Source organism: Camelus bactrianus, chromosome 20, assembly GCF_048773025.1.
Source record: "Camelus bactrianus isolate YW-2024 breed Bactrian camel chromosome 20, ASM4877302v1, whole genome shotgun sequence".
NCBI lineage: Eukaryota > Metazoa > Chordata > Mammalia > Artiodactyla > Camelidae > Camelus > Camelus bactrianus.
The window spans coordinates 6,698,789-6,842,967 of record NC_133558.1 but is presented as its reverse complement, the minus strand read 5'-3'; the positions used below and the strand labels follow the sequence as shown (position 1 = coordinate 6,842,967).

Sequence of the window (144,179 nt, the reverse complement as noted above, 5' to 3'; positions counted from 1 at the left end):
GCTCAGAGGCCTAGGTTTTACTAGGTACCTTGTGTGACTGTCTTCCACACTGCAGCACATGGCCCTCAAAAGCAGGGATTAAGCTTTATTAACTTTTGGACACTCGTATCTCCACTACAGCAGCTGAACATTAGAGTTCGCTAAGCATATGTCATTGAGTAATACAAGGGTTATCCATCCTGAGACGACCCTGGTTTGTACCACACTTTAGACGGTATTTGTAATGGGAATTTAATAATCTATATTGAAGAATCTTTGTTCCTTCTTCAAATACGAGGGCCTTCTACATGCCAGGCACTAGTCTCTAGGATCCAGGAATAGAGCAGTGAACAAGCCAAAGAAGGTCCCTGCCTGCACTAAGCTTACACTCTAACTGGGGGAAACAAACATGTAAAATACAGTCAGCCCTCTGTATCCATGGGTTCATATCCATGGGTTCCACCTCCACAGATTCAACTCACTGCGGGCAAGATTGACAAGCATAGACTGAAGGTGAGGAGATGGAAAAGGTATTCCATGCAAATGGAAATGAATGGATATATAAATGGAGGTATATACACACAATGGAATATTACTTTTATACTTATAAGAGAATGAAAGCTTGCCATCTGCAACAACTTGGATGGATCTGAGGGTAAAATGCTAAATGCAATTAAGTCAGACAGAGAAAGAAAAATGCTGTATGATTTCACTTGCATGTGGAATCTAAAAAACAAAACAAACATAACTAAACAGAAACAGAGTCAGAGATACAGAGAACAAACAGGTGGTTGCCATGGGGAGGGGGTGGAGGGAGGAAAGAAATAGGTGAGGGAGATTAAGAGGTACAAATACTTCCAGTTGCGAAATGAGTGAGTCACAGGTATGAAATTTAGTGTGAGGAATAAAGTCAATAATTATGTACTATCTTTGTAGGGTGACCGATGTAACTATCAGTCACCGATGTGACTTATCGTGGTGATCTTTTTGAAATGTATAGAAATATCAAATCACTATATCCTGTAATAGGAACGAACGGTGTTGCAGATCAATTATAGTTCAAAAATAAACTCATAGAAAAGGAGATCAGATTTTTGGTTATGGGGTGAGGTAGGGGGGTTGGATGAAGGTGGTCAAAAAGCACAACCTTTCAGTTGTAAGAAAGTAGAGATATGACATATAACATGATAAATACAATTAACACTACTGTATCTTATACATGAAAGACGTTAAGAGAGTAAATCCTGAGAGTTCTCATCACAAGAAAAAATGTTTTTTCTATTTCTTTAATTTTGTCTATATGAGATCATGGATGTTCACTAAATTTACTATGATAATCATTTCATGACATATGTTAAGTGTGTATGCTATACACCTTAAATTTATTTATACAGTGCTGTATGTCAATTACATCTCGATTAAACTGAAAGAAAAAAAGTGAGACAAAACTGAAGAGACTTCTAGATGGAGTTGACACTTAAAAGAGGCAAAGGAAAGGGCAAAACCAAGGATGACACCCACATCCTTGCCTGCTGATAACAGCTGAGGTGGGAGGGAGAGACAGGTGGTAGAAATCAAGAGTTCTGTATTAAAGGTGTTTAGTTTGAGATGGTTATTAGATCTCCAAGTAGGGATACGGAGAAAAAAATGTCTGATGCATGAGCTGGGGTCAGGAGAGGCGTGAGATCTGGAGATTTCAATTTTAGTCAATAGTTATTATTTAAATCTTTAGGACTGGATAAGATACCATAGGGAAAGCACAGAAGCAAGGGGAAAATAGAAATATATATTTATATTATAACATAATTTATTATAGAAATATAATAGAAAGCAGCATGCACCTCAAGAAGTACTTGTCTGTAAAACGTTTATTTCCAAGATGACTGGTAACAGGTAGAGAGACATGCATATATAAACTGACTGATATATGTAATTTATACTTATGAACCTACTGTGAATAACGTAAAATTTATTTCCTAGCATAGCTTGTGATTTAAAAAAAGTTAAATTCTAGGAGAAGAGAAACCGGGAAAAGGTAATTAGCCACTACAGTAGGAAGAAACACCATGAAAGTCTAGTGCACAAAAACTAAGAGAAATGCTTCATGGACGGAATGCTCACCTGTACAGAATGAGCATGAGGGTAAGTATGATTAGAACTCATAAGTGACCATGGACTTGGGAATAGAGGCCATTTGTTACTGACCTTCACAAGGGCAGCTTCAGTGAATAGTGGGAAATATTTTAGAATGAATGAAAGATGAGAAAGTACAATCAATACAGACAAGAGAAGGAAGACCTCCTTAGGAAACTGAAATTTGAAAATAGGAACTCATTATGTGAACAAGCTGGTCAGTTCTAAAAATAAACTAGGCTATGAGTTTCTTGGGCAGACCCGTGTCTTAGATTTCTAACCCCCAACGTGACTGTATCTGGAGACAAGGCCGATAAAGCGTTATTTAAGGTTAAATAAATTCTTAAGGGTGAGGCTCTAATCCAACATGACTGGTGTCCTAATATATAAGATTAGGTCACAGACACACTCACAGATGAAAAACCACGTGAAGACGGTCATCTACAAGCCAAGGAGAGAGGTTTTAGAAGAAATCAGCCTTGCTGGCACCACGTTCTCGAACTTCTAACCTCCAGACTGCAAGAAAATTAATTTCTGTTGTTTAATGTCTGTGGTATATTGTTACGGCAGATCAAGCAAACTAATACAATGTCCTGGTTTCTCCCTCAAATCTGATGGGAGCCTTCTTCCCCCAAGCCCTGGGCCCCTCCTAGTCAAAGATGAAGCTACCCCATCATTAGCTCGACAAAAAAGTGCTTGGATCACTTCTCAGAGCTATTAGTCTTGACCCTTCCAATCAAAATAAGGCGTTATTTTACTTATCACACCTCTCCTCTCATTTCATAATGTTTTCTGAAACCTAAGGCAGGATACTTTTAGAAAAGTGAGTAACATTTAAGTCAAATAGCGTCTGAGCTGAGAGAGCAAGTCTAATATATGCAGCAATTAGGCATTCTGATGCCCCAAAGGCAAGTTTGGCAGTGTTGTATGGTTGACAAGCCACAGACCCATCTCAGGTGGGCTGCATCTTCAAATTAGAAACGAAAGCATATGTTTGCCTCCTTCCTCACATCCAAATAAACACAAAGATCTGGTTTTCCTTACTTCAAGAATCTTAAACATCTACAATTAGCCCCAAATCCTGACAACACAAGCAGGAAACTGAGAAAGGCTTTCCAATCGTTTTATCATCAGAAAAGAAAGGCTGTAAGTTAGAAGCTTTAACTCTAGTGCGTTAGTAAAAGCAAGAAAATTTAAAATATACATACACATATATAAACACTACATGCGTATGTATATATATATATGCATATGCACAAATATCTTCTCCAAACATGGCTGATACTGAGCATTTAGTACATTAATCATGAGTAAGTCCTATATCATTTTGAATTCTGGCCAATTATTGCATCAACCTGAAACTATACTTCAATATTGTTAATTGTTAAAAAAAATAAACTGAACCATCTGGTTCTAAATACTTCTTAAATTTTCACAATTGCTCAGCCACTTTGCTGAGAGACCTGTGGTTATCCGTTACTGTGTATTAAAAAAAAATCAAGAAGATCTACAATTGCGCTAATACCTTAAGAAAGTAGTCCTCTCATTCCAAGAAGGAAAAAGAAAAAAATTCAGCAAACTAGCACCATTATTACAGAACTAAGAGTTAGGTTACCTGACCCTGGAAGTTTAATATAGCCGGTGTTTTTTAAGTTCTGCCTCGTCTCAACATTTCTGTTTCATACTGAGTTTAAGCCCGAACTCGAAATAAACAAGCAATTTCACATGTGCTTCAAACCCAGCTCTGTCCCTGTCCCTGATTAAATGAAGGTAATGAAACCTCTCATTATCCTCCGGGTCAGAACGTGTGAAAAGGAAAAAGGAGAAACCAATCATTTCACCTTCGAATACAGGCCAAGGTTAAAATCTGGGCAGACTGTGGTAAGAACGGCAATCAAGACGCTGCCGGGTGAAGCAAGATCTGGTCTAACCTCGAGTCAAGATGCCCAGCCCTGGATCCCGTTCTAGCCTCTCCAGGATGCCGGCGGGCCTGCCGCGGGTCAGGGGCACACTTCCTGAGTTCATTCCCAGAAGAAAGCGGACAACAAGTGATTTTAAAACGCTTGCCCACCCAAGCCCTTTTCTTCCCCCTTGTTCAACACACAAAACCAGCAAGACGGCCAGACGAGTGGAGCCGAAGCGCGTACCGCGCGGTGTAACCGCCCCGCGGCGATGCCCCACTCACCGCACACCATCAGCAGCAGCACGATCAGCAGCGTGGCCACGAACACCAGCAGGGTCAGCCCGACGTTGTGCCACATCTTGGGTGGCGGAGGGCGGCCGGCTCCGGGCGGCGGGGCAATGGGGCGGTGGGCACGTCCGGGGCTTCAGCGGCCGGCGCCGGGCGCGGCGGGGCGCCGGGGCGGCATGGGCGGTGGGCGCCCCCCGGCAGCGCCCCCAGGAGGCGGGGCGGGGCGGGACGGCGCGCGGGCGGGCACCGCGGCCGCCGGCCGACCCACCGTCCTTCTCGGTCTGGCCCACGGAGCGCGGGCGGGAGGCGGAACGCGGGGCGCTCCTACCCCCTCATCGTTCCGGGGAACCGGGGACGCGGCGCCCGGAGACCTCGGCGGCGGCCGGATATGCTTCCATGGCGGACGCCGCCCGCCTGTGGATGGCAGAGAGGGCGAACACTGGAACGCGCGGCGGCCACACGGCCCTCGCCGTCGCCCGCCCGAGGGTCCCTCGGTCTCCACGGACCGCAGATAACGTCTCCCGGCGGCAGCCGCGGCGCTTCTCCGCCCCAGACCCCCTCCCCCTGCGGCAGCTCATCAGCTAACGCTCCCACAGCTCGCTGCCTCCGGCGCGCGGGAGCGGCTGGGAGTTGAAGTGCGGAGCCGGTGGAGCCCTGAGGAGGCCGCCCCAAAAGGACTACAACTCCCAGAATGCACCGCCGACTCAGCTGCTTTGCTTCTCCCTCCCACTCACCACTCTGCCTTTGGTTTTCTCAAGCCACAACCTCCGTCTACCAACTAGGGGTTTGTGTTCTCGGAACCCGTGCTCTTGGCTGCCCCTCCTGCGCTGTGCCAAAGCGCCAGAGTGAGTTCAACCATTACTCCACGCACAAAGTCGTTTTGTTTAAAGCCATGACTGGCGAAGCACAAAGAGGGAAGAAAGGGGAGGCAGCTGCCTGAATTACTGGTTACATGTGAACCTAGCCTCTTTGCTGGGGGCGAAGGTTGGATACTTGGGACTTTTGAGGAAATACCAACGTCCCTGCCAAAGAGAGGAGCCAGAGGCATGGAAACTCCCTTTTTTCCCCGTGACAGATGTTCTTCTATGTTTTCATAGATAATGTATTTCTGAAATGAACCGCGAGGGACTTAAGGACATCTGCTTTGCCCTTAATTTGCCTGAGTCGTAAATTCAATCCAGCTGCTTCCCTGAGACCAAGTGACATGACCCACAGCTGAAGACTTGGCCACAATGGCTTGAACAAACCCCTGTGACACAAGACGCTTTAATTATCTCAAGTACTCTGAAGTTAAGACTCTTCAATTCAGATTACATTCATTCGTTAAAGAAGCCCAGAAGAAAAGAGGGTAACTGTGTAGCCGACTTTTAGAAGGAATCAGGTATAATCCTCATGTTTTCCTGTCGCTCTTCTAATTTCTTTCTCCTGCCATCTTGGAAGCAGATAAGGTAGAGGATCTTGAAGAAATGTTTCTTGACATAACAGAAGTCTTTTTGTTGTTGTTGTTGTTGTTCTAAACCATTTTGTGATCTAAGCCTGTCCACAGCACTTGCCCTTGAACAGGTTTCAGTAATAATAATCTTAAGAGAACAAAAGACTCTTGTCAAGCAGGAGAAATAACAATAGCAAAGATAATAAATCAGTGGTAAACTCCCAATTCTGTTTAGCCTGAAGCACTTTCTTGAGCTGTTTTGCAAAATTTAAACCCCTTTTGGGGGCTCAACCACCAGATCAACCGAAAGGAGGATAATGGTGACCTTTTCTGACCCTCTTGATGTCACTCAACTAACGCTTGGACTCTGCTGACCACCTAAGCCCCTTCATGAATATGCATGTACCCTTAGCTTAAAACTTCCCCAGTTTTGCTGTTTATGGAGACACTGCTTTGGGAAAGGTCCCCAGTGTTCTACTTACTTGCTGTAAGTAATAAATCCTTCCTTCTCCCTATCTTTGGCTTGGTTGTTAATTTTGGCTCGACTCCCACCAAGAAGCAAACCCAGTTTTTGCTAACACTCTGTCTCCAAAAGTAAGCAAACCAAATCTGAGCAACAATCCCTTGATGAAATAAATAGATCCTGGTCATACCCAGCTGCTCCATTCTGTGAGCTGTATTCCCTAAGCAGGAGTATTATGAACAAATACTGTATATCAAAATACATTAAGGGATAATGACTTTGCAGAAGATTTAATACAGGGTTCCTATGAAAAGAGTGACTCTAGTGCAATTACATTTACCGAAAAATCCACTGATAATTTTTTTCATAGATGGTTCAATTCTATTGCATAAATAAAACACATTTTATTAAAATCCAGCTGAACAGTTGAATACAGTACTGGAAGAATTCATTTTAAAGCTTTGTATCTTCTCTTTCGTTCACATATATTGAATACCTGATAGATGCCAGGCACTGTCCTAAGTGCTGGGGACACAGCAGTGAATAAGCCAAAGACGTTTATGCTCAACACATTTATGTCATAGTTGGAAGATACAGGCAGTAAGCGTAAATAGGGAAATCTCACAAACTGCCAATTCCTAGAATGAGAACAAGCAGGACAATGTGGTAAAGATAGAGGTGTTACTTTAGATTGAGGGGATCAGGAAAAATCTACCGGAAGAAGTGACATTTAGCCGGAGACCTGAATAATGACAAAAAGGATCCAACCATGGAAGGACCTAGAGGAAGAGTGTACCAGGTAATGGGAGCAGCTAATATGGAAACTGTTACCTGAAAAATGAGTTCACTTCTTGGTGGGTGTCAAAATTCACAACCAAGCCAAAGAGTAGGAGAAGGAAGGATTTATTACTTGCAGCAAGTAAGGCGCACACTGGAGATTTTCCCCGAAGCAGCATCTCCCCAACAGCAAAATTGAGGAAGTTTTAAGCTAAGGGTACATGCATATTCATGAAGGGGCTTGGGCTTGGGAGGTCATTAGAGTCCAAGCTCTAGTTTATTGAAGTCGGGAGGGTTGGAAAAGGTTAACATCGTTGCTCCCTTAGGTTCAGGTTGATCTGCTTACAAAGCCACAGGAAGCAAACAAACTTAGCCACTCCTTTAAGCCTTGGTAGTGTTTCTCAACCCTAGATGAACATTTTGAATCTCCTAGTATAAGCAGATAAGATTTGGAGTCCCCAGAGAAAAAAACTAGGCACGGCTTTCTAGACAGAAGAGAATGCATTTTTGGCGTAAGCCATTCTGTGATCTAAGCCTGGCTACAATTCTTGCCTTTTAACAAGTCTCAGTAATTAATGATCTTAAGGGAACAAAAGAATGCAGAAACAAAAGACTGCGATCAGGCAGGAGAAGTAACAATAGCAAAGATAATATATCAGTTGTCAAGACTCCCAGTTCTGTTTCAATGGTAAAAATTAGTCTGAAGCTTCAACCACCAGATCAACTGGAACCTAAAGGATGATGATACTGACCTTTTCTGACGCTCCTGACAGCAGTCAGCTAAAGCTTGGACTCTGTTGACCGCCCACGCCCAAGCCCCTTCATGAATATGCATGTACCCTTAGCTTAAAACTTCCCCAGTTTTGCTGTTCATGGAGACACTGCGTTGGGAAAGATCCCCAGTGTTCTCCTTACTTGCTACAAGTAACAGATCTTCTCCTGCTCTTTGGCTTAGTTGTGCTTTTGGCTCGACACCCAACAACAGTGAACCCAGTTTTCAGGTAACACTAGGGAGATTTAAAAATTACAAATGGCCAGACCAAATGAATCAGAATCTCTAGAGGTCAGTCCCAAGTACAGTAGTTTTTGAAAGCTGCCGGGTGATTCTAATGTGCACCCATGTTAAGCACTGCTCTAAAGCAATGTTTCTCAAAGAATGATCTCCGGGCCAGCAAAATCCGCATCACCTGGAAACTTGTTAGAAATGCAAGTTCTCCGGGCCTGGGGTGGGGAGGAGGGTATGGCTCAAGTAGTAGAGCACATGTTTAGTATGCCAAGGTCCTGGGTTCAATTGCTAGTACCTCCTCTAAAAAATAAATTAAACCTAGTTACCTTCTCCCCACCAAAAACAAACAGAAAAAAGCAAATAAAATGCTGGCTTTAAAAAAAAAAAAAAAAAGAGAAAGAAAAGAGATGCAAGTTCTCAGGCTGTAACCCAGAACTATTGAATCCAAAACTCTGGGTAATCCAAGTAAAAGGTGGTGTCTTAGGGTAGTAATCTATGGAGCCAATGAGAAGTGGAGAGATTTGGGATATGTTTTGGAAGGAAAATCATCAGGGTTAGCTAATGGGTTAGATGTGGGAACTGAGGAAAAGAAATTAAAAAATGACTCCCAGGTTTGTCACCTGAGCTTCTAGGTGAATGGCAGTGCCATTTCCTGAAATGGGAAGACTGTGCAACCACCTCCCCAGAGTCCTTTACGAACTCCAGTCTTTACAAAGCATCCTTAAATATCCAGGATGCAGTGACTGGGACAAAGTCACACAGCCAGGAACCAAGTCTCCTGACTCAAAAGTCCAGGATCTTTTCCACTAAGCCATGCTGCAGTATGTCTTGTCATTTGCTATATTAGCATAGATCACTGTCCAGGGATAAAATTTGTAAGGGTTTTCAAGAATCAGGTCTTGAGTTTACCTCTGAGCCACAGTTATTCCTGGAGTCCTTCTACTGACTGCGCTCCTCCGTGTACAGAATGCTCTGTTGTCTCCCTTCTGACTACCTCAATCCTACCTATCCTGCAATGTCTGTTCAATTTCCTCCTTCATAAGACCTCCCTGCTTCCTGATCGCTTGCCTGACTGCTCTAAGTCCGTGGTTCTCAGCCACACCTGCATACCAAAATTACCCAGGAAGCTCCAAAAATCAGATTCCTGGGTTTCATGCCTGGTGTGTGGAGGGCAGGGAGGGCATTAGAGAGGGTGTGTAATTATTTAATGTTCTCCAGGTTTTGATGAACAATCAGACTCGAGAATCACCAGTGTAAACTACATTTAGCAAATAATTAGGCACCTACTTTATGATATTTCTTGGATTGTTTTACATTACTTCTTAGTAGTTCATATTCATAAATACATATATACATCTATGTATGTATGTGTGTGTGTGTGTGTGTATCCCCAAATCTGATTCTTAAAAGGGAACACTGAGCCCTCTCATGCTTTGTCCTCCTAAAAGAAAGGAAGCTCAGTTGGTAATAATATGTCTGGTTTCTCCACGCCCTTTTATTCCCTCTGTCCCTTGTCAGGGGAGGAGTGACTTATCTAACTGATGCATTAAGGAAAAAATAAACTGGGTTTGCTGAGCTCAGCTCCTCCCACATTCCTCTTGGGTGTGAGCCGCCTTATGCCTCATCTGTGAAGGCCTTCAGCATAGAGGGCACCCAGGTTCAGCACTGTTTCAACTTAGGGTTTAATTAACAGGCCTGACTGGCTCTCACATTATTATATGTTCTCTGACCCAGTTTTTTTGGTTTTTTTGGGGTTTTTTTTTAGGTATAGTTGATTTACAATGTTGTATTAGTTTCTGGTATACAGCATAGTGATTCAGTTATATATATATATGTATTCTTTTTCATTATAGGTTATTTATAAAATATTGAATATAGTTCCCTGTGCTATACAGTAGGACCTTGTTTTTCATCTATTTTGTATATAGTAGCTGACCTAGTCTTTATTACTAATAAAAGTGATATTTTGCCCTCCATGTGTCTTACTCCTTTTTGAAATTTCTCACTTAGGCATCATTATTCAGTGTCCCCCCACTCAGGATTCCCACACTGCTTTTAAGATAATTAAGGGAAAGAGCCAAGAATTCAGCATTTATGTGTCGCCACTTAGTAGGTGCTTGTCAGATACTGACTGATGCAAATGTTTGATCACTAAAGCGGGCAATGGGCCTGAATTTTAGCCATTTGATCTCTAAATGTTGTGAGGAGAATTATGCTAACTGTGGGATGGATACCAGATAACTAAGACAGGATTCGTGCTCTCAAGGAAAACCCAGTCCTACGGCAAGCAGTTGTCAAATACCCACTTTGTGTCAGGCACTGTGCTTGCCAGTAGCAAAAGAAAAATAAATAAAATATGCTATCTTACGTAAAAGAACCCAAACTGCCTCCGCGTTCTCTAATGTCTGTGCTTCATGGAACCAAGTTAGTGAGTCGTGACAAGTATCTGAAGGAATGGAATGGAATAGAATAAAATGTGCACTACAAGTAGCCAGAGCAAGCACTGTTCATCAGACTTGTTTCAGAATCTATGTCTATGGGTGTGTATATGTCGGGGGGCTCTGATGTCCATGTGTGAATTGAGTTGCAATGCAAAATATATTCTCACTGTGAGTCAGAGCTTTTAAACCCTTGAAGATCTTTAGTTTAGCAGGGGGGAGCCAGACACATATAAGTGACTATATAAATGTGATTGTACACGTATAACAGGAATTTTATGGATAAGATTGAGGCTTAGGGAATCTAAAAATTGGTAGCAGTTAATAGAGCTGACATTCGAACCCAGGGCAAGCTGACTTCAAAGAAAGTCTTATTTCCTTTGTACCACAGGACTGAGGGTGACACTGGGAAAGTTCTTGGAAGAAGGGGAAGATTCAGGGAAAAGGCTTAAGCAGAGTGCTGAAGTCACAAAAATGCATCTTGTGTGTGTACGTGGCGAGAGAGTAAGGGTCCTTAAGAGTCCATGAAAAAGACACAATTCCTTTCAGTTCTAATGAATTTAGAGTAAAGGTACAATATGGTGGTTGAGAACTCCTGTTCTTTGGTTAGGCTCTGGGTATGAATTCTGACTTGGCTGAATTCCTTCATCTCTCTAAGAGTTTAAGCCACTGTTACATTTGTAAAATAGGCATAATAATAGTACCTTTCTCATAGAATTGTTTTGAGAATTTTTTGAATGTATTTTTATTCAACAATAAAGACGGGGGAAATGTTTGAAAATTGTAATTCATTCATTCATCCAACAAGCATTAAATGCCTACTCTTGCTTAGCTACTGTGTAACATAGCTGAAGTGTGAGGTCAAGGCAGGAATATAGTAGGAGATGAGGCCAGGGAAAATTTGGGACTACAGTTTGAAGCACCAAGAGTTCATATGAAATATTTAGTTTTATTTTGTTTCGTATTGTTTTCGTAAATAGGATTATACTGAGCCTATTTTTCTGTCACTTGATATTTTTTCTCTTAATATGTCTTAGAAAGGGAGTGAGGGTACAGCTCAGTGGTAGAGCACATACTTAGCATGCACAAGGTCCTGGGTTCAATCCCCAGTACCACCATTAAAAAAAAAATTGTATATATGTCTTGGAGATACTTCCATACCCATATCTAGAAGACTGTCTCGTTTTTTAAATTTCTGTATCATTTATAGAGCTGGGCTGTAATTTATTTAGCCATTTTCTTATTGTTGAATATTTAGGTTGGGATGTTGTGAGAATTTAATCAGATGCTGTAAAGATCTTGCTTGTCATCGTAAGCCGCCCTTAGGAGGTCTTCAATAAACGTTAGTTAATAACCTTAATAATCTAAAATGTTCTAATGGAGAGTGGAAGGAACTGATAGCAGGATTGGTTTCATTCAATTCATTTTTACTTAATTTGGGAAGCAGCCTCTCAGGGTTTGATCAGAGAAGCAGAACCACCATGCGCCATGTAGTATAAGTAAAATATGAGAATTAAAGGCAACTGTGTGAGTGGTGGGGCCGCCCATGCAGGCAGTTGCCTCGTGTCTACTGCTGAGCCCACAGTTGCTACAGTGGGCATTGGGAAGGAAAGTTGGATGTGGATATGGGTGAGAGCAAACTAGGACCAACGAAGGCAACCCTTACCCAGAGAGACTAACTGGAACCCACGTTTGCCTGTCCACCTCTCCAGCCTCGATGCTGTATTTGACGCGTAGGAGAAGCTGGCTCCCTTCACAGTGGAGCTGCATGCGCTCTCGGTCCAAGAGTGGGAGCGATTAGAGGAGAAGGTCGGGTGTACTCATTTCCCAGGGATGCCCTGACCAAGTACCACAACCTGGGCGGCTCAAAACAACAGAAATGTGTTTGCTCACAGTTTAGGAGGCTACAAACCTGAACTCAAGGTGCTGGCAGGGCCCACTCCCTCTGAAGGCTGTAGGGCAGAATCCTCCCTGACTCCCAGGTGGCTGGCTATCCTTGGCCTTTCCCGGCTTGCAGCTGCATCACTCCAATCTCTGCCTCTGTTTTCCCATGGCCTCCCTCCGTTTGGTGTCTGTATCTCTGTGTCTTCACATGGCCTCTTATAAGGACCCCAGTCACTGGATTCAGGGCCCACCCTGACATAGTAGGTCTTCATCTTAATGCAACTAATTACACTTGCATAGACCCTATTTCCCAATAAGGTTACATTCTGAGATTCTAGGTGGATGTGAATGTGGGGAGAGGGGACAGGACAGCACCATTCAGCCCCCTACATGGAGGAACTGTGGTCCAGGGCTTCCCATGACAATGGGTGGGGTGCTGGCAGATCAGAGGCAGTGTGCCTGGCCCCTTCCACTAGTCATGAAAGCATTTTATTTATTTACTTATTTTGTGGGGGGAGGATAATTAGGTTTATTTATTTATTTATTATTTTTAGTGGAGGTACTGGAGATTGACCCCAGGACATCGTGCATGCTAAGTGCACACTCTGTCACTGAGATACACCCTCCTCCCAGAGCCATGAAAACATTATTTTTTAATTGGCAGCTGCTTCATTTCTGCCTTCCAGATAGCATCCAAAATGTCTCTCTTGGCCAGCACTGATCCAGAACCATTCAGAAAAGGAAATTCTGGGAAATTCCAGTCTAGCTAAGTTGACATAGTACAGAGCTACCACAAGTGTGTCATTGAGGGTTTGGGAGGAGGGATTTTTTGGTTTTGTTTTGTTTGTTTTTGTTTTCGAGCAGAGAAGTGGCTTGATGGAAGTATTGTTTAAAAATATTGACCTGGCAGCAGAGAGAAGGTGAAATTGAGGAGGAAGAAAGATTGGAGATGTTAAAAGATCATTGGTATGGTCTAGGATAGTGGTCTCTAAACTGTCTTTGTGCTTTTGGTGATGATAGACTAGATAAACAGAGCCAACCTTCTGGCTGAATAACACTTATAACTCTGAAATTAAAAAAAAAAATCTAAGTGTCACAAAACTAAGAAGATAATGAGGACTAATTGCTCCAAGAGAAGGGAGAGGACAGAATGGAAATCCAGAAACACCAGCTGGGTATTTGGGCTCTTTTAGCAGAGGGTTTGGGGAGGTCCTGACGGAGGGTTCTGGGCGGTGCCTTCCAAGCTCCTGGGGACTCCGGGCTCAGGGCACTGAGGACTACCGGCCACATTGGGCTGGGACATCAAAAGTTTGCACCCCAGAAGTAAGGAGAACCAAAAATAACCCTGCAGGCTGGGTCAGCTTTGCCGGATCTAGCTGACCCAGAAAAGCTCAAATCCTGAAATTGGATTAAGGGAATCCTGGATTACCATAGCCGCAAGGCCTGGCAGAAACGAATTAAGAAGCTCAACATCCAAGGCCACCAATTATTTCTACAAACAGCTTTTCAAATACAATTTCCAGCACATACTCCTTTAAAAAAAATTGCTTGCCATTCTTTGTTTTTTAAAAAAAATATTGAGTGCACATCTTTAATACATGTTTGTTAGCTTCCAAAGATGAGAAAGAGACAAAATTAAACATTTGAGTTTTTTAAGTTTTATTTTTAATGGTAGGAAAAAGTTTTCACAACACTGTTTGGTGTTTTAGGGCTGCCGTTAATGAAATACCACAAACTGAGTAGCTTAAAACAACCGAGATGTATTGTCCCACAGTTCTGGAGGGTAGGAGTGCATAATCAGGTGTTGGCAGGGCCATGGCCGCTCTGAAGACTCGAGGGGAGGACCCTTTCTTGCCTCTCCCAGCTTTTGTTTATGTGGCCGCATAAATCCTTTCTCAGCCTTCTCTTCTCATAAGGACACCAGTCATTAATTTAACTAGTTATATCTGCAATGATCCTATTTCCAAATAAAATCATGTTGAGGCACTGGACGTGAGGATTTCACCTTATCTCTTTGTGGAACACAAGTCAACCCGTAGTAACCAACAAATTAGTCTTCATTACTTTTAAGAAAATCTTTTGAAAATGATTAACGCTTTGAGATTCAGCAGCTCCACCACCTAAGTTGGGTTTATCTCAATAATTAATTTCAACCTTTGTTATAATTGTAAAAGATGTCTGAAAAAGATTCAGAGATCCCAATGAAAGGAGAGCATCTCTGACTGACTTTCTGGATTGGGATACACACGTTTTCAGCCCCATCTGCTTCCTACACAAAGATTGGCACTGACATTCATCGGGTAAATCACTATCTTTTCTATGTTATTCTCGAACACTAATTGGAAGATACTGCATTTTTGTTATTTGTATGAATAGGTTAAAAATCCATGAGAATGCTTTGTGTGGGACATTTTAAAGTGAAATCATTCTGGTTCCAAGATTGTGTGCAGACAGGAGACATCGTTGTGTAGTTTTGGACAATTAAGTCATACAGACATGTTCTCAAAATACTCTCTTCACTACATTTTGTCCAACTTAGTGTATAAGCTTGGACCCTAATGGCTTCTTTGTCTTCGTTGTTCTTGTGAAGACTCCCACGTACATGTAAAAATTACTAAATAAGATTTACATGCTTTTCTCCTGTTCATATGCCTCCTGTCCAGTTAGTTCTTAGGCCCAGCCTAAGAGAGTAGAGGGGAAATGTTGCTTCACTTGCAGGCGTCAAGGTGGCCTCAAGGAGGCTGCGGGGGTGCAGATGTGGGCTGGTGAGGTTGCAGGCAAGGGCACTGGGGGAGCAGAGGGGTAGAAAGGACAGGCTGGGTTCAAGGGACACCACTAAGAAGGGCAAGCTTTGTGACTAACAGGAGTGAGAAGCCAGGGAAAGGAAAAGAGTTCAAATGTTCCTTTTCGACCTTATTTGGGAAAATAACTTTATTCCAAGTATGCTGTTTCCTATTCTCATCCTGACCTCGTGGAAATCCACATGATTTAAGTCTTAAAAGTGGTTTAGTTAAGTTATAGTTAGACACTGAACACACACCAGTTCCCCAATGGCAACTTAAACCACTAATTATAGCAATAGATTTTTATCTACACAGACAGGAACAGCTTGTCAGGAGCGAGAAGGCACATATGGCTGATACTCGTTTCCTTTCTTGGTCTAATCGTTCCCATGACAGAATATTCGGTTTTAGACCATAAGTATAAAAGTTTATGTTGAAGCTGTTCAGGTTAATTTGTTAGTTTTTTTTAAAGTTAAACAATTTAGAACTGCAAAAGATGGCTATGCTATTATTTTCACAGTTTAATAGGTTGAACATTTATACTGGATGTTGTCTTAGTTCACCGAGGCTGCTATAACAAAAATACTGAGTGGCTTAAACAATAAACCTTAATTTCCCACCCTTCTGGAGGCTGGAAAGTCCACAATCAAAGCGCCAACAGATTCAGTGTCCGGTGAAGAAACTCCTCCTGGTTCATCTTCTTGCTTTGTCCTCGTGTAGCAGAAAAAGAAGGAGAGCTCTCTGGGGTCCCCTTTACAGAGGCACTAATCCCACTGTGATGGGGGCTCTACCTTCATGATCTAATTACTTTCCAAAGGCCCATCTCCTACTACTGTCACATTGTGAGTTAGGATTTCAACATATGAAACACAATCCTTTAGTCCGTAACAAATACCATATTTCTTTCCTTTAGCAGCTCAACCTACCTTTATTCTAAAGTACCATAACCACTTCTGCCCACCAAAAAAATTGGGCAACGACAAAGAAAGTGGAAAGTGGGCTCTAAGAGAAAAGGAACCCTAAATCATGTCATGTTTTCCTTGGTGATACACAGAATGGAATCTGAATCTTTCAATTTGAAGAATAAAGCCCTGATTCTTAACATTTCCAGAGAAATGTGTTATTTCACTGGATCATTATTTTCTGGAACAAAATTTAAATGTCTGTTAGAATCTTTTTTCCCTGGTGTACTCCATAGGGAACAAAGGACGTTAATTAGCTGAATAACTACGTTATTGCAGGTCTATTTGAATCAGGACTGGGAAAAACTGCATTTGGGGATTACTAAAAACACCTTCATTGGACTTAATATTGTAGCTCAAGCTACTACTTTAAAGCCATTCTTTTAAAAAAAGACGTATCAATACAGCACTTTTCTACATTATCATGAAAATGTAAAGTGAGGCTTAAATCTTACCTTGTCACTTAACTGAAGTCTGGCTAAGCGGCACTAACGGCACTCCTGTTGCTCCTGTCTACTCTGTTAACTCATTTAATCTTCACCTCAGTTCTATTGCGTAGGAGCTATTCTTTTTCCCATTGTATAGTTGGGAAAGCTGAGGCACAGGAGACTAAGGCACACAGATCGTAACAGGAGAACCAGGATGCAGATCCAGATAGTCAGCCGCGAGACCACACTCTTAACCACCATGCTCATTCTGCCTGCTTAAGTGAGAGTTAAGTGGTGATAGGAGGAATAATACTTCCACTTGCCTCCATAAAATTCCAAGAATCAGACATGTAGTAATGTCGTAGACTGGGGAAGAAATAGAGTAACTGGGCCCTATACTGTAAATTGCTCCAAAAGACACAGCAGTTCTTTCCTGACATCCTACTGTGAATGCCACCTTCCAGTATTCCATCTCATGCAATAAGAAAGACAAATGCATGCTTCAGAAGCCTAAATGCAATACAAAGCTTATCACATTTTGTTGATGAACAGTAATGAAAAATAAGACAGAAAGAAAGCTGAAAGGGTCCTGGAGTTCAGATTTTTCAAGCGTTGGGTCACCATGCTTGCATGAATTGTGAAAACTATTTGTTCAGAGGATTGCAATAGAATAGGAAATATCAGAGTACATTTTATAAAGATGTTGTCTTATTTATGAAAATTTCATTTATGTAGAAGACCACACTTAAAATATATTTCTTACTGTGGGTTGCAAACAAAAAACTTTAATATCTACAGATCTAGTTTAAATCCCCTTCCTGTGAGACCAGGACCAAGAGTCCCAAACAGGATCATCCCAGAGAGGACCGCACCAAGACACACTGTAATTTAAAAGGCAAAAGGCAAATATTACAAATTTCTGATTTTCACTAAGTATATTTTTACACTGTGAATGTGTGAATTATACACACATTAATGACTGCATGTACATCTGCATTATTTTTTCTTGTGGGATCTGCAGGAGGCAAATCCCCCTGGTGGCTGGATCATTTGTCAGAGGGCATTCGTTTAGAGGAGAAGCTTCTTTCAGTACAGAGTATAAATAATACATTCTCCAGGGCCTATATTTGAAAAGCACAAGTCAAAAACATCACATTGGCAGGAGTAGCCTATGTTTATCAGAGGTGCATGCAATGTCTCCAGCAGGGGGTGCTAAAATATAAATTTGGCACAGTGAAGCTTAGAAAATTTAGTTGAATAATAGATTTGCCTATTCAATCTTGATTGTCAGTTTCTTATAGTTTATATATATACAAAGAGCCAGTCTTGTAGAATATGGACATAAGCAGGCTTAAGAACCAAAGTTTTTACAATGTGAAATTTTTAATATTAAATGCAAGGGTAATTTCCTCCATGTTGCCTTGTCAGTGTAAAACTTTTAACGTTCTTGAAAATAAAAAACTTTCTGTAGAGTGATATATGTACATATATATGTATGTATATACTCACATAGAAATATAATTGTTATATATTATGTAAGTTAGAAAATGAGCCTTTTTAGAAAGTGTGGCAAAATTATCAATAGTCCCTTAAATTTGTAGAGGGTCATCTTATTACATTCATCAAGCCAGAACTTTTTCTGAACTTATCTAAGAGGTTATCTGGAAGCCATTCGTTTAATCTCCAGACGCTTTCAAGAAACCCTGTGCACCAGTCAAGCAAGGCCAGGTGATGCTGTGGTAACAATCTCAGTTTCAGTAACTAAAACAGCAAAGGTTTCTTTCTAGCTCGTGCTTCATGTCCACCACACAGCTATCTGGGGGCTTCGCCTGTTATAGTCACTTTTAGGGGAGTCAGGTTGACGGAGTAGCCACCACGGCAGAGGAAATGATAGCGGGGCAGTCGTGCCCTGGCTCTCAGTGCTGGTCTGGAGGTGGCATCTATTACCTCCACCAGCATTTTCTTAACGAAAGCAAATCATATGGCCACACCTAAACTGTGGTGTTCTGGAAATACAATGCCACTGCCCATCTGGGTGGAAAACCAGAAATATTTACTTGATGGATAGCCCTAGCAACTACCACATGCCACAAATGTAAAAATAATAAAAATTATTGGAAATAAAATAACGCTGATTTTTGAAGTGACCACTGTATCTTCCAAGGAAGAGCGTCTAGGCTATACTATTAACTCACCTTTCTTCCTTAGTTGTAAGGACTGCTAGCGTGGATAATTTAAATTTTTTGTTTCTAGCTTTTAAATTCATTGTCCCATATGATTTGGAGGGAAGGATTTCACAGTAGATTTACCTCCCTACTTAGGTTTGTTTTTGAGTTATGTTAAAACATATTTGTTTTTTCTGAGAACACAGTAACTACTGTGTACATGAGGACATGCGATGGGGAACAACCAGGCTTGGGGCACAGGGTCAGGCAGCCAGAGACTAACCTAGTGCTGCTGATGGGTGACAAAAGAAAAGTGGAAAACTTGGTGCCCAGCATCCCCGTTTTGCTTAATCTCATAAAGCCAGAGAAACAGATTTCTCTGATAAAGATGTACGAATGAAGTAGTCCTTCTAAGTACTGGAAAGAAGAACTTCCTTTCTGAATTACTGTAACAGACCAAAAAGGAATCTCAGGAATTACTGCATAGGGTCTGACAGCCCCTGCAGTGGTAGCTGTCACAGCTCACCAAGAACAATCCAGGATTGTAATCAGGTTGTGATTGGAGAAGCACAGAACCAGTTATCTCGGGAACCCAGGCTCTCCTGCCAAGGTGGAGCTGGCAGGTTGCCTGACCTCAGCAAAGCCCTAGGATGCTTTAGGTCAGAAGCAGGCTGATGAGTTGAATGGCAGCAGGGGGTCACTGGGACCTCAGCCACTAGTAATCCAAAGATAGGGGCTTTTTTTTTTTTAATTGAAGTATGGTTGATTTACAATGTTGAGTTAGTTTCTGGTGGACAGCATGGTGATTCAGTTATACACACATATTTATTCTTTTCCATTATAGGTGATTGCAAAATACTGAATATAGTTAAGGGACCAGCAAAAGGGATCACTGGCAGTTAGTATGGAATATGATATGAGACAGAAAGTTGGATCCCAAAAGGGTTAAACTGAAGGTAAGATGTAAAAGACATTTTTTTAAATTGATGTGTAGTTGATAACAATAGTATGTAAGTTACAGGTGTACAATTTAGTGATTCACAATTTTTAAAGGTTACACTCCATTGACAGTTATTATAAAACATTGGCCATATTCCCCATGTTGTACAATACATCCTTATAGCGTATTTTATATATAATAGTTTGTACCTCTTACTTCTTGACCCCTATATTGCCCTTCCTTGCTTCCCTCTCCCCACTGGTAACCACTAGTTTGTCCTCTGTTTGTGTAAGTCTGCAGCTTTTTTGTTATATTCTCTAGTTTGTTGTATTTTTTAGATTCCACGTATAAGTAACACATGCAGTATTTGTTTTTCTCTGTCTGGCTTATTTCACCTAGCATAATGTCTGTAAGTCCCTCCATTTTGCTGCAAATAGCAGAATCTCATTCTATTTATGGCTGAGTAGTACTCCATTGTGTATATATGTATATACACACCACATCTTCTTTATCCATTCACCTGTTGATGGACACTTAGGTCACTTCCATATCTTGGCAATTATAAATAATGCTGCTATCAATATCGGGATGCATGTGTCTTTTCGAATTAGTGGTTTTGGTATTCAGATATATACCCAGGAGTGGAATCGCTGGGTCATATGGTAGTTCTAATTTTAGTTTTTTGAGGAACCGCCATACTGTTTTCCACAGTGGCTGCACCAATTTACATTCCTATCAACAGTGTACGAGAGTTCCCTTTTTTTCCATATCCTCACCAACATTTGTTATTTGTGTTCTTTTGATGATAGCCATTCTCATAGGTGTGAGATGATGTCTCATTTTGGTTTTCATTTGCATTTCCCTGATGACTAGCAATGTTGAGCATCTTTTCATGTGCCTGTTGGCCATCTGCATTTCCTCTTTGGAAAAATGTCTGTGGAGTTCTTCTGCCCATTTTTCAATTGGGTTGTTTGTTTTTTGAATGTTGAGTTGTAGGAGCTGTTTATATATGTTGGGTATTAACCCCTTATTGGTCATATCATTTTCAAATATTATCTCCTTTTCAGTAGGCTGTCTTTTTGTTTTGTTGATGGTTCCCTTTGCTGTGCAAAAGCTTTTAAGTTTAATTATGTCCCATTTGTTTATTTTTGTTTTTATTTCCTTTGCTTTAGGGAGCAGATCTAAAAAAATACTGCTGCAATTTATGCCAAAGAGTGTTCTGCCTATGTTTTCCTCCAGGAATTTTATGTTTTCTAGTCTTACATTTACATCTTTAATCCATTGTGAGTTTATTTTTGTACATGATGTTAGAGAACATTCTAATTCATTTTTTCACATGCAGCTGTCCAGTTTTCCCAGTAGCACTTGCTGAAGACACTGTCTTTTCTTCATTGTATATTCTTGCCTCATTTGAAAAGACATTTGTTTTTAATTGCTCTAAGGTAATTGATTATCTAAAGCAAAAATACTAGCAATGAATTGTAGAATTATAGTATATAGAAAAGAAAAATGTGTGCCAACAACAATGCGAAAGATAGAAGCAGGGAAATGGAAATATACTGTCATAACATTCTTGTACTATATGAGAGGCAGTATATTATTTGAAGGTACATTGTGATTCAAGATTAGGGCAGCCTGCAGTAAGTCAGACAGAGAAAGACAAGTACTATATGATATCACTCATATGTGGAATCTAAAAAAGAATGCACATGAATCTATATTATATCAAAATAAAAACAGATTCACAGACATAGAAGACAAATTTATAGTTACCAAAGAGGAGAGGGAGGGAGGGGCAAATTAGGAGTATGGGATTAACAGATACAAACTACTATACATAAAACAGATAAGTAACAAGGATTTACTATATAGCTCAGGGAATGATATTCAATATCTTGTAATAACCTAAATGAAATATGATTTTTAAAACATAACTAAATATCACTATGCTGTATACCTAAAACTAATACAATATTATAAGTCAACTATATTTCAATTAAAAAAAAAGATTAGGGCTACCTAAGTATATAGAAGACCAAACTTGACCTAGCTGACTTTGGGTGAAGCCAGCATACTACCCAACAATGACAGAATGCACATTCTCTTTAATTACACATGGGACATTTACTAAGATAGGCCATAATCTGGGCTAAATGAACCAATTCCTATTCTGAAATGCTTCCACAAATTTAAAAGAATTGAAACCATACAAAGTATGCTTTTTTTAACTTTAACAGAATTAAACTGTAAATCCATAACAAAGAGATATCTGGAAAACCCCCAAACCTTTGGAAATAAAAAAAATTACTAAATAACATATGGGTAAGAAAGGAAATCATAGAAAGTAGAAAATATTTTGAATTGAATAAAAGTGAAATCACAACATATCAAATTATGTGGGATGTAGTTAAGCAATGCTTAGACAAAAATTATAGTACTATATGCTTACATCAGAGAAGAAGAAAATCTTAAATCAATCATCTAAGTTTCTACCTTAAAAAATTCGAACAAGAAAAGTAAACTAACCCAAAACAAGAGAAGGGAAATAACAAAGGAAGAGCAGAAATCAATGAAACTGAAAACATAAAAACAATAGTGAAAACAATGAAACCAAAAGCTGATTCTTTGAAAAGGTCAGTAAAATTGATACGCCACTAGCCAGACTGACCATGGATATGAGAGAGGACTCAAATTACCAATATTAGGAATGAAAGAGGAAATATCACTACAGATCCCACAGACATTTAAAGGACAATAAGGAAATATGATGTGCAACATTATGCCACAGATTTGACAATAAAAATGGACAAATTCTTTGAAAGACACAAATTACCAAAGCTCATTCCAGATGAAATGTATAACTTGAATGATCTTATGTCCATTAAAGAAATTGAATTCAAATTTTATTTTTTTTTGAGAAAGAAAGCTTCTGACTCAGAAGAGTTCAATGGTACGTCCTGCAAAGCATTTTAAAGAAGAAATAGTATCAGTCTGACACAAACTTCTACAGAAAATGGAAGAGGAGGGAAGACTTCCCAACTCAGTTTTTGAGACCAGCTTTATCCTGATACCAAAACCAGGCAAAGGTATCATAAGAAAACAGAATAATAACTCTCAAGAACAGAGAAGCAAAAAAAGTCTCAGCAAAATGTCAGCAAATGGAACCCAGCAATAATGTAAGCATGAGAGTACACGTCATGACCAAGTGAGTTTTATTCAGGAAATGAAGCGTTAATTCAACATTCAACATAAGTCAACGAAATTTACCACATCAACAGACTAAAGGGAAAAAAAAAGGTTATCTCAATAAACATGGCAAAAGCATTTTTGCCAAATTCAACATTTGTTTATTTTTTTGAAAAATCTCAGCAAACTAGGAAAAGAGGGAATTTACTCAGCCTGATAAAGGACACCACCAAAAACCCTGCAACAATCATCATACTTAATAGTGAAAGACTGAAAGCTAGACCCCTAATCTCAGGAACAAGGAACAGATGTCTGGTCTCATACTCCCATTCAACATCATATTGGAGGTCCTGGTCAATATGATGAATCAAGAAAAGGAAGGAAAAGGCATACTGATGGGAAAGGAAGAAATACAACCGCCCCTATTCACAGATGACATGATAATGTATGTAGAGAATCTCAAAGAGTCTACAAAAAAGCTTCTACAATGAATGAATAAGTTTGGCAAGGTCACAAGATACAATGTCAATGTACAAAAAATCAATGATAATTCTACATACTAGCAACGAACAATCATAAGTTGAAATTTTTTTTAAAAAATTTTAATAAAAATGTAAAAACCATTTACAAGAGCACCAAACCCCATTAAATACTTAGGTATAAATCTAATGAAATATATGCCTAAAACTACACAACAGTGATGAAAAGAAGTCAAGGAAGTTCTAAATGCATGGTAAGAAATACTAGTTCATGGATTGGAAAACTCAATATCATTAAGATGTCATTTGTCCCCAGATTAATCTGTAGATTCAACACAATCCCAACCAAACTTTCTGCAAGAATTTTTGTGGAATGTTGACAAGCTGATTCTAAAATTTATTATTTTTATTGAGTTATAGTCAGTTTACAATGTTGTGTTAATTTCTGGTGTACAGCACAGTTTTTCAGTCATAATGAATATACATATATTCATTTTCATATTCTTTTTCACCGTGAGCTACTACAAGATCTTGGATATAGTTCCCTGTGCTATACAGTATAATCTTGGGTATCTATTCTATGTCTACCTGTCAGTATCTACAAATCTTGAACTCCCAGTCTGTCCTTTCCCACCCACCTGCCCCCTGGCAACCACAAGTTTGTATTCTATGACTGTGAGTCTGTTTCTGTCTTATATTTAGGTTCATTTGTCTTCCTTTTTTTTTTTTTTTTTAGATTCCACATATGAGTGATATCATATGGTATTTTTCTTCCTCTTTCTGGCTTATTTCACTTAGTGATTCTAAAATTTATATGGGAAAGCAAAGGAGCTGGAAAAGTCAAAACAATTTCGAAAAGGAGAGTGGAAATCTTTCCAAAACTTGATTTCAAGACTTACTCTAAAGAAACAGTAATAAAGACAGTGTGGTATTGGTGAAAAGATAGACACATAGATCAATGGAACAGAACAGAAAGTCCAGAAATTGAGCCGCACTTACATGGTCAGTTGATTTTGACAAAGGTGCAAAGGCAATTCAAAAGAAAAAAGATAGTCTTTTCAACAAATGGTGCAAGAACAATTGGACACCCACGTGCAGAAAAAAATTGTTTTCTGACTTATCTCTCATACCAAATACAAAAACTAACTGAAAACGAATCAATAGACCTAAATGCAAAACATAACACTACACCATTTCTACAAGAAAATGTAGGGGGAAATCTTTGTAACTTTAGAAAGGCAATGTTTCTTATATACAACAACAAAAGCACAATTCATAAAAAGAGAAAAACTTGGATTTCATCAAAATTAAGACCTCTTTGAAAGGCATGGTTAAGAAAAAAACAAGCCATAGGCTAGAAGAAAAATATTTGCACCATGCCTATCTGATAAAGGAGTTACATCCAGAATACACAAAGAACTCCCAAAACTTGATAATAAGAAAACAAACAACCCAATAAAAAATGGGGAAAAGATTTAAAGAGACTCTTTACCGAAGAAGGCATACTGGTGACAAGTGCACACATGAAAAGTGCTCAGAAAAACTTGCTGAATGGATGAATAAATGAAGGAATGAATGAAGTTTGGCCTTCCCAAAGGTATTTGCTACTTGATTAACTCTTTAGAATTCATTTTGATGATTATTCTAGTAAGTAGAACCTGTGAAAATTTTTCTAGTACAAACATACATCCTAAAGCCAGATAAAAATAAGTTGTAAGTATTTCTATCCCAGGTCCCTTCTAGTAGGGTGAATGATTTTTTTTTTAAGTTAGCTACATTGACATAAACACAATAAAATATTTCATAGGGCTGCTTCTTACAATATTTCTTAATAAAATCATGGCATCGTGCAAAGTTCATTTGAGTCAAACGATTTAGTGGGGGCCAATTGGATTTGGTCCATGTCCTCAGCTTTCTAAAGACTTGGCTTAATGAGGGGTGAGTCAGACTATTCAGGTAAGACCGCAAACATGACAAATTCCCATAAAAAACTCCTCTGTCAGTTAGGCTTTGGATAGATACTCAGTATCAGTGAGTTCCGGATAAAACCATTAGACAAAAAGAGTGCAGACGGACATCCATCAGTGATGCTAACTAACATGGCCACATGTCTAAGAAGGACCTCTCAAACCACTGTGGCGATAGTTTCTGCTTTGTTCCAAGGCTAACAGTCTATTTCCTCAGCTGTCCTCATTAGCAGAAAGCAAAATTCGAAGCTGCTATTACCTTCTCTTCAAGAACACTTTATCAGATGATCTTTAGAGGCCTCTGAGATTACCTGCTTCTCTCCCGTGGTCTCTACTATGTTACATTTAACATTTTGCTTTGCAACCTATCTTCTGGAAGAATCAAGTCTCTTAACTAGTCTCACGAAAACATTTATTTTCTATTTGTTTTTTCTTTTTTCCTTAAGTGGAGTAAAGGTTATCGACCTATTGCCCAGCCAGTTCCAAAGGACATCAGTTTGTTTTAAACTGTTTGTTTAGGGAATTCAAAAGGTGATCAGGCCTTGGTATTTATTTGTATGCTCTGACTACTGTCACAAGCCAGCACGCTAAGGTTTCAAGAGGTAGTCTGGCTACTGAACACAGCTTGGTCTGGATGATAAAATTATGTATAGTCAGCAGCAGTTTATTTAGCAAGGTCCAAAGCTATGCAGGACTTGCTAGAGTGTCTGGAGGTGAGGTGAGTTTTGGGGGAGCAGGGTGAGTCCAAGTTGCATGGTGAATGAGGTGGCCATTGTCCAAATGGGGTCCTTAATGAATATTCTGTATTAAAGTGCTGCCATGGTGTAGACTTTGAAAGGGTGATCATGACATTTTTCACAATATTGTTTATATAAAGATATTAAGTTAGCATTTGTTCAGGGACTACATTTACATTAACTAGTAATAATAATATACTTTCCAAAGACCTTTGACTCTAATGATATTCTCATTAGAATGTCACAAGAGCCTTAGGTGGCATGGGGTTAAAAAAAAAAAAGTGAGTCTGTCTGAAATATTGACTGAATGTCCACTGTGTGACACAGACTATAAAGACAGCCTGAATGAATATTTTTAAATCAGACTTTGATGTAAACTGAAGTATTTGTAAAACTAAATCCATTACAGTTTACCTTTAATAGAACTAGAGTGGTGAGAGATTGTATCAAGATTATTGTCATGTACTTTTCTATCTACCTAGTTTAATGAGAGAATCAAATAATATTTCACTCAAAACATTCTTCATGACTCATTCTCCTTCTGAGTTCTGACCTATTTCCTTGAAGAGGACCAATCACATTAAAACCTTGGGTTAAAGTTTTCCTTTTCAGAGCTTATAGAAATACAGTCAAATGGCCGTAAGAGTACAAAGTAACGGCCCCACGAGGGTTGCTTGAACTGGGTGGCTGCCGCTGACAGGTAGACATCATTTGAGAATGTCCTACCAGGGCCAGGATCCTTAGGGACATAAGTCCTTAAAAGTAGGGCCCAACTTTTCTGTCTCAGAGCATTTTCTTCATCTAGAAGAATCTCCTGTAGATTTTTCTCATGGTTTCATAGCTGGCTTGTTCTGCCACTGAAATCTCAACGCAGATGTCATCTGCTTAGGGAGACTTTCCTGACCAGCCTCTCCACAGTGCCTCCTCCCATCAAGTCACTCTCTTTCATAATATTATTTCTTTATACTACTTCTCTATCTAAAATTGTTCTGTTTATTGTATTCTTCTTTCCCATTAAAATAGAAGTCTCACAAAAGACAAGGATCTATTTGCAGTGTCCAAGGCATTATTCATAACGTCTGGAGTCAATAGGGGTTGGCACATTTTTCTTTCGTTGTTAAGGGCCGAACAGTAGATATTTGAGGACCTGCAGGCCCTATGGTTTCCATCACAGCTACTCAACTCTGCCATTGTAGCATGAAAGCCGCCCGAGACCACGTGTAAACGTATGAACATGACTGTGCTCTAGTAAAACTTCATTTACAAAAACCCAGGCAGCTGGCCAGATCTGTCCTGTGGCTGTAGTTTACCAACCCCTGCTCTAGAACATTGTACTGGAACACAGTGCTCAGAAAAGATTTTTAAATGAATGAACATAAATCTCTTTTTACCTGGATTGATCCGAGGTGAGGCCTGTCCACTTGTTACTCCCTAACAGCCAAATGAGCGGCATATACGTATGTTGCTTTGTTGTAAATCCATAGCCCTGATGATACTGAGTGAAAGATGCAATCAGTTTGTTGGAGGTAATTGACTTGCGCAGGGTGGCTTTGTCTGGGTTTCCTCTTCATCTTACTACTTTTCATTTCTAACTTCACAGTGTTGGGCTGCACCCTGCAGGTCTGCATGCCTTGTAGTTGCCCCCAGCCTCTGGACTGAAGCAAGAGGTCCAGAGACAGCGACAGAGACATCAACAGTTTATCGAATAGGGAAGCTCACACGTCTGAAACAACAGGGCCTGGAGCGGTCCCCCACTGTGGATGGTGGATGGTGGATGGTGGATGGTGGATGGCAGGCAGGACAGGGCAGCAGTCTGGGGGAGGAGGCGGCTACCATTTATAGGGGGAAGTGATGTCAGGGTGGCTCATCAGTTCCCAGAGAAACCAGCAGCTGGAGCAGGAAGCAAGCACTAGAAAGTTACTGATTAAGCCCTATAATGAAGAGGACTGGATAGTCACGTGAGTGAAGCAGGGGCTGTACAGAGAACAAGAGAACAGCCATCTTGAATGGCCTGACCATACACATAGATAGAGTTTCTTTACACAAAGGCAGAGTATGTGGTTTCCAGGGGCTGTTTCTATTATTATTATTGGCCTAAAAACGCAAATATTCTGAAGAAAAGCAGATTGATTTAAAGTCACAATAAATTATAAGTGAGTAATCCATAAAAGAGAACAAATGATAAAAGGAAGATAATTTTTATAAAAGCATGTTGATGGCATATTAAAATACTTTTATTGGTAAATAAGTGGGAATTCATGTTACATCTGGTCAGAATGTTAAGGTACTACCCCAGTCCTGTGTTTACAGACGCAGAACCACTTCCTTTTTCTGTTTAATGAAATAATTGGTGGGGGAAGAAAAATGCTCTGGCAGTTGCCCTCTCCTTAGTTTCTTTATTGTAGTGACAAGAAAAGCTATAAAATAATATTTTAAGAAAAAGATAACATATTGGTGACTTTTTAGATCTCTTTTTGGCCCTGTCAGTTGATATGTGTTTTTAGATAATAAACGTAAAATAACGATTATCAGGCTAAATGGCAGGGGGAATACAGGGATAATTCAAAATTTAAGAGTTTCACGTGTTAACCTGTTGTGCATTTGCAGGGTCTACATGACAAAGTGGTACAATTCCTGCAAGCAAACAGCACAATGCCTAAAGGCTGGCAGTCAAATCTCCCCCTACTGTTGTTAGAAGAACAGACTAAAGCTCTCCCTAAGTAGATAATGGACTTGTGTTCTCAAACTGTGGTCCATGGACCACCTGCTTGCATCAGCATCATTTGTGATGCTTGTTAGAATTTTGTATTCGTGGTCTACACCTGTGATCACCTTGATGCGTCCCAGTTCTCTGTAGTTGATGAAATCATCAGGTGCAATGCATACACAATAATGTCTGAGAATATCTACATTGAGAATTCATATTCTACTACCCCAGGTTAATGACACACTGAAATTGAGTGTCCGGACTGACCCCTACCTCTAAAACACCACATCCCGCAAACCAGCATGAGCAAGGGCCATTCTTCCTTTAATGTGTGCTTGAAAGCCACGGAGCCAACTAAGAGAAGGACCTCTGCAGCTCCTCTCCTCCCCCAGCTCCTGCGGTCGTCGCAGCCTCCGGGCCGGCGGACAGAGGCAGGTGATGGGTGGGTCCTCGTCGAGGCTCTGCGAACGTGGGGCTGCTGAGCGCGGCCGGTGCCGGCTGGGCCTGCAAATCGCCGCCCTCCCGGTAGGGGGCGCCGCGGCCGCGCGGGAGAAGCCGGGCGCCCGGGAGGGAGCGCGCGAGGCCACCCGGGGCCGCGGCCTCGCCTGCCCGCCCCTCCCCAGCCGCCCTGCTCGCGCCGCGGCCGGCGAGGCCCCGGCGAGGGGAGGGGGCGTGGAGCGGCGGGCGCCCGAAACGGCCCTGCGGCTGGGAGCGCCGCGCGGGAGCGGCGCGAGCCCGAGGGGGCGGGGAGGCGCGGGCGGCGGGCGTGCGCGCGCCGGGCGTGGGTGTGGGTGGGGGTAAGAGGAGCGGGCGCGGCGGGCGCGCGGGGCAGAGGGACGCCGGCTACCCTGGACAGCGCATCGCCGCCCGCCGGCGTCGCCGCGGATCATGGTGAGTGCCGGCCGCGCGCCGTCTCCGCCGCTCGCTCTTTCTTTCTTTCTCTCGGCGACCGACGCGCGGGGCGGCAGGGGCCGAGCGGGAGGCTGCGCGGGATCCGCGGGTTCGACCACTGGAACCCGTCGCTGACGGCGGGCCGGGCCGGGCCGGGCCGCGCGGGCCTGGGGAGAGGGCGCTGAACGTTTGGGCGGGGGCCGCGCGGGCCGGGCCGAGTCCCCGGGCCCCCGGTGTCGGGCACTCGGTCCGGGCCCGCCGTCCCGCTCGAGGCGCCCGCTCGCGTCCAGCCCCCTGTTGCATGCACCGGGCCGGCAGCGCCGGGATGCCCGGCAACCGCTCGCTCCTCCCGCGGCGGCCATGCCCGCCCGCAGCCGCGTTCCCCGCACCGGCTCCCACCCGCCGCCCCCCGCTCCCGGCGCGGGGAACGGCGCTTCCCTCGCGCGGGACCCACCCTGCCTCGGGAAATTCTGGCTTTGGGGCTCTAACGGTTGAATGCCTTCCTCTCCTCCAGCACGGCGCCCGCAGCCCCGGGGGTGTGTCTGGGTGCCGGCCCGCGCCTCCCTGCGTTTGCACGGTGGTGCCGAGGGGTGGGTTTCCATCTGTGGACCGGGATGGAGGGGCCTCTTCCCTTCCAACAACTGCGCTCTCTCCCAGTTTGCGACTCCGAATTCATAGCGCTGTCTGCTGGGCGTTAAGCTCTGTTCCTGGAGAGAGAGCGCGGTGTGTGAGTGTCCCATGGACTGCCTGAGAGTGTTGGAAGCAGAGTCTGGGTGTGTGACTATAAAGAAAGAAAGTGTGCTAAACTCAAAGGACCAGCTAGTCCCCGGCAAAATGTGAAGACTTCCTTGTCCTCAGTGGTTCATACTCTCTGCCTTTCTCCTCCCTCGCAAAGGGTTTCCTCTCCACTTAAGGGCTTGTTAAAATATGCAAATCTCCTGTCTTTTCCCCACTCCAGCTGGCACCTATCAGCCCTAGCTTTTGCCCCCTCTACGCTTTCAGGCACAAACTATCTGATTACCTGTGAAGCCTTCCCTGGCCACTCTTCGTCTTTCCCACCCCACCCACCACAGTTCATATTGCCCTTGTCTGCCTAATTTTTTTTTCCCCTCTTCAGCATCTATTATTTAATATAGTATCTGGTTTATTGAATTTATTGAATGTGCTAGCCGCCAGAATATAAGTTTCAGTAGGGCAGAGATTTTTGTCATTTTGTCCACTGCTGTATTTCTAGTACCTCCAACAGTGCTTGGCACATAGAAGGTGCTCAGTAAATTAAAAAAAAAATAACCCAATAAAGCAGCATATGATGCTAATGGACAAATGAGAAACAGCAGTGCAGCTGCAGGATTGTTCATCCAATCGACAATGGTAATGATGAGAATCTCAAGTGAAGATGAGAGGAGAGATGCTCTTGGACCGGAGGGACTCCGTTTGGTGGTGCTCAGTGACGAGTATAGGTGGCATCTCTGATGCCTGAGTCTGTCACTTCATGCCCTTGACAGCCTGGCAGCTGGGTGGACAAAGCATCGTTAGGGCTAACTGGCTGTGTCATTCAAGGCCTGAACTTCTGTTCCAAATTATTATGAACTGGAACGAGTAAGGGAACAAGTCCAAGAATATCTTTTTTTTTTTTTTTTTTTTTTTTTTTTTTTTTTTAGTTGAGGTGTAATTGATCCCTTCAAAACATTTAAATCACAGTTTGGGAGGTTCTGGGGCTTTCATAAGTCTAAAAGAGTTTAAGATGTGTTAAGTGGATCACATGGTATATCTAGTTATATTCAGAAAGCAGGGCCCTGCTGCTCAGGGTTGTGCCGGGTCACCTCCCTTGGACAATCAGCTGTGTACCCTCTTCACTCGTCCAGTTTGGGTTTTAGTAGATGTTGACTGGAGGCAGGAAGTCGCACTGGATGCTCTTATTTGAGCGCAGCATGGTGAGAGTATGTCAGCATTAGTAGTTCAGCATAATGCTAAGGTTACAAATGTGTATATTTGTATTTTTTTCTTAATCGAACTAGGACATCGACTGGACAATGAACCATTGTAATAAATTGTTAAATTTTAAGTGGTTATATTGAAACTAACAATTTAATAATTGCAGAGTGTGCATAGTTTTGGTGTTGATGTGACAACTTGGGAGTCAGTCATAGGATTGAATCCTGGCATCAACATTTCACTGTGACCTTGGGCAGATTAACTTCTTTAGGCCTCAGTTTTTTCTTCTGTAAAAGAAGATGGTAATGTTAATTCATAAGGTTTGGAGGAACAAATAAGATAACACAATGTGGCTGGCTTAGTGCTTCGAGTGTTCAGAAAATATTAACTATTATAATGACTTGGGTTCTTCTTTCTCTCGTATGTTTGCAGTGGAGACACCTCTAAATGCTGTCTGTGATCCCCCTCAATTCTCTTCCCTTCTGTGATCCTAAAATTATCTACTACTGCTCTATATTAGCACTCTCCAGGAGACATACAATGCCAGCCACGTATGTAATTGTTAATTTTCTAGTAGTCACCTTAAAAGTAAAAAGAGATGGGTGATGTTATTTTTATGTATTTTATTTAACCCACTCCCCACAAATAATACTTCAACATCTAGTCAGTGTAGAAAAAATTAGTGAGACACTAAACTTTTTTCCCCTATGAAGTCTTCACAATCTGATGTGTGTTTCCTGCTATGGCACATTCAGCTCCTGCTGGCCGGTTTCCCCACAGCCACGTGTGGTTCGAGGCTACTGTATTAGACAAAACAGCCCCAGGCGTATGATACCCATCTTCCAAATGCACCTCTTCTCTGCTCAAGCCTTTCCACTGGTGAGAACCTCAGTGCCACCTTAAACCTGGCATCACCAAAAGAAAGCTGCTCACCTTTCAGACAACGTCTCTCTGTTCCCTTTTGCTGTTAGTAATTCCACCAGCTCTCAAGTCTACTGTGTCTGAAATCTGATTCTTTTTTCTTTTTGTTGTTTATTATGTAATATCCTCATATTTTTACTTGAAAATACCTTTAAATCTCTTCTCCTTTCCAGCCCCCTTTCCACTATGCTTGCCTTTTCTGCAGGTTTCTTCTTTTGTTGTCTCTTTGTTTTTAACTTTTTTTTACCTGAAACTTCTTATTTCGTCATCGTTTTCACTTAGGAGCTTAGTGCCTGGGGCTCTGGTCCTAGTATGTTTGAGAGGTCTGGCTCCCCCTCCCCCTTCCTCCTGCCTCCCTACAGCCTCTCCCCCTCTCAGTCATCGGCTCCACATTCTCTCCATTTTATCAGCTCTCTCCTCTTTTACCAGCTTTTTTTCATGCTCAGTCATAAATGCTTTCTATTTTATAGCTTATTTCCATGTTTAACAAGCATCCAAAGAAATACACTTACTTTAATAGATAACCTGATGTTAAAATGACCCACCCAAGAAAGGAAGCACATATAAAGCGAGGAGAAAAATAAACCCTGGGAAGAAACATGAAATTATTTCTGAGCTTTATCTACCATTCGAGAAATGTCAGTGGACCTGACTGAGTAATAGAGCAGAAGAATTCTGCACCCCCCACGGCAGAGATGTCACCCTATGTCACTCAGTGCCTTGTAGGAACAGGGCACTTTCCTCTGTGCCTGGTGAACAGAGGCACAGAACGGAACAAGGGCTCTGGACCAAGAGCCAAGAAACCTGGTTTCTCGTCCCGGCTTTATTAGAGCAGCTCTGTTCCCTTGAACAAGTCACTCTGGGACACTGTTACTCATCGGCAAAATGGGTTGCTCTCTTTTTTCACAAGATTGTTTCTTCAGAATCAAAAGGGGCCTTTGCACTGGCTGTTTCCCCTGCCTGGGTCTTTCTCCGAGAGCTGTGTGGCTGTCTTCCTAATGCCTTCGTTTTTTTAAGTGATTTTTTTTTTAAGTGACTTCAGACAACTCTTGTTTGTTTGTTTTGTTTTGCTTTGTTTGTTTTTTTGTGCGTGAGGGGGAGGGGGAGTAATTAGCTTTAATTATTTTTTAACGGAGGTACTAGGGATTGAACCCAGGACCTTGTGCATGCTAAGCACACACTCTACCCCTGAGCTGCAGTCTCCCCCCATGCCTTCTCAGGTAGACCCACTTTACCCGCTCTTGAAAACGGGAACTGCCCTACCATAATCATACTCATCTCCTTATGCTGCTTTTTTTTTTTTTTTAATAACGCTATGACCTAACAAGTTATTCATTTACATAGCACTTGGAACTTTCTAATAATTTACTTATTTATTAAATCATGTGATTTTTATTTGGCCCTTCTGACCTGAATGCAAGCTTCACGGGGGCAGGTTTTTGTCTGCATTGCTCACTAATGTCTCTCCTGCACCGAGGCTAACACCTGACATGCAGTAAATGCTCAGCTGCTGCTGATTAAGTGCAGGCTGGTGCTGCTGGTTCCCAGCGCGCTGCTCTTTTCTCTTCCCGTCCCCTCTCCGATCCACAAAGCATGGATGGGGAAATGAACATTTGCTTCCCAGGCATATCCACAGTATGATTCCTTCAAAGAACAAGCTCTCAGTGCGTTTAAAATTATTTACCACAATTCAGTTTAGACATGTTTCACTAATGGATGCTTCACCAAGGCACATATGCTATGGGACCTGTTAGCAAGTGACAATGTGTGTGTATGCCTACAACTGTATTTACACTTCACAATCATTATATTTGTGGAAGGGACCAGGTTAGGTCATTCTTAAATAATGAAGCCTGTAATTTCATTAGTTCTTATTGAAATCAAAATGTGCATGCGATCTAGAATTTTATTTGCATTTCATGATACAATTTGTAGACCAGGCCAGGTTATGTTGTTTTTATGTAATTAAATCTAAAATACTAAGTTCTTACTGAAATTAAAAATGAATATTTATCTTAATAGATAAACAAAGCTGTGATTTATGAATTTACTGAATAATTATTTTTACTTACATTTGTTGTCTTTTTGGCTTTGAGTTCTCACTTGAATACACGAGTATAGCAATATTTTATATTTATCAGTTAAATGTTTTTTAATGCATTTTTACACACATTATCTCTTTTGAAGCCTCTCAAAAGACTTTAGAGAGAAAAAATCCTGTTTGGCTATATCATCTTTATAGGTAAGAAAACTGAGTTTCAAAGAAGATAAATGATTTACCCAAGATCACATACTAGAGTTAACAAAGCCAGGCATAAACCTTCTGATTCTAAAAATACAACCTTTTCTGCTAATCCCTGTAGCCTTATCCAAGAACCAGTGTAAAGATACTCTTCGCATATAAATATGATGAAAGAATAGCATTTTCTCTCATAACTTTAGATAAGAACGGAAAAATCAGAATGACTTCCCCATGTAGTTTTCTTTCTCAGAATTCTAAGGATAGATGGATAGAGATATAAATGTATTATATATGCACACACAGTTAAGCATATTAAACATATAAAACCTAAAGCTCTGTTTCGTACATACGGAAAACAAGGCACACAAGAGAATGTGTTATTTTAAATGGAGATGATCATGAACAAAATATGTGCATATCAAACTGAATCTACTTACCAGTATAGTAAATAGGGGAACATGCACAAGGAATGTGGTCTCTGGTTTTGAGTGGAATGCCTGCAGTATTAGGACATTGATCAGAGAGACTGATGGTAGCTTTGCACATTTTTGTTTCATAATGAGAGTTCATCATTTGAGTTTGTTTCCAGTACTTAAATAATCTAGAGTATTGGTTTTTCTATGAGGCTTAGCAGAATGTGGTTAATAGAAACTTTGAGCTTAATAGATATTATGGCAACTTGGGAGACCCTTATTTTTTTGACAGGGTCAAAAAGTTTATTGACTACTGTACTGAAGAGTTAGATTAAAAATTAACTCAAGCCTTTAAAGAAGAAATCAGCAGGTGTTCGTAATGCAAGAATCAATCAGGCCATTTTCAGTTTTCCTGAAGGGTTAGCCCCGATCAGCTGACTTTCTTCTCCGCTCTGGGAGGTCTGTGTAGGGGAAGGCATGTGGGAAGAATGAGGATGGCTGTGCTTTGACCTTCTCTGCTCCCGTTCCAGAGGCATTCCTTAAATTGTTACAGGGAAGACCCATTCTCTTGGAGCCAGCAGTTTTTTGATTTTTGGAAATGCAGATTTCATGACTGTTTTAATATCAGCAGTGAAGTTATGCCTAAAAGGGAGGGTGCTTTGGGCTGTCAGAAAAATACTCAGTTGTCAGAATTGCCCTGAGAGGCTGTTTCACATCCCTTTCTCCATAGGCTGGAGAGTTCTTGGTTCTTTGTCTTTTCAAGGAAAGCAGTACCTCCTTTCCTTTGGTCTTTTCTCTGTTCAGACTCCCAAAAAGAAATGGCATTTGTCACAAGTCATTGGGGATTTACTGCCTGAAGTCTGTTTCCAACTCACCAGTGCCAAGCACACTACCTTTACTGTTGTGTAAGCCTGTTTCTTCATTAAACGATGGTGTGGTTATACATCAGCCCCTTGAAGGTCCTGCCAGTGTCACTAAGATGCTGCTGTGTGCCTTTTGTAACTTAGGTTAACTATACCATAAATCTTTTTCTTTTTACAATTTAAAGAGTAAGTGAAATGTCCCTGTTGTAAGACGTTTCTGAAAAGAACACTGATGTTATTGGTGCTTGCTTAGTGCAAGATAAAACAAGTGTCTGTAAGTCTGAAGTCCATCTTTGGGATTGACTGTTTGCGTTCGTTCTTCCTTTGAAGGAAAGAGAAATGTGCTCTATGCTGAATACCAAGTTCTTTAAAATCAACACCAAGGAGATGTGAAAATACATTGCCTTGGTAAACTTTTGGTTGGATAAGCCCATTGGTTCGTTCATTCAGCATGTGATCAGTAGCAGTGTGCTGTGCACGGTCAATTTAAATAGAAAGTTCCTGCTCCCAGAAATCTGCAGTGCAGGGGGAGAATCTTGTGTCCTCCAGGGCGAGCCTAGAAACGAGTCAGTAGCTGAGCCATCAAGTCACTTAGGCCAGTAAATGTGCTTTGTGTCTGTGTAACATGTTATCCATTAATAAGACAATCTAATAAGGTGACTAGATGATTTATTACCAAAAAAAAAAAAAATCTAAACCCTACAGCTTGAGTAACTTGTGCTGCTTTATCAGGCCCCACTTGTGGTCAGGGCCAGGAGCGGCTGGTGATTGAAGAGCTGAAATCCTCAGGATTGACAAAACTGAGATCAGGACTGTCTTTGAGACACCAGAGTTCTCAGAAGACGAGGCAGTTCAGTGAGAGGAGAAAAAATCAAACCCATTGTCGAGAGCTAGCGTGGGGAGAGGGAGCGTGAACAGAGTGACACAGACGTGTGTAAACTCACGTTCCCAGGCTGGGTGAAGCTGCAATGAACCTGAATCCACGTGAAGGGGCTTCAGAATCTGCACTCTGGGAATCGGGTGCACGTGAACTTGGAATCTTGCTCTAGAAGCTCACAGGAATGAGGGACCAACTTTCCAGCAAAAACGTTTGGTGTATGATCACGAAGGAGTTGGGATCACATTGGATCTTGAGTAAGTTGGATTTTGATATGTAGGGAATAGGAGAAAAGTAGAATTGAGCAGAACATTCATTTAGGGAAATAACTTTGTGAGGAACCAGAGAGAAATAACTCATGCAACATGCATTTGAGAAAAGTCGATACTATGAGCAGCTCGTGGACCAGGCCGTGTCTTTAGAGAACCTCGCAGGGACTGGGTGCTGCATAAAGGTTTGTATTTGTGGAGACTGGGGACCAGCATTATAGGATGATCAAGTCAGATTTCAGAGAGTCCTGAATCTGAAGCTGGGAAGTTTTCTTCTAGGTTTTGTAAGCCAGGTTTTTGAAATGGGAGAGTCAAATGTTGAAAGCATCATTTAGGAAGATTAATCGGTTCTCACAGCTGGGGCTGCGAGAGCCTGGATGAGGAGGTGATAAAGGGGCCCAACTAATGTGTTAGTTCTTCTCACTTGTTTTTGTGTTGTCGACTTGTGAAAACGTAACCTCTTTCACCACACACTCCTGGGTTCAATTCTCTACTCCATTTGTCTCATCTACGAAATACATGTAATAACATGTAGGGAATATTGGGTCAGATAAGATAGTGTATAAAGCCCCTCATAATACACAAACTAGCTGAGAACAGATCCTCAGAACTGGTGCTGCCTCCCGCAGAAACTTGATCATGCTCATCTTTACACACCTAACGTTTTCCTCTATGCCTGGGGTAGACATTTTTGAAACACTAACTTGACTGATCTACATGGATTTACATTTAGAAAATGTTTGTATTCCTGAGATAATGGGTTTTAGTTTTAACATTCAGGACTTTTTCTGGAGAGAATGAAAAAGTGATAAAGACTTAATTCTCTGATTTGGGCTCCTTTACTCTAGGCTGCATGAGGTCTGTTGGTGAAAAATGAAAAGCCGAACTATGTGCTTGTTTCAGAACAGTTTTTCTTACTGAATGGTTCTCAACTGTAGATGCAGTCATAAAACTGAATATTTTGGTAATTGTGTAATGGATTTGAATCACAAGTTTAGAAAATCCTAAGAGTTCCCCATAATCAGATTAAACTTCATCTGTTTGCCCAGCCGCCTGCATCAAATTGCCTGTGTCTTAAGCTTAACTGTTCAGTCTAATGCCTTAACCCCTAGAAAGTTACAAGGAAACGTATCTTCCGTGTTCTGCCTCTCCCACTGGGTCGTCATTACTTCAGTTGCTAAAACCCTAAATAGAGCAGATTTTTGGATTTGTATGTTGTATTGGAAATAATGAGGAAAGAGAATATGTGTGTATATGTATCCTGCTGTTTTTCCTACCTTTCCCCGTCGGTTTGAAAGTAGTGAAACTTGATTAGAAATTTAAGTATATTTGTAAGACCAGAATAAGTGGGCAATGCGGGACTTACTTTTCACCGTCTAGGAGAGGACGATGTCAGAAGAGGCTGAGATTAGGTGGGGAAAGTAGAAGACTCGTTGGGCGTGTCGAGGGCAGCGAGTAGACCAGCCTGGGAGGCTTGAAGCTGTTGCTAAGAGGACTGATCCAGCCAAGGCTGGAGGAGGGCTTTGAACTAAACAGAATGAAGTCTCCAGGTTTCTGGTCAAAGTCCATGATGCTCTCCAGCATAAAACCCTTTCCTACCTGGTAGTTATTTTGTCTTGTATGGCTTGACTCCCTAACAGTTCACTTTCCAAAAAAATTGGATAATTACACCTTCAGTTTGTGAGCAACTTTGGAACTTTCCACAGTGTCCCCCATGGTGATGCTCACAATACCATATGTTTATATAATGCTTTTCAATACAGAACACTTTCACAGCATCTCAATTGTATGTGAGTTAGTTGCTTTTTTTAAAATATTATATTTGTTTACTTATTCATTACCTATCTCCCCCACTGCAGTATAAGGTCTGTAAGGGGAAGAACTTTGGATGTCTTGTTCACCACTGCGATTCCCACACTAGAATGGTGCCAGCGTGTAACAGACCCCGAAGAATACTCCTTGGGTAAATGGGCGGGGGTTTGGTGTAAGAGGAAACTGACTCAGATTGTTTTGTTCAGTCATACAGCTGGTAAATGGGGAACCGGAGACTCAGACCCACTTCATCCAGGCAGGGTCTCTTGTCTCCTACCCCATCACTTGTTTCATTATACCAGTTAGCATTCCTGCTACCCATGGTATTTTCAGCAAGACTGAAAAAACAAACCATAAAAAGTGACAAGCTTGACCATATCAAAATGTTAAATTTTGAAATGACAAGGCACCATAGGCAGAGATTAAAAAAACAAGCAACAGACTAGGAGAAGGTATTTGCCATCTGTATAACAATATAGATTGGTGTATATATGCAAATGACTTCTATAAATCAATGAACAGAAGACAAGCAATCCATCAGAAACATGGATGAGGATTATTAAGTGGCAGCTCATTGCAGAGGAAACCACAGCCCATAAACATTGAAAGATGTGCATAACCACGGTAGTAATAAGAAAATGCAGACTTAAAGCCGCGCTACACCCGTGAGCTTGTCAGAAACTTAAAACGCTGACAGTAGCAAGTGCCATAACTTTTTTAGAGCAATATAGTAAAATTGGAAATTCTCACTTATGAACATAAAGAGATTTGTAGAAAGCATTATTATTTGTAATAGCAAAAAACTGGAAACGACCTAAAATATCCACTCGGAAGGGAATGGATAAGTAACACCTGGTGGAATACTACACAGCAGTTACGGGGGATGAACTAGACCCACGCGTGTCAACATGACTGGGTCGAGCTGCAGAAATCAAGTATGATCATTTATATACACCCTTAATGTACAAAACAATGCTATTTTTGTTTGTGAATACTCGGATATAAAGTGTCTAAACGCATGGACAGGAAGGCTTGACATCAAATTTATTGCAATACTTATATCTGAGGAAGGAAGAAGGGATGGAGGATTAGGGAGATATACCAAGGGAATGACAACCTTATCAATTATATTGTATTTCTCAGTTCCTAGCACCTACTTAGGTATATTCAGTAAATATGAATTTAATTTTGAAAGATTTGAAACAAATGATACAGTTTTAATGTGTGATATATTTATTTTACCCTTCTTTATGCTTTTATTCCTTTGTATTTTTCCCAAGTTAAAAATGGGTTTGGATTTCGGGTCTGCATTAAAGGCCTGATTTGAATAGCACTTCTTGGCCGACTGAGTGCACATCTGAAAGACCTTACAAGGTCAGACTAGGCAGCCGTGCAGTTTTAGAGAACTGAAGGATGAATTGGCGGGCGTGCTTGTCATTCTCAGCGTTAAGTAAAGGAATAAGTCTATTTTCCCCTGTGCGAAGAGAGAGCACAGCTGAATACTGACAACAATAGCAACTAAGCACATGTATTGCGTTCTCAATAGTAAAGATAGTTCCAGGTCCTGTTCTAAGAACCTTGTCTATATTTTCTCTCATCCTCACGGCACACCTGGGAGTTGGGGCCATAATTTCCTTTTTGCAGAAGGGGAAACTGAGGCAGTCCAGGGAAAGAAGCATGCAGGAGTAAAGAAAGCACTTTTACTCAGGCTATACACTATGATGCTCGTGTTTCCTCATAGGAAGGCAGCCGTGAAGGGCTCTGATCCACTGCACGTAGCATCCTCTCCCCTCCTCTCCTCCGACAGCTAATTTACCTGGGGCTGTCTTTGGGAACATTTATCTTGGATATCCCTGGGGTCCTCTTCCAGTGTTAAAACTCAAACTGGAGTTTTGGTACTCTCCTTTATTGCACTACTGCATTTCCTCCTTTAATTTTTAAAAAGATATCTTCAAGATTTTTTTTTAAAAAATTATCCCTGTGGAGTTAAAGAACGGACGTTTCTCCTGTAAGATGCCACTCCCTGCAGATCATCCAGGTATGATGCAGGCCATACAAGGACACGATGGTGCACAGCTGAGCTGGGATTTGAAAATCCAGGACAGTGAATGAATGATTGTCTATTGAGCGTCTCCTCAGTGTACAGCCCCATCATAGATGCTTTTACAAGTATGAAATCACCTGCGCTTCACCATGAAGTTAGGATCACTTTCCCCAGTTTATAGACAATGGAGATGTTACTCAGATCATGTTTTGCCCAAGGTTATGCAGCTGCTTAGTGTGAGAACCAAGACCAGAACCCATGTAAAACTCCCGTTCTTTGCAAGACCGCACTGAATGCTGTATACCTCTCTCATGTCCGACCCCACACGCCAGACACGGGCTTGGCGAAAAGTAATTGCCGCGAGAGTGAGTGGCAGGAAGGTGCAGCTTTCTGCCAAGCAGGGTGGTGCATGATTTTCTAGCTTTATGAAATTAGGCAAGTTGCTTTCCTTCTCTGAGCCTCACTTTCCTGATCTGTTAAGGGAGATGAAAATACCTATTTTATAGAGTAGTTGTAAGAATTAAGTGAGCTAACAGTATGTAATATGCCCGATAAATACAATGGCTGATGCCCAGTGAATACATTCTAACTGTTTACATTGATTATTACTGTTATCATCTATAGCTTCTATAGTGAGCAAATCTGTGACTTTGGGGGTAATTCTGAAATTAAGAATTCCTTGACGTATTGTTTTAAAGTGAAAAAAAATTAAAAAACATGTTTCATGACAGCTGTAAGTAACTAATGGAGGAGTGTATAGTGCTTTTCTTTATGACTCAATCAGTAAGTGACAAGGAAAGGGAAGGAGAGCCTACAGCCATTATTACAGCTTGTCGGCCATTCTCTTCCGATGGGAACAGTCCTCTGGACTGAAGCCAGCCAATCACAGCGCAGCCAATCCCCACCTGCTTCCAGCCAACAGGAAAGTACCCACTGCCCAGGGCTACCCGCCACTAGCATTACTGAATTTATCTTTTCTGTTAAAAACTGGGAGGGAAAACGCTGTAAATTTTCATAGCTGCATTAGCTATAGTAGTTAACATTCTCTACGATTCAGTTCTAAAAAGCTGTATTCAAAAAGGAAAATCAAATAACCTTTGAGTGCTGAAAGGTAAAACTAGGTGAAGACTTTTGCCAAGAAAATATTTTTAAAACCATAAGATCGTGAAGATAACAATTAGCGTACTTTGGGTATGTTTATTTCATAGAATTCAACTGGTTTCTAGTTGACAAAGGAGTAGATGGACGCACACACGTTTTAAAGAAAATTTGGTAATGTCTTACATTACTCACATGACTAAAAATGGTTGTGCTTCTTTAACTCCATTTTAATGTTTATGATACATTTATAATTGTTTCAGATAGGCATTTATTCACTTTAAAACAATTCTATTAAAATTTACACTGCAGGTAAGCATTCAAAAGACCTTGCTTGCATGAAGTTAAACTGAAAAACTGTTGAATGAATGAAATGCCTAAAGTAACCCAACTTACCAAACGGAAATTACCCAGCGTTAAAAGGCTGCAGATTTCAGTTTCACTGATTTCAGTTCTATCCACTCAGTTCATTTCCAAATCACACATTGATCCTACATAGTTTGGACACTGGCACCATATATGAAGCTAAAAATATACTATGTTTTATATTTATTTCCAATAGTAGTTTCAAAATTCTTAGGCAAAGAATGGGACAGCTGTCTGGTTGGCTGCAGAGATGGAGGGGAAGGCTACGGGGGAGGGCTTAAAGCATCCATTACTGAGCACTTTAAAGAAAATTGAGAAAACATTACAAAATGCTTTTTGTTCTCCATTGAAGAGAAATGATTTATCAGTAAGATTAAGGATAGTAATATGTCATAAAAGTGCTCATTTAGCAGGATGCAAAACAATAGCTCAGGAAGAACTTGGAGAGGAGGTTGTGAGGCAATGCTAATTAAACAAAAATGGGGGTCAGAGACTTATATTTACGTAATTTTCTTTATTTTGACACAGTATCTTGGCAAAGGCAATTGGCTTAGCCCCGCATGGTGTGTGATTGTAATAAATCACTTTCTTCTGCATTTTGTTGTCCATCAAATAGATAACACGTGTTACCACTCTCTTCTCTCCTCACCCCCCTCCCCAAACAGAGTTGTCTCTCTCCATCAGCCCAGTGCTTTGAGAGATCTTGTTGGGCTGATGATTGAATGTTGATTCGTTAGTTAAGGTGATATCACAGGAGATGCTCAAAATAACATGAAATATCTAAAATTAGTTTGTAAAACCCTAACCATCATGAAGGTCAGGTAGCCATGAAAAAGGCCATTTTTTTCCACACACAGCTCAAGCTGCATTTTGCCTTTTGATGATTTATTTTCCTCTTAGAGCCTGCTAATGATGCTCCATTTGACTTGACATTATCTGGATTAAAATGTTAAGGAAAGGGTGTGATTTTCCTTCACCTCTTACAAGAGGCTTTACACAGCGAAGTGTGGATCAGCTGTCACTATGATCATATATCTCAAACAAAGAAAAGGGATGTGATAAGTATTTCATTCAGTAGGGAAAGGCTCTGGATGGCTCAGTAACTCCCCATACTGATTGGTTTTATAGCTTGAAAGAAGGAAAATATAGAACAGTCTATCCACATAATGTAAACAGTCTATCCATACAACTCACAGATTGTCTCTTACTATTAGCAGTAAAAGAACACCTCATTTGACTTTACCATAAATATACTGAAATACTGTAGATATTTTTAGAACATTAGAAATAGAAATAGATTGGAATATATACGTAGATGTAGAATAGATAGGTATGATTATTGCCTAAAAATTAGAAATAAAATGTGGCTCATGTCTTTTCCAAGAAACCATTAAGAGCTTTACTTTGTTTTCCCGTTTAAAAGGACACCACTTGTACATGCAGAATAGCCAACCTGCTTCCCCTCCGGTCAGTACTTGATAACCAGGGCACATACAAACAGAATGTCCTTTCATCGCTGCTGTTAATTGTGAAAGAGCTTTATTCTTCCCCATGTCCCCAAATTCAGAAGCTGGTAGAGTTCCAAGGTGTCCTGAATACAGTTGTCTGGCTTTGGGTTAAATCTCCAAGGAGTCTGGTATTCACTCGCAACTTCCTGTGGAAATAGAAGTTGTAATAATCACTACAAATTATCTTGCATTGCAACCTTAGCACCTTTTTGGGCTGCTCACATATCCAGCATCGAATCACAGAATAACTTTATTTTTTAATTGTGAAATTGATGCTCTTTGTTCTGTACGGCAGATTTCATTTTATTCACTTGAAATTAAAGCAAGTTATTTAATACCTTTTCATGAGGCTAGATAGTTATGAAAGAAATAATGTGTTTGGATTTTATTTCCATATTCTTGGAGAGAAGGCCATAATCTGCAGAGTGACCAGGGTGGTGATGGGGGGAACTGTTCATTGTTAAGAATTTGTATTTGGTTAGTAAAATTTCAGTTTCCTTAAACTTGGCAAGTTTCTGCATAACCAACAAATTAATTCACAAATTAAGCTTTGTGAATATATTTTTGAAGTTTTTAAAATCTGTTTTTGAGACTTAATCGGAAATACTTGTCTCATATCTTTGTTAACCAGGGACCGTTCTGTGCTGGAGAGATACATCGCTGATCGTTCACAATACTTTGTGTCCACACATCTATGTTTCAGCAGTTCTGTCCCCAGCTCCTCATAAATCCACTGCACTCACTGCCTCACCCCCGGCATACACCCATACCCAGACAGGTGTTTCAGGAGCTCTCACAGGGTTGTTCAGGAGTGGTTCTGGTCAGTTATTTCATGAGAATAGTCCTTTGCTCAGATCCCCTTCTGCTGGGTAAGGCGTGTGCCCCACAACCACCTAACATCCCCCACTGGGTCTGTGGAGTGCTGAGTGCCTGCCGAGCGCTGCTGCTTGGCAGAAGTCACTGATGCTCGCGTCAGGTATCCGGGCTCTGCTGGGTACCAACTGCTGATTCAGAGAGCCCCGCAGGCATCCAACTCCAAGCCGTATTCTATGGAAAAGTTGAAAAGAATCCTGTCTCTTCATTTCTGTTCTGTGCTGGAGAGATCACAAAGCACTCCTCTCCTGCAACCCCAGCACTGCATGCAAATTTAAGTACATCCTGTACTTTTTCCATCACTGTGTTCTCTCCCTGGGCCCCACAGGGAACTGAGCCACGAAGAATCCCAAGTAACAGAGTCTGTACCCAGCATTACTCCTCTCATGTCCAAAGCTTTGTTACTAAGCTAGCCTTGTCTGTATCTGCCTCCTCCCTCAGTGCACCTCCTGGGAAGAGTTCCCTCCCAAGATACGTTGCTCGGGCTCTCGTGTAAAGAGGACTGGCTGCCCCACCAGTTTGCAGAGAATTCTGAGCCAAGAAGTGAGCCAGCGGCACCACCTCCCAATATATAGATACACAGGTGACTAAATGCTTACACGCATGCAGCATACTAGAAAAATGTTTAAAATACTTTATAGGCAAACTGGATCTATCATGCTCCCCAGATACTGCGTTTTTATATATTGAAGGTTTGTAACAACCCTGCATCTAGCAAGGCTGTCCGTGCCACTTTTCCAACAGCATTTGCTCACTTTGTATCTCTCTGTCACATTTTGGCAATTCTCAGACTATTTCAAACTGTTTCGTTATTATATTTGTTATAGCGATCTGTGATCAGTGATCTTTGCTGTTACTGCTATGACTCGCTGAAGGCTCAGAAGATGGTTAGTATTTTTCAGCATAAAGTATTTTATAATTGAGGTACATACACTTTTTAGACATAATGATGTTGCACACTTCATATACTTCAGGGGGCAGAGACATAAAGGACAGTGCAGCATACACATAACTTTTATATGTACTGGGAAAACAAAAACCTCACGTGACTCACTTTGTCACAATACGTGTTTGTTGCGGTGGTCTGGAGCCAAACCTACAGTATCTCCAAGATCTTGCCTGAATTGAAATTAGTAAGTTTTAAATATTGATATTTATGTTAAAAAGTCTAGAACAAAGAAGATATTTGAGTCCTGCTAGCTGGCTTCCACCGCGTGACGGGTCTCTTTACGACCTGGGGACGCCTGCGGCCCCCCTCTACTTTGCGATCCAGTGATGCTTTATCATAGCTCTTCCGGTGTCTTTCTTCCTTCTCCCTAATCCCCAGCAGTCTTTACTTGCCCTGTATATATTCACACATAATAATCCTGGTAACTGTCTAAACCTGTCAAAGAAGAGTGTTGTCAAAGGAAAAGAGGTCAAAAGTGGACCCCTGAAGTTTGCAAGGCTCATTCCTGGCACAATTCTGGCAAACTCATTCATTTATCCACCAACGCTTACTGAGTGACTAATGTGTGCTAGGATCTTGACCAGTTTGGGAGAAGGAGAGTGGTCAGTGAAAACCAAAAGATAGCTGGGGGTCCTCCAGCCGGAAGGAAGAACACCTACAGTGGGGGTGGGGGTGGGGGGTTGGGGAGTAGACGGGTAAGCATTGGGTGAACCTCAGATACTCAGATATGCCTGGAGCAGAGGGTACACGCAGGCACCCGGAAGGAGAGGAGGCTTAGAAAGGTGGGTAGAGGTCATTTGGCTAAAGAACTTAATTATTTGATTTTTAAAATTTTTCCAGATTTTTATGGCAAACAGTGCAAATTATTCCTGAAACAGCGAGTTGGATGTCAGGGAATGGAGGTTAAAATGCAGGGTTTATGTCTGGGCTATCTCAGTGCCGTCCACTATTGTAACGAACGTTCCTTCGCCTGAGCTCTGTACTGTGTTGTTTGCCCTGTATTAAAATATTGATAACAACAGTAACAATGCTGGTAATGATTAAAAATAATAAGATTGTCACTGGACTAGGCTTGCTTTGGGGCTTTGATTTTTGTATAATTTTAACTAGGGGAAAAAAATTCTGTTTTCACTTCTTACAAGATGGTAATCTGACCAGTATTCTGTGGACTGACTGCTACAAACCCATTAAAGGAACTCTAAGTGGGTTTATTTGTTTTGATTGAAGAAAAAAGCCTTCTCTTAGTGTGGGAATGGGTCACTCTTGACCCAGACACCCCTCCCTGTGGTGTGTCGGTGGATGAAGCAGAAGTGGGTAACTAAGGAGCTGAAGGACCCGCGGGTGCCCTTCTCTGAAGGCGTCTCTGAAAGGCCTGCAGAGGAACATTAAACAGCTGCTGATCTTCTGAAGACGGTTGAATCCTGGTAGCTCAGAGAAGGTGAGACTCAGGGTTTAAGCAGACACCGCGATCCACTGCTGAGAGTGGGGCTGCTGGTGTTTTCTCCCAGCTTGCTTGAGACATACATGACATGTAGCACTGTGTACGTCTAAGGTGTACAGTATGATTGGACACGCTTATGTATTGTGAAATGAGTACCACCATCTCATTAGCAAGCTAACATCGCCATCTTGTCACATAATTACCATTTTTTTGTGGTGAAGACATTTAAGATCTATTCTCTTAGCAACTTTCCAGTATACAATACAGTATTGTTAACTATAGTCAAAATGCTGTGTATTAGATTTTCAGAATTTACTAATCTTATAATTGGAAGTTTGTACCCTTTGACCAGTATCTCCCCATTTCCCCCACTTCCTAGCCCCTGGTGACTACCACTCTGTTTCTATGGTTTGGCTTTTTTATTTTTTATTTTAATGAAAGGAAGTGCTGGGGATTGAACTCAGGTGCTTCGTGCACGTTAAGCACACGCTCTACCACTGAGCTATTACCCTCCCCCCTCGGCTTTTTTAGATTCAGCATATTCGTCTCTGTCTAATTTCACTTAGCATAATGCCATCAAGGTCCATCTGAGTTGTTCTAACAGCAGGATCTCCTTCCTTTTCATGGCTGATATTCGAGTGTGTGTGTGTGTGTGTGTGTGTGTGTGTGTGTATTACCTCTCTTTTATCCATTCATCTGTTGACAAATGCTTAGACTGTTTCCATATATTGGCCTTTGTTGATGCTGCTGCTGCTGCAGTGAACATGGGGCACAGGCGTCTCTGCGATGTTGTTTTCACTTCCTTGGGTATATCCAGAGTTGGGATTCTGGGATCACATGGCAATTTTTAACGTTTTGAGACCACCCATGCTGTTTTCCATCATGGCTGCACCAATTTACATTCCCAACAGTGCACAAGGGTTTGCTTTCTTCATATCCTTGCCAACAGTTTTGCTAACTCTTGTCTTTTTGACAACAGCCATTCTGACAGGTTTGAGGTAATAGCTCATTATGGTTTTGCATTTCTCTGATTAGTGATGTTTATCTTTTCAGATGTGTGTTGGCCATGTGTATGTGTTCTTTGGGAAAATGTCTATTTAGTTCCTTTGCCCATTTTTTAATCAAGCTTTTTTTTTGCTATTGAGTTGTATGAGTCTTTATATATTTCGGATATTAACCCCTTACCAGAGGCCCCATCAAAAGATACCATCACATTGGGGTAAAGCCTCCAAATTATCAATATGGGAGACACCAACATTCAGTCCATAACACCCTGATTGTGCCCCTTCTCTTTGTTAATGATTTGAATAAAGGTGCCAAAAATTTTAAAATTACTAAACCTAAAGGGAAAATAAATATATATTTAGGAATTTGGATACTGTTATCAGAGTACAAAGATGGGGCTGAAATAAAGAAGATAAATTCGAAAGGGATAAAGGTTTAAAATTCCATTTAAGTAAAAAAAAAATCAGTTGTGTATAGGTTGGGCAAGGCTTGAATTTGACAGCAATTAACATGAGAAATGCCTGGTAAAGTCTGTTGACAATGACTGACTGATGTGATGTGTGAATGCAGTCTTCTGATACTTTAATAGAAATACAATGTCCTGATCCCAGGGAGGCCACCAGTCTTTCTGCATTCTTCCCTGAGTAGTAGGCCCCCTTCAGAGTGCTGTATTCAGATGCAGCAAATATAAGGAAAAAATACAGCCAAACCAGTGGTCTTGTTTCTGTTTGAGCAATGCAGATGGTGTCTCATGGATCTGCAGAGACAGTTCATTACTAAAGTGCTGTGAAATGCAAGGTAACATAGCTAGTGTACAGCGAGTTTGAATTTCATAGAGTAGACCATGCAATAAAATCCTTGGTAGATTTGTAGAAAGTAAGCAGGAACTTGGTATTTTTATCATAAAGTCACATAAAAATTAATACCTGATTATAATCAAAACAAATTTCAAGAGACCAAAATGAAACAAATTTCAAGAGACCATCCCCACTGTCTAAACCATTGCTACTCCAGGTGTGATCTATGGGCCAGTAGCATCGACACCACCTGGGATCTTGGAGAGATGCAGACTCTCAGGCCCATCGTGGGCCAACTGAGTGAAAACCAGCACTTTGACAAGATCCCCAGATGATCTGTATGACCTTTAGAATCTAGAGCATGAAAACCTTTTAGTTGTGTTCAGTGAAATCTTTAAAAAGCTGTAAAAATCTCTTTTTTTTTTTTATATCCTCTTAAAGCATGATGCATTACTTTGGTTAGAATGACAATGAAGGATGAGGCAATCATGCTGGCTTATGTGACTACTGCATTGTCCTTCTAGGCAATTCTATCTTTCTTACATTTTAATATTTTTCTTTTTAGCACAAATTGAAATGACTGAGTATTGGTGAGAATTCCTAGGATGATTAAACAGCACAATCTTTTAAGATACAGAAAAAATAAGACCTCTGGGATCCCACAGTGTATCCTAGATTTATAAAAGGGTCCACTGGACTCACGTTAATTGCAAAAAAAAAAAAAAAAAAAAGTTTAATTCTACTTTTAAAATAGACAAATTTTTCTTTGTTTTTTGGAAGAAAGAATCTCCTGGAAAATAAAAAAAAATCTCAAGGAATAAAATTCGGTCCAGTAGAACTTGATGACATACCAAGTGTTAAAAGAGGGTTAAGGATCTTTCAAAATATATTGGAAACCAGATTGTGTACATGAAAACACAGCAAGGAATGCAAAGTGATATGAAATTAGTATCAAATGAGTTCCCTGAAGGTTTAGAACAATCAGAGTTTCATCAGGCAATTCACTAAGCATTAAGTTCCCATTAGGTGCCAGGCGTGGTTCTTGGAATTGGGATAATGTGGCCTACTGGGTCTTGTTTTGATGGAGGACCCGGACAGTAAGCAAGTTAACTAGCCAGTGAGCATCTGCATAATGATAAGTGTGATGACAGAATACATGGAGCAGGTGAAGGGATGGAGATGGACCAGGACGCCCCAAAGCAATTAGGCGAGATTAGTAATTAGGCCCCCGGGAGACACATCAGGGGAACAAGAAAGGAGCTGCCGTTTGACCAGACACCCAGGAGGAGATGAGAAGGAGCCGTGGGGAAGGGGCAGACAAACCAACTGCGGTAGCACTTGCTGTGCTGGAGAAGACCTTTCCTCCTCCTTAACTGAGTGGAACCGCCCACAGCCTCAGGCTCACCCAGGACCATCAGCCTCTGGTTTCTTGGTCGCTCAGTGTGAGGAGATGGACCCCCGCACAAGGAACAGTGCTCGCCCTGCAAAGAGCCCTGCCTCTGCTGCCCCAGCCCCGACGCCTTTCCCTCTGACGGTGTGAAACCCTCATCAGCCGTTACCGGACTTCCTTCAAGTTTCACAAGGCAGATCCACTCTGGAGCTTAGTCTGCTTCCACGTCTGTAAACTGGGAAAAATACCCAACTTGCATGGCTCTTGTGAAAATTATAGCTAATATCCATCAAATGCCTGGCACGTGTTGAGTGTTTGAAAAACAGGAGCTAATTATTATTGCTCACCATTGTGGTTATTATGAAATTCTTTTAAGGATTTGGATACTATACCTTCTTCCAACTTAACTGTTTTATAATCTTAATGGCTTTTGCTCTTTTTAAAAAGCAGTGAGGAAGGGAGTTGGCAGTGGGAAGTAGGTACCTATTCTGATTGAGTAAGTGTCTTTACAATGTCCTGTAAAATGAAGTCAACAAAATAGGACCAACCCAAGAGCTCAAATCACTGGATTTTTATGTAACACAATGCCCATGATAGATAAATACTAAAAGCCATCAAGTGCCTAAAACATAAATGAGGGACAGAGGGAAGGAGGGAGCGAGGGAGGGAAGGGATGGAAGGTGAGAAAGGGAATGAGGAACGTAAAGGAAGAGGGACAGGAGGGGAGGGGAGAAGGAAAGGAAGAGAAAAAACCAGCATTGGAGGTCCCATCATTTAGAGACCAGAGAAAGCCCAGCAGAGTTTGGGTGGCGGGTTTATTTCTGCCTTGCTTCTGGCTTGGCTTCTGTGGAATGGCCCTTAATCACAGGGATGGTGATTCTGATCCGATGGCAAGACAGCCTTTGCTGCAGACGGTCTGGGCCATCGAGGTGTTCGGGATGAGGCGGTCCCCACAGCGATCAGCGTTCACGCCTTCAAGAACAGACCGGGAAATGTCCTCCAGTGTGATATGCCCCTGGTTTATGTTGAGTCCCAGTCAGCGTCATGGCAGCCGGAAACCAGGTGCCCTTCATGGTTCTCGTGTCTGAGGTGCTCTCCGAAAACGGCAGCTGAGGCAGGAGGACGTGGTGATCAGTCCAGCACGTCAAGTCAGAAGCCAGGAGGACCATCTTGGGACTCGCGAGTTTGTACCCTTTGACCCCCTTCACCCAGTTCTCCTACGCCCCACCTCCCGCCTCTGACAATCACCAATCTGTTCTCTGTATCTATGAGTTTGGTTATTTTGTTTTTGTTTTTGTTTTTTGTTTCTTCTGGAGTCCACACATTAATAAGGTCATACACTATTTTCCTCTGTCTGACTTATTCACTTAGCATAATGTCCTCAAGGTCCATCCATGTTGTCACAAATGGCGTGATTTCCTTCTTTTTTATGACTAGTAGTTCCTTCCTCTTGGTTCTTACAGCACCTCCCTGTAAACCTCTCTCATCACGCTTAAGAAAACAGTTTATAGTCACTGATGACTTGTCTGTGTGAGGATAGGGGCCACGCCTCACTGGCCCTTGTGTTTCAGCATCTGGCGTGGTGCGGGCACACGGTAAAGTCCAGGTAACTGGTTAGTGACTCAGTAAATCAGTGACTGAAAGAATTCGTTCATACTCATCTCTTTCATGCTCTACTCTCTTCATATGTTCCCCTCTTTTCTTTTGCTTCTCTTTGTCTCCACTGTGAGTGAATGTCTGCAAGATAGTAGCAATAGCACGAGCTTTGTGACCTTTAGAGTTTTCTTAGACCTACAGATGTTGGAAAGTGGATTTTGAACCCTGGCAAACAAACCGGAAAAGGTTAAACATTGTGGGTGGATGTGGCAACGAAGAGGATTTCACCGGTGTTTGTTATGGGCAGTGGCGCGGGTTACGTCAGCGAGGTAAACATTCTTTGCTCAGGAATGAGAGGGCTCTGGACGGGTCTGCCCACTCCAGCGGCAACACAAACAATATTCTGTCCCATGGAGAAGTTGGGTAGCTGACCTTTCTCCAGTCTGGAGATCTCCTGAGATGTCCGTCATGGGGACCAAAGATAAAAACATCCAAACTTGGTTTAGCCCAGATACTTTTCACGGAGATATCATGAACCAACAAAGGTCCTAACACACTGGTCAGCGAATAGTGGGTGCTAATAACTGCTAGTCTTTCTTGCTCATCCTCCTTCCCAAGCTTTGTCAAGTTCCCAGAGACCGAAGTTTCCTTGAAATTTCTCTCAGGATCAAGGTCAGGAATGATGGCTGGTGCAGGTGGTAAGTGCCGACGCGCACATCTTCTCAGATGCCAGTAACTTAATTCTCTTTGGCACTTACACTTTCTTTGAGAATAAGATGCTTTGACTGCAGTCCAGCTATTGATTATAGAGAATGTTCTGTACGAACTTCCTGAGGGCCGCCCTGCTCAGCTCAGATTTAGTCAGGGACCAGTCCACTCACCCGGAATGCTTGCCAAAGGTCCTCTCCTGGGAGCACGGCCGTGCTCCATGTGCTCCGTGTTCTCCTGCCTTGGCTTGAGGGGGTGCTCTGGAAGTCTGGAGGTCTGCTTTCCTTAAGTCCTGGCAGTTGAAAGCCCTCAAAGCCAGGACATTGGAGATTCTGTCCACTGCATGTCACTGGCAGTGGTTTGTTTTGAGTCATTCCCCCCAAATCCACTGAAATCATTTTTTTCTTTATCTTTTCAGGAGCATCTAAAGGCCTTTGATGATGAAATCAATGCTTTTTTGGACAATATGTTTGGACCTCGGGGTGAGTGAGCTGCTTGAGAACTTCATGTGGTGGGAACACAGCTGACTTAGAGAGGATTGTCGTTTCTGGTGTCTTAAAGAGTAAGGTACTTAACACGCAGAGCCTTTCACCCACCCTCCATTTGATGTCCGCCTCCCAGGACGTGCAGAGGCCTCGTGCCTCCTGCTCAGCCTCCCTGGGGCTCAAGCTCTGGGAGCAGGAGCGTGAACAGAGTGCAGTGGATACTGGCCTGGAGGCACCTTCCATCTACGCTGCTGCCTCCTCTCCTCGCCTGCTGCCCATCCCTCCCACTTCCGCCCCGCAGTCATGCGCGGCCTGTCAGCCCTGCCCTGTCTAGGTAAATCCCCGGTAAAGATGAGTGACTTTCTCTGCCCAGGGCCACGAGTTCTGGCTTCTCAGCTCCGGTCCTTCTGCATGTCTAGGTCGTTCCTCCACCACTGGTCCCTCAGCCCCTACAGGGCCTCCCAGCGTGTCTGCCCCTTTCTCATCATGTGTGACCTGTCAGCTGGAGTAATATTTTCAAAGCCTATATCCTGTTCTGTGGCACTGCAGCTTAAAACTCATCCGTGTCTTCCCGGTGTCCTCAGGATAGAAACCAAACTCCTCACCGTGGACCATGTTCCCTGTACTGTCCAGTCCGACAGTCCGAGCTCCTCTGCCTCACTCCCTGGACGCCTCTTACGCCCTCAGATACGGCAAGTTCTTTGCTATGCTGTTCCTCCCGCTAAGTCCTACCCCCTCACACACCAAGTGTCACTGTCCCCTCCTCAGTGAGGCTTTCCCTGGTCAGGACGCCAGAGATTGGCCCTCAAAAGCAGGCCCTCCTTACTCTCCCCCGCGGCCTCTGTTTATTTCCTTCACCTACTTCGTTGTTGTTAATAGCTCTCCCGCCAGCGCAGGAGCTATGACGGATCTGCGGGGCCTCTCACAGTTCTAGGAACCTATTAGGCACGTATTTAAATAAATATGTAGTGCAAATAAACGAATAAATTCTGAACAACATGTTTTGTTTCCCTTGAGTCTTTCTGGTTCACAAAGATGTGAAAAACCTGCAAGTTGTCTCCTCAGCATCACTGGGGGAGGTGGGGAATGAGGTTTTCCTGTTTCTCAGAATCCTTAAACGGAATCATTTAGGGAGTATTTAGACCAATCTCTAGTTTCTACATGGGCTCCATAAACTACCCTAAGGGAATGACTATTTGCACGGTTTTGATGAAATGATGCTCTGTGATTGGACAGAGCTTTACAAATCATGTATTTTCACATTGTCTTTGGTTTTTGTTTTCTTTTCCAGTTTATCCTTGGGAGGCTCCTGTGAGGCAGGCAGGCTGGGATCCCCATAGCTCGTGACCTGCTGTAGTTAACGTGTTCTGTTGAGTTCTAGCAGGGAGCACAGAAGGCATGGCGCGCTAACATCGTCATGCGGGGCTTCTGGGCGGCTGGCTTTCCACGTGACATTTCCACTAGGGGGTTAACTAGCAGTGTCTCTGAGCCAAGGCCGCACTGAACTTTGCCATCAGTAAGATCACAGTGACCTGGAATTATGTGGCTAGGGGATTAGCTAAGGATAGGATTGCAGTTGTTTGCTTAGCTTTGGTCATTTTTATGGAAGTTTCCTTTGTGGCAAGGAGATTGTGAGATTGACAGTTGACAGCTGGATCAGGTGACCTCCACAGTGACAAGGAGTCTCGCCCCAGGCCATCAAGAATCCTTTTCCCCTTTGAGAAGTGGCCCAGGCTTCAGCGGTCTGAGGCCACCTGGTGAACTTACAGGTGTCCCCGAGCCTTTTCTGACTTGACCTGCTCCATGTTGGTACCATCAGGATAGGTTGTTCTGGGCAAATACTTGACCCAGACGTGGAGTTAATGTCTTAAGTCCCAAAGATAATAAATGTTATGAGTATTTGTTCCCACCTTTTGGTTGAACGGTTACGACCCTCCCTAATGACCGTGGCAACATTTACAGAACCGTGGCAAGAGAAAAGGAAACCCTCAGGTGCTGTATTAGGTAATATGTGCTACTCCACGTGCCAGTTGCTACGTATCTGGTGAGTCTCCCTCAACTCTGCACTAAGTGGTTATAAGTTGTAAGTGACACAGAGGAGAAATGTGAGACGTGGTCCATCTCACAGAGCATATGCCGCAGCTGGGAGGTAAAACTGACACCTCTGAGATGACAGAAAGCAGGGAAGTAGACCGTGTGTGTTACTAGTTTCCCGTCGCAGTGAAATCCCGCCAACCACGCGGCTCCCAGCAGCAGCTGTTGACTCAGTTCTGAGTCCTCGGCGCCAAGGCTCTGCCTTTGCTGTCTCCAGCTTGGCAGGCTCGCCCTACTGGAATCCCACTGCTCCGTTTGGGTCAGCTGAGCTCAAAACCATTCCTGGTTTCTGCACAATGATCCTAAGCAAATTCTGGGGGCTGTGGGTTTTAGGAGTTAGAAGACGGTATCAGTGTGCCTTCTCTCCCACCTACTCAAAGCTTCTCGGTGGGAGGCAGCGGCAAGGTAAACTGGGCCGGGAGTCAGGTGTGAATTCAAATCCTGACTCGGCTGCCAACTACTGTGTGGCCTTCTCTAAGTACTAATGCTTTCTGAGCTGTTTTTACATCCATAAAATGGCACAGTAAGCTCATTTGTGTTTATCGAGTTCAAGTAAATACAGTAACTGTTCCCAAGTTAGACTTTGAAGAACTATCGCTTGCCGCCTTTCTCACTTGTCCCCGTAACACAGGGTCCAGTTCAAGCCACGTTTGTTCCATGGAATCTTCCTAACTGCTCCAGCCCCTGCTGGCTGCTGCTCCTGAACTATCAGCCACACGCAGCTTGCCTGCGCTGGGCCGTTGTCCCTGTCGCGCGTGGCGGCTCACGACTGGCCACACCGCTGCTCCTCCCGAGCCTCACTGTGCGTTTCTTTTCAGATGCTCGAGTCAGAGGCTGGTTCATGTTGGACTCCTACCTTCCTACCTTTCTTCTCACTGTCTTGTATCTGCTTTCGATATGGCTGGGCAACAAATACATGAAGAACAGACCGGCCCTTCCCCTCAGGGGCGTCCTCACCTTGTACAACCTTGGAATCACACTGCTCTCCGCGTACATGCTGGTGGAGGTAAGTGCACAGCAGGAGGACATCCCCCGAGCGACTTTCAGGAGCAGTTATGTCTGGCCTCCCGGAACTGTCCACCGTCGCCTCAGTGCTGTCCTCTACCGTCTCAGAACAGCGCAGGGAACGACACTCAGTACCTTGTAATGGCCTGTAGTGGAAAAGAATATGCAAAGGAATATACGCGTATGACTGCATCACGATGCTGTCCACCAGGAATTAACACAACATTGTAAAGACACTATACTTCAGTAATAATAATCATAAAAAAACCTCAGGAAGCTCTTCCAGCATTTGATATTATTCCTTCCCAAAGTCCTAGCAGTCTTTGTTTCTAACTTGAATTTTTCTTACTCCAATTTAGACCAATTTCTTTAGTCCTTAGTCTTTCATTGTAATTTAAAATCACAGTTTCAATCTGAATGGGCCTTAAAAGGTCGTATGTTACCGTTTTCTCCTTCTGTAGATTATGATACTGAGGCTTATAAAAGTTAACCTGACTTGCCTGAGAATACACAGCTGTTATGGAACCGAGTATTTTTAAAATTAAATATCAAATGCAGTTAGTTGGACCGAAATGCAAATATACCATCCCTTAAAGGCTCCTCCCCGCAGCTTTGGACCGCCGTGTGTCCTCAGGGCTGACTTCTGAGGTCTGGGGCGACACTCCAGGGGCCACAGCCGCTCTCGCTGCATCATGTCTTCCCTATTCCTTTAGAACGTGCCAAACCCAGGCAATTTTTTTTACAAGGAAAAGAAAAAGTAATGACTGCCCTGCCTCTACAGCCAAAGGTTTTATTTTACTATAATACAAGAGAAAATGTCAAAGTGTTAAATAAACCTGCTTGAGAGAGAAAGAGCTAAAACATAACTAAACCCTTCCAGGGAAAAGTTAGGATAAAATCATTCATATAAACGATCAGTGGCTGATGGTGGCACAAGTGTTGCTGCCTTCCTGGTGTCCTTGGAGTCCACACAGAAATCAATTCTTGCCCCAAATACAGGCCCTCTCAGCTTGGAGATTAATCTGTGCACTAGTCTAACAGGCACCATACTAATAATGATTCATAACTGTTATCTAAAATGACTGTCAGGAAAATCTGATTGTCGGATTTTAAGCATCAGAGTGCAGGAGGTGGAATTTGGGGTCAGGAAAGCCATGCCAACAGCTTGGAAATCACGTCACATGGCTGTTCTCTAGTTCACCTGACTCTAATGGGAATTTTTATTTTAGGTTCCCTACTAGGTAAATTTTAGTTACCTAGATGCGTTTGCAAGATAGTATTTGATGGGGCTAGTGTCTCCCTGTGTAACAGAGAGGAAGCTCCTCCTGCTTGGGCTGTCCACAGAAGTAGCAGCCGTGCCGAGGGGCCAGCCTGAACGTGTGACCGTGTCAGAAACTCGTCCCTGCTGGAGGCTTTGATGTAGGTGGAGTCAGAAGACCCGAAGTCAAGTGTCGGCTCTTCGCTTTCTCTAACTCTAGAGGAGTGACTTAGGTTCACTGAACCTTAGACAGCTCTGCTTTAACATGGTGTCTGTCCTGCCTTGCTGGCGTGGGAGCGTAAGGATGAGTCAGTCCTGTTCAGCCGACGCTGAGTACCTGCTGGATGCGGCCGCGGGGCTACAGAGATGGCTGGATGTGGCTTCTGTGCTGGGAGAGCTCACAGACTAGCACAGGTAGCAGCTAGTAAACGTGAAAAGGCCTCGTAAATTTTCAGGCGAATATTAGGCACCATCAGCCAGAACAAGAACAACAGCTTAGTGTTTAAACAGCCAAGCGCGCGGTTTGGGGGAGAGCGTCTGCCCGGAGCTCGCTTCCCCACGGCCGGTTTCAGCCCCTGCTTGCCCTCTGTCCCTCTTCCCACACGCCTGTCTCTTGGTGCAGAATCACGCTGCTGACGGATTGCTCCTGGTCGCCTGCCTGTAGCCTCTCTCAGGGCGAGGGTTCTTCTCTTGGACACCACGGGGGTATGTTTAGTAGACCAGTCAAGTGACAGCTTCCTTTAACCTTGCTAACTGGTTATGCCCAGGCCAGAGGTTCGCTCAGGCCAGGAAGCTACACGACAGTTATGAATTATTCTTTCAACGGATAGGTTCTCCATCCCTGTGCTGTGGCAGGGGGTGTTCTGGACTCTGGAGCACAGCCTTTGCCCTCGGGCACTAGGGAGCCACGGGCTGGGGCCAAGGTGAACTTACATGCAGGATTTTCAATACAAGTACTGCTGTACCGCGCAATCCGCGGACACAGGGGGACCACGCTGTGGAGGGGGGCTGTCAGCCAGACACAGACTTTCCACTGTGCAGAGGCCGGCGCCCTGGCCCCCGTGTTGTCCAAGGGACACCTGCGTTCTTGCCATCTGGAAAGTTCAGTCTCTTTTAAACTTTCACTGGATTCATTTATCCTGGTAATCTGTAATTGTGATGTTAACTGCAAGATGTTTTTGTTAGAAGGAAAGAGCAGTAAATAAGGATATTGGAGAAAAGACTCTAAAACATCCTCATTGTTTTTAGTAGTTCATGTCTTTTGACTGTTCAATTCATTAACGCCTCTCCCTCCCTGCTCTGCTAGTGAATGCTAACAGTTCTGCACCTTCACACATTTCTGATAAGCAACAGAAAATTGTAGGCATTTACATGTAATATCTTATGTAAATCAAAGCCAAAGGCCTTATATTCTGGAATTTTAAGTTTCTTAGTATAGTGGGAAAGAAAGAAGAGAACTTCTTTTGTAGAATTTTCTGCAAAGAAAGTTCATCTTCTTATAATGTTGTAGAAACACTAGGCAAGGAATTAGAAGGGCCGAGTCCAGTCACTGCTGGACCATTTTCTAGCCTGTAAGCCAGAGCGAACAGTCCACTTTCATACAGTCATCAAGACGCGCCCTCGGGAAAGCGCCGAGCGCGTCGCCGCTCCAGGCGTTGAGCAAGGAACCCAGATGCAAAGATGAGCAGAAAAGGAGGCACAGACTTTATGGAGCTTTTTGTTTTTTGAGCATAACGGGGAAAACAGACATTAATCAATTATAATCACACAAATGACTGACTACCACATAGCATAAATACAATGAAGAACTTGATTTAAGAACCTTTCTGAGCCTTGGGATTCACATCTGTGAAATGGTAAAAACTTCACAAAAGGATTGAGATGATCAACTAAGATCTTTATATATAAGCCAGCGTAAAGCACTATTAAAGTTTTCATGCTGTTTCCTCACATTTGTTTACACTTACTTCTACATTTTACTTGCAGAAACTTATGATAAATTCCTTACATAAAACACTGTGTTACACAAGCAATGGCTAAATTCTGTTACTTTTGGCAGATGTAAAGGTTAGAAGTAAATTATATTAACTAAGGAGTGTAACCACTGATAGCAGTTCAACAGCAAGAACTGGGTTGAGTCAAACTCCAGTTCTGGGAAGAACTCAAATCTTGAACAGACGCCAGTCAGAAACACGATGGGAAATCCAACACAAGAATTTGGATGAAAACTGAATTCCCCCTCTTCCTTGTTCCTTTGGCAGCTTATCCTCTCCAGCTGGGAGGGAGGCTACAACTTGCAGTGTCAGGCTCTTACCAGCGCAGGGGAGGCCGATATCCGGGTGAGTCAACCTCTGTAACTCTCTCTCCCTGTAAAGGAGGGGCTTTCTCCTTCCAGACACGGGGTTGGAGGCTGGGATTAGATCAGAAGCAGTCTCCTGCCCTCGTGGAGGTGCTTACTGGAGGGGGGGACAGACTGAATGAACAAACCAGGACGCATCCACACAGTGCTTCCCTCTGCAAAGGGCAACGAGGATGCCCTCTGCCCTGGTACAGAAGATACCGGATACAGCTAAGTGGGAAAAAGCAGCCCGCAGACCGTGCTTATAGGAGAGTGCCTTCTGGGCAAGAAATGATGTGAACATGTGTGCGTTTGCTCATGTTCTTAGAAAGAAACAACAGCAGAATGCACCAAAAGCTACCAGAGTGGTTTCCTTTCCAGGGAGGGGACAGGGCAGAGGGTTTAGGGATGGAAGCTAGACTTCTTTGAACGTACCTTGTCTTATATCTGACTTCAGGCCCACTAGGTGTTTTTACAAAAGTATAAAACAAAATTAAATTTAAAAAGAAAGCAAGGCAGCCCCCCCCCAAAATCTTGGAAATAAACTAGAATAACGTACCCATATCTTAAGTTAACACAACTACCCAAAGAAGAATTATTTTGGTGACTCTAGACACTGTGTTTTGACTGCACATCCCTAGTGAGATATAGCTTAACAGTATTCAGGAAGTTTTTGGCTGCTATTATTAATAAAAATACTGATACTGCTTTTTATGAGACTGTTACAGGTACACTTAGAATAAAGTATATAATAATGTTAGTATCATACAACTCATATTTGAAACATCATAGATGAGATTATTGAAAAGTTAAACTCAAACCCAGTAATTGTAGATTCAAATTGGAAATATTAGAATTAACTTTATTCTTTCTAAAAACAAATGTATTTCTTAGCTCTGTCTACAGAAAAGGCCTGGTTAGTCTGCGACAACCCAGCAATGAATACCCAGGTTGTGCTCTTTAAATAAAATCCAAACCAGAAGGGGTTAGGGTCCTCAGAGAGCTGGCTGATTCCTGGTTTGGGGGTGGGAATGTATATGAGAAGAATCCAGGCCACCTTGTGGCAGAAAGCAAGGAAGCCGCCCCAGATAGTAGGGTTGTGACAAGAAGATGTAGGAGCCACCTTGAAGGGGCTCCCACAGCTAATGATGGGACAGTCTGAGTATTGTAAAGAATACAGACATTAGACGTATTAAAAAAATTTTAAATGATGCAAAAAGAATCCTCGTTGCTTTTTGAAAATTGCTAGAACACCAATTCAGTCTAGAAAAAAAAATTAAAGGGGAAAAAAATCAAAACATCTTGGCTTTCATATGTGAATTTCCAAATAACTAAAGAGGAAGAATTCTTCTCCATAAAAAAAAAAAAAGAAAAATGCCCAAGTATGAAGAGAGCTTGCAAACCACCCTTTGGCAGCTTCTTGTGAAGTAACAGAGCCAGGCAGCCGTCATCTGTAAGCGATGAACCTGCGGGGGGGGGGGGGGGGGGAGATGGGTGGGAACTTAATGACTGGATTAGGCGGTTGCCACCCGAACCCACTGTGCATCTGAGTCTCAGTGGAACGACCAGAAATCACGGCCCCCTGGGTGTGATGTTACGGAGCACCCACGGAGCACGGTTGACTTAACTGCGTGGGATTTTCAATGCAAGTACTGCTGTACCGCGCAATCCGCGGACATGGGGGGCCTGCGCTGTGGAGGGGGGCTGTCAGCCAGACACAGACTTTCCACTGTGCAGAGGCCGGCGCCGGGGCCCCCGTGTTGTCCAAGGGTCACCTGCGTTCTCGCTCCAGACCTTAAACCTGAATCCAGTCAGGCCTCTAAGTCGAATCACTATTTACAGAAAATGCGGCGGATGGAGAAACAAGGTAAACAACACTAGGAAGAAACCGTATTCCAGGTCCGTACTGTCGGGAGTTCTGTACAACTGACCTCTTTTCTAAAGAAGTGCAGGACATGAAGGAAAACAGGAGCAAGGAAAGGAGCCTGTCACTGGTTAGAAGGGGCCTAGCCACCGTGTCAAACAGGTGCAAGCTGGACCCTGTCTGGGTCCTGATTCAGACAAATCTCTTACAAAAAGACACTTCTGAGAGAGATTTGGACATTGATGAGGCTATTAGAGGATCCTGAAGAGTTGTTAATTTTGTTAGATAAGATAGTGTCTGGAGGTTATGTTAAAACAAAATCTCCCTATCTGTTAGAAATTGTGAGAGAGAGAATATGAGATACTCTGGATTTGCTTATGCTGCCTTCCTCCCACACCAGCAAAAGTGGCAGGAAATAGAACTGATTCCACAAATGGGAATCATATTGAAGATTCTGAAGTTCAGTGTTAGATACCAGAGGGTTTGTATGACTTACTCATTCTGCATTTGTGAATGTTCGAAATTTTCCATAATAAAAAATATGGGCTATTCATAAGAGAAGGTAGAAACCTTTTAATTACAAATTTTAAGATGTGCATTTTTAAACATCTTCAAAGCTATAATGCAAAGAGTAAGATACACAGATTATACCCATTTCATTTCCAATATGTCATCACAGGCCGTTGTGCTTTGGGACACGTACAGTTCTCTGAAGGTCATTGTCCAATGTATGTATTTATTTATGGTTTAATATTTTTGAGGGTTAATTTTTCCCTTAAACATTAAGAAGGATAACACCCCACCTTGTGATTTTCTTCTTGGGAAGTAAACAGTAGGGCATTACATTCTGATGTCAAAATTCCTATTATACAGTGTTTCCTTTCATGTTTAAATGTTAGTGCTGAGAACACAGTGCCTTTATTGAAAGTGTTTCCTGCAGATGGGATTGTGAGGGCTTCAGGAGGGAGGGGAAGTGGCAGTCATGACCTTGTACCATGTTTGTTTTTTTTTTTAAAGGAGGTCCTGGGGATTGAACTCAGGACCTCGTGCATGCTAAGCAAGTGCTCTACCACTGAGCTATTTCCCTCCCCCCAGGTAGCATTATGTTTAAGGGACAAAATATGAACATTAAAGGAACAGAGGAAAAAACCAGTGTAACAGCAGTAGTGATCTCCTGCTGAGCACTGGGCCCTGAGCAGATGGTCTCCGCCCCCAAGTGACTGACAGCCTGGTGGGAAGGAGTCCTCACACTCACCCTGCTTGGCTATGGCTGTTGGTGACAGAGGCGTAAAGTGACTTGGGACCACAGATGAAGAAGCCGGGTTAATTCAGCCTGAGAAAAGAGAGGAGGGGGCTAGTTACAGAGAAAGCTGGTATTCGAGAGGAGTGCTCCTCAGACGGCAGGACCGTGCCTGACGCTGGGTAGCAGAGGAACGCAGGGAGGAGGGGGAGAGGCGTGGGCCGGATGCCAGGTGGTGCGCTGGGAGGAGGGTGGTGGCCACAGCAGCCCCCAGACCTGGGAAGAGCCTGCATCAGCGTAGACTTGGTTCTGTCGCTGCAGAGGAGTGACTGGATCGGATTACGTGCTTTGCAGAGAGAATTCCTCTCTAGAGTGGGCTGGATGGCTGGGACCAAAGGCTCCGGGTGAGATGCTTTCCTGACGGTCTGAGAGGCAGGCGCGCTGGGGCGGCCCCGGGCGATGTCCTGGCTCACCTTTCCGCCCTCCCGTTTCTCGTCCTCACAGGTAGCCAGGGTGCTGTGGTGGTACTACTTCTCCAAGTTAATTGAGTTCCTGGACACGATTTTCTTTGTGTTGCGGAAAAAAACCAGTCAGATTACCTTTCTTCACGTCTACCATCACGCCTCTATGTTTAATATCTGGTGGTGCGTTCTGAACTGGATACCTTGTGGGCAAAGTAAGCACTTTTGTCCGTTTTTCGGTTCTCGGTGAGGGGTCTCTCAGTGGGCACTGCCCGAGGGTCAGGGGAGGGAGGGGCCCTCCCGGCCTGCTTGTCGCACGGGGAGCACACGTTCCATTTCTGGTCTTTGATCTTGGCAGACTCTTTGAGTATTAAGGTTAAATTTTTAAAATGTTTTCTTTTTCACGCACCAAAAACTGTCGGATGACTCTATTACCTGGCGCTGTAAAACTAAATATAACACCTTCCACCGTCACCACTTGGCTGTGATATAGATTGTTTTTCAACTTTCTTTTTTTTAAAGTCATTTCAACTTTTCGGGCTTGTTTTCTCATTCTGAAAAAGTCATGTCGCTCTGACCCACAAGAGCAATTAATTTTTTTTTTTAATGAGAAGTCACTAAGTAATACATTTTATTATCACACTCAATGCCCTCATTCATATGTATGTATTTTATACAAAACAAAAATTTCATGGACCAGTATTTAGCCTGGCTGTGTGTGATGTGCGTTTAAAACAAAATTTGATTTCACTTTTCAAAACGCTGCTCTCACTACATTGATTTCCCAATTCACTAATGCGTCAGTTATGACCTGCAATTTGAGAAACACTGAACTAGAGAGAACGGTACTTTTCTATTCGGTACTGTCTTGTGCCCAAGAATTTAACAGTATTCTGTGAAAAATTAGAACAAGTTAAAACTTAATTCAAAATTAAGTTTTGAATATTTTTGATATTTTTGATATTTTGATATTTTGAATATTTTGATATTTTTAAAAACCCCAGGGTATCTGGAAGACATCAGTGACTGTGAAGATGCAAATTTAAACTACAGTGCGAAGAAGGAAATTGCTAGGGGTGCACTGGGCAGAAGGAGATGCTGTTACACCTCTCCTAGCCCGACAGGCTCCGGTTTGAGTTTAGTTATTAAGACTATAATAGACTTATACTGTGGTCAATATACTGACTATAATCAACACCAAAGGACAGTTATCAAGGTTAAGAATTTTAAGTGATGATCAACAGCTTCATTTACAAATCACTATAGCATCTAAAAGTCAGTCTTAACTGATCACTGTGTAAAGACATGGTATTTCAGTCACAGGGATTCTGTGTGTGACGATTTCTACTCAGTCTAGAATATCATAAAAAAAACTATAAGCAACTATTTATTTTTTTATTAGTTGATAGAAATGAAAACTGAGGTTGGTAAAGAAATATCACTGATTCTATGCTGCCTGATACTCTAAAAACTATACTTGTGTGTTCACATAAATTCTCCACCTTGACAAAGTATTCCATCCAGCGTTTAAGGACTTGCTAGATTCATGGCGGTGTTCCTCTTGTTTCTTACTCATTGATTTGCGCTGATCTATCCAGATCACTAATCCAGGACTGGGAAGCCAGGCAGGAGAACTGATTAACCAACATCCAAAAAACTGTGCAGTGCCTTTTAGTTTACATATATTCTCATTTACTCCCGTCACGACCTTAAGCAGTAATTGTACTCATTTTCCAGATGAGAAAGGAAATTTACAAAGTCAAAGTGACATGTCCAAGGGGAGGGGCACAGCTAACAGGTGTCGGCTAGCTGCTCGGCCTGTCTCTTCTCCCGCCGGATTGAAAGCTCAGAGACCAGCCACCTGGATCCCAAGCTGACACAGAGCACGCACTCTGTGCTGGGCACCGTCCTACGCACTTCACATATTGATGGACGTACTCCTCACAACAGCCAGCTCCATTTCCGTTTCCGACATCTCACCTCTTGCAGCTCAATCCTTTCAACCCTTAGTTGACCCAACATAGATCTGAGCCCCACCTTGCTCCTTGGCTTCCTGAAATACAGTTCACCCATGTTAATGACAGAAGCTTTCATGAAGGTGACAGCAGGGGATGGAGGACTGCCATGGCACAGCGTAGCACAGCAAATATCCTGAAACTGGATTCTACGGTCCTTATCCCAAAAGTGCATGAGGTGGTCCAGCTCCTGGTCCAGTCTCCCGGGCCCGCCTCGCCGCCTCCTGCTGGACGAACTTCCCTCACCTTCCGCAGCATCTCCTGGTTTGAGGTCCCTTTCAAGTAGACTTTATTCACTTAATTATGAAGAGCAATACACTCTCCTCAACCCTCTAGTGCACTCTTCCCGCAGTCCCAGGGGTGCAAAGGTTTAGCCACAGCAGAGACACTTGCTCTCTCAAAATTCTGCTGCCTTTAGGCTAATGTTTCGTTTTCTCCCTGATTAGCTGATAAGGATGACGGGGACAGCAGAACCTTTGCAGGTCAGGAACGACCTGTTTGGTTGGCACCCTGACTAGAAGACTGCCCCGTCCAGTCTTCTGTCTAGGGGACTTCCGCTGAGTCCCGGGAAAATGGCACAACAACCGGGGTGAATTCATCAGTGTGAACTGTTAGCGCTGTATTTGTTACTCACGTTTAGTAACGATGTACGGGAGGAGCAGCACTGGATGAAGAGTGAACAGTCCTCCTTTCTAGAAGACCAGTAATTTTCCATACTGTACTTTTCTAGGCTTCTTTGGACCCACGCTGAACAGTTTCATCCACATTCTAATGTACTCCTACTACGGCCTCTCTGTGTTTCCATCCATGCACAAGTACCTCTGGTGGAAGAAGTACCTCACGCAGGCCCAGCTGGTAGGTTACCCCGCGGTCAGCGCTCCGCGTGGAGAGTCTGCACGTTCCCACGGGGGTGGGGGGGTGGGAGGGGGCAGGAACCCCGGCCCAGACGGCAGAGCTCTCCTGGGATGAGGAGGCCTGTTCTCTCAAAATGTTGCCTTGTAAGCGTGAGACCTTGTGTGTTAAAACGTCCTTTGTGTCGCAGCTAGCTTACTCCTCGCTCTGAAATGTAGATGAATGCTTTAAAAATTAATGTCTGTGACAGCATTTTTATCTAACTGATTTCAACTGGGATTTTTCAAGGAGAAAATTAATAATGGTACAATTATATACAGTTCCTAACAGAACTGCAAACAGCATTTCTGGATAGAGTAGTGGGCTGCTTCAGCCTTCTGTTTCATGACTGTGAGATTTAGGGGGGAAGAGGGGTTGAGTGCTAAGCGTACGATGCGCAGGGTGGTGTCCCCGGCTGGTGCCTCAGCGCGGTCCCCTGTCCCCGCAGGTGCAGTTCGTGCTCACCATCACGCACACCATGAGTGCCGTCGTCAGACCCTGCGGCTTCCCCTTGGGCTGCCTCATCTTCCAGTCCTCTTACATGCTCACCCTGGTCATCCTGTTCTTAAACTTCTACGTTCAGGTGAGTGAAACAGAAACAGGCCACGGCACAGTCTCAGGCTCCGCACTTTGCATTATGTGTTTCACGTTACTAATTAAATGTTACGGCAGCACGTGCTCCTGGATAAATTCAAGTAACAGAGGTCCACAACGTACAGAAGGGAACTTGCGTTCCTAACTCCCCTCCCCGAGTCGTCGTCCTCAAAGGACGATGGCCGCTGATGGCCTGGTGGGCTTTCTGGGAAACATGTTCCAAGCAAGCTTAGCAAGTTTTACCAGAAGTATTCTGCATCTGAATCATGTATTTGCACCATGCTGCCAAAGTCTGACCTCTGAAAGTTAAACTGTGTATAGTAACACAGGTCCAGGAAATTTGTAGGAATGGAGGAAAACACGGGCTAAATGAATTTAATATTAAATCGGTTCCATATCAGCTACTGCAATGTTGGAGACTCACTGTTCATTCGGAAAAAAAAATTCTTTTAAGGCAAACCAGTGTGGAAAGGTCATGCTGACTTTTAAAGTGTCATTTTCTTTTCAACCAACAATTTAAATGGAAGAGAGCTTCAAAATGCCACTCGACAGCGACTCTGTTATGTAAGAACTGACGGCAGCAGGACCAGCACAGGCCTCAGGGCCTCAGGTGGTAGCGAACTGCTCTCCTTTGTGGGCTGGGGAAAGGGCGCTTCGTGAGAAAAAACGAGAAGTTTATTCAAAACTGTATTTTGGGGATCGTATTCAACTATTTTCTTCTTCTTCAGACAAACACGTGCTTGCTGACTTTTTTAGTTTGCATTTGCTGGTTTTAGACAGAGTACAACTGTGGGAACAGAACTTCTGACAGCTTTTCAGCACTTGTGTTTCTGAAATTGGACTGGCGAGGCTTTGTCTTCTGTAAGAGATAAAAGTTTCCTTTGAGAATCTCTAAAGAAATAACCATTGATAGAACCAAACAAAGCCAACAACAAAAAAAGAAAGAAATGCTGAATGTTGCAGGGAGGCTAAGGGAGTCGTGGCGGGGGTGGGGGTGGACACTTGGGACACGGCAGTCCAGCAGGGGGCCTGGGCCCTCAGAGCTGCGGCCCCACACCAGGTGGTCTGAGCGGGGTCCCTAGTGAAGCTGAGTGTATGTGCTTTTAGCCTTCACCCTTGTTGATACTAGTGCTTTAAAAAAAAAAGTTAAAATGAGGTCAGGTGTTTTGTCAGAATAGGAATATGCCAATAGGATATGCCAAAGCACACATCCACCCAGAATCCCGGGCACTAGGACTTTTAAAATAGTAGCACTTTTTCACTTGAATTGTATTTTTTAAAAATTACAGCCTTAAATAAGTCACGGGGATGTAATATGTGCAGCATGGTGACTTTAGTGAATAATGGTTCATTATTATGCAAAAACTGCATATTTGAAAGTTGCTAAGAGATTAGGTCTGAAGAGATCGCATGACGAGGAAATTCTGTTAACTGTGGTGACAGACGGTGAACTAGACTTACTGTGATCGTTTCGGTGTATGCAAACTTCAAACCATGGTGCGCCCCTGAACTAACGTATGTCACTCGTACCGTAACTTCAGAAAACTCCAAAAAATTACATTCTTTCCAAGTAAGCAACTAATACAGAATACTTTGACTGTTAATCCCATAAATCATACTACATAAATACTAACCTGATGGAGAGCAGGTGAAACAGCTTTTCATTGGCATGCGTGCATTCGTTTTGTTTTTACCCTTTATTTTTAACCAGAAGCTTAAAAACTGTCATCACAAACAAGAAATCTTGGGCAGAAAGTTCAGTACCCAAGAAAATCATGCATTGTTTTAGACTGTATGTCATATGATGAACAAGGTCTTAGAATCCTTTTCTCTTTTTCTCATCGACGTGACTACATCCAGACGTACCGAAAAAAGCCAGTGAAGAAAGACATGGAGGAGCCACCTGCAGGGAAAGAAGTTAAGAATGGTTTTTCCAAAGCCTACTTGACTGCAACAAACGGAGTAATAAACAAGAAAGCACAATAAATGTTGAGTAAGAAAGCACATGAGCCTAACAGATTCGCTTGTTTTAAAGCAAAGACTGAAATGAAAGTTATATATATATATACATATATATATATGTTTTAGCATAAACTAATTTCTTTTTGAGTTTATAAATCATTTGTATCTGGGATGTATTAATATATTGCTATTAGGTTACTCTGTTAACTGAATGCTTCCGCCAGCATTGAGGCGACAACTCCGTAGACCTCAGAACCGGTGCAACTTCTCGCTCCTTCCCGCTCACGCTTAGCCCCTCACCAGAAACGGTCTCTGTAACGCCTTATGCACAAAGCTGGACACCTGGATCAGTGGTTTCCACAGCGAGTCTTCAACTAAGAAGTGAGAGTTTTGTTCTGATTAAAATGTTGAAAACAAAGTGTTAATTATCTTCTAAATACAGGGTATGCCCTAATCTGTATTAAGCAATAATTGTCAGTACATGAAGAATCAGTCCATTTGTACCTTTAGGAATCAACCCCAGAAAAATCTCAAAATGGAATGACAAATGGAAGACCCAGCAGAGCTCTTCTCTTGGGAGTCTGACTCCAGAGAGGGGGCTGCCAAAGTTCCACAGCTGCTCCTAATTCTCAGCTTAGTGACATGGTATTACCATAAAGTTTTTTGTTTTTTTTTTTTTAAGAAATGAGCATTTTTTATTTTGAAGAAAAATCCTCTGCCAAACCCTCATAGCTCAGGGGCTTTGGACAGGAGTAGTTCCTCAGTTTTCATCTGGTTTCCTTAATTATTTACACACTCATGTCCACCTCCCGTGTCCAGGCGCCCTAGGTCAGGATACAGATGGACCTGATGCTCAGCTTTAGAAGCAGGATCTGAAGTTAGTTGCCCACTTCCCTCCTGAGTGAGGACTCGAGTCCAGTTGGCCTCATGCCTTAGAATGATATGCCATTGGAATATTTATAAATCAGAATTAACAGAGCAGTAGGGGCAAAGTAGACACGGAGTTGGTCAACAGTTTATGAGTCTACTCGTGATATTATCCCCAAGTACCTGATTGCTCTTCTCAGGTTAAGTTTTTGAAAACAGGAAGAGAAAGAGGACCATGGAAAGTCTCCGGCTCTGAGCCCCAGGCCGGCGCGCTCAGCACGTCCTCTCCCCGCTCCGGGGAGACGAGCGAGGGGAGAGGACGCCAGTCCTGGCCGTCGCCTTCCTCCAAGGGGGGGGGGGGGGGGGAGGGACCGCTGTTTACTATGAAACTGGACCAAGAATGGAAACTGAGGATATTTCCTCAAGATTTGATGAAGGTTTATACCCTATAAAATCACTACCTATATATACCCTGTAAGACAAGATTTGCCAACTCTGACGCTTTATCTTCTTTCCTCCCTTAATGTAAGAAGTTCTTAGGTCACAACATTGACCAATCAGGCTTTTTGCCATCGCCCAGCAAATGACAGTCTGGGAGCCACTCTGTCCTTTGGGGGCCATTAGTTTTTTTTTTCTTCTGAGCTTTAGTTTTTAAGTTACTTTTAAACAGGAAGAAACACACTTCTGCTCTGACACGTACACTGACACTGACTACACTGACTTTTCCAACTTCTGCTCCCCGTAAACGCTGCTCGCGATCCCGGCTGCTGGGAAAGGTGACCGACCTTAGTCCCGTCTTCACGGTGAGGGCCTCGTGCCCTGTCAGACCCCTCCTCTACCCGCTGATCCGTTTCTACTGAACAGACATCTTCTGTCTAATGCCCACTTACTCGTGGATCTATTTTTCTAAATTATTTTCTAAAACTGACTTGCTCTAGGTGCTCGGCCCCACCTCCATCCCTCCGCTTGTAAGTATCCTTCTCTCCCGGAAACTCCCTGTAAAACAAGGGCTCGCTTCGAGCACGACTGTTACCGAGCCTCTGACAAAACCCGAGTGGGACTGAGAAAGAAGCCCCTTGGAGCAAGTGGACTCTATTCGGTTTTAGGTCTCAAACAGGAACTACGATCAGTCCTTAAAGTGCCACTGTAGGTAAAAAAGAGACTGAGAAGAGAGACATCACTGGTCAGCCACTGCATCCACCGTGTTCCCAGTCATCCGTGAGGCCCTAGTCTCAGCACTCAGCATCATACCTGCAGTCTGGGACGCTTCGATGGGCTTCATGTCCACGCAGCAGGCAGGGAAGCATCCTTCAGCAGAATGAGAAAGCCAGGCAGCTGGAATCCTCTCTGATCAGAGGGAGAACCTCGGGCAGTTACACTTGCAAGCTCAGCTTAGTTAGAGGTCCCAGGACGCTTATTTCCAACCTGGTCTTTAATTCTAAAGGAGCTTAACACACATACAGCCTTAAACCATTGGAGGGCTGGTAAAAATACATAGCTAGGAATTCTTAGCCACAAAAATTGAATCAGGTCAATATTTTCATCTGTCGTGAAGTGTTACAATTTTAAACAAAATGTTTATTTTTAATGTGATTTTCCTTAAAGCAAAATTGTAAAAAATATTGTATAATTTGTTTAAAAAAAAAAAGAAAATGTCCCCCCCCAATAAACTTCCTCTTGCTCTTAGGAATGCAAACATTTAAATGAATATTGTAACCATATCTGTTAATTCCCTAGTTTTTTAAACTAACAGAATATTTACTTAATGGAATTACATATGGAAATTTTCAACCCATCAAAATTATATACTGAACTGTTTAGGCATATTGGGGGGAAGGTCCTCCCCACTCCCATCAGAGAAGTATTTTTTAAGGCAAAATGCTATCTACTGTGATGGGCAGGACAGCACTTTGTAAGGGACCAGTCTGGTGCTTTCCGACAGGTACACATCAGTTTTTGATGTTTCCGGGGACGTCTTTATTTGGAAAATAAGGATATCACTTTTTTGGTTTTCCTTTGAAAGTACTTAAATCTTAAGAACATTGTATCATGATTGGGGTGGCCAAGGAAGCAAGAGAAACCATTTTTCTTTGTAGATAAAAAGCGTTCTGTATGATTGTTGTATAATAAATTAATTTTTACACTAAAGTAAAGCATGTTGTGATTCTTATTTGGTTCAAAGAAGTTCACATGTGTTCTACATGCTATCCCAAATGATCTATTACTCAGGAATTTTTTTTAACAATAAAGTGCTATCTTAGCAATTAATTTTAGATATTTAACTCTTCGTTCCAATAAGCCATGGGCTTCTATGTAACAGTCACCTTTACATAGTATTCATATACCAAGGTAAGCAACTTCAGAAAACGGCCATTCATAAGAAAACTTTAAGACCAATTAGATAAGCAGAGGATAGAAAAGTTGTAACAAAGTGCTGTGCAGGATAACCCGGGACGAGCACTGGATTGGTTGATGAGACTAGACTAGGCGTGAACAATGTGGTGGGATGCTCTGAAGCCTGACTCTCCCTCGGTGGAGGCCAGCAGACAGGAGGCCCCTGCGGCTCAGGAGATGGGAGGCAAGCGGAGGCTGGACCACGGGGAAGGCTGGGAGAGCCGAAAGGTCGTGGGGCACATCACAGACATTACGGCCATGGTGTGTCAGTGTCGGGAGTAGAGTTTTCATGTGATGTTAAGGAGAACAAAACAGATCCAAAAGTGCTACAAAAGATTTGCTCAGAGTCTTCTTATGAAGTTGTTTAAAGTCCTGGCTAGTAACAGGATGAGGGCAGGGGAAGAGGGGGTGGGAGGTGGCCCTGCAGAGGGAAACTTAGAACTGAGTCAGGGCTGAAGAGCCTCCCCGTCACCTGCTGCGATTTCATTATTTTAAACGAGTAGAACCAGTTCATGAAGGCATCCTAACTGTTGCTGCAAATTAGAAGCTGCTTAAACACGATAAAGCTTTACCTAAATAAGTTCTTAGTTACTCTGTATAGAGGACAATTCGGTAAGTTTTTATGACTTCTGAAATTATTTTTTGCTACTTAAATTATTTATTTAGGCTTTATTCAAAGTCAAACTATATTCATACCACAGAAGAGTTCTACCCCAGGGCAGGCAGAGAAATAAACACTCTCACAACACCTCGACCACACTCACCTAAGAAACCCCTTGACCTTCGGTAAGACATTTCAGTCATGGGGGAAAAACGGAGAAGCTATTGATTTGTAGGTCATTTTTCTGTCTCGAGAAACTGTGCTCAGGGAACGCTGGGAGAACAAACACCAAGAGGACAAGTCAGGCTGAAACTCATACCCTCGTGGAGCACTTTGTAACTGCGGCCAGTGTGGCGCTTGCGAGCAAGCCCCGGGGAGCCCATCACGACACCATCTGAAGCCACAGCCTGTTGGCAGCGGGGGTGAGGGACATGGGAAGGGGCAGCGACCCTCAGGGCTCGCCAAGCTCTGGCACGAACCCTGGCATTTGCACGCACCGCGGTCTGTAACCTTCCGATGGGGCCTGGCCTGTGCACTTGTGTTGGCCACAGTTACCAACACTCACCCTTTTACACTCGGCCTGTTAACCTCACTGACCCCCGAAGGCATTTAAATTTGTGACTCCCAAGCGCTGAACAACGAAAGGAAAAATTGTACAGTTTTGCTTGGACTGATGTCATATACTTTCAGGGAAATGAACTTAATATTCCTGTTGGCTGTGGTACTAGTGATAAATATCAGAAAATGAAAATTTCTCTGAAAGATGTAAGCGCTCTACCAAAGACAGTCCATGTAGTACTAGCTTTTTTTTTTTAAGGCTTGTTTAATCCTATGGGCTTTGAGAAACTCTGGAAATAGTAATGTTCAATTGAAAAATTCATTAACTCTACCTTTCCAATGCTGCTTATTAATCACTTGAGATACAGAAGGGACTCCGATAAGATACCTGGTCAAGTAGGGGGAGAAACATTCGATTAAAAAAAAAGAAGAAAGAAGGAAAACAGCTTACCAAGCAAACTTTCCTAAAGGAGACAATTCCTTTGTTTGATGGATGAGGAATCCTCCAGAGAGAGAAGGAGGGAACTTTGCCCAAGGAAATTCCAGAGGTTAAACACCGAGGGGAGTCGGCACTGTCTCGTGTGCCCCCCAAGTGTCAGCCACAGCACCAGGGTCTGGAATAAAGTGGTGCAGAAATCAGACAAGGCTTCGGCTCAAAAAGCTCACGTCCAGTGGTCACCTAGAGGGAAAACCGGGGCTATCACAGAACAGGGCAAGAATGTGCTGTCTGCGCTGTTAAACACACCAGGGTTCGGTCTCCCCTCACTTACAGGGGGAACTGAACATGAAGGCCGAGATCACTGTTCATTCCTGATTCAGCTCAAGACACCACTTTACTATTCTTGGCTTGAGAAGAATGACAAAGACGATGGAAATGACATCACTAAGCATGACTCATCACACTTTCGGAGTATACCTGAAGTCTTTTCTCCTTTTGATAACAAAAAACCACTGCACTGTGTATTAGGGTCCAATCTGAGGAGCAGAGCCACTAGGAGAGGCCCACCTACATCCTTCCTGGACTTGACCTTACACAGCTGTGGGATTGACAGCAGCCTCCGTAAGGCTGTGGTCCTCGGGTCAGATGTTGGAGCATGAAGTCCACAGGGCAGGCAGTCGGGAAGGGAGGAGGGATCCAGCGTGGGGAGGACTGAGAGCAAGCCGTGCACCGAAGCCCACAAGGACAGACCAAAACCCTGTCGGCCCACATGCCTCTGATCTGGGTGATGAGAGTGTGCTGCAGGAGCCAGGGCCCGTGTCGCAGCGCGATGCCCATGCCTGGCTCGTGTCACAGCGACACACACACACACACACACACACACATGCCTGGCCCAGGAGGAGGAGGAGGTGACAGGACCAGGGGAAGGCAGAGCGGCTGCAGGCCCCCATCAGAGGTGAGTCCGCAGACCCGCAACAGAGCGCGAGCACCACAGGATGGCAGTCCTGTCACTCTGCCCCTCAAACCTACCACTAGACTCGCTCTGTGACCCGCTCTCACCAGAAAGGGGCAGGAGCAGAGGTCCTGGGAAATGCTTTCAGCCCAGTCAAGCCGAAACACTACCAAGCCACCATGTCCCATCATAAAAATCAAAAATGCTGGTGACACACAAAGGAATCCAGTGACCCAGTGAGAAAACTGAAAGGCACGCTCCCAGCTCACCTGAATTCCCAGTGAGGGGCTTCAGCCGGAAGCGACCAGTCCTCTGGGACCCAGGCGGCATTGGCTCCTCTATTATCTGGTCAGTAAGCATGACCAAACCATAAATGCAAGAATCAAACCATTAAATGAGCAGGAAAGAGCCTGACCAAGTGCAGCTGGGCCTCCTGCTCGACAGATCCCAGACCACGTGGAGACGGGCTTTCCAGCCCTTCTCGACCCAAGGCAAAGCGGAGTTTTTCCATCTTGGAGATTTTTTTGCTTTAATTAACTTACTAGTTTCTGAAAAGCATCAAAATTCTGAATTCACTGATACCTGTTGCCCATATAGTCTAACCACTCTGACTCCCTGCCTCCCCCTCCAAACACACACACACACACACACACACACACACACACACACACACACACACTTCACACACTTCATTCCTTAGGCTCCTGGGACAGGTCTCAGCTACACTGGCTTAGACACACCCTGTATTAGTGAGGATTCTCCAGAGAAAGAGAACCAGTAGGACAGATACAGATAGAGATACCTTGATATACATATTTTTATACCTAAATTATAAAGAGAGAGAGAGGGAAATGTTTATTTCAAACACTAGACTCACAAAACTGTGGGAGCTGGCAAGTGTGAAATCTGCAGGATGGGCTTCTATGCCGCAATCTTGAAACAGAACTGTTTTTTCCAGCAACCTCAGTCTTTGCTCTTAGGGCCTTCAACTGATTGGATGAGGCCCACCCCCTTTACAGACGGGAATCTGCTTTACTCAGTCTACCGATTTAAATGTTAATCGTATCGAAAAATGAAATTAATTAAATAAGTGCTCTTATACTCTGCAAAGCCTACAACAATATACTAAAAATAGAGTTCATTAAAAAACTCTAAAGAAAAACGATGACAAATGGGAGTTGTAAGGATTGTTTTAGGCAGATTAAACTATAAATAAATAAGTCATATTATGCAACTTATTAAATTATAATGGATAAACTCATTTCAGTGTACAGTCTAGCTGAACTTATCCAATCATGAAGAAAACTTTTTTGTAGACAGCCTCAACTTGCATTGTTTCATTTTCCTAAAATAAATTCACTCGACTGTATGCACAACTTTATGCACTCAGACTTTATTAGGGCATTCAGTAATTATCAAAAGATGACTATTTCTCCTCTGCCAAAGTTGGTATTTTTGTTAAAGTGCCAGAGAAACTGAATATCTGCAGATCAAATGAAAGGATAACTATTTCGAAACACACCACCATTTTCACCTGAGCGATTTGCATCACATTTGAATTAGTTCTCCCTTAAAGAGAAACACCAAGCAGTACATATACAGATGCTAAGGTTTCCCCACCTGCAGATAACTTGAATTCTCAAACAGAAATCAATTTTACTTTTACAAATCATCAAAAAAAAAAAAAAAGGGCAACATCACTCCAAGTTGCTAAACATCCTGAACTTCCGATTTTCTGACCAAATTTAATACAAAAGGTTAACTTGTGTAAACAAATGGACAAACTACCAACATATTTATAGTCTATTCCAGCTTGGCAGGTCGCAGGAATTCCATTTGGAGTGAATGAGCACAAAGCAGAAAGTCAGTGCTGGCATGGCCCGAGGCAGCCTTATCTCCTCCCCGCGGCTCAGACTGACGGAAAAGAAACAGGACAATAGTAGTTAGTGGAGCCTGAACTATCTCCCTCGTGGTCCCTCAGAACTCAGCAGGAAACATGAACATCACTCCTTTTCATTGGCTACATGCCTAACTTGGATACTCAGTGAAGTTGCATCTTACATGCTCTCCAGGAGCTAAGGTCTGTGCCCTGGGCCAGGGAACACTCTCAAAAATCTCTTAAAAAACGTGTCACTGTGAAGACACATGTGCCATCTTTCAACAGGCTATTGCGCTAGGCTATTTCTTGGACGGAGGACCAGATCAAGTGGCCGGGCTGGCTTTCGGGGCCAGCTTGTACGAAAAATGCGTGTTGTTAACAACCAGACTGTCACTGAGCCCAAGGATGCTCTCAAAACAAGAAGTAGGTAGGAGCTGACATCAGCTGAGGGAATGGATTCTCCCACCGTAAAAAAACACTAGGGCACATGCTCATTGGGGAAAATGACAGGCAAAATCACTCGTGCGATTTATTTCTCCGTTCTTCCTGTGTGCAGCACCCATAATTTAATTCAGGCATGAGAGACAGTACTGGTTACCTATCCAACATCTAGTCTCCGCTTCCTCCTTATGAACGGAACCCTACTTTGTGAGAACAGTAGCATGCTCAGTTAAATTCTTGCCACCCCGGATTCCCGTGTAACTGAGTGACTCAGTGACTCATGTGACTCAGTTCTGGCTAATCAGATGGAGACAGAAGTCTACTGGTTTGTCTTCTGTGAAAATGGTTTCCCTAATTTAAAAATAGAGGAGAATAAGGGGGAGGGTATAAATCAAGTGGCAGAGCACATGCTTAGCATGCACGAGGTCCTAGGTTCAATCCCTGGTACCTCCATTAAAAATAATAATCACTAAATAAACAAACCTAATTACCTCCCCCTTCAAAAGAAAAAAAAGAGAGAGTAGAGTTCAGCAAATGTTAAAAATAAATAAATAAATAAAAATAGGGGAGAATAGATTCTGCTGGCACACATCTTTTACCAAATCCTTGCCCGTCTCCTTCCCTCTGCCCGGGGTGTGGAAGACACGCTTCAAGGGAGTAGAGTCCTTCTGTGGCTACAAAGCCCAAAGCCACAGGACGGGGGGCAGAGCAGGAAGCGCCGGGAACATGGGGCCCTGACTACCACCTAAAGCTGCGGTCCCAGCCCTGGAGAGCCTCCCTCTGGGCGGCTGCTCGCAGGGTTAAAATAAGACCCCTACTTGGTTTAACTGCTGGAGTTTGGCTTTCATTATGTGACTGAGTGTAACATGTTCATTTAATTGGCCTGTGATCCAATTCCCCACGAGGGCTGGGAATTCTAATATTCTTAGCCCAGATTAGCCTTTTCTCCATATCCTCTTTTAGTACTATTTTGATTTGGAGATTTGTCATTTTTGCTGCCCCCGGATAAAATAATAATGTTCTCCTGATAATGAAAGCCATTCAAGACCTATGTACCAGGGTCTTCACTCCAGAATTATTGGTAATAATCATTTTAAATAACCTGGATGTTCATCAATAGGGAACTGAATGTGTAAGTTATAGTAGGTACATCAGCTGGGACACTGCATTTAAAAAAAAAGCAGATTCATGTGATTGATTTGGAAAGGATTCCTACATCTATTGCTGAGAGAACAAAGGAAGACTAATGTGCATAATATTTAGCGTATCATTTATGTTACCTAAAATACACATATTTCCACTTTTGAAGATTTGTATATATTCTTATATAAGCATAGAAAAAATATCTGGAAGAATACATACCAAATAGTAAGGAGACAATTCTCTCTGGATCATAAAGATGAGGGAGGGTTAGGGAAAGGGGGAAAAGTTCACTCTTTATAAATGTTATGCTGTTTGAATTTAACACATGAAAGAAATTTATATCTTGCACTATGTCCTAAAAATACAAAACACTCTAAGACAGAAAGTAAATTCACCTAAAATGTCACCACGCAGAAATAACCACAGTTGACATTTTGATGAGTATCTTCTAGAGTCGAGACCTCGTACTACATATGCATGCACACACGCCCCATCCTCCGTAACACCACCCCCTCCTGGGACAATTCTTTCTCACCCTCTTCTTCTGGCTTCATCTCCCTCATCAAACTTCAACACATTGGAGCGTCCCGAGAATTTTGTTCTGGAACGTCTCTATAATTGGTTCCTAAATCAATTCTTCCAGTCTCGTGCTCAGCCCTCTGCCATGAACTTCAGTCTCGAATATCCCAGTTACCCACCTGACAATTCCATTCACAGGCCGAAGTCACAAGGTCAATGTTAAGTCCCAAATCAAACTTTCAATATCCATCCACATCCTCCTCCTTCCCCGCCAGCCAATAAAACTGGACCTTTCCCAGTCTTCACTATTTCCTTAAATGACATCAATTTCCACCTAGATGCTCAAGCCCCAAGCCTGGAAGTTGTCCTTAATCCTGCTGCTTCCCCTCCAGCCACAACTAATCCATCAGCAGCCCTTCCAGCTCCAGCTCCACCGCACACATCATTTTCAACTTTTAACTCAGATGTTACTTCCTTAGAAGGACTGACTTGACTCTCCTCCTTCCATACCATCTGTCTCTCTCATCACACTTCTTTCCTTCTTAGCCTTTACCACGATCATGAGTTCTTATCTATTTAATTGTTTACCATCTGTCTTTCCTACTAGAATGTACCCCCAAAAAGGTCAAGGGCCCCTTGGGTCTTGTTCTACCCCCAGGATCTAAGACAGTACCAGCACCTAAAAGCCTCAACAGTTCACTGAACGAATGAATATATGAACATAGACACCCTCATCTAACATTTAAAACGAATAGGATTGTGTTATATATGCTGTTTTGCAACCAGCTTTTACTTGTCACTCACTGTTGAGTATCTTCTACATCAATGTCATCCAAATCACTCTTTTTGATGGCAATACGACATACCATACGAGTGTATCGATCGATTTAACCGGACACTAGCTGGGCATCTAGACACTTCCCAGTACCTCCCTATCAGAGTCATCTGTAATACACGTCACAGTACGTGTCTGGTGGCCAATTTCATCTTTAAGATAATTTCCTAGAAGTGGAATTTCTGTGTCAAAAATCTCAAAGCACAGCTTTGGACATTGAAAGGAGTTGTTAAAAAAAAAAAAAAAGCACCCACTGCATTTATTCCCAAATAAAATGAAGCAAAACACACGTGTTCAACAAATAGTTACTAAATTCTTTAAGGTAAAGGGAATGACAGTCCTATTAAAATATATTTAGCTATGGTCTGCTTAGACCTCCACCTTGAAGAAAAATCTCAAAGTTGATACCTGCATTAAAAGCCCCATTATTAAATGCTGTAAGAAAGAACAAAACAGTATTTAAAGAATCCAGCTGGGTGGGAGGGTTGTTGTCCTTAAAGTGACTGTGTCCAAGAACAGAAGAGTTGGGGGCTGCTCTACACACATTAGATTTATTTCACTCTGTGGGCCTGACAACACGGCCAGGAAACTCTTAGAGTGGTGGCCCCAGGAGGTGATGGCCCGTCCGGGAAGCATGAGGGTTCATGGTGATAATTCTATAAACTCTTTCCTTTAAAGATCTGAGTCAATCCCATCTGGCTTCAAATTCCTCTTTGTCTTAGTCACTGTCAAAAGACAGCCACTATCAGCCACGTTACCATCCATTCTCACCTAAAGATGGTTGCACGTCTCCTCCTCTGCCCCAGTCTACTCCCCTCCCCCACCCTCCAGAGCGCCCCTTCTCGGGCCCCTACAACCCAATCAGCCAGCAGCAAACACCTCAACATCCTCAGCCTCTTCTATCTCCTTGCCTCCTCCTTTTAGCTAAAACGTGGCTGACTCCAAGGCACCACCTGTTACTTTACGGGAGATTGTTCCGTGGGTCTCTCTGTGCAATTTCTCTTGTTTTGGTATTGGAATGCAAGGTTCATAAAAAGAACTGGGGAATTTTTATGCTCCTCTGTGCTGGAATAGTTTCAACAACACTAACATTATACTTTAAAGGACCAGCAGAATTCCTCTGTGATGTGATCTGGGCCAGACACAGGTTTGTAGGGTAGTTCTTTAACTTTCTCTATTTCTTCTGTGAACATTTGCCTATGTTTTTCTATCTATTTAGGAGTCTGTTTTATTAAATTATATTTTTCTGGAAAACTGTCCATTACTTGAGATTCTCATCAAAACTTGGATAAGTGCAGACAAATGCAGGTTAAAATGTTAACAAATGAACTCTTGTTTCTGCCCGAGTCACATACCCCTCCGACCCCAAGTGTTCCCTATCTCTCTAATCGGCAGCACCATCCATCTAATTGCTAGAGGACAGAAGCCCAGGAGGCAGCTGAATTCTCCTTCCTTTACCTATTGCTTCCACTTCTCAGGAACTTACTTAGTCTAGCCCCCAAATGCGTCTGGAATCTCTCCATTTCTCACCATCTCCAAGGCCCTCCAGTCAAGCTTTCCTCTTCTAGTCTTCGCTTTTCCAATCAATTCTCAACACAGCAGCTAGAAGGATTTTCTTAAAATACAACTCAGACTACCCTCACCCCCCGATCGATGCCTTTGCTCACAGCCATCCAGAGTTTCCTTCACCCTTAGTATACAATTCAGACTCCTCGACGTGGTCACTGACAGTCAGCCAGGCTCCCAACTTCATATCCAGGAACTGTCCCCCCTACACCACCGTGATCCAAGAACTTTCAGTTCCTCCAAGATGTCAAAGTTCTCCCCAGCCCAATCCTGTTCCTTGAAACAGCTCACAAGTCTAGTCCCTTCCCATTCCTGAAACGGCATCCTGAGTGTCGCTTCCTCAGAGGGACCTTGAATGACCATCCTATCTGAAACTGGTACTTCACGCCACCGCTCTCTGCCAAAGTGCCTTCTCAGCCTCCCTCGAAGCACTTAGTATACTTGTGATTGTTTTATTTGTTTAGTTTTCTGTCTTCCTTCAAGGAGTTTACTTTGGGGTGGCAGGCGGGAGGGGAGCCAAGAACATGTCTGTGTGTCATTCACTGCGTCTCCCTGTTTAGCACAGAGCTCGATGCAGGGCAAGTGCTCAATTATACGTATTTGCCAAATGAAAGAATGACCCAGATCCAGAAGGATAATTTCTAGGATGGGAGATATGGTGAAACAGGAGGAAGCTCAGTGGAAGCGACGTAATGTGGACAAAGAATGAGAGTAACTTCTAGGGCTTGCTTCCCCACTTCAAGTCACGGTGACTGAACAGAGCAAAGCTTGTACCTACCCCAGGAGCGCAGCATAAAGTGGATCTTTGGCGTTCCTCATGAAGGCTGAACTGGATTAAGCCTGCAAGAAATTGATCCACCTCATTATGTCCACATTAGGCAATTTAAAAACAAGACTATATATCCGTGTGCCTATTACATATGTACCACGGAGTGATTTCATAGACTGTTGTATTGCAGGACCTTCACTGAGGAGGCTCAGTAGCCAATTCAAGATATCAACGTAAGAGATGAATATTTTCATCTGATTTTTTTTTTTATTGAAGTACAGTTGATTTACAATGTGGTGTTAGTTTCTGGTGTACAGCAGTGATTCACTTATATGTGTATATATATATTCTTTTTCATTTATAGGTTATTACAAGACCTTGAATGTAGTTCCCTGTGCTACACAGTAGGACCTTGTTTATCTATATTATACATAGTAGTTTTTAGGTTTGATTCTCTTTTATGCATTGTCTCTGTCATGCCATTAGCCCACAACACATGGAGAGGGATTTCATGACCACCATTCAAAGCACTGAATCCCTGTCTTCTGCACCTCTGTGCTCGGGGCTGCAACAATCTAGTCTGAGGAAGTCCTTCTCATCTCCCTAGGAAAATGTGTCAAGCCACCACTGACGTGCAGACATGGCAAAAGGAGAGACACTGGGCACCTGTGTGATCTCAGCCAAGCTGATTAACCTTGCTAAGTCTCAAGGGCACATCAAGCACTTAGCCCAGAGCCCAGTGCCCGGTCGGAACGCAGTGTGAGCTAAGGGCACCACCGCCTTCTCTCATTTGCAAACCACGGGGCATGGTCCTTATGTGCTCAGAAGAGAAGAGAGCAAATTCAAAACTTGGAGGTTGTATACTTAAAAGCCATCTTTAGCCTTTAATGGAAAAGAATATGAAAACGAATATATGCGTGTATATGCATGACTGTGACGTTGTGCTGTGCACCAGAAACTGACACATTGTAACTGACTGCACTTCAATTAAAAATAAATAAATAAAAGCCATTTTTGTTCTTCGAGGTATTTGAAATTCACACAGGGGCCCATTGTCAAGGGAGATGAATGAAAATAGTGATTAATATCTACAACGTAAACTACATGAACTGATGAGACAGTTGCCTAAAATCTGGGTTTAGACAAAACAGGTCCTCTACCCCAAGAAGTATACTTTAAAAGAAGATGTATTTAATTCATTTCAAAGTACTAACAGTTACCCCTTCATTCAGGAAAGGCAGCCCAGATTTAGAAGTTCATAATAATGTTTTTAATTAAATTGTCTCAAGTTATTTTCTAGCAAAATAGATCATGAATTCTCTAGGTTTCAGAAGACTAAGGGATATAATCTCTATAAAGCTCACTATATTATAGATTATACTTATCTGTATTATATAGACAGATATACAGACAGGTAGATACAGTGTACGTAAATATACATAGTATAGTACAGAGAACTGCTTTATATCAGCAGTTCTCCACCTCACATTTGGGACCCTTAGGGAAACTGTTTCCAAAGGTTCTGTGAGGTCAAAACTATTTCGGTCATAATGGTAATAGCACTAAGACATTACTTGCTTTTTTCATTCTTACTCTCTCACAAATGTTCAGTGGAGTTTTCCAGAGGCTACATGATGTGTGGTACCACACTGGATTGAATTCAGAAGCAGATATGTCTTCTATTAAGCCAGACAGTAAAGAGATTTGCAAAAACATAAAACAATGCTACTCTTCTCACGTTTGTTTTGGAAAGTCTGGTTATTTTTCATTAAAAAAAAATCTGTTATTTATACCACTATGCAAAGGTTTATTATTTTTTAAAATAAATATGTTTTTAAAAAACGTCAATTTTTAGCGTGGAAAATATTCAGAGATATATCCCCACAAAGCCAAACCTCTCTGGGGAGTCTCAATACATTTTAAAAGTGTTCAGAGGTCTTGATTCCAACAAGTTTGAGAACCATTAAAAGCCAACCATGGGCATTCAGTGAAGAAGTTTTAAATGGAAACCTACTTTAATCATGCACATGGAGGGAGATGCATGCGTGGAAGAATTTTGCAAATCTATAGTCCACACTGTCATCATTATTCATTGTGTTAACTGGGGTCGACAGTAGCATGGAACTCAAATTTGGAAAGTTTTTGCTGTACTTGTCTGAAATACATGACATGATCAGAATAATATCCCTTTTAAAACCACGTGACTTCGATTTCTGTGATAAAAGCTGATTCTCAACTGGGAGAGAAAGCTTGCGCCATTACAAATTTATAAGGGGCCCCTTTTGATTCGAGCAGGAAGAAAGCACAGAATGTCGCCCCAGGTACAGGCAGAGGCGTGACGGGCTCCTCTCTCTTTCCCGACTCCTTAAACCCTAGGAAAAGGCACCGTGTTCCAAATGGATAGAAGCCGCAGCCTCAGAAGGCACGCTGGCCGATCACAGCGGGACACACGCGGAGCAAGACAATCCCACGTGTCTTTTAAAACAGAATATACAGAATATATTGTCAAGAACACAGTTCAGCTTCACTGAAAATCAACGGTTGGCTCAGAAGCCCAACCTCAATATTTTTCTCAAAATCTATTTTAAGTATTTAAAAATATTGCTTAAAAAGAAAACCACTTGCATCAAAAACATTGAAGTCTGGATGACCCTGATTATGCTCGTCAAAATCAATACCCCAACTGGCATGCTAAACCACGCTCTAAGCTCAGGGATCCCCAACCGAAGTGGCTGTTGAGAAAAGTTGCAGCTAATTTGCTACTAATCTAAGGTTTTATCAAACTCAGCCACTCATACTTGAGCTGAATACCTCCTACTTCAACTAAGATATGCTCTAGAAAGAGTATTTGTTTAAAAAAAAATACCTCAGCAGTTGCAGATCACAGAATGATTTCAGATCATCAGACTGTTTCCCCCAAAATTCCTAAAATTGAACAAAAGGTTGGCTGGTTGGATGAAGAAATTAGCAGTTATTCCACCCTGGAACAGAGCCCCTTAAGTCACAGAGAATGTTCCAAACAAGAGGAACTTACCAGAACATTCTCCTCAAGGCGTTTCAGATCCTGAATATCCTTCTCAAGACTGCTCAGCTCTTGAAGAACAAAATCGTGAAACTCTTCTAGTTTACTCATTCTGATAAATATAAAAGCCACAAATTTCATTGGGGCAGCTTGGATGTGACAAACGACACTCTTAATCTCTTATTGCAAGGATATTTCATATTCTTCCCTAGACATTTCTTGTCTTAAGAATATATGTCTACCATTTCTCCGATGAAGACATACAGATGGCCAAGAGGCACAGGAAAAGATGCTCAATACTGCTTATGGTCAGAGAAATGCAAATTAAAGTTACAACGAGGTATTACCCCACACCAGTCAGAATGGCCATCATTCAAAAGTCCACAAACCACAAATGATGGAGAGGCTGTGGAGAAAAACTGCTACTACTGATGCGAATGTAATCCGGAGCAGCCACTATGGAAACCAGTACGGAGATTAAAACGAAACTAAAAATAGAGCTACCATGCGATCTATAAATCCCACTCCTGGGGGCATGTATCTTGCGAAAACCTAAATTCGAAAAGATACATGCACCTCAATGTTCATAGCAGCACAATTTACAATAGCCAAGACACGGAAACACCCTGAATGTCCACTGACAGATGACTGGATAAAGAAGCCGTGGTATATTTATCCAATGGAATACTACTCGGACACAAAAGAATGAAATATTGCCTTTCTCAGCAACATGGATGGACCTAGAGATATCATATTAAGTAAGTCAGAGAAAGACAAATATCATATATCACTTAGATGCAGAATCTAAAAAAAATGACACAAATGAACTTACTTACAATTAGAGACTCACAGACATAGAAAACTTAAGGGGAAAGGCAGGGAGAGATAAATTAAGAGTTTGAGATTAGCAGATACAAACTACTATATACAAAATAAACAACAAACAAGGTCCTACTGGATAGTACAGGGAACTATATTCAGTAGCTTGTAATAACCTATAATGAAAAAGAATCTGAAACAGAATATTTATATGTATACCTGAATCACTATGCTGCACACTAGAAACTAACACATTGTAAATCAAATATACATCTCCCTTCTCAGCCCTCCCCTCCCCGCCTGCCCATCCTCACCCCCAGAAACATAACTATGCAAACTTTGCTTGAGCCTTTCAACAGAAGTCCAGAGACAACTGGCATTTCAAAAATCATTCTTAGTAGAGCAAAGGGGAGGTGACTCCAGGCATAGGGAGACTGAAGCCAGACTTGGCTAAAAGCCAAAACACCAATCACGGCTCCCCATCACCTCCCGCCTCCCCCCTGCCCCTCTTTCTCTTGCCTTCAGTTGGCCTTGAAATTGGCTGATAAACTCTCTTTCCACCTCTGCATCTGCAACCTGAAATTTCTAACAGTCGCTGTTCTGGGTCTAAACACCAAATAAACTGCTTATCTTCTCACTTGCTTATTTCTGCCTTCTCCGTTGGGCTGAAAGTCCCATGAAGGCAAAAAGCTCCTGCCCACTGCCTGCGGGCACTGAGCCCAGGACAGGCTCAGCGTGCGCTCACTGGATGGAAAGGGAGGTGAATGCATGCTCCCTACAAGGTGACAGGAGTTCCACAAGCCCAAAGTCCCTCACGGGCTGATTTCGAGAATCTAATGATTTTGCGTATATATAAAAGTTTGAAACAATTATAAATTGCTATTTGTGTTATGTGTTCCACCCTAAGAAACTTTCTACTTCAGTTAAGCAAACTGACCTCTCATTGATTTCCGCCCCCCTCCCTTCATTTATAGGCCATTCCCTCCCATGAGGAACAGCTTCCATCCTTGCCTTCCCTGTACCAGGCAAAGCTGTGTATCCAGAACCTCACTCCAGACGCACTTCCGCTGCAATCACTGAATTAATCACAACAGAAACCCACCTCTCTATTCAACCCCTTCTCACTCCACATCTGTCTGAAATCTTGGCACCTTTGTGCTTCCTGCTACATGGACCTAGGGGTGTGTTTGTGCACGTGTTTGTGTGTGTGTGTGTGCACATGTTAAGTGTAGCAAAATATACATAGAATGTACCCCTGAAACCATTTTTAAGTGTAAAGTTCAGTGGCATTAAGAACTCAGTGTCGTCCAACCATCACCTCTCTTCATTTGCAGAACTGTTCCACTCTCCCAAACAGAAACTCTGCTGATTAAACAAGCTCTTCCCCCTCCCTCAACCCCTGGGAACCTCTATTCTACTTTCCAGCTCCATGAATTTGCCTATTCCAGGTACTTCCTATAATAGGATCATATAATACTTTTCCTTTTGGATCTGGATGATTTCACTGAGCTTAAGGTCCCCAGGTTCATCCACGTTGTAACACGGGTCAGAATTTTCCTCCTTTTTAAGGTGACTAACATCCCACTGTACGTATATACCATACACCATTTACCCAGCATTTTTTTTACATATATATCCGCGCTCATTGTCTTCACAATTGGACTATGCATTTTCTAAGAATGGTATTTCAGGATCATACAATGGAAGACCAACTAGAGGCTTAAGGAGGCTCTTATTTCAATCCCTCATTGTACAAATGAGAAACCAGAAACCCAGCAAAGTCAAGCAATTTATCAAACCTCACCTCGGCTCAAGCTTCCACTCATGGTCCCGCACAACAGTCAGGAGACAAAGGCGGTTTGCCAAGGATCAGCCTTCCATGAACTTGTTTTGAAACCCAACACTTACCTGCACTGATGGATCTGGTTTAAAAGTTTCATTAGGCAATCTGGCGCTTGCTTTGTATTTTTTGAATAAAGTGGGCTCCTTCTGTACCTAAGCTAAATCATAACAATAACAAAATCAGCACATTTGGGTTAAACATAACGACATACATTGGGTGCCGGCTTTGTCCTAAAAGGATGCTGCCAGCACATAATACAGTGAACATTATCACTAATGAATTGTGACCAGGCACCGTAACACACACTTCATGTGTTACCCCAGGTTCCGTACCAATAAAGAACAATGCTATTGATACAGACTGACTATCGTGAACAAATTTCCATTATAAATTAGCTACATCAGTACTACAGGAAGTAAGACTGGAGATCTTCCAAGTTAGCTAAACGAGTGTATGTTAGGTAAGATACTTTTCTCAAAAGTGCTAATAAGTAACTCATTAGGGATTTAGAAACAATAGGATAAAATGGAGGGGATGGAAATGGTTTCAAAGTTCATCTTGCAGTCAACGTTTTGTGGCACCCGTATGTGCAGGGTCTCAAAGATCTGCCACCACTCAGCTGACCATCCGCCCAAGTCACCTCTCTCCTCCACACGGTGCCCCCTCCTCCCCTTCCTTGTATATCACTGTGACCAAACCATTGCTTCCTGGTTTCTGGATTTCTGAGAATGCAATCAACACAACCAAACCATGAGTCTGCTTTGCACGTAGGTACCTCTGGTCCCACTGCAGCAAACGGACATGGAATAGCTTATAAAAACAAACCACAGTTCACAACGGCACTGAAGTCTGTGACCACAGCTAAGACAAACATACCTCCCCAGGGACTCAGGGACACCTTCACACAGGAAGGGTAACAACGGTATTGACGAACAGGAACTGGTCACTACAAATGCCTAACGAGCTGGCTGCTGCTTCTTAGTGGACCATTACCTCGTATTTTCTTTTCAGTTCTCTCGTGAAGTTTTCAAAGGTTGTGATCATTGCAGAACCTTTCGAGTTCTCCTGCGTAACTATTAGGGATGAAGTAGGAATGCCTTCCAAACAAGAAGAACAGAACAGTAAATAAAACCGACTAAGGGCTCCGAGTACATGTGCTCGGTCCACCAGCTGCCCAGAGGATGGACAGCCAGAGGCACAGACCTGACCCACAGGAGCCCCACCGGCTGCCCGGCTGTGACTGCAGCAGGACCGCAGTGGCCGGGCCCCACCAGGCCAGCTTGAGCAAACGCTTCATGTCACTTCCCACCCAAACTCACACTCTGGCAAGTGCTCATTTCACCCAAACGTTCCCAGTGCTTTAAATAAGAGCACCCGCTAGCACATCTAAGAAGCAGACCCGGGTGTTGTAAGAGGTTTGCAGGAGGACGTGATGGGTGGGGCGTCTCCAGGGGCAATGCTGGCAGAACAGCTTCTGGGTACCAGAAGTTTTCGGAGGGCTCACGAGGGGTCTGGCACTGTTCTAAGGGATTTGTACTTATCAAGTCTGTGAATCCTCACAAAATCCAAGTGAAGCTGGCACTGTCATCGTCCACATTTAACAGAGAGATCACATAACTGGTCCAAGTTCACACCCACAGCTCCAGGGTTGGAACACAGGCTGTCTGGCTCTTAACCACCTCCTCCTAGTCCCTCCAGGCTTCCAAATCTGCCTCCTTGGAGCCTCCTGCTTCACTACAGTGGCATCGCTCACCCAGAAGGCCATCCTCACATATGCAGACATTTCGGATCACTCTCTTTTATTTGTACAGAGCGAATATTTCTAACACAAAAATTTAGCTGATCACCATCAACTAAAGCAGAGACCTATACGTTTAAGAACACTTGGGCCCTGAAAATGGCCACGAAGAGTTAAAAGGCAGAAACTAAAACGTCAGAAGGAGAGAGAGTGCTTGGTTTTATCCACAATCTGTGTAACAATTTACCCGTCTCTGAAAGGACAAAATACTTAGTTTTTCGGGTCCTGCAGCTACAATGACCTTAAAACTAACTCCCTTGTAACTCATGTGGGGACATTCAGAGCTGAGACAGTTGTCACGTTTGCACCTGACCTGCTGGCTGGGTGCACAGTGTTACCTGCCAAGTTGGTTTCTTCTGCTGCTGAGGACAGGGATCCTGGACCGTGACTGTCCTCCAGTCTCGACTGTTTCCACTTGGCAGAACGACCCTCCGATTGGTCTGAAGGCAAGCACAGCACAGTAATAAACACACACACCTTTCTCTGGTCCCAAATTTATCTTGCCCTCTCTTCACCCAGGGTTAATGGCCAGCCCTGATGCACAGCAATTGAGACTTGTTCCCTGCTTGTTACTAATCGCTCATTTAAGGGACACCCTGCTTAGCAGGATATAGACTGACTCAAATGAAAAGCAGTGATGGTTGGTGTCAAAAACGCTTTCAGGGCTCTGGGCTAAAGGGCGAACTGGCAAGGTTTCCTGACCTGCCAGCTTTTGGAAGCTCATGGGATCACCCTGCAGAGGGCGCCACCTGCCGATTACACTGGCACTTCAGTGCTGTCCTGAGGGCGCCTCCTAAGTGGGTCAAGTTCATTCCTCAACAACTCAGGTGACTCTGAGAGCCTCCGCTGATGAGATTTAATAAAAAGATTATCTTTTGTTTTTCTTTCTAATTTAAATGGCTGTCCTTTTTTCTCCTTTTCATTTACTTTTTTTAATGGAGGTACTGGGGATTGAACTCAGGACCTTGTGCATGCTAATCCTGCCCCTCAAATTCTCTTTTCAACTTAGCAGTTACTAAATATTTTTTTTTTAAAAAATTGAAGTATAGTTCATGTACAGTGTTTATAAGTTACAGGTGTACAACAGTGATTCCATTTTTCAAGGTTATACTCCATTCACAGTTACTGTAAAATGTTGGCCATGTTCCCCGTGTTGTACAATATACCCTTGTGGCTTATTTTATATTCAATGGTTTGTCAGACTCACAGATACAGAGAACAAACTAGTGGTTACCAGTGGGGAGAGGGAAGGAGGAGGGTCAGTTTAGAGGTAGCGGAGAAAGAGGAACAAATAGTTTCTATTTTGATGTTCAGTTTCACCCCCAACAAGTCCTCACCCCATCTGGGCCCTCCCAGCCCTATCAATGGCATCGCATCATTGTCAGCAGTGCCCTAGCCTCAGGCCTGACCCCTGTTTTTCTTTTTGGTCTCCTTCTCTTCCATCTTCAAGGCCTGAGGTTCTGCCTACAGAAGGCACCTGTCCCAGGCCACCTCCCTGGAGGACCTCATCAGCTCCATACCTTCAGCTGTCCTCTCCACAGTCTCTCTCTTGTCTGAGCTCTCTCAAACAGCAACCTTGTGTTTCCATCTGAGAACCCACTCTTTTCTCTTCCTCCCCACCCACATCACTCTTTGTTCCCCATCCACTGAGCCCCTGCGCGCACGTGCACACACACACACACACACGTAGCTGAGAAGCCATCTGCTCTTCCCCCTTTCCTCACATATCCAGCTAGTCACTATAGATTTTCCCCTGAAAGTTCTGGAATTGAACTTCATGAGTTCACTCAGTGAATCCTGGAGTGTTACTCTGAGCAGGGAGCTGGGCAATATGGTGAGTTTCTCCTTCCGCAGGAGCAGGTTGCTCTGCCCTGGTCTCCCTGCAGCCCCTCAGGCTCTTGGGCACATTCTCACCTCAGGGCCTTTGCACTTGCTGCTCCTCCAGCTTGCATCCTCCGCCTCCCCCCTACATATCTACACTAAGGTGTCCTCTGGCCATCCAAACTACAACTTCAGTGGGAGGGTAGAGCTCAGTGGTAGGGTGCATGCTTAACATGCATGAGGTCCTGATTTCAATCCTCAGTACCACTATTAAATAAATGAAAAAATAAATGAACCTAATTACCTACCCCCCTCAAAGAAACGGCAAACTAAAATTTCAACTTCCCAACTTTTAAATCCCCTTCTCTGCTTAATTTTTTCTTAGCATTTATCACAGGGTAATATACTATAATATGTCTCCCCTACTGGAAGGTAAGGTCCAGTGAAGGCAGGTGTGCTGTCTGTTTTGTTCACCAGAATATCTAACATGTAGACAAGTGCATGGTAGACATTCAGCAGACGTTCACTGAATGAATAAATAAATAAATGCTGCAGAATATTCTAAAAGAGGATCTTAGTAAAACAGGAATTTATTCTAATTATCTTATACTATCAGTGAGGGAAGAGCTACAGGAATATCAAAACTATTAGAGACCCAAGTATCTACTGCATAAATAGTAAGTAGAAATTAGTAAAATTTAGCATTTTGAGACTTGCTGAAGGTACCTTTTGGGAGGAACTGTAAATATACTCATTTTTTAGAAACAGCACCACAGCAGGAAATACCAGTCATAAATATCAAGGTGACAAAAGGAAAAGAAAAATAATTTTGCTGTTAGAATTATGCAAAGTAGAGAATAGTCAGTGTTAAAATAGTTCACACTCTGTGGTAAAATAGAAGATACATTTTTTAAGAAAAATGAATAACTTAGATTATTTTCTATTAAAGGACAAAAAAGAAATAGCTAAACAAGGGAGGTATAAAACAAGACTGAGAGAAAAGGATGATCAAAAGCAGAACGAACTAAATTAATATCAGACATATAGATAAAATGAGCTGAATACATGAATACATGACCTTCACTTAGTTGGTTTGCTATAATAGAATTTTCATAAACTAAAAACTTCATTAGAGATCACACTCCTACTCTGAACTTTGAAAAGAACCCACATCCAGCCTCTCTGTAATAAAAAAAACAAATAAAATGAAAAGCATAAAAAATATTCTCAGCTTTGAGAGGGGCCACTGTCTGTTTCTCCTCACTGCTCTTAGATTTAGGTGTGTTCGTTTGTTTGCAAAGCATGGATGGGTATTTCTAGGGAGTTGCCCTGTTTCAAAGCTAAATGGTTTCTTAAATCAAAGAAAAGAATCCAGGCACAGCACGGCCCTCTTCCAGCCACAAAAGAAACAGCACTGATGCTTGACTCTCACATGGTGTCTATACCCTCATCGTGGCCCAAAGAAACCACTTAGAGAGGATTTCAGCTATCCCAATTTGGGCAACTACATCTCTTTACATCTCTTTCCTTGCTGCTCCTTCTAGATTCTTAAAATTTTCTCTTCTGACAACATATTTGCAGCCATAGCTCAAAGCATGGCCTTGAATTTCCATTTATCATGTTCATGAACCACTAGTGGAAAAGCAGGGCACCTGCTGGCACAGATAACAGGTACCTTCTATGGAGAGAGGAATCCAGGAACACTGCATAAATAACCTTGTTACCCCTTGAATGAGTTGCTTGGAATTTGTGATCAATTTACAGGGATCATTCAGATGGACCACGTGGGAGATAAGGAAGTAACCTGGCATATAAAAGCCTTTATGAGGGGGACATCTTATAAATGTCCTGAAACAAAGGAATGGCTCTCAGAGGGAAGAGGCTCCTCTAGAGAAACTGAAGCATTTGTTAAAGGCTGCAGGTCCTAAGCGATGCAGTTGCCTCGGGCGTTTCCATGGTAACTGCATGCCTCTTTTAACCGGGACTTTTTGACATTCTCAGAAAGGAGTTCAAACCAGGTACACAGAGCACTTCAGAAATGAACACGCACACCGTGGCTGAAAGTAAAGTGATTGCAAATGAACGCTAACTCTGTTGGTTTGCTGGTGGCTGGCAGAGGGGCTACGGGCTTGCTTGTGAACACGGCCGCCTCCATTTCTGTGAAGATTGAAGACTTTTGCAATCTGAGGGGCCTCTGAACCTATCTGGGGTGGCCTATTGGGCACAGGTCGCAGTGAGTAATTTGGTGTCCACACTGCATTGATACACTCGTACTTCTGATGAAACAATTTTTAGTGCTACACAGAACCCAGCCCTATGGTTAACAGCCAACTTCTCCTGAGTTAAGGCATTTTAAAAAATCTTACTCTGAAGTGACACCCTGTGGCCTAAAATGATAAAGGCCAACAGCCTTCACTGGGGCAAGAATAGTCGTCTTTACCAAAATATCCTTCCTGTGGAAGCCTGTTGCCAGGACCAATTTCTTTGTTTTTCCTACCAATGTGTACTATGCTGAGAATAAAAAAAAATAAAGACAGTCTTTATTGCTGAATTTCTTAGTCTTACAAGGACTACTGAAATATCTTTTGTCTGGATTACTGCATTTTAAAAATCAGTAAATCAATTAATAATAAATCCTTATTTGTGACTAAGCATCAATAACTGTTCAAATATGGAATTATGCAGGTTCAGCACGAAAGGACAGTGTTTTCTAAGTTTCTTAGTCTGGTCCCCTAGCAAAGATTTATTGGATGGTTCTACATGCCAGGCACCATACTAGGCATTCCTGGCTTCGTTGTTTCATTCAGTGCTATCTTCCTGACTCACTCCCAATTCCTCGGGCCTCTCCAAGAAGGCACATGAGGGCAAAATGCAAAACCATGAGTGATTATCCTGTTTGCTTACCGTTCTGGGAGCACAGTACATCCAAAGTTCCAGAGGAAACATTAAAACACGAGTTGATGAGAAAAATGGCTGAAGAGGAATTCTCTACTGTCTTCCCCACAAAGGATACTGATTTTGAAAATCACCTACTGACAAAAGTGCCTTTGTGGAATTTTGGGAGCCCAGTGGGGAAGTTCTAGCACACTGTTGGAAGGGAAAAAAATCCAAGATTGGACGCACTGAGGAGGGTAACAAGGACAGTTTCACATCAACACTTGCTCAAGGCAGCAGAGCCCAGGACCAAGAGAGAACTTTGCAGCCCATGATTTCTCCTGTGGGGGGAGGTGAGAGTGTCTGGGCAGTTTCCCCAGCTGTGTGGGACCCTGCCAAAGAAAACCACTTTTTTCTCGCCCCATCCAGAATACTGAGGTATGCTACGCAAATGAGGGGTGGGGAAGGACCAGGAGAACAACATCCAGGGTTCTCAGAGAGCACCAAAGGGATGCAGAGCCTACTAACTGCTTCACAGACTCCATTAAGAACCCTACTCATGAGCTGGGGAGGCCTCACCTATGGATCCGCCTCTCCCCGCCAAATGGCCCAAGGACACTGCAAACAACCGTCTGCCTCATCCACACACCACGCCACCCTATGGTTGGCTTACTCTGCACACCCCCACAAGGGCACGGACTCTGACCCTTCGCAGACAGGCAGCCAGCCCTATTCACCAGGACTGGGAGTAAGCACACAAGACTGAACATTCACCACTGCAGCAACAGGAGGCTGCCAGCACCTGGTCTGGCTGTGCAGATTCCGAGAAAGCATGCAATCTTAAGAGGTCCCCCATAAAAAGAAGATAAGTGGGGAGCAGGCATATCCATAGAAAAGGTCTGAGAAGGCTTCAGAATCCCTGGGAGACAAAAGGTATTTCTCTCCTGAAGCCAGTCAGTAAAGACTAAAAGGAGGTGACTGCTTCTTCAAATATGAAGACAGCAATGCAAAACTTCAGGGAACACGAAGACTCAAGGAAACTTGACACTGCCAAAAACCCACAGTAGTTTTACAGTAACTGACCCCCACAAAAAGTGGAGGTCTGTGATTTGCCTAAGAAAGAAAGCAAAATAATTGCCTTTAAGATGTGCGATAAGCTACAAGAACACAAAGACAATTCAACAAAATCAGGCAAACAATAAGCCAACAAAGTGAGAGGTTTAATAGACAGGAAGCACAAAAAAGAACCAACAAATTCTGGAGCTAAAGAATACAAAAGTGGAGTAAAAAAATCCAATAATAGAGAATATCAAAAGCAGATCTGATCCAGCAAAAGAAAGAATCTGAGATGTCAACGACAGATCATTTATCCAAACTATCCACTCAAAGGAGAACGAAGAAAAAATAATAGAGTAAGAGAGCCTATATGAATTAATGTGATAGCACTGACAGAAACAAACTATGCCACTAATAGATACCCCTAATAGAAATAATTCATTGAAACAGAAAAAACAATCCTAAAATTTGTATGGAACCGTAAGACTTCAAGTAGCCAAAGCAACCCTGAGAAAGAAGAACAAAGCTGGAGGCATCAAGTTTCCTGATCTCAAACTACATTAGAAAGCTTTAATAATCAAAACAGCACATTATTGGCACAAAAACAGACCCATAGATCAATGGAACAGAACAGAGAGCCCAGAAATAAACCCATGCATATATGATCAATTAATTTACAACAAAGGAGCCAAGAGTATATAATGGAGAAAAACAGTCTCTTCAATAAAAGGTGTTAGGAAACTATGACAGCCACATGTAAAAGAATGAAACCGGACCACTAACATCAAACATGAAAATTAACTCAAATGAATTAAAGACTTGCATATAAGACTTGAAACCATAAAACTCCTAGAAGAAAACACAGGCAGCGAGCTCCATGACAGCTGTCTTCCCAATCATTTTTTTTGGATTTGACACCACAAGCAAAGGCAACAAAAACAAAAATAAATAAGTGGGACTACACCAAGCTTCTTCTGTACAAGAAAAAAAAAAAATAAACAAAATGAGAAACCAACCTACAAAACAGAAGAAAATATTTGCAAATTGTACATCTGATAAAGGGTTAATATCCAAAATATATAAAGAACTCACATAACTCACTGGCCAAAAAAAAAAAAAATCCAATTAAAAAGTGGGCAGAGAATCTGAGTAGGCATTTTCCCAAAAACATACAGGTGGCCAACAGGTACATGAAAAGGTGCTCAATAGCACTAATGATCAGAGAAGTGAAAATAAAAACCACAAGGAGATATCACCTCTATTTACTAGACTGCCTGTTAACAAAAGACAAGAGATAACAAGTGGTGGTGAAGATGTAGAGAAAATAAAACCCTCGTGCACTGTTAGTTGGAATGTAAATTTGTGTGGCCACTATGGAAAACAGTATGGAGGTTCTTAAAAACATTAAAAATAAAACTACCATATAATCTAGCAATTCCACGTCTTCATATTTAACAGAAGAAAAGAAAAACATTAACTCGGAATTATATGTGTCCCCCACCGCCAATGTTCATTGCAGTATTGTTTACTACAGCCAATACATGGAAGCAATATAAGTGCCCAATGATGGATGAATAATGAAAATGAAAATGAAAACACACAATGGAATATTATTCAGCAATAAAAAATAAAATCTTGCCATTTGTGACAACATGAATGGACTTTGAGGGCAAAATGCTAAGTGAAATAAGTCAAACAGAGAAAGACAAATACCATATGATCTCACTTATACGTGGAATCTAAAAGAAAAACAAAAAATAAAACCAAACTTTTAGGTACAGAGAATAGACTGGTGGTTGCCAGAGTTGATCTACCACTAGATCTGCTTTACAAATAATGTGGAAAGCAGTTTTTGTCAAAAGAAATGAAAAAACACTAATAGTAACATGAAAATATGAAACACCCTGGTAAAGGTAAGTCTATATTCAAATTCAGAATACTCTAATAATGTAATACAGTGATGTGTTAATCAACTCTAGAATAAAGGTCAAAGGATAAAAATATTTAAAATAAGTATAGCTATAATAATTTCTAATAGATACACAATATAAAAAGAGATAGATTATGAGATCTAAAACATAAAATGTGGGTGGGGAGAGAAAAATGGTAGAGTTTTGTATGTCATAAAAGTTAAGTTGTTATCAGCTTGAACTATATCTATAAAATGTTTTATGTAAGCCTCATGGTAACCACAAAGCAAAAGTCTATAGTAAATATATAAAAGATAAAGAAAAGGGAATCAAAGCATACCACTACAGAAAATCATCAACCACAAAAGAAAACAGCAAGAGAGGAAGAAATGAAAAGGACTATAAAACAGCCAGAAAACAATGAATACAAAGGCATTAGTCCTAACATTGCAATGATTACTTTAAATGTAAATGGATTAAATTCTCCAGTCAAACGGCACAGAGTGGCTAAATGGATAAAATAACAAGACCTAACTATATGCTGCTTACAGAAGACTAAACTCAGCTTTAAGGACACACGCAGGCTCAACGTGAAAGAATGGAGAAAAATATTCCATGCAACTGGAAACCAAAAGAAAGCAGGAATAGCTATGCTTCTACCAGACAAAATAGACCTGAAGTCAAAAAATGTTTAACAAGAGACAAAGAAGGTTATTATATAATGATAAAGGTTCAATTCATCAAGAAAACATAACAACTATAAATGTATATGCACCCAATATCAGAGCACCTAAATATTTTAAGGAAAAACTAACATCTGAAGGGAGAAAGTGACAACAGAACAATAATAGTTGGGGATTTCAGTACCTTCTGTGGGGCTGGTAAGGAGGCATGCTGATTGATGGGACTCCAGTCTCAGGATACACGCTTCTTGACACAGACAGTCTTGTTCCTGAGTGAAACCCCGTCCTCCTCCCCTTGACCTTCATGCATATTTGGAGCTGGTAAGCAGATCGCCCTGCTCTCTCCAAGGCCTGGCAATTGTCACTCCGTATAGTGACTGGATCTGCCTCAATTTGAGTAACAGCCTAGCCTGCCAAAATCGGATTAATTTTGCTTCATTCTGCAAAAACAGTTTAAAATCCTCTCACCTCTGTCCTCCGAGTTTTGCAGTTTATGTTTGAAGCTAGCACTTTTCATCGATGACTCTTGGGTCACAGTCTTTAAAAACATACACACACACACAAATACATGTATTTATGTCAAAATAAGAAACACATGGTGCTGTATTACCCCTTAAGAAGGAATAAACCAATATAATATTAATTCTGAAAAACCCGATGAATAACCAACAATTAAATAGTACCTTAGATACATTTCCTTCAACATCTGAATGCTCCAAGGAAGAAAGCTCGCTCAGTGGGTGAGGACTGTGAAGTTCTGAGTATTAGGGATAATGAAAAGTTTTCAGGGGATAAGCACACTGAGAAGAAACTGAGGCCATAAAATTTCAGTGTCAATCTACATATAAAATTTCACCATCCCCCACGCCCCCCAAAATGGACACAGCTCTAAAAAAGAAAAATCCCAAAACCAAGAAGTACTTTGGATCTTTCAGGGCACCCATGGGTATTAATTTTATAGGTCTGTGGATAAAATCAATAGCCACTTACCCCAACTGGATCAGTACCTTCAGCAGCTGCCCATCTGGCCCCAGATACATGACAAAGACTCTATCACCTCAACGTTGTGGTCCTTCTCTCTCCTCTCTTAGATTGGCTCCCTTTATTCCTCTTACTCACTAATGCTCTATTTTCCTCTCTCCTCTTTTCCTTTCCCTACTTCTTTTCTGCTGGTGGCAGCCAAGCTAAGAGGCTCCCAGTCATGTGCTTACTAAGCACCATTATGTGCCTGTCAATGTGCTAAAATGTAGAGTGATAAAGAGCAAAACAAAACCCCTAAAATTTAAATGATGCAGATCATTTTAATAAAATACAGGGGTGGGGGGGTGCGGTGAGATAAACCCTGTAGGTCAAGGGCTGGCAAACTCCAGGCCCTCAGGTCAAATCCAGTTTGACATCTGATTCTATAATAAAGTTTTATAGAAACACAGCCATGCCCATTGGTTTATGTCTTTTCTGTGGCTGATTTGGGGCTACATCTGCAGAGACGAATGGTTGCAACAGAAAGTACAGGGGCCATAAAGCAAAAATAATTACTATCTGGTCCTCTACAGAAAAGTTTACTGACCCCTGCAATAAATCATTATTTGAATTTCCTTGCTTCTTTAAAAGAGGAAGAACACAACAATTCTTGTGCATAAGCTGATCTCAAATGTTAAAACAAAATTAAGACACAATGAGGGCATAAAAGAGAAGAACAATCAATCACACTTTCACATTTTCTTCAATGGATATTAAAAGAAATATGTTTTGTTTTTTCAAACTACCTTTGTCAAAATATACTTTTTTTTCTACATGAATTGACAGAAAATCACATACCTGTTTTCTGGGCAGAATCTTCAGGAGTTAAAAAGGCAGAACTACTCTGAAATTTTGTTGGAATTTTTGGAGGTGTGGCATTTTTTTTTCTGGAGGTCTCTTTCCATAATGGTGTTAGAATTTTAGCCTAAAATATAGTATTTTTAAAGTGTTAACATTCACAACCACTCAAAACAACTTATCGAAACATTCTAAGACGTTTCCAATATCCTTTTAAAAAGTTTAAGTATTGGATATGCTCTATTCGAAAATAACCTCACTAAGACCGTAAGATCCCAAGGCTGGAAGCCCATTAGGGCATGTATCAATTGATAAACCTAACTCAAAGATGACTCTCAAAGTTCTCCAAGTGTGGTCCTGAACCAGAGCCTCGGCAACACGTGAGAATTTGATGGAAATGCAAATTCGCAGGCCCCACCTACAATGCACTCAATCAAAATCTCAGTCTGCATTTCAGCAAGCCATCCTGCTCATCCTGATCATCACTGAAGCCTGAGAGCCACTGTCTAAACCAGCAGTCAGCAAACTACAGCTCACTGCCTGTTCTTGTAAATAAAGTTTTATTAGAACACAACACACGGATTCTTTGAGTATTGTCCATGGCTACTTTCATGCTACAAGGGCAAAGGTGAGTGGTTGCTACAGAAATCATACAGCTTGAAAAGATGAAAATATTTACTATCTGGCCTTTTACAGAAAAGGTTTGCCAACTCCTGCTCTAAATTATTCTCTTAAACTCCAATACGGAGAAGTGAGTTTTAGATACCACTGTCTGTACAAAGTCAGCAGTGGCCTCACTGGACATCAGCTGGACTTCCTGTCAGTTGCATACCTTATGTTTATGGATTCTCAAAGCTTTGATGTTTCTTTGGTACCTAATTTTTTAAAGCTATATCATGCTAAAAACTGTTCTTCTGGCCTTTTTCTGATAACCCCTTATTTCAGGTTGAACTATTCAACAGATATTTAGGTACTTACCCATAGGTTTAAACTATAAGCTATCTCAGTCATTACAGAACATGAGAGTCCCTTAGATTCACAGAAGACAACACCCCCAGGCTGATGGAAGAAGGCAGGCGGTGGGGGAGGGCAGAGATCGAGCTACGATTAGAGCTCTGACCACAGTTATTTCTGTATGAGTAAGCAGGGTGCTGGTGATGTTCTCAGAATCCCACCAGCTGCCCTTAGAAAATTTCTAAACACTTGGCATCATAGTCTTTGGGGGGTGTGTGTGTGTGTGAATATATATATTTAATATATGTACACAATTATTATATATATGTCATGTATTATATATACATGATTACATATAATGTATAATGATCTGTATTACATAGAAAACATATATCATGTATATAGTGTATATATATATACACGCACACTCTCTCTATATATAAAATTTCATTTGACAACAAAAACCAACCCCTGAGAAAGGTAATCAAGCTAAAAACATGATAAATTAAGTTCTGAATTGGTCTGGAGGACACTAGTGTCCATGTTCTTAACTACTTCGCTATAAAACAAGGGTAACTGAAGAGAATCAACAGACTTTCAGGGCTTATTCATTGTTTACATAAACCTGAAGGCATTTCAACGACTTGCAAAAACAAAGATTTAAATGTTTAAATCATTGAAATCTTTGAGAGTAACATGTCAACAAACTGAAAACTAAAGGAAGAATTAAACCAAGAGATTTATTTTAAAATATAAATTCAAAGGAGGATACATTTGCAGGAAATCAGAATAGCCCAGGTTTTAAGCACTGTTGATAATAAACATCTTTCAACAAATTTGGAAACGATGAAAAAAGATTCTAAATCTTTATCCACGATTCATACTAAATGTTTATAAGTCTTTGAAGTTTCTATTGAAAGTGATTTATGAGTAAACCACTGATTTGTTATTCTTATATTTTGGACAGGAGTTTTGTTTATTTATTTATTTTTTTTTTGCCAAATACAGGTAGTTTTACCTGAAACTGATTAACTTGTTTCATGCTTTCATGGTTAAGAGCACACAGCAGGCCAGATAAAATTTACTTACTTGGTCTTTCTCAAGGTCACTGCCACTACTGAGAGGGAAAGGTGGCAAGACTAAAATGAAAGGGAGTAAGTATACACAATGGGTAAGTTTACTTATGAGAAATACAAAAATACACACCAGAAGCAACTCCCACTTCCCACAGCTTGCCGAAATGCCTCGCTCTCAAGAACTCTAATTGTTCTGCTTTGCTCATCACCCAACATGAACTCTCTGCTCCAGATCACATCCCTGGATGCTGCTTTCAGGTCCCTTAGTTTGCCCTTGTAGTTTTATGTAATTAGAATGCTTCCACGTCTCCACACCTCATCAAATCCTACGCTTTCCCTTGGATTAGCTGAAGCCCCACCCACCTCTTCCTGGAAGCTTTTCCTGAGGATTCCAGCTCATGTCGGATTCCTCTGAACGGAACTCCTTACTCCGTTCATCTGTAGCTCTTATTTAACAATTATTGGTCAGTTCCACACTCTTTTGTGCTGTTTCATGTACGTGCATTTTCCCTTCCCAATGTACTTGCATCAGAGAAGGAGAATTACATGATCACCTATCTCTTTGGTACCCGCTCCCATCACACACTGGAAAAGTAGTACCTACTGATGGATCTGAAAGGTGCCTGGAAAGAAAACACCCACCCAAACTTACTTCTGGCGCTATTTCTGGTTCTTTTCTTTTTCCTACTAGGATATGACTTTAGGGATTTCCTTTTTTGGTTACTGGTCCAGGACAGGTCACTGGTGCTAGTACTTGAATCTTGATTACTCTCTGAGAAGAGGTGTTTCCTATAGCTCAACTTACAAATGATAAATGAGAACTATTAAAAGGGCACTGGTACCATTTATGTACAATTAAATATATTACTACAAAGTTAGACAAAAGAGAAGTAACTCCTTCAAGAATCCTGGGCTCTCTTACAGAATACAAGAGCAAAACGATTATTTCATTTGTCAGTTCTCAACCAAGCTACTGTTATAAAAGATGACAAAATGCTCTCTCATCAAGTATCTGCAACTTAAGAGATGCTAGGGAACTGTCCAAAAGCTGATGCAGCTGATGTTTTACCAACACAAACTTCAAAATACTAACCCAAACAACAAAAGAAATTGTAAGAATTACTTTTGCAAAGACATGCTTGTCTATGTCCTAGAGGAGCTAAAATAAAACAAAGGGGTTTTCTATTTAAACCGTAAAGCATTTTGCAATTGAGCCTGGACTCCAAAATTTAGAGATTTAGGGCAAATTTAATTCTGTTTTGGTGGATTACTCAACTGTACATTGATGTTTATGTTTTAAAAGTCTGGTTTTTGATTACCTTTTATGAATGCTATGACAAATAAACGTGTATGCTCGATTTTAATACCGAATTTTTGACTTTAACAAAACACATACTCTGAACCCTGTCTGTTGTGCCCCTCCGGTGGGGGAGGCGGGGGCCCAGTCCTTAAACCACCAAGCCTCTAGAGGGCGCTCCATCATTCAGCTGGTAAGACAGTCTTATTTCAGGACAGGGAGGATTCTTACGAATCCAAACATACTAAGTGGTGACAATATCTGACAGTCTTCTCAAATATGAAACGGATCAGCTGGAGGATACACCCTGTGCTGAGAATGACAGCATGCAGACTCAGCCCCTGAGACCATCCTATGTCAGGGGCTGTGTCACCCTTGTTTATGTAACATGACCTGTAACTTTTGCGGGGGGTATTATTTTATTTAATGGAGCTACTAGGGTTGGACCTAGGACCTCGTGCATGCTAAGCAAGAGCTCTATCACTGAGCTAGAGCCTCTCCCTAACCCATAACTTTTAAGGTGGGTGATGGTGAACCATTGTTCTAAGGAATCCATTTTTGAAGACACAATTATTCTGACTTTAAAATGTTTAGCAGTTGAACATTTTGTAGAGGTCATTTTTTAAAGTAATTTTGTAAACCAGGCGTATTTGCATCTTACTCTTACAAGGGAGAAAAAAGAAAGTTTATGGAACTCACTATATACCTCCAGAGTTTTTCACCCTGGTGTCTTGCAAAACGCAAACATTACTTCCTTCAACGTGCCCGATTGAAAAACCATGCAGCAAGGCTGTCCCAGGCTTTTTGGTTTTATATAAAGAGATGTTGAAAGTTATTTACAAAAAAAAAAGTATCTAGAGCAGTGGTTCTTCAGTTTGGCTGCATATTAGAATCACTAGGAGGGGGGCTTTGAAAAACCCAAAGCCTAGATTACTCTGTATCAATTAAGTCTGAATCTCTGGGGAAGAGTTCCAGGCTTCCCCTTCAGCTTCCCATGTGATTCCAACTGGTACACTGGGCAGCTGAGAGTGAGGACCAATACTAAGAGAAAGCAAGAAGGAGCCTTAACTTGTTGGTTGTAAGCCCATGGTGTCAATTTTAGGGAAAAAAAATTTCATTTACTGCTCATATATATATATTTTTTAATGCACTGGATAGGTGGGAATTGGCTCACACAGGAACGAAGCCATGTCATTGGCTAAGAGCCAAATATTTCTTTAAATTCATTAACATTCTATTCAGCTGCTAATAAGTCTTTAACACTCTCTTGTATTTATGTAATCATTTCTTAAAGCAAGACCAGACGTTTGGCTCAAAGCCTAATACAAGTAGAAGTACAATTCGATACAACTTTGTCATTTTCCGTTGTATTTATCTGGGTGCTTACCAACTATTTGTACGACTAATGCTGATTTTCCATTTGAAAGTGGAATACTTCCTTTTAAAACAAGCTCAAGATAGATTTAACTGAGAAGCATAAAGAGCAGAGGAATGGCAAATTTTGAAGATGGTATGCAAATAACAAAAATGTGGGAAGTGTTGCCCCAAAACAATAAAAGGTATTCCATTACCGACATCCTTGTTTCTTGCTTTCTGTCACCCTCAGAAGCAGAATCTTTCCTAAAACAGAATATATTGAATTACCAGAGCTGTACCACCACCATCTTCTCCTTTCATCACTTGACAGCATTTCTCTTCCCCGTCACGTGCCCTCTGTCTGATTGTGAGCCCAGCGAGTGGGAAGTGCCCCATTCTGCGACAGACTTCTTATCTTGCAGTCCACTTCTACAGATCCTCTGCCTGACAAGCGGTTATTTAAAACAAAGCAGACTTCTGCGGAGCCCTTCTCTGTCAGGCGTACAAAGAGGAAGGCAGAGTGGGATCATCAAGTCGGCAGTGAGCCGTGGTGATGCCACAGATGCATCAGTGCCTCCTGCCCGGCTCTGACTTCGAATCCACTAGGTGCAAAAAAAAAAGCTTTTCCTGACGATTAGTGATATTGAGCCTCTTTATATATACTTATGGGCCATTTGTATATCTTCTTTGGAGAAATGTCTCTTCAAATCCTTTCCCCATTTTTTAATCAGGTGATTTTTTTTTTTTTTTTTTTTTTGCTACTGAATTGTAGGAGTTCCTTAGATATTTTGGATATTAACCCCTTGTTATTATATAAAAAAAATCCCACAAAAGATAAGTGTTGGTTAGGACATGGAGAAATTGGAAATCTTGCATACTATCCGTGGGAATGGAAAATGATGAAGCCACTATAAAAAAACAGTCATGGGGCTCCTCAAAAAGTTAAAAATACAAACAGCAGAAGTTTTTCATTTTGATTAAGTCCTATTTATCAATTTGTTCTTTTATGAGTTGTACTTTTGGTGTCATATCTAAGAAATCTTTGCCTAACCCAAGGTCACAAATATTTTTCCTTATGTTTTCTTTCAAATAGGTTTTACATTTAGGTCTATGATACATTGTTATTTTTTTTTTTAAATACAGTGGAAGGTAAAGATTGAAGATTTCTTTTTCATATATAGATATATACTCAACTACTCTAGCATCATTTCTTGGGGAAAAAAAGCTGTTACTTCTCCACTGAATTGTCTTTGCATTTCTGTCACAGATCAGTTGTCTATATATGTGTAGTCTGTTCCTGGACTTCCTGGTCTGTTCCATGTATTTATCTGTCTTTATGCCAATATCATACTCTCTTGATTACTATAAGATTATAGTAAGTATTAAAAACAGGTAGTGTGTTAGCCCTCCCCCCTTTGTGTTTCTTTTTGAAATTTGTTTTGGCAATTATAGGTTCTTTAAATTTCCACCTGCAACTTAGAAATAGCTTGCTAATTTCTAAAAAAACAAATAACAAATAAAAAACTCTGCTTGAGTTGAGTTCACATTGAACCTATAGATCAGTTTGGGAAAATTGGCATCTTAACAATAGTGAGCCTCCCATTCCATAAACATAGTACCTCTCCCCATTTATTTAGATTTTGCTTAATTTCTCTCAGAAACGCTCTGTGGTTTTCAGTGTAGAAGTCTTACACACCTTTTGTTAAATTAATCCTTAAGTATGTCATATTTTTCATACTATTGTAAATGGTATCAGGTTTTTTTCTCTTATTGCTGCTAGCATACAGAAAGAAACTTGATTTGCGTATTACTTTATTTCAATTATATCTCAATAAATCTGTTAAAAAAATCGCATGTGTGACCCAGTCTTCAGAAGCTTACATGGAAAAGTGGCAAATAAACTGATGCCAAGTGATACGTGTTTTCTGGTGAGGGACATTCAGTGTTTTGCTGCAGAAAACTGCATCACCACAGACAGCATTAGGGGCATAATGGTAGAAACACATAGATCAAGAAAACATTCCAGTCCTGCTCTGATCAATCTACAGAAAACTGCACAGTGCTCTCTCCTTGTGTGGGGTGTGGCCAGATGTAAGAAAGCGGAAAACCTAGACAGTGGAATTGTAATTAACTATCCGCATGAACAGCAATCCATGTGGCTTATTAGTTTTTTAAAATCCCTTACCTAGATGTGTCATTTAATTTAGAAACCTGAGTTTCTGCTGGTGGTTCTTGTAAATCTAAAGAATACTCGGGTTCTGAAGCAACTTCTAAGCGTGAAAACGAAAAACAAAAATTGTTAAGCAACTCGAAGTAAACATTTAAATATACCACTCAGGCCTTATTTATGATTTTTAAAAATCTGACCTTTTGGAGTATCATCCAGTTTTGATTTCTCAGGTGAACGATCGGCTGTATTTGTTTGCTGCAGGAAAAAAAAAATGTGTGTGTGTATATATATATATATATATATATATATGTTTAATTATGGTGCCTTTCAAATTATACTAAGATATCAGGCTCTTTGTTCATTAGATTTGGCTCCAAATGACTTTTGGTTGTTCCAAAAGAAATGTTACCCACCCTCAGGAGAATTTGTCACTATCAAAGACAATCAGTGTCTCAAAGTCACTAAGGGAACCATCAAAGGGAGACTTACAAAACTGTCTTCAACAGCATCAGAACTGTTGAGATAAGTGTACAAGTTCCCACAGAGACAATCTATTTGGAGGAATAATCTTTGGTATATTTGCTAAAAAAGAAAATCATGACACTATCATTTCCCTTCTGTATAATGTGCTCATGTGATGAAACACACGGAAATAGGGACTGTACTGAACACCAACATAGGCCAAGCGGCGTGTTAGGCGCTTTATGTACATTACGTCTTTAACCCTAAGAGCGCCACACTGTGAACCAGCTACCACCTTTGTTTTACAGATGAGAAGCCTCAGGCTGAGTGTGTTTAAGTGATTCTCCCAAGTTCCCACAGTTAGTGAGTGAAAAACAGGTCTGATTCCAAACATTAAGATGCTCTTTTGTCCCCAAGCTCAGTCTCTCGATCCCAAATGAGGGAATAAGGCAAAGCCAGCCAAGGCACACATTCCATGGGAGAGCCACAGTGAAAGGAGAAAAAACACACATGGCAGGTAGAAGAAATTTAAAGGAGGAGATAGTTAGACAACTGGCTGGCCAGGAGAAAATGGACAACAGGCCAGGACAGTCAGCTTCCACCTGCCAGCATCCTGGTGGATACAATTTAGAATCTTGCCCCCAGTTCCCTGCACTCACCGCAGGCTCAGACTGGTTATTTAAGGAGAGGGTCGTTAGGCAGTGGTCATCTTCAGCGCTGGCTAACTCTACCAGCTCAGTGGATTCCTCTGCTTGGCCTGTACACATTATGAGAAGACCAGTAAAAAGTGGTAACAATAACAATACATAACGCTGGGTACGCCCCACCTCTGCGCTCTTCGTGGGAGTCACACTGCTGGCACTTCACCATCTTTTGGTAAGAGCTGCTAATTAGGTCCTGCTTCAAACCTCATACCAAAAATCTATGGGTACTTTGGAAAACAGCCTTTGGGTCTAACTTATAAGAGAAAGATAATCTGAGTAGGGCCAGCTCTGTGCGTAGATGGACCCTTACACACCCCATCACATGCCTCCTGCCACCCCATCATTATTTCCCTTTTGTCATTTCCAACTGACCCCAAGAGAGACTGTAGCAGGTGGAGAAAGTAATTCCAAGTTTAATTAGCAACTTTTCTTTCTCTAAAGGTATAACAACACATTAATTCCTCCTATACAACCGCAGGTTTTCAGTGACCTCTTTCAAGTAATATTTTATCATTGATGTTACAGGGAATCCGGGTAAGACATTTGGGATTTTCCAATATACCTGGCTCTTTTTCATGGCTGCCAGGCGTCTCAGTGTCTTCTTTCTCAAACTCACCAAAAAGGTCTGAGATTTTTGCCTGGTGAGGCATCACCTGAAATGCAAACCAAAAGCCACATTGATTTTTAAAAGTAGTAATTCATGAAAAGTGATAGAAGTCAAACAGTGAAAGATCAATACCATATGATCTCACTTATACATGGAATCTAAAACAAACAAAAAACAAGCTCATAGGGTTAGGGTAAAAATAAAAACAAAAAACAGTAAGTGCATAGATAAAGAAAGCAGATTGGTGGTTCCAGAGCCCAGAGTGGGCGGTGGGAGAAATGGGTGAAGAGGGTCAGAAGGTACAAACTTCCCACTATAAAATGAGTATGTCGTGGGGACGTGACATACAGCGCGGTGATTATAGTTACTACTACTATATTGGGTGTTTGAAAGTTGCTAAGAGACTAAATTAAAAGTTCTCACAAGAAAAAACTTCTAACAATGGTGATGGCTGTCAATTAGTCTCATTGTGATGAATATTTCACAATATATACAAATACGGAATCATTATGATGTACACTGGAAACTAATACAATGTTTTATGTCAATTATATCTCGATTTTTAAAAACCCCAACCTGGAAATTTAAGAGACATGAAAACATTCTAAAACATATTCAAACAGAATTAAACTTGCCACCTGTTTGTCTTCACCTAAAGCTTTCATGGAAGCTTGTAATATGTTGAATTGCAATTCAAAATGGATTTCTATTTTCATTGCTTCTTTGCTTCTGATATTAATAGGCTCCTTCAGGTAAATACTGAGTATCTTCATCTCAGCCTCTAGCAAAAAATAAAGCACACTGATGCACACAACATATTGAAATGCTGTATTTTTTTAATTTTTAATTTTAAATAACTGCACTGGGATATTTGTTCACTGTCCAGATTTTTCTGCGATGAGAAGTGGAAAGGAAATTATTTCAATAGTTATTCTGAAATTTTTTATTAGATGTACATATGCAAGATGTCCTAAATCCTTTGTGAAAAGAAGTATAAAATCCATATAATTACATAATATTTGGTTTTAACTCTTTAGTAAACCCAGTTGCTTAAAAAATGTTATGTATGCTGAGTTACTTTCAAAACATCCCTTTAAAGACCAAATTCAGGAATCCTGGTCAAATATGATTAGAGCTGAAATGCTGACCTGGACTAATAACTTACTTCTGCCCAGGATCACTCCTGATTCATGCCCCTCAACTCCACCTACCAAGAGGCGAAGAAATGTAACAGGTTTAAGAAGGGGGAGTCAGAGGGCTGATATTTAAATAAAGGAGGTACATACCTACATAACTCATCAATTACTGTAAATATATGCGAAAGGTAGGGCAGGTACAATAACCATCTTTTAAAATCGTGGTACAAAGCATACCATTTACCTTGCTAACCATTTTTAAGTGCAGGGCTCAGTAGTGCCAAGTATATTCACATTGTTGTGCAACAGATCCCCAGAACTTCTTCCTCTTGCAAATCTGAAACTCTGCACCCATTAAACAACTGCCCGTCTCCCCTTCCCCACCGCCTCTGGTACCTTTCATTCAACATTCTGTCTCTATCCATTTGACTACTTTAGATGCCTCACTGAAGTGGAATCATACAGTACTTATCTTTTTGTGACTAGCTTCTTCCACTGAGCATAATGTCCTCAGGGTTCATCTACACTGCAGCATGTGCCAGAATTTCCTTCCCTTTTAAAGCTAAATACTATCTCATTGTAAAGATAGATCACATTTTGTTTATCCATTCATTCATCAATGGACACTTCTGTCATTTGCGCCTCTTGGCTATTGTGAATGCTGCTGCTAAGAACATTAGTGTGCAAATCTCTTCGAGTCCTGCTTTCATTTCTTCTGGATATATATATCCAGAAGTGAAACTGCTGGATCACATGATGATTCTACTTTTAATTTATTGAGGAACTATAACCACTTTTACAATGAGAAAGCCAGGCAAGTAATTGAATCCCAAAGTTCCAAAGTGGAGGGGTCACCTCCATCTTTTACCCCTGCATCCCGGCCCTGAATTACAGCCCTCCTTCCCTGACACTCATCACCTCCCCAGCACTCACCACCTCCCTGCTACCCCAAGGTGCAAGCAAAGTCTGCCCTAGAATTAACTAAACATGTACTGCAGGTATAGCCTGAAACAATACTAGGACTGAATGTGGGGGCGGTGCAGAATCATCATCTTACCTGCTACGCCGAAATTAAGCACTGCTTCCTTTGAAAGTCTTACGGAGTCCCACAGGACACTCTTGGAAAAAACAAGTGAAACTCATGAGCACATGCTTGGATATGAACACTCTCCAAACAGGTCTAAACAGCAATCAAACATGGTTACCTCGGTATTGTTTATATAAAAAGTTACACTCTGACTTCCTAGGTTGAAATCAATCCAAAATTTTTCTAATTTTTCATCTGCAGGTTTTCTCATCTGTAAGATAAAATTTCAGCATTAATCTTGTGCGAAAGGGTCAAATGAAAATTACTCCATTAAAAACAAAACTGCCCTTCCTAGGATGACACCACGTTAACATTACAGGATCCTTGATTGCCTTACTCATTTCTGCAAAACAGGAGGAAGGTCTCAATTTTATATAACTAAACTATTTCTAGAAAAACTCTACTAAGCGATTTAATAGATATTTAAATATGTCGATGACTCTATACACACAAACTTTTTTTGTTTTCTGGTGAGAATCACAGAGAAAACAGCTCTATGTTGAAGCAGTAACTGTATCTGGATGGAAACGTCTAGCAAAGGAGGTGCTGTGATCAATATAAGTGGTGATTTGCCAGCTAACTTACCATTTGTCAAAATAAAGCTAAGACTTGAAGATTTCAAATTACCCTCATTTTAATTGATTACAGTCAGCCCTCTGTATCCATGGGTTCCAAATCCAAGGACTCAACAGACCACAGAACAAAAATATTAGGAAAAAAATTTTCCAGAAAGTTCCAAAAAGCAAAACTTGAATTTGCCACACACTGGCAACTACTTACATAGCATTTACATTGTATTAGGTACCATACGTAATTCAGAGATGATTTAAAGTATATGGTGGGATATGTGGAGGTTACACGCAAATACTAAGTCATTTTATATAAGGGACCCACAGGGTGGCGTGTCTTGGAATCAATCCCCCACAGACGCTGAGGGGTGATTGTATTATAAATATTATGCCTATAGTTAAAATAAAGATTTGGACAGAACGGAGTTTATAGAAAGCAAATGTTTCCTTCTGTCCCTCGGCTTCCCATAGGTATCTTTCCATGGGCACCATTAACAAAGCCTTAGTTTTTTCCCCAGATGTGTTCTAAACACATATCAGGACGTATTTATTACATTTTTATTCTCAGCGATGGAACAAACACTAGACTTAACGATTCCATCACTTGCTTTTCCAATTAACAGTATTTCTTGGACACTGCTCCATCATACACACCTGCTTTCTAATAGCTACAGAGTTGAAGGAAGGCTTTAACATACAATGTATGTTTACTGGAAGCAGTGTAAGGACTCCTACTGACCCTGGTAGAAATTTAGAAGTCCTAGGAAGAAGAGGAATCAAGCAGAGATCAGAATCTTCAGTCAACCAGTAGGAAAAACAGAACTGAGATACAGCAATCAGGCTACGAAAACCAGCCCTGGGGAGAAGGAACTCGTGGTGTAGCCATGAGTTAAAGGCTCAGCTCACAGAGGCAAAGAAGGGGCTCCCGACCCAAAACCAAGAAATGGTTAATTAGGATATTCTGGAGACGGGGTTCAGGAAACCTCAGCAGAGTCCAGGCACAGAGACCTTTGAAGATTTTACCCCAAAATGGAGATGCTGTAGGTTGGGGCACTTTTATTTACATGAAGGATCTTGTTCCTCTAGAAACCAAAGAAAGGGGTGAAAAGAGACTGCTCCACTTTAGACTGTGAAGTACAAGGTAGAAAGATCTAGAGGAACGTGAGTGACCCGAGTGCTGAGGACAGACCCGGAAATGTAACTGGATAGAAAGAAGCAAGGGACCCGCCCTCCCCTCCACTCCAGGCATGAGTAATGTTACCCATTAACAGGATAACAGAAGGCATGGTTCCCATACCTGACCTAGTGAACACAGCATAAGCCCCACGATTCCTTTATCCAGAAGTAACAGTAGGGCTCTTAACTAATAAGCTTCAGAGCTGAGACCTCTATGAGGAAAAGCAAGCTTCCTTTTTAAAGAAGCCCTTCTGTGGAGCAACAGCAGTTTGATCTGATGTAAACCTCACTATGGGTTTCATTACACGCCACCCACCCTCGCAGCCCCCGACAGAGACAAGCGTACCTCACGTTCATCAGCAAAAGCAGCGATGCACGGAAATGAACAGACCCTGCAAAACACCTCACAGTTAAAAAGGGAAGTAAAACATGGGTGGACCCCACACACCACCTTGCAGACATTCTACAAACAAGATTAACGACTTGGGTGTGCCACTGAGTTCCTTCGTAAAAAGTATGGAAGGGGCTCTCAGACTCGCAAATGGAAATCTACTATGGGCAGAATTCAGATCTCCATCTGGTCTCCAACACGCCAGGTTGCTGGTAACATACCTCCACCCAGTTGCTTGGCAAGAGTCTTAAGGAATAAATTAAGCAAATATTTCCCCATCAAGGATTTAACTGTCCATAATGCATCTATCCCCAGGAACCTCAGACCTACAGGAAATCATTCTTCATAAAATCTCCTTGGAGGACATCACAAAAAAACCATTCCAAATCACAAGGAAATATGTTAAAGACTGATGGAAACCATTTTTAAACCCACACGAATGAATCGCTAGGCAGAATGTGCTTATTCTTCTGAGGTTTCTACTCAGAGGATAACTCAGTAAATGCTGGGTCCTATGCTCTCTCCTAAAGCAGAGCCTAGATTTTTTTTTTTTTATAATAGTAGACATTTTCAGAATAGGTCTAGTCAATAAAGTAATGCTCAGGGAAATGTCTTACCTTCTTTGGTCGCCAAGTCTGTCATTTAGGTGATTGAGAAACCGTCTACAATCCTTCAAAGTAAATAATGCGAATTTTTTAATTTAAAAATATCAAGGCATTTTATTTAAATGCTACCCTTTGGAACATGTAGAGGCCAATGTTTTGTGTCTACATTTCCAGGATCCAGTGACATCACAAAGCTTCATAAGGATTCATTATTAAGTGTGATATAACTAAAACAAGACTTTGCGTCTCAAAGGAGAGGCTCCAGACTCCTGTTCTGAACTCCCAGCCATGAGATCTGCAGCTGAGGAAAGCTTAGGTCTCCAAAAGTTACATGTGCCATTACCTTTCACTGGGTTAGAAGAGTTAAGTGAGAGAAATATCCCTGATTGATGACTGACATTGTAATATTTGACTAACCCAGTGGGCATCCATCTCCCTACCGTCTCCCAGCACAAGCCAACCATAAACCCATACCAGCTGGGAGTTTATCCTGATGTATTTATCCACTGCCAATTTTCCTCATCAGGAGTTCTCTGTCTCACTCCTTCCTGGGTTCTCTCTCCAAGTATGTTCTTAGTTCTACCAACCAACAACTATTAGGAAGGCAAGTTTGCTGCCCTCAAACTCTAAAGCCAAAGAGGCACTGACCCAGTGTCCCTTTTGTTAGCGAGGACCGTCTGTTGTGGTCCAACAATCCTCACACTCCATGTCTAGATTCGGCACTAAAATGGACAACATTAATGCAAGCCTTCATCTAAAAGCAGTTCCACTAAGAAGCTGATGGTTGTAGGGGGAAAGTGATTTGAGAAACAAGATAATTACTTTTAAGAGGGGAAGGTATAAATCAGTGGTAGAGCACATGCCTAGCATGCACGAGGTCCTGGGTTCAATCCCTGGTACTTCCAGGAAAAGTAATAAATAAATAGATGAACTTAAGTACCTGCCTCCCCCTCCCCCCCAAAAAAGGCAAAAAAAAAAAAAAAGATAATGACTTTTGCCATATTTGCCCCAAATTCCCCTGCAGATGAGGGAATGACCCAGGAGAAAGGCAACTGACATGGGAGTGTCCACAATGTCCCAGGCACTTGCGGCTTCTCTCATTTAATTCTCACACTTTTGAGGTGGGTTTTATTTCCATTTTACAGATGAGGATGCTCAGGCTTCAAGTCAACTAACAGCAGCAAGGCTATATTGTATAATCCAGGGAGTGCAGCCAGTACCTTATAACTATAAGTGACTTGAGTATCACCATTAAAAATTGTGAATCACTGTCTTGCACACCTGTAACTAATACTGCACATCAACTATACTTCAGTGAAAACAAACAAAACCCCAAAAAACAAAAGTCAACTGCTGTGCCAAAATGGATATGCCGCGCCTGTCAGCTGGGGAGGTGGGACCCAAACTCGACCCATAGTCTTTCTCTAAAAGGACCAAGCTGCATCTTGGCTAAATAACTACCCCAGATCTGGCAATAGGCTCGAAGTCAGGTTTAACATATTCAATAATATATTTGAAGATTCACATTTAATAGAATCCCAACTGCTCACAGCAAGCTTTGACTAGAAAGGCTTTGTTCAATGTGAGCCCTGTTATTAAGAATTTTACCTTTTCCTATGGGAATCGCTCTCATTTTAAGAACTTTTTTAAAGGAGAGGGAAAACACTTTAGCTATTTTAGGATAAAGGTGAGAATGTAGCAAAGCCATTAACTATGCCTGTACTATCTGAGGACACAATCACAGTGAGCCCAGGTTGCATGGAAGACATGGAAAATTATTTTGCCTCCAAATGATAGAGGCTGAAAGGCTCACGACACAACCAACCCATAATAGTCCTCTGCCACTAGAGCACCCACGCCAGCCTCAGCCTCCCATCACCTTCCCAGCTGCTCTCTGCAAGGCTGAAGTGCACATCTTTGTTTTTGTTTTTGGGGGAAGGGAAGTAATTAGGTGTATTTATTTATTTGTTAATGGAGGTACTGGGGATTGAACCCAGGACCTCATGCATGCTAGGCACACGCTCTACCACTGAACTACACCTTCCCCCTTGAAGTTCACGTTTTTTTCTTCTCTGTCTCTCCCTACCCTTCAATGTTTGTAGAAAATCGCTTCCCGCTCCATGACACTGTCTCCAATGGATCCATTAAATTCACACAGTTCTGTGTCCAGGCTAAGTTTCCTGTAAAGACGCCCTAAGTGTATGCCTGCATTTGGTCCACAAATGTGCTGTTTCTACAGTCCTCAAGTTATGTGTGGGAAACAGGAAGTTTGAGAATGGCAATTTAACCACATTTAAGAAAAAAATCCTCCCCTGAGCCCAAAGCACAGGAAAGCACTGAGAGGATGCTTCCTTAAGTACTGATTAGATGGAATTTTCATGACCGAGAATCTCACCGTCTCAAATTCTCGATCCCTAATTTCTCTGAAAGCCTCAGCAATGCTATCATCTTCAAACCACTGGTGGACGAGGTCTTCCCTTGATTTTTTTGTCGTCAGTCTACACAATGCTTCACAAAGAGCAACCTGCTGGTCATAATCTAGGGATTAAAAACATGGTAGACATGGATAATTCTGGGCACAAAGCGAAAGAAAAAATGAGTTCCACAGATTGGCATCCGCTCTAAGGAGTTCCATCTTAGAAGACTAGCACTGTGTCTGATAAGCAGCAAGATGCATCCAGGAGCAAATATAATCACTTAAATTCATATTTAAGAAACATTAGGGGGAAGGAAGCTTCCTTGTACATTACTTTGCAACTTCATGTAAATCTATAATTATTTCAAAGTTAAAAGTTTTCTAAAAATTAAAAAAAAAATATTAGGGGAAAGATTCAAACAATAGGTCAGCATATAATAATTTTTTTAAAAATACGGGGAGGGTATAATAGCTCAGTGGTAGAGTTTTATGCTTAGCATGTATGAGGTCCTGGGTTCAATCCCCAGTATCTCCATTAATTAAATAATTACCCACCACCAAAATAATAAAAATGACATTTCTGAATTTTATATTTTAGATGTATTAAATATTCATCAAAAGCAGCTTTGTCCAGTCTTAAGAAATACTTCTACTATAAAAATAAAATCCCTAGGTAAACTGTGGTATTCCATAGAAGAGAAACAAGAACTCCACATATAAACATGTCTACACCTCCAACAATTTTAAGGGTAAAAAGCAAGTTGCAACTGGATAAGATGACATTTATAGAATGCTTTTAAAATTTGTAAAACAGTAATACATGTTGCTTGTGAATACACAGAGCAAAAGCAGAAAAATATGCTTGGAAATGGAAAACAAACCCAAGTCAAGGATTACCTCCACAAACGAAAAGGGGGGTGGGGCAGGGGTGGACTCAGGGGCTTTACCTGTTACTCTGATTTATTTTAAAAAGGATTTGAAGCAAATGTAGCAAAATGATAAAATCTGACTAAGCTGGTGGGTGAGTAAAGGAGTATCAATTATTCTTTACAGTTTTCAGCATGCTTAACTCTCTTGTAATAAATTAAAAATAAAATCCTAATTTCTATTTTCAATGTGACCCTAATTTACTCCCCATAGTTCTAAGATGCTCATAAAACCCCCAATGTCCAATACTTAATATTTTAATATTTAAAATTTTAAATACTTCTTACCACCCACAGTCAAGATTGTCCTTGCAAGGTCTTTCCTGAAACATTTAGATAAATTTCATTTTACTGAAATGAACATAAATAAGGAAAACTTTACTATATCGGCATTAACATTTTAAACCAAGGAGTATATTTTTGCAACTATTTCAAATTCAGTATCAGCATTTCCTCAATGTCAAGAACACATTTTTATGGAAAAATTCTCAAGTTTATATACTGACTTTATACTTTTTAAAAAGAAGCTAGAGCTACCATTCATTCTGAGGTTCTAGTTCTCATTCTATAAAATAATTTCAATTTGATGATCTCTGAGGATTCATCAAATGCAAAGATTCTGGAATTTTCTAATAACCTCACCAGCCTGTGAGGATGTATATCCCCCCCCCCCCCAGTTTGACACCTGGAAGAAATGATACAGCAGGTGCTGTGGGTCTTTCCTATAAGCTTTTGGAACGGATTTTAAACACTGATCAATTTAAGATACAGATGGAATGGGATTAAAGTCATTACATTATTGCAACTAGACCCCCATACTGCCCACTCATTTAAGAATTTCGATTAAATGTTAACAAGTATGATACTGATCTTCTTTTAATGTCTGAAATAACCCCCATTTTAAAGACCTGTTATGAAACTCTGTAGCTTTCTCATAATAAATGGATTGATTTGTTACTTTTAAATAGAAGCCTTAAAACAGTACCACTGAGAGTTCTACTCAATTTTATGCTTGCAGATTTGACATTTGACCTAAAGTCCAGAACATTCCAGACTAGAACACACAATCAGGTAGGACCACTGCATTAATTTGGAAACTGAGGTGAAAATATCAGGTCAGCTGCTCTCCAGATCTAAGCACACAACTAAGGGTAATGATTAAACTAATGTATTCAATGACTACTTTGTAGGAAAAATTCAGAGGGAACATGCATCCTGCAAAGACCAGTTAGATGGACAAACACAATGAGCTCCATGCTCACCAATCACCTCCTCAGGTCTACACTACGGCCAACTCGCGGCCCCTCCTCTCCCAGTCCTGGCTGCACGTCACCTGACGGATGGTGTGCCACAGTGATGTCACTGACGCTGGTGACTGGTCAGCACAGCCATAGGTTTCAGTTCAAATTTCCAGAGTGCTGGTGTTCCTCTTGCCACAGTCACATGTGACAACCTCATGTCCAAATTTCAATGTCCCAAGAACAACGTAATTGTGAGTGGGTCACCAAAACCCCCATATTCCATCCCTTTGAAAGCCATACATTCCCTATAGGTGTAGTTAATAGCCAGTAAGCTTTGAGCATCAACTCTCCATCAGGCAATGTGCTAATGCCCTTCAGTGGAGTGCCTGAAATTGACCCATGCAATCATGCAATCACTCTATCAATCAGGTATTAATGTGGCTCCATTTCACAGATGAGCAGACTGAGGTATAGTGAGGTTACAACTATGATCTACATTACTATACATAAAATAGATAAATAAGGGCCTACTGTATAGCACAAGGAACTACATTCAGTATCTTGTAATAGCCTATAATGAAAAACAATCTGGAAAAAGTATACACATATGTATAACCAATCACTTTGCTGTACACTTGAAACTAACACAGCATTGTAAATCAACTATACTTCAATTTAAAAATTTTTTTTAAAAAAAGACTGTGATGTAGAGAAGGCAACCAGCTTAAGTAGCAAAACTAGGATTTGAAGCCAACTGATCTGGCACCAGTCTGTACCCCTTACATTCTCCCATGAATCACTAATTTTGTTCCTATGCACAATGAAAAATAATCTATAGCCTAAGAAAGCATTTCACCTCACGAAATTGATGTGAAAAAAAACCGCCCCGAACACCACGCTGCTAAAAAGAAGAGCTCAGCAGTCTAGTTTTCCCCCTCAGCTCAGGGCCTGATCTGAGCAGCTTGATGACTAAAGTAATCAAGCCATCAGGCCAAAGTGGAACAAAAACAGATTTTGCCCTGACGTCACCACCTAATTGAGTGAGGGTCACGTACATAAGACGACATGGGTCTTCTGACACGAGGAGCTGTTTTCTCTCTTCTCGAGGCACAGCTTGTAGAATGCAGTTCAAAGTCCTCAGGCCCTGGACGGAATTGAGGAAGGTGTTCACGGGGGAGAAACCAAAGAGACCTGGGCATGAGCATCTCCAAGGGGTCCAGGGCAACGGCTCTCAGGGTTGTTATTTGCAACTCACCTCCCGTTGGATCAAATGGTCCACAGCCTCTTCTGTCACCAGAAATCCCAAGGTAAATATGAAGGAGACCAACATCTGACTTTTCCCTGAAAGCGGAATTTTAGAGGAATCAAACCGCTGCTAAAAAGAATAAGGACATGACTCCTACACAGGGGGAGGCAAAGGCTGGAAAGCTGTAAGCAGTCAAGGTTTCAAAAACAATACAGTCGGGGTGAGGGACAAATTACAGCCTGCCTCCAGTTCGAGAACCCCCCCCGCAACAAGGCCACCATCAATTTGCGCAGCACAGAGCCCACCGCAGAAAACAGCAGCTGGACCTGCGAAGTGTGACTGTGATGATCACATCTCAGGCAAAGCCACTGTTTGTGTCCAGACTGAGCCACGTGCCAAGGGCAGCTCCTGCACACACTTCCCCATTGTTTCTACACATTTCTTACACTTGTGTATTTTGCAAAAATAAAAATTTTATAAAGGTCTGAATGCTAACAGAAGTGGGAATTTTTAAGTAAATGGTTGGCCTTTATTAAACAGCTTAATCATAGAAACGTGAATGGCTACTTATATATCAGTACCTAGTAAACTAAAAAAACAAGGGATGTGGTCACACTTTATGCCTATTAATAAACTGTTATTTATGATTTCATTTATGCACTGTTTACAAAGACATAGACACAATACAAGCCTAAAGCCCCAGACTAAATCTGGGTAGAAGATGAAGGAAGAATAAAAACAGGTTGAATTCCTTGTCATGTATAAAGGAGAAATAAGCTGCTATCACACTGATGTCGATAATTAAATTAAGAGTAAGAACCAGAAGAATAAAACTAGGACAGAAGTCATTCAAATCACTGGAGAGAAGCTAATAGTGAACGAATATATAATCCATATAGCAAAGCACAAAGCAAAGGAATTATAAAAACAAAACACATACAATAAAATGTATCTTGGAACAAAAAGGAAGGAATAATTCTATCAATGGCAGGAGGAGGTGAGAAGGTGGTCACTGAAAACATCTTTGTACTTCAGAGAGAGTGAGATCAGACATCGGCTCTGTAGAGCCTGGACACTACCCGCCGGCCGCATGCAAAGTGACACGTGAAAATCCGACCCTTGCAGAGAGGTCAGCACCCCCTGAGCTGGCCAGAGTGGGCTCCAAGCACAATCTGCTATTGCTACGGACTGAACTGCTTCCCCCAAAATTAATATGTTGACGCCCTACCCTGGAGGCGATGGTGTTTGAGATGAGCTCCTTTGGGAGGTAATTCAACTTAGATGAGGCCTGAGGGTGGGGTCCTCATCATGGGATTAGTGCCTTTACAGGATGCCAGAGAGTTGGCTTGCTCTCTGCCCTGTGAGGACACATTAAGAAGGGGGCTGTCTATAAGCCGGGATAAATTTCTGTTGATTAAGCCCCTCAGCCCGCAGGATTTTGTTACGGCCGCTGGGGCTAAATGATGCAGTCACCCAGAGCGGCGTTTCCTCCACCCGGGGCCACGGAGTGACTGCAAGGATTATATAAACCTATTAAGTGGTCCAAACAACAACGATCGACTGAATAGAACTCTCTCATACATATTTTTGAAAAAATATGCTGTGTATATACACATTGTTGTTATCAACAAAAAACAAGCTTTTTTAAAATTTTTGTTTGTTTCACGCCTTTATTGTGATAGTTTATTTTTAAATGTTACAAAATTCAAAGTAGTTTTCACCACTATGTAGTTTATCGGCCAGTTTTAGAGACAGTAACTCTCACTTTTGGAGTTCAGAAAAAAATTGACTTGAAACTATTCCAGGAGGGGAGGGTATAGCTCAAGTGGTAGAACGCATGCTGAGCATGGCAGGAGGTCCTAGCTAGGTTCAGTCCTTAGTACCCCCTCTGAAAAGAAATAAACCTAATTACCTTCTCCCCACCGCCCTGCCAGCCAAAAAAAAAAAAAAAAAAATTAAAATAATACAATGATAAATAATCTAAAATTTTTAGAAAAAGAAAGTATTAAGATCCCTGACTTAGATTATTGGGACCTCTTTTTAAGTCAACCAAGCACTGTGCATACTTAAGAAAAAATAGTTTTAGAAACTTACGTATCCTTTATTTATAAGATACCATTCACTGTAGAATGCAGTGTCAGTTTAATAACAACTTTTCAAAAGAAAAATAAAAAGATGGGCAGTAGGGGGGGGACACGTGCATTTAAGATGGCCCCAGTTTCTCTGCATCTTTGAATCCATGGTTTTATAATTCACAATGTTGGATTACCTTTAACATGAGCTAAATTGAACAAAATCATTGCTCTAACCTCCCAATTATCTACCTTTTGCACTGTTGAAAGACAGAAAGGAATCGGAATTGGGTCCAAGTTAAATCAGAAATAGCTAATTTTCACTGGTTCTGAATGACAAAAGTGACTCTCCATCCCTGGATGGAGCTAAATGGCCAAAGGGTGACTGGAACAGCAAAACAGAGGTGCCCTGCAGGCAAACGAGTTATCCTGTACAACAAAATTCATCTCAGCATCACAATTTGACTACCGTAGATGGTCAATAAATCTAAATAAAGCAGTTAAACCCACTTCACCTTTATATACCATTTAGATAAATATTCTTTTCTCTGAACAACAATATTCTATTAATGAAAAGTAAACAGCCAATTAGTAGTAAATAATACACTTACCTTTACTACTTGTTCTGGAAATAATCTAATAAAAAGAAAGAAAAAGTAAAGCTCGTATTATTTTTAAAAAGCATTATAAATACAACATTATAAAGTACAATATTAATATATTAATGTTGATACTTCTCTAACAGGCAGAGGTTAAAGTTAACTACAGTAAAAAAAAAAATTCAGAGAACGTGTTTGACTGTCAATCACTTTATTAAAATCAGTGTATCATCCTCAATCAGGTGAATCACATATCTGAAAATAAATCACCTCATTTTCCCATATTTGTGATATATATTAATGTTTGTTTACTATCTCATATAATATTCTAATAATAAAATATGGTAGTCCTTTAGTAAAACCCATTATCTTTTAGTAAAACCAAACACAATTTTTATAAATAACTCAAAGATTCCTACAAATTACCAACGGTGTCTGCTCAGTGCCGCCTCCGCCCCCATCCTTACCAAGGCTGTGTCAAAGAAGTGTGTCGTCAGGTTAATCAGGGATGTGTCCAAGGCTAGATCTGCCGTGGTCAGAAATCCCGCTGTTCTTTCAAACCAGGAAACCATGTACACAAGGGAAGAAACACTGATGAAATCTCCCTGGCTGAGTAATTACCATGCATGCGATAAAAATTTCACAAGATAATTCCTTCACTAGGGCAAAATAACTTTCAAGACCTTTTCCCATTCCCTGCCATTTCAGTTCGGCCTGGCTCTGAGGATGCCACCTAGAACACTCCAGAATGGAACCAGACTGCTACAGAGTTGCAGTCAGTTCTCAGATACCAAGGAGCACTGGAGGCCTGGCCAGGACTGTCAACACCAGAGACCCATATAAAGAGGCTCCTAAGAGGTGGGATAAATGAGCCTCTCCACACAGGAGAAATTCCTGTTGTCTCAGAGGCTGCAGAAAACAAGCCGTTAAATAACAAAGGACATGCAGATTTTGAAAACTGCCCCAAAAGCATGAAAAGTGCTCCAAAAGCATGCTGGAGCAGTACACCTCAGGCCTGGCCACCTTTCTTCGGCTGAAAGCTTCCAGCTAATTGGAGATCTCTTTTCTGTTGGAACATATACCCAAGTTCATAGTACGTTTGCTAGAATTGGCATGAATTAAAATAAATTTATATAAACCCTCCTAAAACATATTTATTCAATTAAGTGAAGGCCATCTTTGGACCATTTTTGCTGAGATGAAAGAAAGGAAAGAAGAAAGATGAAATCCTGCATGCACAGTTAGAAATCACCAGTTGAACAAGGAGTTAGTAGCCTGAGTTTGTGATGAAGGATTCTCATAGAAGAGAGGCCTTGGGAAATTTGTCCACTTTGTCTACTTGGCCAAGAACCCAAGGTACCTGCTGAAGACCACGGAGAAACCCACTAATCCTCATTCTTTGCTGCACATTAGGAAAACCTGGAGAGCTCTGAAATGCCCCGATACTGGGACCCACTGCCGACCCAGTAAATCAGAACCTCTCGTGATGGGACCCACGCGGTGCTTCTTGTTCAAGCTCTCCAGGTTATTCTAAGCTACAGCGAGGGTTGCAAGTCACTGATTTTTCCCAGGTGATGTTTATCTCAAATCACACAGATATTTGCATTAGACTGAATCCTCTACCTCCTGAAGCAAACTTTTCTCCAACGGCCCAAGAGAAGAAACGTCCCTCTACATGGTAGAGATCACTGCTAAAGCGGTATTTTCTCCCTCCCTCCCTCCATGCTCAAAATTCTATGCTCTTAAATACATTTTTGTCATTATTCTATTTATTCCCCTAAATCCTGTCCTCTTCTCAGCCCCTCAAAATACATGGGTTGAGTATAGGTTTAGAGAAGTGGGGGAAATGCCACGTTATTTGATCAAGACTTGGACTAGGAGGTTACTCTGAACGCATCTACGTACCATGACCAGACATGGTCTACCAGACGCACCGGCTGCGCCCACAGCTGCCCCACTACCAGAAGCCAGATGAAACCATTACTTATGGATGCAAGCGCTACGACTCATTAAGCCTTTGGTAAAGGACAAGCTACTTAATCCTCCTGGATCTTCAAGTACAGGGCCAAATATGTTCCTTTCTGTCGGAAATTCTTATCCTATGGAGAATAGCTTCCCAGCACTTTCTGCTGAGCCTGCAAACACAGAGGGCTTCAGAAGTATAAAATCTAGTATCCCATCCACTTTAATAATACCAATCTATTCTCCTTGGCCAAAACCACCATGAAATAATAGTATATGCTTTAGAATGTGTCTAAATTATGGTTATGGCATCTCCATCACCAACAAGAATTCCAATGGAGTGTGGAAATTCCTATTTGATTTCCAAATGCCTGTAGACACTTGATCTGACACTTTAAGCCTTGGAGGGCACTCAAGTCAAAACAGGAAATTCATTTTAGAGAAGATCCCAATTAATACCCCCTCAAATCAGCGTGAGCTTCCAAGGTACCCCTGGGACATCCCTGCTCCATTTCCTTCTGAGTTTTTGGAATTTTAGCTCTTTTTTCCTGTGTCCTGTTATCTGCATGAGTAAGTCTGTCAGGGAGCTAGATGGAGTTAAACAAAATGAAATATACACAGTCTGCATAAGTTCAGCCCTTGGATTTCCACTCCCCCCGCCCCCCAACTCCCCTGGCTGCAAACCCTTTTAAAGTCCCTGAGGATTAGGAAAGCCTGGAGTTTACGCTCCCTCCTCTGGAGGGGAAGCCCCATGATTAGAGGCATTTTACAGTTAAAAAAAAAAAAAAAAAAAAAAAAAAAGGGCAGAGACAGATCTCCTTGGTCAAACTGATTTTTTTTTTCTAATTGAAGTATAGTCGATTTACAACGTGGTATTAGTTTCTGGTGTACAGCATAGTGATTCAGTTATACATATACATATTCCTTTTCATATTCTTTTTCAATATAGGTTATTTCAAGATACTGAATACTGTTCCCTGTACTCTATAGGACCTTGTTGTTTATCTATTTTATTTATAGTAGTTAGCACCTGCAAATCCTAAACTCCTAATTTATCCCTCCCCACGCCTTTCCCCCCCGGGGAACCCTAAGTTTGTTCTCTATGTCTGTGAGTCTGTTTCTGTTTTGTAAGTTCAGCCTGGTCTTGATAAATTTCAGGTACTAGAGTCCAGGGGGTAAATCAAAGATTTTATTACCAGCCGGATCACCCTTCTGCCCCTCTACCTACCCTCCTGTTCTCACCAATAAATAATCTCAGGGCTGAAAATGTTATGGAAAAAAGAGAACTGCAGTAAGAGATTTTGCAAACTCCACTTTGCTTCCAGGTGCCATCCTAAAGGCACACATCATGTTACCTTCTGATTTAAAAAAAAAAAAAAAAAAACAGAATAGATTTGCATAACTGGGGTGAATTAGAATAAGCAAAAAAAAATTTTGCCATTTGCTTTTTCACATTCAACCAGGATTTTAGAAAGCTGGAAAAGTGGGCTGTGGCAAGAGGAAGTATGTCCTGTCTTGTTCATCAGCTATTAAAATAGTTAGTCGTGGGGGGAACAGTGTGTAATAATAGTCCATTCTCCTCATCCTGTATTTCCAAGTTAAACACACTAAAATAATAAAATGATGCTATTACTGCATTGGCTTGTCCAGGAGAGATTCTGGGCTGTATTTGACTCATTCCTGTACACTCCCCACGTACCCAATCCACCCAACCCCATGCACTGGGAAACATATGTCAAACTTAATTTTTGATTGGATATAGGCAGTCAGCATCAGTACCAATTACTTTTCCAACTTTATTTCACAGGAACAGAAAATATCAAACCAGGCAACTCAATCCACTCTAGTTCTTTAGGGTACCCAAATGTACACAAAACTAAAATGGGACACTTATCTTTGGGATCAGTCCTTGCTGAATTAGCAAAGGCTCATCTTCTTTGAGGCCATCAATGAAGAATCGCTGAATACATTTCAGCAACAGTGAAACATGCTGAAATTCATTTTTATCCAGTTCCTAGGAATTAGACCACACGAAGTTTAAAACCTTACATATAATTACCCTTCAGTTTTCTGGTTACAAAAGAAAACCTACTTGCCTTACTTATTAATCTGTCAAGATGGTGTAGTAAAAGATGATTATATTTTTGAGGAACGTGGCGCTCTCTCTGTCGAAAATATTCTTTTATTTTCCGAAATCCTTCATCATGGAATGCATCAGTAATAAGTGACTGAAGCTGGAAAATTCGTACTTTAAAAATTACTATTTTTCCCCAAGAACAGTTATCTCATAGTAATATTTCTAATGATCCTTATCAATAATAATTTAGTGCAAAAATAATAGAGGGTAAATACAGAGTTATAGCTTGAACAGTAAATAATCACGGAGACAGTAGTTGAGTTTGTTGACTTAAGATTGTAGTTTGCAAAATGTGGTTCCTGGACCACCAGCAGCATGAGCACCACGTGGAGACTTGTTAGAGGACTCAGAAACCCTGGGGGGTGGGGCCCTTCAGATGAGTCACAGCATGCTAAAGTTTGAGAACAACAGATTTAAGAGAAAACTACACCTGGAGAGGCACATATAGCTCAAGTAGTAGGGCGCCTGCTTAGCATGCACAAGGTCCTGTGTTCAATCCCCAGTACCTCTTCCAAATATAAATAAATAAACCCAATTACCTCCGGCTCATGAAACAAAAGAAAACACCTGAATTTACAGGTATCTCTGGGTGAAGAGACTTTAGCCTTAGTAATGTTAGAAATTGCAAAACACTATAAGATTCAAGCCTATTATCATTTGTTAAATTACAAAAATGATAATAGAAGAACATGAGTTCAACACTAATAAGTAGTTAACGGAAGCTGATAAATATGCAAATTGCCATGGTGAACGGAATTGATCTTTTCTGCCAGAAATATGTCTTAACCTTCAAAGTATGTACACTTGAATAACAGAAATGTCCTTAAGTATCTGTATGATAAAAGATAAGATTCTTTTTTTTTAAAAAAAATTCAATCTTGGGGGGGAGGGTATAGCTCAGTGGTAAAGTGCATGCTTAGCATGCACAAGGTCCTGTGTTCAATCCCCAGTATCTCCATTAAAAAAGAAAAAAAATAAAAAATAATAACTAGCAAAAAAAAAAAATCCAGCCCAATTACAGGCTAAATTACAATATACAATATTACTTTAATGAGTCATTTTTCTATATACAGCCTAAAATTACACTTATTCTTAATATTGACTTAAATGGGAATATAGCATTTGAAATTTAACACTTAAGCTGAATATATTCTTTTTCTTTTTTTTTTTTTTGAATCTTTTTTGTTGTTTGTGGGTTTTTGGAGAGGGGGAGGCAGTTAGGTTTATTTATTTATTTTTAATGAAGGTACTGAGGACTGAACCCAGGACCTCATGCACGCTAAGCATGCATTCTACTACGAATGTATTCTTTTTTAAGTTACCACGCAGTAAGCCTTATTGTTCCAGGTGCGTTAAGTGTTGAGTAATGTTCTCATTTAACCCTCAACACCACTCTAGCGGTTAGAATCTTCATCTGGCGGTAATGATAGCAAGGCTGGGAAAGGTTAAGAGTTTGGGTTCACCCAGCTGAGATTCACCTCATTCTCTGTGTCCCCAATTCAGGCTTCTGCCTGGTTTCTCTATACTCACAGCAAATCCAAACTATTTGCCTGGGTCCGCAGGGCTCTGTGTGATTTGATCTCTGTCAATTTCTCCTGCCTGACTTCCCTGCTAATGAGTCCTAAGATAAGTCAAACTCTTCCTTGCCTCAGGGCCTTTGCACTGGCTATTCTATGCTAGACCGCTTCTCCCCACCACTTACTACCTTCTGGCTCCTTGTCACTCTTCATATCTCAGCTTTGGTTTCACCTTTTTAGATAGGTCTTGCTCCAGGACCTTATCTAAATTAAGCTAAGTGCCTCTCTCCACCCTCAATTATTCCTCCATCACAACACCCTGTTCTTTTCTTCCTTCTACCTTACTTTGGTTGGTAATCTGTCTCTGACTCTCTGCCAGCCTGAAATCACCATGAGGGCAAGAATTGTGTCTGTTTTGTTCAGTAATGTCTACCTCCACCTGGAGTGGTGCCCGGTACAAGACAGCTTAGACTAGGATATTAGTAGGGTAATCAAAGGTAAAATTGACAAGACATGGCGATAAATTGGATGTGGGGGTATAGGGGCGTAGGAGAAGCAAAGAGGATTTCTCTGCCTCTGGCTTGAGGAACAATTGTGCTGATAGCCCAGGGAACACAGAACTAGACAGAGCACACACACAGAGAACACAAAATGAATGTGATCTTTACATAGAGAGCATCCTTGTCCATTCCACTCCCATCCTTTTCCTGAGAAGACGGCAAAACATCTTCCTTTTCCTGTGTACACAATAAAAATGTTTTTTTTCTCAAATTTCATTTCAAATGCATCTCAAGTTTTAAAAAATAAATAAATAAAGTTTCATATTGTTTTTCCCAACAAAACTTTTTGTTGGGTCATGCCACTCACTGATTATAGGTCTAAGAAAGACACTACTTTAAAAAAACAAACAAAAAACAATTTTATCCAACCTTCTTTTAGCACTGTCTATGACAAATACAAACCATCACAAGAAGCAAAGCAATCACTGTAATAAACAATCACAAAATAGACAAATTTTAACTCTAATTTATGAATATAAAATAGAAAAGACTTTGAATTAACGAGCTGTTTTTAGAATGAGAGCTTGTAAATTTTTTTAAAGTATGTTTCAAGTCCAGTCATGAATTTAAGCTCTATGTTTCTGACATGAATTCTAAGTGTGACTCTAGGATTGAAACTTCAAGGATCAAATATCAGCCACAATCACAAGAAAAGTTACAAAACATTTAGTAATAGATTGCTACCTATTTTCTTCAAGAAAGTGATCCCTGGTTTACCAATCTGGTTTTCACAGCACATGCTACATTAAATAACAGCATTTCTTCTGCTCACTTCATCCCAACAATTAAAGTATAATACAAAAATGTTTAAATCTGTTCTAAAAGCATTAAAAAAAATCTAGCTTGAGCTAACAGTCCTATATGTACTTGACCAAAATCCTTAAATGTCAACGTATTTTACAGTAATATCATTATTCGTAAATATGAAAAATACAGTTAATTCAAAGACCCAAATCCCGACTTATTTTTTTCACCAACACTGTATTCAGTAAAACGAATAGTAAAAATTAGCACCAGAAGTATCAATCCACCCCCGACCCCAACCCCGACACCGGCGCGGTGGGCGTCTTGGGGATTAGCAGGTGCCGAGCGGCAAACAGAAGTAGAAGCGTTTGGGGCCGTAGATCTGGGGTCCAAGTGCAACTTCATTGCACGAAACCGGGCTGGGAAAACATCCCAAGCAACTTGAAAAGAACCATCTCATTGCCCTCCAAACATTAACTTTCCAGTTCCGCCTTCCCGAACGCTTTATTTGCAAGGCACCGGAGGTTTCTACCCTGCCTCACTGTCTCACTGAGAGCTGCCTGAACTCCAAGCAAACCGAAGGGGGCTGAAGCTCCCAAGGGCCCCCGAAGGGCTCTTGCCTCGGCGGCCTGGGATTGTAGGGGGCGCCGGGTCTCTGCGCGAGCACGCGAGGCTCTGAGCCCAGAGTGCGATGGACGTGGGCCCCCGGGACCCCTAGACCCGCGTAGAGAAGGCGGGGTTCGACGGGTCCCCGGAGCTCACTCACCTCCCGCATCCCGAGGCTCCCGGCCGGACGCCGCGCACCCGGACCGGGGCGCGCTCTGCGGCTGCGCGGCGCTCTGCCTCCTGCGGTTCCGCCGCCCGAGGCCGGGCGGGTGGGGAGGGGCTGCGGCGTGGGCCCGGGCAGCTCGCGTCTCCAGGGTTCCCAGCTTCCCCGGAACTCTAATGAACACACCTGCCCCTGAAAGTCCTGTGTTTGCGGAGCAAGAAACGCTGGCGAGTTAACTAGCAATCAAGGTCGGGCCACCTGGGCGCGCGCACGCACACACCTTAAGAGAAAGCGATTACACAAAAGAGGTGAACACGTCGTTTAAACCTTCTTTATCTGCGAAATTCGAAACTGACAGGTGTCCCCTTTGCAAAAGCGGGCAGTTTTCTCTCCGCCTTTAACAGCTGGTAGAGCTGGTTTTGATCCATTGATATTGATATAGACTGAAATTCAGATTTCCCCAGAGGAAGCAGACTTGTACCTGAAATTGTTAATTTATTCCTGATAACACAAAAGAAGGGTTTTAAAAATATACCTTGCTGTACTCTGTCAAAATAAAATAAAAAAATAAATATTTTCATCCAATTTGCTTGTTTTCTGCCCACTTCCTTTACCCCTACAAGAATGCGTACCAGTGGCCAGGTTTAGGCCGACAAGAGGTCTGTTAGGTGAATACAGTAGCAAAAATAAAGTGGACTGGGGTTTTCTTGAAAAAACACTCAAACAAAAAGACCCCTCAAATCCAAACATTCCTTGTAAAAGTCAACTTGTATTATGAGTAGATACTATGGGTATTTTGTGTCATGAAGATATTTGATTCACAGAAGATACTTGTTTACATCAAAACAAAACATAATATAACCAGAATCTCTGCAAGTCAGCCCAGGACTCTGAATGTGCCTCCAGTCCATTCAAATGGTACTTACTTTAAAGCTCACCATATCCATTTCCTGGCAAATACGATGTAAATATACTTACATTAATTTACCTATTTTAATCTAAACCAAGCAAATTCAAAACCCTCTTACTTTGCTTTTGAATTAATAGACTTTTACAATTTCAAAATAGTAATCAAGGAAGAGCAGCTGTGAATAAAGTGTTCTGAATCAATGCAAATATTAGTGCAGGAAAAACTGCAGGACAGCAACATATAATAATCAAATACAGTTTAAATGCATTTTATTTTAGAGAATAAAATAGGTAGTATAATAATAGAATGGAATATATAATGAAATGAAAGTTCTCTTAATATTAGTTTAAAAGTTTAATCGATTATTTTCAGACTTTGGGGGGAAAATATGTCCTTTCAAACGACTTGGTTGTTAACACTCCCAAAAACTCAGGAGAAATTAAAGATAACATCACAGACAACACCATTTATTTATTTTTATTTTGTTATATTTTCACTTTGATTAGCTTCTTTTACTAACATGTTTTACCCGGACATAATTTTAGGGCAACTTGAAATATATATTCTAATTCTGCTCAAACTAAATATGGTGGAGACTCTACGATATTTCTTTGGACACTAGAATTCATTTAGGAAAAAAGTATTTGATTAATTGATTTGGCTTTAACTTTTAAAAAAAGTACTTACTTATATTTTTGAAGGGTAAGGACTCTAGGAACATTCCAAAATTACAGAGATGAGAAATAGTCTAGCAAATGATTACAGTAAGACCAAAAATTAGTTTCTATGCATTCTTAGAGGTGGTTTTAAGTTATTTTTGAAGTTATGTTAAGAACACTTTGAACAGTATATTATCTTAAACTTCACAACGATTTGTAAAAAAAGGAAGAAAGAAAAGCAGTATCAATAATTTTAACGTTTGAAAAACAAAAAACTCAAAAAAGCAACCGAATGACAGGAGTTGCCGAGACCTTCGGTAGTCGGTCAATATGATGAAAGTCTGGATGAAAGCAATAGGTGAAGAGTGAACGCATTTTCCTCCCAGACCTTCTGTGAGAGTGATTTTAATCTGGAACGTAGACCGACACGACCAAGAGAGGGGAGGTTAGGGGACGAACTAGTCATTTTCTTGTTTGAGGACTTTGCGCCTCTGCCTCGGGGGAGAATCCCAGCTTGAAACTAGAGAAAAGAAAATTCGTGGAACTGCCCAAGACCGGTTTTTCCCCATCTCTGCCGGTCTGCTGCCAACGGCTAGCGGCTCTGAATTGCACTTCACTGTTGGATTGACTTTTCTAACAAACCCGATTGTGCCCTTAACCTGGGAAGTAAGAGGACCAGGAGCTGGAAGAGGGTCGCTTCCTGAAGTTATAGGAGCGCATTTGCTTTTCCTGCCTTTTGCCAAAGGAAAAGGCTGTAATCCTGCAGGAGACGCTGGCCTGGGTCCCATCCGGGCCGGGTCCCACGCAGCATCAGTCCGCGCGCCCGGTGCGCGTTCAGCGATGCCGAGGTCCTGGGCGCGCGGGTCTCGGGATTTAGCGGGATGTAGGTTCCCGAGCAGCCCGTAACACTGATCCGCTTTTAGAGGCCAGCTTTTCTCTGGTTATGGCTGGGAACCGGAGCGTGCCGCCCGCAGAACAAAGGCTCAGGGAATAAACTCCGGAAACCCACCTTTCCTCGCCGCCCAGGGAGGCCAAAGAGCGAGTTAAGTCACTTCAATCTGTTTCTTTTATTGGGCGCTTCTAATCACCCTAATGAAGTGATGCACAGGTGAAGAAGGCTTGGTCTCAGCCCTGCGGAGCCCACAGCGACCTACGCTCTCTCCTGGTCCCTGCAGTCTGCGAAAAGCCTCTGTATATGGAATGGGTGTAAATACGGTTTTGTCGTGGAATTTCCACAATACCAATGGAGACGATTTTTTTAAGGGTCCTTTCAGGTGAATGGAGGCTGAAAACTCACCAAGCCCCAAACCCTCTTTCAAAAAGTTTAGGGAACAGGCTAAGAGTTTTTTCGGGAGGTTGGGGCCGCAGAGCTCACCCCCCCCCCACCCCTTCCCCAAGCTCATCTCCCGCACCTTCTCCCGGTTAACTTTCCAGGACTCTCTTCCCATTGGGCCAGGTCCCTCCGCAGTCCCTGGGAGCACGTGTGCTCCTAGGCCAACGAGGACACGGGGACCTTTGGCACTCCCTCGGATGGCCTTCCTCTCCTCCGCCCCCAAATGAGCACAGACTCCCGAACACGCACAACAGCTACAACGAAAGCCCGGGAGTACAGGCCCAAAGAGGGCCGGTCCCAGAACTAGCTGGCGTGGACGCGTCTACCCAGACGAGGGCGCGCCGTAGCCCACGTTCTTACAGGTGGTTCCCCAGTTGCCTGGGAACTGAGGATTGGCCCTTAGAGGGCTTTGCTGGAAAGGCTGTCTCAAAAGCCTCCCTTAGATCCAATCCGAAACCCCAGAGGCGGGGCGCGGTGAGGGAAAAAAAAAGAGAGAGGCATTAACCTCCCCCCGCCCTGGCCGGTCTTGACTTTAGTTTCCCGTTACCCCAAGGGCTGAGGTCAACCTACCCCTCTGTTCCTAGTTCTGCCCGGGAGGAGGTGACGGGCCTTGCTGGTGCCTGAAACGTGGATGCTGGCGGGCGAGCGAGGAAAGGCGGAGCAGGAGTTGGGTGGGGAGTGGGTTGCGTCTTTATAAACCTGCGGGCAGCTGGTGGGCGCTGGCGCTGCGCTCCGAGTGGAGGCTTTACAGCATCGCGTCCAAGAACAGAGTTCCGCCCGAGTACTTAACCACCCTTGTCCGCCGCTTCTGGATTTCTGAATCTCTCTCTCTCTCATTCCCCCTTCCTCCCTCCTTCCTTCCTTCTTCCCCTCTGTCTCTGTCTCCCCTTTCTTTTAAAACGGGGGAAAAATCACCTTGCGCACCTCTAGTTTGTTTTTCTTCCGTCTTTCAGAACCCTTGGCAAAGAGCGCTAGCAAGAAGGGCCAGATGCCGGCGGAGGCGGGGCAGAAGGCGGACTGTGCCTGCTCCTACGGGATGAAGCTCAGTTGGGACATCAACGATCCGCAGATGCCTCAGGTGCGTGAAACCCCTCGCGCGGCGCTGTCCATCCAAAAAGGAAGGATGGCTTTTAAGTCCTTGTAGACACTGTGGACAGACCCCCTACTTCCAAACACACATCCCTGAGAGCTCAAATGTACACATGTACTCTACAAACGGCAGAATTGGGTTTAAAGATGTGTCTTCTCCCACCTCTTTCCTCGAGCTTGTTTGAAAACACACGGAAAGCAGCGGGAACTGTCAATCAGGCTCCAAATTCTTCGTCGCCTGGCGGCAGCCGGACACCTTATCCCTCACTTTCTTTTAATTAAGGTAGAAATCAGGCGATTCTCTTCCTATCCATTCTTGGAGACCCACAAGAAACGTAGTGGGGAGAATCTCAGGGGTTGTAGATACCGCTGCTGCTCACGCAGCAAAACTGTGAGATACGGCTGCAAACCATGGTCATCGAATCTTAAACTGCACGACTTGGGCTGTTTATCCAGACGCCGGGCTCCTGGGAGGCTCCATCCTCATGCCAACGAGCATACGGGGGCCCGGAGATCCTCTGGAATTCCGCTTTTGGACGCAACTTCTGAGCTTGCTTCTCTAATGACAAGGAAATCGCTGTCATCCGTTTAGGGTGAATTTGTCTTATTTTGGTTTGTTTTAATGGAACAAAGGGGTTTGGAGCCAAGTCCAGGGAATGAGCTGGCCAGTTATGCTTGGTCATACTGGTTTGGGACCAAAACTGCGAAGTGACTTTAAAGTCCTGGGTGTTGGTGGAGGGAGAGTAGGAGCCGCCTGGCAAGCATTTGCAGAGGTGGACTTTGGGCGATGCTGTGGTACAGGGCTGAGTGACCTGTCTTTTATTCATCATCTACTACATGCCATACAGGTGTTCAGATGGATAGCAATTCATTTGCAAGGTTGTTTAACCCCTCAAAGAAATCTGTGCTTTGGGGGGTGTATATATTTGTAGTAAGTTTATTTGTTTGAAAGTCTGCCTGCTTTCGGGGCACAGTGCCATTTTTGTGAAAGTGGACCACAGTACAGGAAAGGCATCATGTTTTCATTGACTTCTGTCCATGTGAATCTTCACAGGCAAATATCTAGTCTTGCATTTTAGAAAAATCTCATCTTGACCAAGCAAATAATGGAAGGATGGCTCCTCTCTCAAGCATTTTCTAGATTTCCCATGTAGATGTGAATTATTTTTCCTCTGGGGGATTGGTTCTTAAGCAGGGAGTGTGTGTGACATCTCAAAAGAGGCAGGTGCACTGGGCTATAGGAAAAGAACTGGAGAAAGAGGACCCTAGCCCTGCTCCGGCTAACCCACAGAGGAAAAACTCAAAATAGCTGTCCGACCTTGAGACAGTTCCTGAATTTGCCTGAGTCTCAGGCTGCTCACCTGTCATCAGGTGGTGGAGTTAGATAACAATCTTAAACTCCTGTCCAGATCTTCTGCTGCGTTCAGCGTGTGTGTGCTTGTCTGTGTGCATGTGCTCCCCTGAGCCAAAGCAGGAGAGCAAATGAAACCCAATCCAGAGTCCTCCATTCTTGTTTGAAAATGCAGTCTCTGGGGCTCATTTTCAGCATCACTACTTTGGTACCTGGTGTGAGATAACGTCACAATCTAGATAATGCATAATATGGACAAGGACTTGCAATGAATAAAGCAGCGCTCCGTATTTTAGATGTAACATTATTTTAGCCACGCAGCTCTTTGTTGGAGAGACTGACACTCTGCATTGCTCTGGGGAGAGGTCCAGTGCCCGGCAGGCTTCCACCCAGTGCTCAGGTTTACCTGGATGGTGAGGCTGTCATCGCGATGTCCTTGTAAACCTGGAGGGCTAAGTTGGGAGGATGGAGAGAAGCTGTTCCTGTCTCTCTGGTGTTGCGCTGGGTATCACTGCTGATGTGACTGAATGGCTTGGGAGAGATCCAAGAGCTTTTGAAGAAAAAGCTCTGGGTAGAAGTAGAGATATTTACAGGTGCAACTGTATGTCTGTGATAGAACTTTCCACTCACTTTTGGCCCTGGCACTTTAATATTCAATTTGATATCATATGATATCACTTATATGTGGAATCTAAAATATGATACAAGTGAACATATTTACAAAACAGAAACAGACTCACAGACATAGAAAACAAATTTATGGTTACCAAAGGGGAAAGGGATGGGGAGGGATAAATTAGGAGTTTGGGAGTAGCAGATATAAACTACTATATTAAAAAAAAGGAAAACAACAAGGTCCTACTGTATAGCACAGGGAACTATATTCAATATTTTATAATAATCTATAATGGAAAAGAATATGAAAAAGAATATATATATGTATAACTGAATCACTTTGCTATACACCAGAAACTAACACAACATTGTAAGTTAACTGTACTTCAATTAAAAAAAACCCCACTTAATCTGAAATATTTTCAACATTTTAACACACCAAGTAGTGGTATAACATGATGGTTGGGAGAACAGGCTCTGGAGTCAAACTGCTCCGGGTCAAATCCTAGAGACAGGTCTTACTGGCTGTGCGACCTTGGGCAAATTAATGAACCTCTCTGGCCTCCATTTACTATTCCATTAAATGGGGGTAATGACAGTACCTGTTGTCTGTATGCATTATGAGGACTAGATGAACTACGCAGAGCTTTTAGAACATAAGCGCTATATTGACACCAGTTTATAGCCAGTTGTCAGAAAGGCACACACAGGATGCCCGACCTTTCGTGAGAGCACCGTTTCTGGGTTTGACAACATTTCTGGAATTAAAGAGACTCCCTCTTGATTCCAATGTGCTTGGGCAAAATAAGAACCGGGATGTGCCGGGTTTGGGCTTGATCAGCCTGACCGCGCCTCCTGCGGTGCGCCTCTCCAGGAGCCAGCCCACTTCGACCGCTTCTGCGAGTGGCCCGACGGCTACGTGCGCTTCATCTACCGCGGCGACGAGAAGAAGGCGCAGCGCCACCTGAGCGGCTGGGCCATGCGCAACACCAACAACCACAACGGCCACATCCTCAAGAAGTCGTGCCTGGGCGTGGTGGTGTGTGCGCGGGGCTGCGCCCTGCCCGACGGCTCCCGTCTGCAGCTGCGACCTGCCATCTGCGACAAGGCGAGGATGAAGCAGCAGAGTGAGCGCGGGGGACGGGGGACAGCGGACGGGGGTGGGGGTGGGGGGGTGGGTTCTGCAGAGGTGAGGTCCCTCTATCCGACCGATTTCCCTTTTCTTCCTCCCAAGGGGGCTGGGGTCGGGTTGTTAGGAGTACTTCTCCCCTTTGGCTTTGCAGAGAAGGCCTGCCCCAACTGTCACGCGGCTTTGGAACTGATCCCCTGTCGCGGGCACAGCGGATACCCGGTAACCAATTTCTGGAGGCTCGATGGCAACGCGATATTTTTTCAGGTAGGTGAGGGGTCACCACAGTTTGCGATGGACGTTCTCATCATGCCATAGGGACCAAACCACCTGCCCCATGCCTTAGGAACTCTGGACCAAAACAAATACAGCTCTGGGGGGCCAGAAATACATGCTGGGGGTCCCAGGGCCTTATCAGGGTCCTAGGAATTGGTTCACTTACTGTGTGCTCTGTCACTGCCAGAGAGTCAGCCGATTTAGAGTTATGGTTGTTTTCATAAGGTAAGAGGACTGTAAGGTCATCTTTTAAGATGTCTATTATTTACACAGTTTTATTTGTTGGAGAATTTTTTTCCCCTGTCATTTTGAAAAACAAACAAACAAACAGCAACTTGGGATGCTGGGAAAGACGTATTCAATTTTTAACCACATTTGCCAGCTTCGCTCAGAGGAACATGTGATTCATTGCCTTATTCACGCAGGCCAAGGGAGTTCATGATCACCCCAGACCGGAGAGTAAGTCAGAGACAGAAGCTAGAAGAAGCGCCATCAAAAGACAAATGGCTTCTTTTTACCAACCCCAGAAAAAGAGAATTCGAGAACCTGAGGTAACGGGGAGCTGACATTACACTAGGGTCTGTGTTCATTTTCATCACACAATACACTGATCACTATGTAAAATACGAATGTCATACTTTAAATGGTTTGATTTTATGTGACAATTATCTCTAACAAAATGTCATTCAGTCAATATTTTGGATAAAGTTTCTAATCCCTTTTTCTTCTTGAGAAAAAAAAAATCAGACTGTCTCGCAGTCAAGGGCAGAGTGAGGGTGTTTGCTGACATCCTAATGCGAGGGCAATTACCCAGTGGTCGTACAGAAATAGAGGCGGACCAACGAGTTAACAGTGCATCCTTGAGAGGGTCTTTTACGTTATTTGCATAGAACAGATAAAACTCCCTTGGGCAACTGGATCCAGTTTGGCTTTTCAACCAATGTATGCCAAGCAGGCAGCGTATTAGTCTGGGGATGAGAGACACTGGCATTGAGCAAGTCTAGGCACCAGACCCCTAGGGTCTAAGAGTTTTACACATTAATTGGTCACAAAAGACTTAAGAGGAAGTTACTGTTTTTGAGTCTCATTTTAAGTAAGGAATCTGAGGCTCAGAAAGGTTAAGTCACTTACTGAATTCACGAGGGACCTTCAGGATTTGAACCCTGGTCTGCGTCAGACTCCTGCTATTGTGCACATAGTGTGGGGAGAACAGGACCATCGGCCACGCAGACCCACCCTGCCCAGCCACCGAGGACCCTCCTTGTTCAGCAGGATGGAATTCATGCCTGAGCTCAAGCTGTGAAACTCCTGGCCCACGTGCCCAAATCATGTTTCTGAGCTCACAACGCAGAGCTCACCAACTGGAAGTTTGCTATTTGGTTGGTTGGTTACAGGTGAGGGTGTCCATGCAATTGCATTCTTTATTTACAAATAAAAATTTGTGTCTTTTTTTTTTTTTTTTTTTAGGCAGGAGAGAATCAAGACGACAGCGGACATTTTGACCACATACATCCCCTGGAAAATCCAGAGGAGTTTGATATAATTCCTGACCCTGGCTTCCCTGTTCCAGGACAGCCTTGCTTTTCCTTTCCAAACTCGGATGCTTACAAAGCTACCTGTGACCTAGCCACCTTTCAGGGAGACATAGTACCACCCTTTCAGAAATATCCAAATCCAAGAATCTATTGTCCTGGTTATGCAAATTCGAGCCTGTATCCCGCTCTTTATAAAGATTCCAACAATATCCCTAATGACACAGACTGGCTTCATCTGAACGCACTACAATATGATGTCAACTCATACAGCAGCTTTGAGAGAAGCTGTGATTTCACCAGTAAACAGCATGGCTGGAAACCAGCTCTTGGAAAACCCGGCCTTGGGGAGAGGACTGACCATGGACAGTTCCAGGCTGTGGCCACTCGCCCTTACTTCAACCCGGAGCCTCCCTGCAGGTATCTCACAACTCCTCCACCAGGTCCTCCAGCCCTACAGACAGTGATCACCACCACCACCAAAGTGTCCTACCAGGCCTACCCGCCCCCTGCTCTGAAATACTGTGACACGGTACGGGAAGTTAAGAGCCTTTTGGGCTGTAACTATGCTTCTGAAAACACCCAACTGTCCATCTACCCAGAAGCCTTGGACCTTCCAGCTACTGTCGCCACGGCAGCCTCTCCAACGGGGTCACTTCCTCTGAAAATTCCCGGAGATTGCAGGGCCATCAGACATACTCTGCCTTTTCCTCAGGAGTCAGTGCCCTCCCGGGTGGACGGAGCAGAGACCTGGGATGTGTGTCCATCTGGACTGGGGTCTACAACTGGTTACTCAGATAGAGATAGTCCATTCTTGAGCTATGACAATGAGGACTTCTGAACAACAGTCCTGGGCACATTGTAATATTGGTCTCCAAGCGGGTGGTGGAATGTGACCTGCAAACTAGCCCTTAAGTTGGGAGATTCATTTAGCATGCAAAGAAATATATATGTTATAATACATATATACATATATATATATAAATAGTAAAACCAATGATCAGTTGAGTAAATTATAGGTTGGGAAAATGTTTAGCTAGTGTAGGGAAATTTTTCACAGCATTTTGAAACCCTCTATAGTACATAGAACTAGGTCTGGACTGTGACTGTCCCAGATGAACAAATAAGCAGACTGGAGACCATGAACGTTAACGAGCTGAGCTCACCTAGTTTGTTAGCTGGAGAAGAAGTTATGAACCCTGCTTCTCACCCTAAGCCTTTCCCCACTGAATCACAGTAGGGAATTTCACAAATCTTTATTTGGCCCTTAGGGGTTGTCAAAATAGCTTGGGGAAGAAATCTTATCTCGTGAGTCATTTCATAAGACTTTTATTTAGCATTTAGAACCTGTTAAAATAACTTCAGGAAGTAACTTTGATCATTTTATCTGCACAGTATGTATCTGCAGCTTTTTAAGAGATCTACAATGTTGCAATGATCAAGCGCAGTTGTTTTTAAGATAATTTTGTTTTCCACTATCAGCTGAATAACTTTGCTTTTATTGTTGAATGCTTTCCTAACAGAGACAGCCTAAGAATGATGATGTGTATTTAATGGTTTCAAAATTAGAATTGAGATGTTTTACTCAAATATAGCTTTACTGTTCCTTTGTTACACCTCATAAATGTAATTGATAATGTTCAATTAAACATAATAAAGACATTTTACTATTTACAGTAGCCAAGACATGAAAACAGCCTAAATGTCCATCAACAGATGACTGGATAAAAAAGATGTGGTATATTTATACAATGGAATACTATTCAGCCACAAAAACCGACAACATAACGCCATTTGCAGCAATAAGTTCCTGGAGAACGTCATTCTAAGTAAGCCAGAAAGAGAAAGAAAAATACAATATGAGATCGCTCATATGTGGAATCAAAAAAAAAACATAAATACAAAACAGAAATAGACTCATAGACATAGAGTACAAACTTGTGGTTGCCAAGGGGGTGGGAGGGGTGGGAAGGGACAGACTGGGATTTCAAAATGTAGAATAGATAAACAAGATTATACTGTATAGCACAGGGAAATATATGCAAGATCTTATGGTAGCTCACAGAGAAAAAAATGTGACAATGAATATATATCTGTTCATGTATAACTGAAAAATTGTGCTCTACACTGGAATTTGACACAACGTTGTAAAGTGATTATAACTCAAAAAAAAGGCTTTTAAAAAATAAAGACATTTTTAAGTAATGTAGCTGATGCCTGTGTCATTTCAAAAAAATAGGAAAAAATATTGTTCATATTATAACTCGGGAAACTTGTTATAATAGAATAAACATATTAGTGTATTTACGTTCTGTACTTTATTTTAGGAAAAAAACTATTTGCTATAAAAGAAAGCCTCTTCAAAACAGTGTACATATGTGCACATGCATGCACACTTCCCAATACTTAGTGAAAATATTCGGTTTTCAAATAAAAACTACAAAAATAAATTTTTGAGTATGGATGGAAGGGGAGGATTATCCTCAAATTCGCCTGGAATACCCAATTTGTACAACTAAATTGCAGTAGGTCAGATGCCATTTTAAATCACTGAGTGGTACATATTGCTCACCTGGTTCATAAAGCCCTAAGACCCTGATGTAGTAAGTAAATGCAGTACTGGCCACAAGAGTCAATAAATATCAGAGCATTTCTATTCCCTAGCCAACTTCTTCTCAAAGGAAAAGATCTCAAGTACACTCATGGACAATTTTTTTCTTTTGACTTTCACTGCCAAAACTCACAGCTTCTAACCGTACCTAACATTTACATAGCAGTTACGTGAGCCGGACACTGTTCTAGGTCCTGAACACATATTAATTTATTTCATCTTCGGGGCAGTCCTCTGGGCTACCTGAGAGAGGAGAAGTGATTTACACAGTAAGTGGCAGAGCCGGGATATGAATTCAGGTCATTTCCAGAGTCCATGGTTTTAACCACCGCATTGTATTAGCTTTGATTATAGTTATTTATCAGCGAAATCCCATCCGTACTGAACAAGTGGTGTACCTGGCAGAGCCAGTATTGTACTTGCGAAACCGACCAGGACCCTGTGGGGACTTCCCAGCACAGACCCGTCCCCCATCTCTTCTGCTGTAGCTCCTCTCTGAAGTGCCCAGGTAACAGTATTTGATGCACATTTCCTGAGTTGTTTCAGATGCTAAATCCCCCACCAAATGGAAGACATTAACTACTTGATGACCATGAGCCCGTAGTGCCCAGGCTGACTGGCACCTAAGGATTGATACTATTAACTCCTGTGACACATCCCTGTTACCTGGCCATCAACCAATCAGAGAACTGTACAAGGATGCTTTAAGGATGCTTTCCTGAAACCCACTGGGGAGTTGAGGTGTTTTGAGCACTAGCTACCTGGACTCCTTGCTTGGCATCCTGCAATAAATGCTGCACTTTCCTTCACCACAACCCAGTGTCAGTAGATAACTTTACTGCACAGGCAAGCAGACCCAAGTTTGGTTTGGTAATACTCGGAGTAGTGAGTTTTATTACTTCTAAGTATTTATGTCCCAACATTGGACCCAAGGGATCCCTGCAGGATGAGTAGAAAGGGCAGGGATGGGAGTGAACAGACTCGGGGCAAAGCCCTGAGGTAAGCATTTCCCAAAAGGTGGTACAAGGGTGTTCTGGGTTACAAGATGATTCTAGATAGTCCACAAATACTGTATGTTAATAGTTATGGATTTATTTTAATGTGTAATAAGGAAAGCTACAAATAACATATCAAACCTATGACTTTAGGATATTTTTGCCAAAATAAAGCAAACAATTTTGTTTTTGTTTTAAGGCAAGGTAATGTAAGAAAAAATATTAAGCAAGTAATAGTACAGATGTTACAAGGAAATGCCAAAAATCATCAAAATGGTTGAGAACCACTGAGTAATGAGATACACCGTAACAGAGAAGAACAAACCTGACTCCATATTGGATCTATTCCTTTAGCTCTAACCTTTGTGCTCTGCTGCCTGTGTTTCATCTCACTGGCTCTGCACCGTTGTAAAAAAAATGTTGCTCAGAGCCTGAAACATACATGACAGCCCATTCTCAAGGATCTGCCTCCCAGGCTTGACCTTTAAAGGTATAACACTTTTCATTCACATAGAGATAAAAAGTTGCAGAACAAGAATAACATTTGTCTTTATAGGAACATCCTGACCAGACCTACCTGGACAAGCTGCAAGAACCAAGGATTATCACACCCCCTGCAGGGTCTGGCAGGCACCAAGAAGTTCACAACAACCAGCCACACCCCCACCCCTTTCAGTATAAAAGAAGCCTGAATTCTAACTTGAGTAAGATTCTTTAGGACACTAGTTCACCAGTCTAGTGGCTTTGCAAATAAAATCATTATTCCTTGCCCCCAACACCTCCCCTCTCTCTATGTTGGCCTGTCGTGTGGTGAGCAGTATGAGCTTGGACTCCATAAAAACACTTTCCTAGAGCAAGGGGTCAGGGGACAGAAGAGATGTGACACGCTGGAAATGGTAAATGGTGACAACGAGGTTGTATAAAGCAGGAGCCAATGAGGCAACCAAGACCAGCTGTGACTTTGGACATCTGTAGGTTTTACCACAGTGTTGAGGAGTCCAGACAGTGGGCAATGCTCAGGAGCCAGGCTGTGGGAGTTGATCCCAGGAGAGGGGGTGAAGACAGAACTTACCTCAAGTGTTGGCTGGGGCCCCTAGCTGTGCCCTCCTCCAAGGAGCCAGGTCACAGGGCAGGGTGAGTTCTTGCAAATTGAGTCAACTGAAGAAGGCACAGGGAGCTTTAGACTTTGGGTCTTATCTATTGCTCTGAAAAACTGATCTATTAGGGAGCAAAAGAATTTTGTGGAAAATGAATGGCAGTAGGAAACTTTCAAGGGTTTGGCTTTATAGTATCAATATGAAATATTAATGATGACCACAGGTTATGAATAATAACTCTTGGATTACTAACTGAAAGCTTTCAAATGTGGCCAAGTATAAATTAGAGCAGCCAAAGCTCCTGACATACTTTGCTCCGATTAGCTCATGAACTGAGGTGAGTCCAAGCCTTCAACCAGACCTGTGACGACATCAGTGGTTGAGAGCAGAGGATAATGCACAGGAGGGGAGGCCAGGCTGAGAGCCGACACCTGTGATCAGCTGTTCCCAATCAGACGTAACCAGTGGCACGGGGACTGGACAGAAACAGAAGCTATTCACTTGCTAACCATACTTTCCTCTTCATGAACAGTGCATAGTCTCGAAGTAGACTGGGTACACTTACCTGGACGAACCTCAGAATATTAGACCTAATCTCTGACAAACAGTTTCAACGGAACATCTGTCAGAAAAGCTAACGGAATTCTTTTCATAATTTAGGCTCTTGTACAATAGTATCAACTAATTATCTGCAAGATGTTGCACTAAGAAAACCATTGCAAATAGAATTCACAGAAAAAAAATGATTGAAAAATGGCCTCTCACTGCCTCCATCCTTCTATGGTTCACAACATCCCTCTACATGTGAGGATCACCTGGGCAGCTTTAAACACCCTAGTATTAAGGATGCACCCCAGAACAATGAAATAAGAATCTCCAGGGGTGAGCCATCAGAGTATTTTAAAGCTTCCCCAGTGATTCCAAAGTGCAACCAATGTCTAGTTTGTCAGAATAGTACTGGAAACCTTTTTAGTAAATTCTTTCCCAGGAAGCTGAAAGCAATATGATCTCGTGGAGGCTTGAATGAAAGACAGTATTCTCGGTGAAATTAATCTCTCTCATCTCTCACTTTCTTCTGGATGTCATCATTTTCATTTAAGGACAAAGGGAAGAACTTGGCAGAAGCCAACTTCTATTTGTTGCTACTTTAAGTATAAAGTAAAACTTGGATTTTGAAAGCCACAAAACTAGATAAAATACCCTGCCTATAAGTCAAATCGTGAGCTCCTTCCTTCATTCATTCAATGAATAATTATTGAGCTCCACTATGAATCAGTGATGTGCTAGTATTGGATACACAGAGGTGAGTTAACTAGAAGTCTCTGCCCCTTGGA

The 144,179-nt window shown here is 42.1% G+C and overlaps 4 protein-coding genes and 1 long non-coding RNA gene across 12 annotated transcripts in view; 2 read left to right on the top strand and 3 right to left on the bottom strand.

Annotated features, from left to right (window-relative positions):
* The window catches only part of SMIM13 (small integral membrane protein 13), an 18,951-nt gene extending 14,040 nt beyond the window's left edge, over window positions 1-4,911 (bottom strand). The window contains exon 1 of the mRNA XM_010945722.3: window positions 4,298-4,911. Coding sequence (XP_010944024.1) covers window positions 4,298-4,373 — 76 coding nt within the window. The 5' untranslated portion in view covers window positions 4,374-4,911. The remainder of the gene's footprint in view (window positions 1-4,297) is intronic.
* Window positions 4,912-29,439: 24,528 nt separating this feature from the next.
* ELOVL2 (ELOVL fatty acid elongase 2) lies at window positions 29,440-71,078 on the top strand. Of its 3 annotated transcripts, XM_074348099.1 has the most exons (9): window positions 29,459-29,548; window positions 53,074-53,137; window positions 53,725-53,832; window positions 56,053-56,240; window positions 59,759-59,836; window positions 63,444-63,615; window positions 66,146-66,270; window positions 66,755-66,889; window positions 68,761-71,078. In XM_074348099.1, exons 3-9 carry the CDS (start codon window positions 53,754-53,756, stop codon window positions 68,884-68,886), a joined length of 903 nt encoding a protein of 300 aa, XP_074204200.1. In that variant the 5' UTR covers window positions 29,459-29,548; window positions 53,074-53,137; window positions 53,725-53,753; the 3' UTR covers window positions 68,887-71,078. The 3 variants fall into 3 exon arrangements, with proteins under 3 accessions (XP_074204201.1, XP_074204200.1, XP_074204199.1); XM_074348100.1 differs by lacking the exon at window positions 53,725-53,832 and having other exon boundaries at window positions 29,440-29,548; XM_074348098.1 differs by lacking the exons at window positions 29,459-29,548; window positions 53,725-53,832 and adding an exon at window positions 52,641-52,929.
* Window positions 42,125-63,449, bottom strand: LOC141574198 (uncharacterized). The gene is made up of 3 exons (XR_012500959.1): window positions 62,955-63,449; window positions 56,192-56,385; window positions 42,125-44,042 (listed from the first exon to the last, which is right to left on the bottom strand). It is a non-coding gene; the product is annotated as an uncharacterized LOC141574198 (long non-coding RNA).
* Window positions 66,883-125,381, bottom strand: SYCP2L (synaptonemal complex protein 2 like). 6 transcript variants are annotated; one of them, XM_074348092.1, is made up of 34 exons: window positions 122,027-125,381; window positions 121,572-121,596; window positions 118,898-118,983; window positions 118,698-118,786; window positions 116,690-116,724; window positions 115,455-115,597; window positions 113,072-113,124; window positions 112,410-112,455; window positions 110,437-110,529; window positions 110,289-110,349; window positions 108,734-108,876; window positions 108,051-108,141; window positions 107,444-107,541; window positions 106,520-106,577; window positions 106,338-106,422; window positions 104,368-104,416; window positions 102,152-102,299; window positions 101,513-101,562; window positions 99,470-99,596; window positions 98,335-98,408; window positions 98,120-98,189; window positions 89,646-89,747; window positions 88,503-88,606; window positions 87,575-87,666; window positions 84,860-84,959; window positions 84,692-84,750; window positions 81,835-81,896; window positions 74,943-76,587; window positions 73,734-73,896; window positions 72,888-72,997; window positions 70,981-71,076; window positions 69,163-69,257; window positions 68,535-68,803; window positions 66,883-67,759 (listed from the first exon to the last, which is right to left on the bottom strand). In XM_074348092.1, exons 1-27 carry the CDS (start codon window positions 122,129-122,131, stop codon window positions 81,872-81,874), a joined length of 2,211 nt encoding a protein of 736 aa, XP_074204193.1. In that variant the 5' UTR covers window positions 122,132-125,381; the 3' UTR covers window positions 66,883-67,759; window positions 68,535-68,803; window positions 69,163-69,257; window positions 70,981-71,076; window positions 72,888-72,997; window positions 73,734-73,896; window positions 74,943-76,587; window positions 81,835-81,871. The 6 variants fall into 6 exon arrangements, with proteins under 6 accessions (XP_074204193.1, XP_074204194.1, XP_074204195.1 ...); XM_074348093.1 differs by lacking the exons at window positions 72,888-72,997; window positions 74,943-76,587 and having other exon boundaries at window positions 69,163-69,236; XM_074348094.1 differs by lacking the exons at window positions 72,888-72,997; window positions 74,943-76,587; window positions 84,692-84,750 and having other exon boundaries at window positions 69,163-69,236.
* Window positions 125,382-132,228: 6,847 nt separating this feature from the next.
* On the top strand, window positions 132,229-141,291 carry GCM2 (glial cells missing transcription factor 2). Its single transcript, XM_010945724.3, has 5 exons — window positions 132,229-133,228; window positions 136,080-136,332; window positions 136,489-136,601; window positions 137,036-137,161; window positions 138,078-141,291. Exons 1-5 carry the CDS (start codon window positions 133,139-133,141, stop codon window positions 138,981-138,983), a joined length of 1,488 nt encoding a protein of 495 aa, XP_010944026.1. The 5' UTR covers window positions 132,229-133,138; the 3' UTR covers window positions 138,984-141,291.
* Window positions 141,292-144,179: the final 2,888 nt, after the last annotated feature.

Coding starts and splice junctions, on each gene's coding strand:
- ELOVL2 (XM_074348098.1), top strand. CDS start 52,834: ATGCTTGCCAAAGGTCCTCTCCTGGGAGCACGGCCGTGCTCCATGTGC. Junction 56,241..59,758: donor CCGCGTACATGCTGGTGGAG/GTAAGTGCACAG, acceptor TTCCTTTGGCAG/CTTATCCTCTCCAGCTGGGA. Junction 59,837..63,443: donor CAGGGGAGGCCGATATCCGG/GTGAGTCAACCT, acceptor TCGTCCTCACAG/GTAGCCAGGGTGCTGTGGTG.
- SYCP2L (XM_074348092.1), bottom strand. CDS start 122,131: ATGGTTTCCTGGTTTGAAAGAACAGCGGGATTTCTGACCACGGCAGAT. Junction 118,787..118,897: donor ACCATTTGATCCAACGGGAG/GTGAGTTGCAAA, acceptor AATTCCGTCCAG/GGCCTGAGGACTTTGAACTG. Junction 84,960..87,574: donor AACCAGATCCATCAGTGCAG/GTAAGTGTTGGG, acceptor TATATTTATCAG/AATGAGTAAACTAGAAGAGT.
- GCM2 (XM_010945724.3), top strand. CDS start 133,139: ATGCCGGCGGAGGCGGGGCAGAAGGCGGACTGTGCCTGCTCCTACGGG. Junction 133,229..136,079: donor ACGATCCGCAGATGCCTCAG/GTGCGTGAAACC, acceptor GCGCCTCTCCAG/GAGCCAGCCCACTTCGACCG. Junction 136,602..137,035: donor GCAACGCGATATTTTTTCAG/GTAGGTGAGGGG, acceptor TTATTCACGCAG/GCCAAGGGAGTTCATGATCA.